Source organism: Anopheles merus, chromosome 3L (genome assembly GCF_017562075.2).
Source record: "Anopheles merus strain MAF chromosome 3L, AmerM5.1, whole genome shotgun sequence".
NCBI classification, from domain to species: Eukaryota; Metazoa; Arthropoda; class Insecta; order Diptera; family Culicidae; genus Anopheles; species Anopheles merus.
In genome coordinates this window covers 29,376,233-29,498,128 of record NC_054085.1, presented here as the reverse complement: position 1 = coordinate 29,498,128, position 121,896 = coordinate 29,376,233, and the positions used below count along the sequence as shown (strand labels likewise).

Genomic DNA, 121,896 nt, shown 5'->3' with positions numbered 1-121,896 from the left:
CAGCAATCCGTCGGTAGAGGAGTGTTGGTTTTTATATGGTCATTTCGTCGCAAACAAAAAAAAACACGAACATCATCAAACTTCCCACGGCTCAACCCTTCCCTGTTTGCCGAATCGTTTTGTTTGATGGTTTTGGCAGGAAAGTGCTCCCACTGGAGCAGAAAAATGAGCGAATTAAATTGTTCACTTTTTGTGCAGCTAAATGGGAGGCTCGGGAGGGGAGCAGGGGTGTTCAGAAACATCCGGTTTTCGTTGGTGTGCAAACGAAAGGGAGCAACATCAGCAAAAAAAGAAGGAAGTGGACCCACAACGGGGTTGAATGAATTGCTCGGTTATAAATTAATTATTATGTTGTTTTCCCCTCTCTTTTTTTTGTTGCGATGTTCTTTTAGTTTTTTTTTTCCGGGAAGCGAAACCTGTGTGCCCCTTTTACGCTTGGACATCTTCCGGCTTCACCGGATCACCTGGGGACGTCCTGGACGTTTCCTCGTTTCCTCGCTACGGTGCGGATTAATTGCGAGTGAAAGGGCTTACACACCCGTTGGTCGTACAAGGTGCTAGCGAAATTTTAAAAAACCCCTCTTCAACACTGCCTGCAGCGGGTCCACAGCCTTTCCTTCGCCGCCGTGCGCATAAGAAACGTTGCCGTTGCGTCGAACATGTGTGCTGATGTGGATCTTCTCCTTCCCCAGACACAGACACGGGGAAATTAAAATTAACCAGACGGTCCATCATTTATGCACGGCCATTTTCGACCACTTTTCAAGCCACCAGTACGCCGGCTGCGGTGGTCATCGGGGCGTTAATGGTGTGCGTGTGCGTGTGGGCACTGTTTGCTGAATGGAATAATATTCAATTTGAGCGCATGTACACCCGTACCGGAAATGGCAGGCCGTATCGTGTATCGTGTATGCATTCGTTCGACGCATTATGAGATCGCAATTATTTGTAATCCTGACTACTACCGCCCCGGCATCGAACCCGACTACAGGGCCAAAAAAAAAACACGCACATCTCGAGGCTATCAATCAGCACAGCAGCAGCCGGGCCCAAAACTAACGCCGCGGGCACCTTCAATAATCGAGAAAGTATGCAAACAGTGCACCGGACAGGATGTTTGAACTGGTATGTAACCCGATACAGCTCGGTGCATGTGTTTGTGCCGAGCGTTTTGAGTAATGGTGAGATTTATTTGAGTGTTATTGAAGGTACTTGCGAAGATTGCACTCAAGCAAACACAACATGCTCGGTGGTACCGTTTTACTGCCGGTGGACATTCGGTGGAGTTCGAGTGGTTTGGCTTGCTCCGTGCGATGATGTGCTCTGAGCTGCTGTACTACAGCAAGTTACTCGGAAGAGGTTTGTGCTTTATTACCCCTTTAGGGGGTTTTCGTGGTACCAGTATTATACCAACTTACAGGGAGCATCGTGAGAAGCTTCTGCTACGCGTTTCCATGCACGTTGGGAAATACGCAGGGAAAAGCTTAGACAAAATTCTTCCAAATTCATAGAAAAACATATAAAAATTATATGAAATACTGTTCAAAATACTGATGTTACGCTTTTCAGGTCAAAAATCACTGAATTTCGGCATGTTTTTGTGAATATTGTGGGTTTTGCTTACTACATTTACATTGTTATTATGTTATGTAGAGTATTACATCCAATTTCACTGTTCAATTAAATTAAAATTTATATAAAATAGACAATTGTACACTAACAATTTGCCACATCAGGACAATTTTCTTCAATAGGTGTCAAACTTTGTCATTCTACGTATCTTCAAGTCACTTCCTTGGCGATAGCTGCACGCTAAAGCATACCGTAACACTCTCCTCCAGTGGCTACAGCAGCGCAAAACACCTTAGAATAGTTTACTGTAAATGTGTCATACCCATTGAAATCAGGTTTGATCAGTTGTTCATCAGCTTCCAAAACATTGGCTCTGTATTCATTGGAATTGGCGTAATGCGCTACTTCTTCGGACTAATCCTAGCTGGATTTCTGCATAACATTGACTGACTTGCCCTTTTACTCATAATATTCATCATCGTGTGAAAAAATATCGACATGATGCTCTGGCTTTGGTGAGTTTGGAGGTAACGTAAAGAGATAAATCTTCAATCCTCAACAATCATCAGCTAAGATGAATTAAGGTTAAGATGAATGTAAAAAAACGTTTTATACTTTGAGGATCACATTAGAAAAAAAAACTCTTGTTGTACTCAGTTATTCCAAAAATTAATCACAGATGCACAGTTCGCAAGAATAATGGTCCACGCACCCAGTATCATTTTGTGATTGTATTAGTAAATAACTAATAATTTCACGTTAAATTACACACGATCTCCTTTTTGGTACACTTTTAGCTCTTTTTTTTCTAATTCTGTTCGCTTTCAGTTTTGTGCGTTTACTTTAGGATTATCTTCCTGGCAATGATAATATTCTATTATTCTACTTTTTATGTAATTATATAGTTTGTATTTTAATTTCTATCGCTCAATAATTTTAGTTCAATGTATTGCTATGATCTGGACTAAACTTTAGCGAAATAGTAATTTAATGTTTTGATGTCGCTTTTCACTTAGTTTTAATTATATGAAAGAAAGCATGAGATCTAATTGAATGATTTGTATTTACAGGGTTTTCCACGATTTATTGGTCGGTTCCCATCAATTTTTGGTGGGTTCCCATATTTTGTTGGTGCGTTCCCACGATTTTTCGGTCGTTTCGCAGAATTTTTTGGTCCAATTGTATTGATATCCAATCGGAAAATACCAATAAATTATGGGAACGAACCAAAAATCTATGGGATACGACCAAAAAATCGTGGGAACGCACCAAAAAATCATGGGAACTGACCAATAAATCGTGGGAAACCCTGTATCATAACGTTATTCAGTTATGGTTGTGCAAGGGAAATACTAAGTATTATGACAAAATAGTTATATCTTTCAACCAACGTGTTAAGCTGTTTGTGCGCTTCCGAAGGATCCGCGTAACTCGAATATCATTGTAAGTCCAATTTCGTGATTTTCACCCAAAATACATCCAAATTGATTGATATTTTGGATTCAATTTATTACTTTTATACAGTATATCATTTATTTGATATGATTCTTGCAGAACATTTTGATATTTTTGGCTTTTAAGTGGATATAATTTATTGGTAAAAATGCAATGTATACTGCATTGGACAAGTCTTGAAGCAAATTGTACTGATTTGACATTTGATCTGTCAAATTTATTTCAAACCCGCGAATCTCCGAATCCGCGTAAGTCGATAACGACGTAACTCGGGAACAGACTGTAACTCGAGCCTAAGCCTACTGGATCGGTGGATGCTCAAGGACATTATCAAGACCTTTGGGCGGATGCTCTACGATGTTATCTTTGGGTAGATGCTGGTGATCGCTGATCCATCGGGAATGGCACATTTTATGCAAACTCAGCATAAAATCTATTCTGCGATGTTTCGCTGTGCAGGACCATGTGCGAGAGTGCTACAACGTTCTTGTGGTGTGGTTATTACGACAGGAAGTAGACGTCTGCTTTGCCTCCGTGTTGGCTCGAACTACACCCTATGCGTGTAACATTACTGCATACATAAAACCTTCGAAAACCTGTAAACATGAAGCTCACAATTTTTGAAATACACACAATTTATTTTTAAAAACACACTGCAAAAGTACAAAACGCTTCGAAAACCTCCGCTACACTTCCCTTGCTATTGGTTCTGTTTCGCTTTCGCACCATCGGTCTGCTCCATCTGGCCCGGTATCTTTAGCCACTGTTCGCACTTCTTCTTGGACGTTTCTATCTGCTCCCACGGTATCTCGTCCCGCGTCATCCAATCGAACCGCCGATCGTAGTACAGATCGTAGTGGGGGCCGGACGTCGGGAAGAGCTCGCGCTCGTTCTCGGACATTGCGTCCAGCATACGCCACATCCCCGACATCGAGTCCGTCTCCAGCCCGCAGAACGATTCCTCCGACACGATCGCCCGCACGCGCCCCTTCTTACGCTGCTGCAGCGCCTGCTGCTGTTCGCGCCGTTTCTTCTCCTCCTGATGGTGCTGCAGGTCACACTTGCGCAGCATCTCGTCGATAAACGACCGGAACTTGGGGCTGAAATCGGTGGCCACTTGCAGATCCACCGGACAGGCGGCACAGCCGGAACCGCTCGACGCGCCCGCCGGTTCGGGTGCCGTTTCCTTCGCCTGCTTCCGGTGCCGGTTCTCGCCCGTCACCATCAGCTCATCGTAAGCGCACCGGAACTCGGGTGTAAATTGATTCATTAACAGCAGCTCATCCGTCTCATCCACGCCGGGTTTCTACGCAAAACAAACACGTGTAACCGGGGAGGGGAAATACGCTGTACCTTGCTGTCCAATGCATACCTTCTTGCGCTGATCCAACAGTATGTACGATTCATCCAGATCGGAGAACGGATCGGACAGGGCACTGCACTCGGACGAATCGCCATCGGTCGGCCGGTTGCCACGCGGCATCTCCAGCGCCGACAGTGGGCGCAATATTTGGAAGATGTTTTCCGCAAACTGTTGGCGCACATCCGGATCTTCGCTCGTGATCGGAAACGCGTCCATTGCACTGCACGGTCAGCGTACGTTTGGTGCCGCCTGCGGTGCCGGCCCGGGAATGCTGGCCTACCGTGACCGCCGCTGTTTAAATTGTTGGATCGATAAGCATCCGACCTGGCGTTTGGTGCTGTGCTGTGTTCCGAATTTTTTTCGGGGGGGGGGGGGGGTAGCACCATCGCGAAATGATAAACTTGACATTCCCCTTGCACTACTTTTCAGCACCTTTTTTTATTGCAGCGTGCCCGATTGCCCGTTCGGTGCGGTACGTGGGTCTCTGGCCTTTTTTTGCAGGCAGTAGAAAGCGCATCGAGCTAAAAGGGGGAGTCTCAGACTGGGACAAGGAACCGGTCGTGTTGAGTCCCCTCCCTAAGTTAGGTGATGAGTAGATAGTTGTAGTAGTTCCCCCTGCGAGTTTCCATGTTGCATGGTTCGGTAGGAAACAAGGAGCGAATGACAACCTACGACAACACGATATCCCATCCCACGTGTACGCTTTGCTAAACGGGAAATGGGGTAGCCTTTGTTGTACTGTACACTATCAATCTTTTGGTTCAATTATGAAGTTGTCGAAAGGCAGCAGGAATGCGATGGTCCTAACTCCCCATGTCACGTTTCTTTTAGTGAGGTATTTTAGGAATGCTACTTATTTTATTCTATTTGAACATGCTGTTCCTCGGAGTTTGAACGAAAGTGTTCTGGAATTGAGTTGTAAAATCGGAGATTTTTACATCTTTTTTTACTGGTCGTAAAAAAAATCTTATTGAGGAATTATCGTTAGAAAACATTATAATTTTACTATATTCACTTGACATTATCAGAATGGGTGAAATATTTATATTATTTAATATTTTATGCGACCTATCGAAATCGAACACCTTTCAACGTTCTTGTATTTAAGAACTGGATAATGCAGATCACCTAAGATAAAGTGCAATAGCTCAGGGCTTAACGCAAGAGAACATCGAACCTAGATCTTGCTATCCAATCTCACGCACATCACTGCAAACCACAACAAAACAGTCCAGTTTAGAGGCGCTTGCAGGGACTTCATTTGGCAGTTGCAAATTCAAATTCAAAATTCAAAACGAAATTATCCATTGAAATATATCAAAGGCATTTAATTGCTGCTGCTTTCCTTCTGGCGATTAAATAACGATTAGAAGTCATTTAACGTTATTTTGCTGGTAGTGATCAATTTGAATAGAAACAGATACAACAAAAAACGAAAAAAAAAAGTTCTCATAAAATCATGATTTGAACATACGCTTTCTGGGTTTGGAAGCAAAAGTGTTGTCACAATTCTATTTGAAAGTTACAACTGCGAGGAATCAAAGTCGTTATATATAAAAATTAGTATGGGGGAAAGCTATTTATTCTGATTCAATTCAAAATATGAAATATTTCGAAGAGAATTCGTTACAGCCGTGAAAGTTTCAGTTGAAATATTTGTTTACCTAATCAGGCGACTATCCAAGCGCCACAGATTAAGCTAAAACGACTATAAAATCAAAAATCCACAGAAGAAAAAGAAAAATCCATACCTTCACTAGTTTGCTCAATATATAGCGTTTTTTTTTAACTCATCACTATGTTGCTGTCCTTTTCTTGCAATGTGTTTTGCCTATACTCATATAATCATCGCCTATATGCCCTTCTATTTTTTCGAGAAAAAATCTATAAGAATGGTCGTGTAGTCATATACTAAGGTATCAATACCAACGACCATCACTCAAATCTCACTTGCTTCATTTATGATGGTTCACATTGAAGTTTAGAATTCAATCAATCGTATCTAGCGATGCATAACTTCAATACGAGACCATACACCAGTACATAGAGAAGGAGAAAGCTCGAAGGAGAAGAAAGAATTTTCAGTTTGAGAAACTTAAAACTGTTTAAAACTTGGTTGTTGGTTAATTATTGGCTAATTGATAAATCACTAAAACTTTGTTCTTGAATCCCTTGATAGCAGCTCGTTACTTATCTGCGCATGCTTTTGTCGCCTGGGTTATTAGGAGCAATACTTTGCTCCTTGGGATTGTTGCTTGGGAACCCACGGACAGAGTGGCCAGATTATTTTTGCGGTTTTCGGTAGGCGCATCAAAATTTTATCGGTAGTTTTCGGTAGGAGTTAAAGATTCTTTCGGTAGTTTTCGGTAGGCTTTGAAGTGTTGAGCGGGGGAGGGGGGGAGGGGGGCGGGTTGTCGGAGATGGAAGCTAATCTATCCCATGAAGAGCAGCAGCACGAGAAAATAACATCTTTCATTTATTTATAGGAGATAGTTTAGATTTGGTTCATAGCGGTCACATGAGGCCTTTCTGAAGTGTCGATCTGAAAATTGTACTAGGGAATTTAACCCAACAAATGATTGGGACGCTCTAGCAGCAATCGAACGCGACATCGAACATGAAAAATATATTGGATTTTACATGTTCGATGTGATAGCCCACAAATCGAACATGTGAAGTTCTATACATTTTTCATGTTCGATGTCGTGTTCGATTGCTGCTAGAGCGCCGGGTTACATTATCTTTCAATTTGCATATAAATTTTAACAGCGCGTTCGATTTCATGACGTGCAGACACGGGCCTTAGTTATTTCTTTTGAACTTCTGGTTCTGGTCGCTAGTGATTTCCATCCCAAGTAGCACAATTCTGTTAAGAAACCGTTAAAAGTATGCCTAAAAGTATTACTTTTAGCTTTCCATACAGCAGTAATTTCAGGGCTTAAAACACTGCGTAACGCTTTCCTGGCTTCGTTAAAAATTCAAATTTCGCCGGTATTTTTAACGAAAAATATCAAACTCAACGAACAAATCGACAGAGATGGCTGTATTGCTCTGTCTCATTCTATATGCATTTGCTAGATCTTCGTTAAGTTACAACAGAAGGTGTTAATATTTCATGGAATAAATGCATAAATTCACCACAAATACTTTTATTCGACATTTCATCGTTTTGTCACTGCATATTGTCACTGTATCACATAAGTTTCTTTCATTCCATGGGTTTCTTCCATTATATCAGCATGGAGGTCAGCTGCAGCCGTGTACGAAAAGCATGATGTCCAAACGCTATCCAAATCAAATATGCTGCGGAATATAAAACTTATGTAGCTCATGTGAAGATAATGGTAATATCGATACACTGACCTGTTATAAAATCATGATGACACACAAATTAAACAATAGCTGATAAAAGTTGTCGCAGACGCTTGGTTTTGTTGCCATCTACACACAAGCTACACACACGAAGCTTGACGAACTTTTTGACATAAGAAATGGAGGCGCCATGTACGTGACCATGTACAGTATGTCTCAAAAATTATCGTCATCAAGAGCATATTATTTTGCCCAAGAAAATATACATTTTTATGAAAAAATTTCTCATTTGCAAATATTTCATACCCTTTATCAAACTCTTCACATGTATTATTTGAAAATATGAAATATTAATTTTTTATTTTTAAATTCTTTTTTTATTATCACCGCAGCTTCAAATAGAGGAATAAAAGAAAACACATAGTTTTCAAACAGTTAATAAAAAAATAGTTTGGTGTAAAAATAAATACGCATTATTACATAAATAAGAATGAAAAATGATTTTCCGAATATTGAATAAATTGGAAATGGTGTACATAAAATTTGAAAAACACTGTGTGTTATAGTAACCCGAATCGAACAAAAACGAGTGTAACGGAATACGTCGTTATGATGTAACGCTGGCAAATGTCATATTCTCTTAAGAAACTCTATTTGATTTTTAAAGGCTTTAAAAAACTGTTAATAATCAAATAGAGTTTCTTAAGGCTACTTGGGATATAAAGTTTGATACATTAAGTGATTTTGAAAATGGTTATATGACTTTTTGGTCAGTATTACGAAAAAATCTGTGATTTTCGGTAGGATAAATGAAAAATCGGTAGTTTTAGGGGGCTCATCTGTGAATCGGTAGGCATATCGAAAATCGGTAGGAATACAGATAAATCGGTATTTCTGGTCACTCTGTTTTTGGCGGCCACCGTCGCAAAACCGTCGCAAAACGTCAAAACCGACGTCGCCAGCGCCTCGAAATCGTTGCGAGTTTCGCTCGCTGGCGACGTCGGTTTGCAGTACTTGTGACGTCGGTTTTGACGTTTTGCGACGGTTTTGCGACGGTCGCCGCCAAAAAGCTCGCCCGCGAGTTTTTCAAAATCAGTCCCGTTCTACATTCAACAGGCGGTAACACTGCAGCTCTATTTTTCTGTTCTGTGCCATTGCGATCGCGCCGTCCAGATGCACGATGGCGAGCTCGAGTGAATTTGATGATCCACAACCATCGACCAGCACACGCAAAGCGGTCTGTCCGATCTGCGACAAGTGGTTCCCGATCGCTGAGATCGAGCAGCATGTAGACGAGTGTCTGACGATGAGTCACGGAAACGAGGGCAGTCCGGACGAACAGCAGCAACAGCAGCCAGCCTCCAATACACCAACATCCTCGCAAGGGCCAAAGCGTAACTTTAGCATCTTCGAGCGCAGCCCAAAACCGGCAAAGCGCGGTAGAAATGAGACCGCCCCGGCGGCACCTACCGTAACGTCCAGCGCCAAAGCGGAGCAACCGATCGAAATCACCAGCCTCGACACGGACGATGAGGAGGAGGCCCCGGCAGCAAGCGACAGCCAAAACAAAAAGCCCAAAATGATGGATCCAGCGCCAGCCGCACGTCCTGCACCGTCGTGCCCAAATGCAACCCCAGAATCGAACGTACCGCTGGCCGAACGGGTCCGTCCCTCGACCATCGAAGAGTACGTCGGGCAGGAGCAGACCATCGGGCAGAACACGATACTGCGCAAACTGTTCGAGCACGATACGATCCCGAGCATGATCCTGTGGGGACCGCCCGGCTGTGGCAAAACGACACTCGCCAACATAATTGCCAACCGGTGCAAGCGGAACGTGGGCACGCTGCGGTTCGCCAAGCTGTCCGCCACGATGGCGGGCGTGGCGGAGGTGAAGGAGGTGGTAAAGGTGGCCAAGAACGAGTCGAAGTTTAATCGCCGCACGATCCTGTTCATGGACGAGATCCATCGGTTCAACAAGCAGCAGCAGGACATCTTTCTGCCGCACGTGGAATCCGGCACAATCACGCTGATCGGTGCGACGACGGAGAATCCCTCGTTCAGCCTGAACTCGGCCCTGCTCAGCCGGTGCCGGGTGATCGTGCTGGAGAAACATACGGTGGACGGCATGATGCGCATCATGGAGCGGGCGCTGCCCGAGTACAAAGCGGTCATGGTGCCGGCAAGCCTGAACAACAACGTGCCGGACCTGAGCAAGACGTCGTACGTACCAAGGTTAGTTGAAATTTGTTGAAGAAAGCTTGTTAAGTGCCTAAAGTTACAAACGATGTATCTAAAGGGTATCGCTGAAATAAGGTATTATAAGCAGAAATAACAAGGGATGGGATTAAGGAAAGGCTTTAGCGAATAAATTACGAATACGAACTGTTTCCCGCGAAGCATTGAACAATACAGAAGTTGAACATGCAATTCCATGGCTTGCTTTAATGATCCCAACTGATCGTTACGGCAAAAGAAAAAGAAAAGGACAATTGTGTTCAAAGTGAGTTTGTAAGACGTTTGTATATTGTAGCCCCCAATATTTCCTACTTGTAATAATGATTTTTTTTCCTAATTCTTCATACTACCCTCCTCCCCTGTAGGATGCTTGTACACGAGGAAACTATCCGATGGCTGGCGGAAACCTGCGACGGTGACGCACGGATCGGGCTGAACAGTCTGCAGCTTGCCTTATCGAGTGCTGCCGCGCCGCCGCCGCCCGCCATCAACGGCCGCTCGTTCACCGATTCGCTCATCACCGTCACGCTGGAGGATGTGCGCGAGGGTCTGAAGAAATCGCACCTGCTGTACGACCGGAAGGGCGACCAGCACTACGACATCATATCCGCGCTGCACAAATCCATCCGCGCCTCGGACGACAACGCCGCACTGTACTGGGCGACGCGCATGGTCGCGTCCGGCGAGGATCCGCGCTACATCTGCCGGCGCATGGTGCGGATGGCGAGCGAAGATATCGGGCTGGCGGACGCGAACGCACTGCAGGTAGCGACCGCAACGCTGAGCGCCGTCCAGTCCGTCGGGCTGCCGGAAGCGGACTGCATCATCGCGCAGTGTGCGGTGTATCTGGCCCGCGCCCCGAAAAGCCGCGAGGTGTACGATGCGTACAAGCGGTGCCGGGCATCGATCGACGGGTGGAAGGGCCCGATGCCGGGCGTGCCGCTGCATTTGCGCAACGCGCCGACCAAGCTGATGAAAGACCTCCGGTACGGGGCCGGGTACAATCTGCTGCACAAGGACGAGTCGGACCTAACGTACATGCCGGAGGGGTTGGAAGATGAGAACTATTTTTCGGAATAGTTCACGCCGTTGGGAAAGGGGCGTGTCAGACACCCCACACGCTTGTTGTTATTCAGCCGTACCGGCGAACTCGTTCGACGAGAAACATTCGTCGCTCATGAGTGGACAGGGTTGTACCACTAGGTTGGCCAGTACAAAATCTATACGGTTTTCTAATTTTTGATCTACAGGGCTATGAAATGAGTGAAAATGAGCGTCGCGGCGAACGTTCCCAGGGACGAACGAGTTCGCCGGTACGGCTGATTCTTCTGCCGGTATCTCATTTTCGCTGTTAAGTATTATTCCATCCTTGTGAAGGGGAGGACATGACCGATAACCTTTATCAACCAACTGCGTATTGGCGCTCCTTTTACAAAATACAAAAAAAAAGTAAAACACGTTTTCATTGTTCACAAAACGTAGCTTCTTTTATTCCTGCGATGAGTTATCACAATATAAAAGAGGATCACCGAAGCATATCACACACTGGCGGGTCCACACTGGCGGTCCATCGAACGCGTTGATGACGTCGTCACTCATATCTCAATGATGTCAGAACGCTTCATGAAAAAGAAAATACAAAAACAAATATTGCTTGCTTAGTATTACAGAAATGTCATGCGCAAGGTAAAATATGAAAATATGGTAGATGTTTCAGGGGTGAATTTTTCATAGACGGCCAAAAAGGAGTAAGAACACGACTATGAAATCCGTCATTTGAGCTCAGGATCAATCAGCGTACATTCATCAAAGACTTTTTTTCAATACTGTGATCATAGAACAGCTGTCCTAGTACAGTGAACGGCAACCGATACGGTTCAAAGAGTGAAAACACTGCTACACAAGTAACTGAGAAGATCCACAAGAGTCGTACCATAAATAATGACAATAGTAAATGTGATCCATTATTTTCCTATCTTTCATCTATTGATGAACAAAGTGTAATGTAATTCGCCTTTTTAATACTGAACTACAGTAGAACACCTCTCTTTATCTTGTCTGTAGAATGAAAATTTAACAGAAGCCTGCTGATCATTGAGTTTGTGATAATTTACCTCTTTCATACAATATCAAATACAAACCCGTCAGATTCGAAATTTTAACCAATATCGTTAACTGTTTCAATGTTTTTAATACATTGGCAATGTATTTATTTTTAATTGGAAAACTTTCCTTAAAAAGGACGATGGAAAAAAACCGCAAGGTTGCCGACCGCTCGCACTAGGGTTTCTATGCTTCTAGGATAAATAATACGAATTTTTAGATACCTTTCATAAACGGATGCCATATTGAAAGCTGTTGATTTTCTCCCATAAAAAGTTAGCGTCCTCTCAGTCGTAGAAGGGCAGAATAACCGCGATGGTAAGAAGACGATGATCACGGGACGACCTCCTGCGAAAAGAAAAGGAAAAAATCTTTTAATGTTGTTTCGACTTCTTTTAGTTTTGAGGGTTTTTAAAAAATCATAAGCTTCAGATAAGCATTTCTAATCAAGAAAATTCATCTAATAAGAGAAGGAAGATAAGGATTTTGTTCATCATTTACAGTTAACACGCTCTTAAGTCGTCTTAAAATCATTTTTATTTCTTACCATTATTTTAATACAGCTGTTCAATGAAGGATCGTCGACACTGTCCCAAACCACACCACGCTGTGAAATGGGAGAAGAGAAAAAACGAGCATTAAAATTTGCGGACGAGAGAAGAACTAAATTATAGCTGCTTGTTTCATCAAACTTTTTCAGTATGGTGCATGGATACAAGTAGAATCATAAAATAATTCATTCCAGAATATAGGGTAATCAAATCATCATGAAAACTCACAGTGAATTGCAAAAAAAAAACATTCCGGAGGTTTGAATTTACAAACAAATTATATAAAATTAAGGATGTTTCTTACCTGTGGAAATAAGCTGTCACCTCCGTTTTTGAACTATTACAACGGCTGTTGCAACGAAAAACTTCTCACAGGGAATCGGCGTTGTGATTTCTGTAGAAAAGAATAAAAATTTAAATGTTAATGTTGCAGAGCGTAAAGTACCCGACGAGCGAATGCTGCTGCTATGCGCGCAGCATAATTTAACTCAGTGTGGTGCATATTGAATCACTTATTCATTCCATGTTTAAGGGTATTGTGCTGTTTTATCCTCATAATATTTTGTCATGCTGGCGAGATGAATACTTCATTTTAATAGTTTTGCTCGATTTTGCTTACCTTTCATCAATTACACTTGGCGAATTGTGGCGAATCTCTATGATCGATGTGATGTACCTGGAAATAAAGAATAATGATAAAATTAATATCTTGTTCCTTGGCAAAATCGCATTACAGTGAGCTGCTTAAGATAGCCTTCAGTTAGTGGTGCATGATTGAAATAATCATCGGTTATCATGGTTTTTTAAGTCATGAGTCATCAACGCGAGGAAGAAATCCTATTCGTTATATACATTTGGAATTGAAAATGACTAGAGCTTACCTGGTTGACATTGAATCCTATTGGAAAAACGTTAATGCCAGAAACGAATCTGTTTAGGTAGCGTCCTTCCTAGCAAGAGAAAAAGGTAAAGATAAAAAAGATACATATTAGATAATTGGCAACGCTAGATATAAATGACGTATTAGAATTTTACTAGATTCAGTGTGGTGCATATTGAATCATTAATTCATTCCATGGTTAAGGGTATTATGCTTTTTTATCCTCATATTAATCATCGCTCACCGCTTGCGATGGTTTATAGTAGTTAATACATTTCAAAAATTTAATTCAATTTTGCTTACCTAGTATCGAACGTAAGGCCTCGTGTATTAGAAAATTCGAACGCCATTCTCATGTTCTTGGAATAATCGCCTACGGAGGCCTGTATATTTCCATGCCGATTCATGACGTACCTGTGAATCATGAATAATGAATAAATTAATAACGCGTTTCTTGGTAAAATCATTTTAGATAGCGAATAGTAGCAGCTTTCAGTTAGTGGTGCATGATTGAAATAATCATCGGTTCTCATGGTTATTTAAGTCATGAGTCATCAACGCGAGGAATAAATTCTATTCGTTGAATTCTTTACGTTAGTTGAACTTACCTTTTGGCAGTGCGCTGGATTCATGCCGCAGATGACGCCTTTACCCGCCGGATGTGCCTAAAATGAAAGAACAAACAGCATCGGCTATAGTACGAGCACTATATCAAGTATAACAATGTAAAAAAAGGATGCAATATGATCGAATTAAAAATGTAGGCAGTATGCTTGACTTAAAGAGCGAGTAATTCGAGCCAAAGTTACGACTTGTTTTCAATCATGCTTTCTCAATAAGATCAGCAACTGAAAAACACGCGGATCGCACATGGAGTTAGCCAAACATAACCTAACAAAACTACAAGACCAAACAATTTGGACCGTACCAGTCAAGGAGCAATTTAATTGCGGGAAAATTGCAACGCGGTGATTCTGAACTAGTCAGGGAAAGCGAAATACTACGATTAATTTAAGGATTTAATTATATAAAACATGCGAACTTACCACAAGCCAGCCGGGTGTTGGGAACCACGCTACCACATGGTGGACGGAGCTTGGAGCTCATATTTTTCAGTAAAATTCCATAACAAATACGCACGCAACTAGCTATCTTTTGGGTTTTAACGTTGCTCTAACTAATTTAATAGGATTGTTGATCATTTTGATTAACTTTTATAACAACAACTTAGCAAATTCCGGAATGAAATTATTGAAAACGTCCTTCTCGGTCGAAGGTGCAAGAGAAAAGAACATTCACGGAAAGATTTGTCATGAACAATACATGAATCCGGCAGGCAGGGAAGCCGAAGAGGAGCCGAAGCTGGCCGAACCTTTCAAAGTCGACCAACCTGCGAATGTCGACCATTTGACATGCGTCAAGCAGTGTGCTAAATTTTGCATTTTTTGTTTTATTAATTATTTTCAGCACTAAAATGGTTGCGAAATTCCTGGGATAATTATCTTTTTTTTAAATTATTTACTTTAAATTTATTTGTCCATTGTTTCGCTCCCTGCCAATAATTCTTCCCTCCCAACCTGTCACCTGCACATTTCACGCGCCATGGCCACGGGGTCGCTCCCACCGTACGACGGGGTGACTGCAACGAAGAACAAAACTACTTTTTGTTGTTTTCCACTGAAGTCTCTCGCCCGACACATTCGTAGTTCTTTGGAAAACGCAGCGCCCTGTTGGCTCGTTCCGCGATCCCGTTTTTTTTTGCGTAAGCTCAGCTGCAACGGAGACGAAACCGAGAACAAACCGTGAAAAGCGGAACGCGAACGCGAGGAAGCGGAGGAATAGTTTCTTTTTTTTCAGCCAGTTCGACACATACCGAACGAGGTAATAGAAATCGAGGGGCACCAGAATCGAAAGTGCTACTTGTCGTGGTCGTCGGATGCCATGGGGAGAGGGATAGGGTTTGCGTGTGTGTGAGAACAAAACTTCCCATTCTGCTGCTGGTGCTACTGCTGCTCCCATCGAAGCAACCATTTGGGGCCGAGTTGTGGTTTCGGGAGTGTCTTTTTCTGCTGCGAACGCGAAACGCGTAGGGGCGCTCGAAGAAAGTCGGTATCGAACTCAGGTCCGCACCGAAGCTAAGTAACTAGCAAAATAGAAGAAAAAAGAAGAAAAAACGAAATCCTTTCACTCCTGGCCTCTCGCTCTCGCTGTGGAATGGGTATGTGTGCGTGTGTGTGTTTGTGTCAAGTGTGAAAAATTAGCTCCCCATTATCGCCACCAAAGCGGGAACGAGGAAGCGAAAAGTGTCCGTGCAATTGCGTCAAGAAAAGGAGTAGCAGCAGCAGCAGCAGCAGTGCTAGAAACAAAAGAAGAAGAAAAAAACAAGCAAAACGAGTGTCAGTGCGATGTGTGCCGTGTTCAGGAGTAGTGTAGTAGAGAACGTACAGGGCAGGCAGGCACACATACACAACACTCCCTCGTTCGTGTCCGCAAAACAAAAGGGTTGTAGGTGTGCAGCGGATTTGCGACAGGGTGGGGCGAAGTCTTCTCCGTGAGAGGAGAAGAATATGTGTTTTTTTTGTCCCTTCTACTACCACCACAACCACCCTTTGGTTAAGAGTATTTCGTTTCTTCGTGTGTGTGTGTGTGTGTGTGTGTGTGTGTGTGTGTGTGTGTGTGTGTGTGTGTGTGTGTGTGTGTGTGTGTGTGTGTGTGTGTGGTGTGTGTGTGTGTGTGTGTGTGTGTGTGTGTGTGTGTGTGTGTGTGTGTGTGTGTGTGTCTGTGCCATGCGCGCGATGTATGTGTGTGGAGTTTTGTGTCGCACATCGGAACCGGAAAAAGGAAACGGACGTAACGGCAGGTGTAGGATGGGAATGTGAAAGACACCGGAGAAGGGGCGAGGGGGGAGTAGTGCGGGAAGGAAACGGGAATTGGCAGAAATGGCACGTAAATCACACACACACACATACACGCACGCACGCGACGATATGCATTTCGGTGTGCAACTGTAGTACGAATGCAACTGTCCCCACTCCACACCTCATCCCCTCACTCCTACCCGTATCGTGGGGGTTCCGTTTTTTTTGCGGTGCGCTGTCGGCCACTTACACTCACTGTGCAGTTAGAAGGGAAGTAAGGTTCAGGCAGTGGGAAAAATTTGAACTGTTTATAACAAAACTCTTTCAAGCTGGTTTGAGATTGGCACAACATGTGTAAAATAGTTCAATAATATTCATCAGATCGAATTCGGCACCAAACGCAGGAAAAGGCAATTCTTATATAATCCTTGGCTCTGGATAAATTAAGCTATAAAATATAGAAATTGGAGGTTTATTTTGCTGATTTTTATACTTTTAGAACAGCTCAAATGTTGTAAACCCAATTCATACAATTTAATCCTTTTTTAAGCCTTCAAACGATTAGAATTTGATACAGGATGGTAGTATAAGCATAAATTTTAAATTGTTACCAATACCCTTTGCTCTTTGTAAACAAAATGTTATAGAAGACACATGGGAATTGTTTGTCCCTTAACTTCAAATAGCTTACTGTTTTTTTCAACAATTGTAACAAACGTTTTAGAATTTAACCGTTAATTCAGTAGAAAGGCCTTTTATGAGTTCGTGTGTAAGTTATTTCGAATAGATGAAAATGCTTCACACGAAATTCGACACTTCAAACAGAAAACAAAATATTCCTATAAGATTTCACATAATCGCCTCTGTTAAAAATTCACACTAACTCTCAAGCACAATGGCCTTGGTTGGAATCTTCATTTTGTTGAAGTTTGACACACCCGGAAGACTTGCGAACGAACGAGCAGTTTTTAAAAATTATGTATTCGATAAGAAGCATTTGAGTAGAACGGTTTGACACTTCCCCGTTTTCTGTGTGTTTGTGCACTTGAATAGGAAACAACCATGAACGTGGACATCCTTAAACATTTAATCGATTCGTTACGCTTTTGATGGACCTACCAAAACAGCCTTCTTCTCCTCCATCTCCTCTGCAGCCATCGTTAAAGATACAAGCCCAATATATTTCGCTTTAAACCACCACCACCACTTGCTAAGAGTTATTACTCCCACGTGACTGATTAAACAACCGATCCTTTCTTTCTGCTCTCTAACACACACACACACACACAAATCTCGTCAATCCTCCTCCATTTGCAGTGAGTGTCCGTGTGTCCTTCGCTCAACAATACGACCAGCTTTGCCGGCCACAGTGATGTTGTGAAGTTTGCGAAACCCAAGTGCGCGCGCCACGACAGGGTCAAGAAGGAAAAGCCCTGCTAAGTTACCTTAGCTACCACCACCTCTGGGGTGGCAAGAAAATTGATCGCAGCAACTCGTTCGTTTTGCGTTTGTGCCTGTGTACACACACACACACACCGATAAAAAGTGATACAAAATTTGATCGATTGAAGCAAATGAAGCGCAAGCAATAACAAGTGCAAGGGTGTGTGTTTGTGTTTGTGCGTAAGTGTGTGCCGATGTGTAACAAATGATAACGCAAAGTGTTGCCACAATTTAACGACACCGACACGTGGAAGCGCTGCTGCCTCATTTGCACACCCTGCTTTGTTTCTTTTTTGCGCGCGAATCATCATATCGGAAATTTTGAATATTTAATTTTCACCAACGAAAAGAGAATAAATAAAAAAAAGTTCGCAAAAACGAAGGCAAATCTTCAAGAAAGGAATTCACGAAACGCAACAACGACCAAGAAGCTCACCAACACATCATCCGTCGACGGGATATCTTTACGTATATAGATATATTTTTTTTATTTCGATATTGTTTATCAATCCCCAACCCTTTGCTTGCTGCTGCTCCCCCACCGATCAGCAATAACGGCCCCTCGCAGTGATCAGTTCAGGTAAATTTTACGATAGTATTAGCTCACACAACACATTCTCACAACCTTAGTTATTATACGTTGCCAAAAATCAGTCTCTTTTACCCAAGAGAGAATCTTAGCTATTATTTGATGGGGCATTTGGCTGCCAAACCTTATTTTAACAACGGCACGACGGGTCCCGATGGGATTCGATCAATCGGACGATGACAATCCGATGCGTGTGACAAGTCGTCGCTCTTACCATTAAACCACCACGCTGTCTCGACCTATGATACGTTTAAAATGCTATATATTTGATAAATCTCGATCTGTGGAAACCTCGGCTTGGCATTTAAATTAGTTTAAACAGCGCTTCATGAAAAGATCCAAATTTGAAGATAAAAATCTCTATATCAAGCTTCTAAACTGCACGTTCAATCAATTACGATACTGGATTTTTGTAAGGAGCTGAATATCACGATTTGTTTTGCTATAAACAAAGCCAAAGTCTACATAATTTCTCTAAACACAGTGTAACTATCAATATCAACGTCCATCCCTTTCCCAATCGAATGATCGATCATCTTATCGAGCCGGTGAGATACGTAATTTGCCTCGTGCAAGTAGGTTAAATTGCAAGTAGGTCGTTGAATGTTGGAGGTAAAACAGAATGCAAATATTTGAAAGCCATCGAGACAGACACTCGTCATGAGCCTTTTTCTTGTGCCGTCTGATTGAGAGGACAGCGTACACAAAAAATTAATAATTAAGAGACCACTTCGTCTCACAATCTTTTCGGTCTGTATTTGATCTTGTTTTTCCTTCCCACCAACTGGTTGATTTATGAATGGAAATAATTCATAAAATCCATCTTCCCCGTACAATCACGTATTTGTGACGGCATATTTGTGTGGTCAATCGACAGTGTGGACGTCGTTCCCCCTGCTCCCAAACTCGTTCTCGTTCTTATCAGCGGGGATTGATTATGCGCAAGTGGCTTTAAAAAAGTATTAATTTAAAGAATTTGCCACTGGCGGCCGGTACGCGACGATCTCGGCGGCTCTGGGCGCAATTTGTCCTGTGCATCAGGCGCGTTTCAGACGTGTTTTTTGTGTGCGCGTTGACTGCATACATCTCCTCTGACTGCAGCTGGCACTGCATTGCGTTATGGTGGTGCTGTGAGTGCTCGTGAATGCTGAGTGTGTTTGCTGTGTCTTTGAGCACGGGCATGATTCTGGTGCTATGTCTTATCGCGCACAATCGGCAAGGGTGATTGCAAAATGGTCATTGACTGTTGTTGATGGACGTACTGCTTTTGCGTTTTTTAATGGATTAAAAGGGTTTACATTTTCATGTCGCATATTGCATTTGTTTGACATTTTAGATTGTATATTTACGATTTAGTACATCATTTTCACATTTACTGCATAATATTTATTAAATACATTATTACAAACCTAGCTAGAAATGCGTAACCTTCATCAAGGTGCGGCTTTTCTCGTTCCTTGTTGGCAGAACCGATCCGGTTTTGAAACATTCATTATTTTGCGATACATTTTTGGTGCCGCGTAATTATGCGTTAAAATAGCAGCACACACACACACGCACAAGCACAACCTTCCTTATAAACAATTCCGCACGCGTGTACCGGGTGATGTATGTGCGGTGCGAAAAGATCCGTTTAGCCCCCCCTGCAAGAAGGAGTAAAACCACACGCTTAATACACGCGCAGTATCTCTGTTACTCCCCCGTGTAGGGGGAACGTTTGCGCCATTGTGACGACTTTTCCCACGTAAACTACCCGAACAACAACCCCCCCGCCCCGAACCCGATTCGAACCAAAATCCGTTGTCGGGTTTTCGTGAGTCAAAATTTTTGCAAGGCCGTGCGATTCGTTCTGCTTTTTTTTGGCTCGCTGGGGCAATGAGTGCGTGCTTGAGATTGCGGGAACGCGGGGTTTCCTTTTGCCTCCGAGGAGTTCAAGTGCTGTTCAAGACTAATTTTGATCTCTCTAAACCCGAACAGCATTGCGTGCCGTGTTCTGTGTGGTTATGTATGTGTCTGGGGCTAGTGTGCCGAAGACGACGTGACGTGCACTACCTTCTATTCTCGTTTTGGGGGGGTGTTTATGTAACAGGAATGATTATGAAAAAGTGGCCTGGTGCGCTTGATACGGTAGTCGTGTAGCAATATTCCAATCGCTTTTTGGGTTCTACTGCTGCACGGGTTGAGCATCTGCTCCAGGCTGTCGTGTGAGTTTGAGCGAACGAAATTTATGATTCGCTAAAAATACCAAAACTATTTGCAAATAATTCAAAATATTTTACTTCAATAACTATGCAAAGTGTCTTGATTACTGGTTTGAGCAATTCTTTTTAGCTCTCATCGTTAAATCAACGAATCTGTATGGTTATTATCGTACGTTCAGCACGGATGGCTCTATGGTGTCATGCATAAGGTACAGGGTTAACACGCGACAAGTCGTTAGTTCAATTCCAATCCACATCGGATTGTGTAGCGGTCATAAAAATTAGCCTTCTAAATACATACACTTTGGGGACAAACCCACTTGTGTAATATGTACCCACTTATAAATATCTGCTCGAAAACTAACTGCTATACAATGCAAATAGTTAACAGGCTGTAATTTCAGCCTACGAAATTCAAACGAAAAGGCGGTGGAATGTGAAAGAATGTGGCGGTAAATAGTTTAAATAATTCTGCAATTCCATGTTTAAAGTTATGTGTATTATGACAAAAACCACTTTACTTCATGAGTTACATTCAACCATTAAATGAGTCAATATTATTTACGCCTGTCTGCTAAGCAATCGGTTGCCTGATAACCCCAATTTGGTCCATTATTTTTACGCTACTGCGCACGAAGTTCAAATTTAATGTTTCTTTAAAAAAAACTTCATGTTTTTTGCAAAATGAACGCCCAAATTTCATGACCAGATCACCAGCCGCCTTTCCTGCACATGCCTTTCCTTTCAGCAATCCGCTTAGCTTGTCCAAATGGCGATTGCTTTCTTGATGAAATGTGGATTAAACTTCGATTAAACGTGTCATACCTAAAACGAGCACACACACACAAACAGCTCACTAAACGATCACGCTGCTGCCGTCTTCAAAGTTGAACGGAATTGGAAACAGTTCGGTTGATTTCCACCTCCTCCATTGCCTAGCTCTAGGCGCACGAAGGAAGAGCCGCCCGTTTGGTGATGGAAAGCGTGCGGAAGAAAATTTGGGAAAAACATTCCACCGGACACACACACACATCGGAACGGCGGGTAAATGCGATTTTGTACGCTTTCATTCCGGTGGAAGTTTTCCGCTGGGAGGTTTTTTCCCTCCTTTTTGTGAATTCTTTTTCATTTCTTTTTTTTTTCTTTGATTTGTTGTCACCTTTGCCATTACATTCCATTTGCCTTTTTCCGCCCGCCAGTCAGATGGTGGAATGTGTACGTCTGTGTTGTATATGTTTTGGAATTTGATGTCTGTTGATTTCTTAAATTGGAGACTTTATTATTATTATTTATATTGCTCTTTTTTATCTTTTTTTTGGGTAGTGAGTCATTAAAACAAAGACACTTTCTGTTTGGCACACACTCTTTTTGTAGATTAATTAGTTGTATCTTTTCTGTAGTATCTCTTTAATGTGACTTTTGCGTGCATATGTTGTGTCGGGCGGCTGCCTTTTTAGGGGAAAGGCGGTATAATCGCACAAGTTTGTGTGTGTGTATCTTTTCCCCTGCCTGCCTGCATGACGACAGTTTAATCTTCTAATCGTTGGCGTTTTTAATAATTCGCCCTCTGCTTTCCGTTCCGATCGGTAAAAACGAAACCAAACCAACGAGAGGGCGTGTGTGTGTGTGTGTGGCCTTCTCCGTAGTAGGACTCGAGACAAGGTCGTGACCGCTCGGAAAGAACTAGTTTCTATTCCGTTATGGCTACGGTTTAAATCAAATTAAGTACGGAAAGGCGACAACCCGTGGAAGTGTTCGTGTTTGGTTGTGGGTTGTTCGTTCTCGGTTTGGTTCGTCCTCGAGCTTTGAGATTATTTGTCTCGTTTTTTGTAGTTGATACAAATAATTGAACCCTCCCTTCAATTAATCTAATCAAAAGAGTTTGATTCGCTGGACAAAAATAGACTAGATTTGTCATAGTTCGAGCTTTCATTGCAATGGAAGATGGATTAGTCATTTTGAAAATATGTTTGGAATGATCATCAGGGTAATTTATTCAAAGATTTCTTAAGTTGAATGTTTTAAAATGATCTAAGACAATTTGTTTTAATTGTCTCATGAGAATTAAAAAGGAATTTTACTTCAGAGTTCTCTCGTATCTCTCTAGTGCCGTAGTCAAATTGAAGGAAGCAAAGTTATTTTTTCTTGGTGTTTGACTCATACTATTTTTGCCCCGCTTTCTCCTCGCTATTCTGCATCCTTACAGCTAGAGTATTGCGAAATGCGACATATTATTCATGATAAACTCTACTTCCGAATCATCGTTCATTTGAATAAAGATGAATGTTAGTGCATTAACTTCTTCGTTAAATGTATCCTCTCTCAATTTCTTCAAATGTATGCTGTATCAGTTTGCTGTCAGTCTGTGTGGATTCATGGATGATTATTATGTTCCATCGTTGCGGTCAATTGGTCGTGAACAGCAAAAAAAAAAAAAAAAACAAACCAACCACCAGGGGTCACCGTGAATCGAATGAAGCTGGGCGGATGTCTCACACATACAATTGAACTAATTGACCTCGGGAATTAAAATGTCCCCAGCTCTCATGCACCTTTTGGGCGCTTCGGGCGCTTCGGGCTCTTCTTCATCTGCTGGGTCACTCCGGGAGAGAGGGTTTTTGCTGCCACTGGTTGCCAACGATGACTAATCATGTTCTTCTCAGAGCAAGCAGTTGTGTGAGTGTTGTTTTTCCTTCCAAACCATTGACGTACGGTTATAGTTGATAAGAATTAATGAAGGGTTTCTCCTTCCATTATGTCTGAAAAGTATTCAAACATTGTTAGGGTGGTGTGTCGAAAGATATCATGCGAAAGATGTACCCTCACTCCATGAAAAATTTGTTAGTAATAATTTAATTAATTCACCTCACGAACTTCACACACCCCACGGAGGTCGGTTGTATTGATTGGTCGTCGTTCGGTTATGAATGGTTTAAACCAAACACACCACTAGCACAGTTTGCGGCATACGTGGTCTGTGTGCAATAGTGTGAGAACCTACATCTTCCTGTTTTGCACAACCAGAATCCGTTATGATCGTTTGGGGAGGAGTGATGAACAATCAACACCCCCACCACATTCCTTAAGACATGCTTCGGCAACCTGTACCCAGGCCAAAACAGAGAGGGCTCATGATGATGCTCCACCACCGGGGGAGGAGGTCCCGTTTTTGCGTCCCGTGCTTGCTTTTGCCTGTTCAGGAGGAGCGGATATTCGGTTAACTTTCCGGGCACGTTTGTTGCTGGCTCAGGGTTAGCATAAAACCATAACAAACACACACACAGCAGGCACATAATACCAGTGGGTCACCGGTCGTTTTTTCGTCCACTCAGCTGAAGTCTGCAAAACTCATTTAAGCCGTACGACGGGAGTTGTACCGGGGGTGGTGGTGCCCATTTTTTGTTGTGCCGCTTCCTGGGGGAACTTTGTCAGTGTCAAGCTAATTCCTCCGTTCCGGGGAAGAATTCGGATGTTGTTGGTTCGGGTTGTAAGCATGTTTTATTCAATCTTCCGAGGGCACGATGTCCGATCCATTGTCCTTCAGTTCCTTGGAAAGGCAAATCTTGTTAGGATTTAAGGTAGATGCCGAACTATATGCTTTCTGTAAGTGTTGTCAATGGCTTAAGTAGAATACCCTTAGTTGAACGCTCTACTCTAAGATGTTTAGTATTATATAAAGTTTTTTTTTCTTCTGGGAATTAAATTGAATTTCATACTTAAATTAACCTCTCTTCATGCTCGTATCGATTGAACGTATGTCAATCACTATTGGATATACAATTTTCTGCATTCTGAATATCCTGGGTGTGTTAATATGAGAGAAATTCAATTTCCCACCGTCAAGCTGTTCCGTGACGTCGAGAGTGACGTCCGGCATTAGTGTGACACCTTGCATATGCAATCTCCCGTTGTTGCAATCAACAGGTCACGTTGCCCTCTTTCTGGAGTGCTCTACAAAATTCCGGCATGGTAATAACTAATCCACCGTACTTATTCGGGCGGAGAAATACCTCCAAAACCAACACCGGTCCGTCCTTCCGGTGCTGCTGGGGGAGCTGCGGCAGCTTTTCGGTGGACGATTGTGATGCATTTGTACAAATAGAGCGATTCCAGACACAGCTGCCATGCATTTGCATCTCTGTCCCTCTCCCTCTCTATCTCCCTGGATGATGAAGAATACATCCAGCTCTGGGTGCTGTGGAGCTTGTTGTTGAGTTAGTGGTTCCGCATCGGTGTTTTTTGTTTCTTTCTTCGTTCTGTTTTTTGGACCTGTCGGAATAAATAAATGTGGTTGATTGATGGGCAACGGCAGAAGAACACATGGCAAAGGGGGGAGGTTCTCTGGCGGCGGAATGCTGCCATCCGGAAGTGATGAACTTGTCTGGCGCGCTAGGCTTTTAATTTGTCTATCTTCATTTTGATGTTTGTTTAGAGTTTGTTTCTTTGCAGTTCCGTGCGTGTGTTAATGCATTTTGATTGCATTTGTTTTGTATGCATGCTATTGTATAAATAGATAAATTTAATTATGGAATTAGTGAATGGTAGGTTTTTATACATTTTTGTTTGCCCTTTTTTGCTTAATAAGTTTAGCACCGGTGCATAATATCATTGTACCATAATGGTTGTTCGGATTTCACAATTAATTTTCAACAAATTGATTGCTGACAATGAACACAAACATAGTGGATTGCCCTAATTGAGTTTCTAGACAGATCAAATTGTATAATTTTGGAAAATATAAGAATTGGGCCTTTCAAGATTCTAGACGTTTTTGACGTTGACAGTTGACGGTTGAAATCATGTCCTAAACTGTATATGAACTTCTTTATAATATAAAAGGCTTTTCATTTTTATTCATATTTATTATTTATTTCAAATTTAGGGTTATCCTGGTACTGTAGGCCTAACTAAGATAATGTTGTAAGCTTTATTAAAACATGAATGTATCGGTCAACTCTGCTAGTTATGCTAATCACGAAAGAGTAAATTACGAAAGATCACATCGAGCGGAAGTGTCCAACTACACAATGCACACAGGTCCTCTAGTTTTTTCAACAATAATTTGAAGATTATGCATATTTCTAGCTCCAAGAATAGAGCGCCAAAGTTTTGAATAATTTCCGGGCTACTGCAACGAACTCACTAATTAAATGTGTGATAATGAACCGGGACCAATGATTAGAAGTAGTAAAACGATTCACTCCAGGTGTTGATTTTAACAGCTGGCAGCTAATTGATATGCGGATTTATTCTGTACCTGCTATCTGCAAAATTAACACATTCTCGTATGATGCCCTGCCCTCTGCGGTGCTCCTGGAAGCTGCAGTCAGTCGGTGCAAGCGAACCACTGCCGGCCAATGTCACGTTTAGAGAGTTGGGAGCCTGTTCGCTTCGCTCGTCGTTTCGCGAAACCGGCTAAATGAAGTCGTCGGGTGTCGTTTGCAATTAATGCAAAGGCAATTTAATAGCATAGCTCTGGGTAATGGCTAGATGTGCTTTATATTGCACTTTGACACATGCAATAAATGTTACGCCAGATACACTAATAAGAAGGCGTTGAACTAGGGATGCAAAAGATGTGCAAATTAGGTTACGGCACAACCTGTTGCCAAACGGCGATCACTTTCTCCGGAAATACAAATGCTTCTTTCGCGTGTTTCGCACAACCGGTCCCGGGTTTTTCGAAGTGGCGGCTGCGTAGAAGTTGGCGCAGATGAACCTTTTTGGCCCGCTAATGGATCGTTTAATTGGGTGCATCAGTGAGGCAGTAAACGGCTGCTTTATGGGAACAACGGGCGCACAATAACACACCAACCCTTTAGTATCATTATTATCGTACATCAATCAGAGGAGCAGCAGGAACGGCGGTTAACCATCCAGATGCGTTTCCCACTTTTAACCGGTTGCTTAATACACGTGCATAATTTAAAGCGAAATTTTCATCCAAACAGCAGCACTCACACACACACATTCACTGTATCCGTGATTTACGATGGTTCGACGCACCAACAGCCTCGTAATGGCGGGGCACTAAAGAAGGGGTGATTAATTTGAAACCGAAAACACCTGTTATTAGTGGCGCGAGGAAGATGATGATGATGGCGGCGATCATGAGACGATGCCTGTAACACATTGTACCGTAAAGCAATAACTTACAGAAAGGAGGTTTGTTGTGTGTACACCCAAAAACCGGCTTTTTGCTGTGAATCGTGTCGAACACACTCTTTTCTTGAACACGATCGGTATGTGAGGGGGTTTGTTTTTGTGTACAGTTGAACTGTCAAACTATTTAGCTTCTCTATGGCTGTTTTTTGGTTTTAACTTATCGCATATTGGCTTTGATCAGCTATGATCATTCGCCATGGTATGTAACGTTGTTTATTGTGCCTACGTAACTATTGCGATGACGCTCAATGCCATCGGCTAATGTGAAATTCCTCTAGTCAGCCTCAAGGGTTATTAAATTTTTCAGAATTACATGTTTAAGTTAAAGAATCCATGTAAGCAAGCAAGTTCATCCAACCTTAACCAACCGTGTGTGTATTTTAATACCTTACAATTTAACAATATTTACATGCTTCAATATGAATCTTATTGATGGTTGGTCTAGTTAGAAAGTTTGAAGTATTCATATGAATGGGTTGAAATATTTATGTACAGAGTTACGTTTTCGAAAATGAGTCATCGGAAAACCATTTTGTTTATCATTTTTAGCTTAAAAAGAGTGTTTCTTGTTTGTTTTTGAATTAGTTAATTTAAAATTCGTTTTAAACATGTTCCTGTGAACAGTGAAAATCTGTATTTTCACCAACTTGAAAATTCATTTGAATTCATTTGAAATTATAAAAAATCAATTACATGTTAGACAGTATCTTGATTCTATTCGTAATTATCAGAACATTGTAGGGATCTCAACCCCCCTCCCCTTGGAATCTGTACACCCTCCTCATTAGTATATACTGTTTCTTTTCGAGATGTGAGCTAATTACTGAGAAAAAGCTAATAAATGTATTGATTCATGCAAGTGAATGTATGAGCCCAGTGTACTAGATTTTTTAAAAATTATTTACTCTACTTTTATGACTCAATCTTATATGATTATTTTCCAAATTGTGGGAACAGATAAGAATAACTATCCATAGGAAGGTCAGTGTGATCAATCACAAAATAGTGAATTAATGAGCGAGTGTGTTTGATTACAAAGACAGATTCAAATCTCTGTAACAGCGACTCTATAGCAGTGCGGTATTCTATAATCTCTGCAATTCTTATTCGATTGGCAGGATCGCCTTATGCGATTGGTCTCATCTTTTTACACTATACATCGAATGAGCGCTTGTTTTTAGGCTGAAATTCAGCCGCCAAATGTCAAACTGCATGTAACAAACTCTAAGGAAAAAAATTATTTGATTTTCGCTATTCTAAAGTTAGATGTTCGCATCATTCCGCCATAAGGCAATAGATATATTGAATAAAAATTAAAATATCTAGTAAGCCTTCTTCAAAAGCAGACACACACACTCACATTTATTTATTGCGCACAATAAACATATGCTTTGCCCATTTGCATCCGCCATCTCATCTCGCACAAAGCAACGCAGATAGCTCAGACGACCCTCCTCCCCATTCACGCCCCTCGTATCAGCTCGTGTGTGCACTTGACTGACTCTGTTTGAAGCGCCACTCTTGAGCCTGAGGAGAAGCGTTTACGAGAGCCCGGTTCCGTTTCAAGAGCAAGCACCAGCAGCAATCTAAACACCCACACACAGCACCATAAGCCGAACCGCCGGGCTTCTTATCGGATTACGCATTGTATAGTGATGATGAGTCCTCCGCGTTGGTTCCGCGGCGCATGCATCTTTCCTACTACGCATGCATCTTTCTCCGGCACGTGCTCAACCGCGCGTGTGTGTGTGGGGAGTGTCATCGTAAATGAATGTTTTATATGATGATAATGAAAACACTTTTTAATGCCTGCACGTTTCCTTCGCTGGCGCTTATCAGCACGGTTGAATAATAATGCATTTGTTGTGAATGCAGCGGCGGGCGGCTGCGTGCTTTTTTTTTTGTTGTGTATACGAGAAAGTGTATTGAATTTGGAAAACGGTGTGGTCGCTCTTGGGGGTACCTCAAATTACGTGACGGAAGAAAAGCAAATACGCGCTCCTCCCCGCTACACAACCGAAAAGCAGGGAACGACCGTTCGGTGCTCATTGCGGTTGCGGCGGGGCTTTGGCCGGCGTTGAGAAAACCGTTCTGCTGCGGCTCTTGTAACTGGGCGGAAAGTGAAGAAAAAATAAATAAATAACACGGTACACTACTCCCGTACAGAATGTGTACGCGAACACCACCACAAACACACGCGCGTTTGGCCACAATCGGAGCAACAGGAAGGCAAATCGGATTCTAAATTTATCACGGAGCAAGAGACGGCAGAGAGACCACTACCAAGAGCGCGCGGTCCTAGACTAGCTGCTGCTGTGTGTAGCGTCAGCGCCAGGTTCGTTTCCCCTTGTGTTTCCCTGCACTGCCCACTTTCCCCGCAGCCCCTGACAAGCTGGCCATGCCGGTACGGATGGATGGACGAAGGACCACCGACGTGTTTCTTTCTCTCTCGGCCATGCCTAAAATTATCCTCTTCCATTACCGAATTTTCACACACCGCCGGAGTTAGGGAGACGGGAAAAAACATGCGCCTGTTAGTAGTATTACCCTGATGGTGTTGCATTTTCAGCTTTTTTTTTTATTATTTCCACCCAACGAGGGCAACGACGACGGCATTCGGCGCGCGCGATAGTGGTTGATTTGCTGCCGACAGGAAGAGCGAAGGCTTGCGTTTCCGGGTGATTCTTCATTCGCAGCCCGTTTTTATTCTGAGATTGCAAATCGTTTGCTTCTTCCATCTTGAGATGTAAAGTTATTGGGAATTTTATATTTTGATATTTTAAAGGAAATATTGTTCAGAATTTCAAATCTACGCTCAAATGCGTTTAAATAATTTAAAACATTATACTAAACTAGCTTTTAGAATTGTTGTACTTTGCTCCAATAGTGTTCTGTTGGAGTTGTTCTACCAACAATGCTCAACATAATGCCAACACAGACGCATACAAACACATAATTAGATCGAACCGGCGATGATGTCATTCGATCGATGGTGTGGAGCAGGAGGAATTGGTAGTGTTCGCTGTTTTTTCCCAATTTTCCAAACGATAGTAGAAACCTCGAGGAGATTGATACATCCAATGCTGCTCTACCATCCCTTGTGTGTGACGTCGGGCGTTAGTGTGTCTAATGAAATGGGGATCTAGCTTTTCGTAACCCACGCTGCAGGAAGAAAATAAAAAGCCACAAACAAAACAATCAAATTGCCCAATCGGAAAGAAAATACACAATCCAACCGATGCGAACAATGTTAATTGTGGATTAAATTAGGCCCACCGATACACAAGATCACTCCCCCGATCACCTTCTTCTCTGGGGCGTTAGTGGTTTCTAGCGGGGCTGTGTTGCACTTATTATCCGGATGGATACTTCATTACCGCAAAGTAGGGCCATTGACCACGGCCACAAAACTACTCAGCACCAAACCGCGTACCCCTCTTCCCGGGTGTGGTGTGGGACGGGACACAGGTGTGTGTGAATTGGAGTGAAAGTGACCATCGGGCCGTGCGCGCCTGATGGGGTTTGTTTGGCCTGCTTGCGGCGAGGCAAGGGGGAGGGGGAGTTCCATTGGATGACAATTTGTTTTCAAATTTCATGCTCCGGCGGGAGACAATTTGTCACCTTCTTTGCTGGGGGGCGGTAGCGAATGGGCGCAAGACGCCGTAGGCCCTCAGCTTGATTGCTTATCGTGATGGCGCTGGAAAAATGACCATTTGTACAAGGAAAGTGTCTTGTCAAGGGGGTGGAAAACAAATGGAATTGGACAAATCATGAACAAAGTACAGCAATTTGTTTCGGTATAGCAACAAGAAAAAAAGGTTGAACATAAGCATGAAATGCCGATTGGAATGAGAAATATCTTTTCGCTGCCTTTTGTTTTACCTTAGAAAATTAGGCTTAGGTGAGGTGAGGATTCCAATTGGAAATTAAACATAACAGATAGGTTCCAATTGGAAATGAAATATAATATAACATAAAGATCGAAGAAATGAATTGCCTGATTGTACATTTGTAAAAAGCACGTGTTAAAGTCCGCAAAAAAGAATAAAATAATAAAATAAAATATGGAAATGCGGAGCAATATGGTCATGCTAAGTATTTTATTCACGATTTCGTTAAATGAAATTAAACAATTTTTCGTGAACAAAACTTATTCTTCATATTCACATGACTGGAAATTCCAATTATTATTGTTTAAACTAACTTCAAACTTGGAACACAGTTGATTCGAATGATATATCTACGTATTTTTACAGTAAAATGTTCAAAATATTGAATCCTTTTTTATGGTTGCCATTTGGTTCCATTTGAAAAGGTGTAAAATGTGATCAACTTGCAAACGTAGAAGATGCAATCTTTCAATTTCTATCATTTATTTAAAAAGTAAATAAATTTCAGTAATTAAAAAAGATTAAAATGTTGTTAGTCTGGCACAGATTAGCGTGGGAAGTTTAGATAGAATCTTGACCAACTACTGCATGTACACGATGTGCACGGCATCTGGCAAAATGACGAAATAAATCTCTATAATGGAATTACCTAGATCACCCTTCCCCTTACATCCCTCGCCTGTATGGAAACCATACAATACTACTATGCAACCATTAGAATTCACACAGACTTGACGCTTGGAATGGATCGCGTAAAAGTGGATTAAATATTTCACATTTTCTGCATTAAATTGCTATTTCCATTTCCGATTACGTACGTGGCTTTATTGATTTAAGGCTCATTTGCTAATTCGAAAAGCCACCGTGCCTCGCCAACCTGTTTTTCAAGCAAACACCGACACAATCGCAGTGTTGTGCTCTGTGCTGGTGGGTGACGCCATGTCTGCCAACATCTTCAATTCGTCGTTAAGTATGAAATCAGCGGTGCCAGAAGCAAACAAGAAAACGGTTACTCTAACGCATGAATCAAAGACCAGCTGCTGGTGTGTTGTGTCTGGTATTTGCTTCTGGCTTTGGATTCATTAGTCCGCGTAGTCGACTGAAGTGGAGTGGCAAAAGGGGGGGGGGGGGGGATTGGGTGAGTTGGAATTGGAAAGAAGAAACAACGACTACACACGATGATCGCGGTGTAGTTGTTGTTCCCAGACTCTACTACTACGCGCACACGAAACTCTCCGCGATCGGGCAGAATGTAATGATCGTTAGTAAATCAAGTCGTTGTTATGTGCGTTTCCCTGTCGCGCTCTCTGCTTCACTTCCCTTCTTTACACTCCAATCCGAGGGAATGAACTAACTTTATTTTGAAAACCGTTTAAATGGCTCTAGCAGAAGGCCGCTTCAGCGTGCTTTGGGACCTGGAGGAAGTTAACCGGCTTGGGCCTTGGCCGCTGTTGATTACGCGTGTAGCGTGTGGAATCAGAATCTGTTTCGTTTCGGAGTTTGATCCACCAGACAGACACACACTCACACGCCCTTTTTAGGTACGTCCGGAAGAAAGTCCGCGGCACAAACCACCACCCGGGGACAAGGGGGAGCACATTCGGGAGCGCACGGTGGAGGATAATCAACTAGCCAGAACGTAGAACAAGCGGAACAACGGCATACCAAAACAACAGTGCGCGGAGTGCGCGTTCTCCTGGTGCATGTTGTACCTACTTCCTGCTCGCCAGTGTTGTCGCACTCGAATGGATTCGATCGACGGTCAGGAAAAAAATAAAACAAGCGCAAGGCATTTACGGTGGAGCATGAATCACAAGTTCCTCCGACAGCAATGCGCAGTCTTGTGGCGCGCGCGCAGCTCGCCAGGTTCGCCTGGTTTGTTGTGTGTGCTTCTAGATGTTGTTGGTGTGCACACCGAGTGTAGCAATTTGAAGTAATTGACCGTGCGCCGCCGTGCCCCACACACACACACTCACACACGGCACAGTGAGCAATAATGGTGGAGGAGGTACAATCGTTCAATTTGCATAAATTGGTCCAAGCATTCTTGTTTTGCAACCTCGCTTTACTTGATCGCGCAGCCCTACTTTTTGATGTAATTATTATTTGCCCACTCCTTGGGATCTGTGCTCACGGCAGCTACAGAAGACATTGCTTGCTATTTCCTGTAAAAAGGGCCTATAGACTCCACAGTGGATCGAGCTACAAAAGTTTTTGTGCTCGGTGTGTATGGTAATGAAATTGAGTAAAGATCAGCGAAATCCTATGCAACTTAGCTCGTATAGCACCGGCCTACCGGATAACTGATGAGGTCGACATAAATGCCGTGTGTGCAATTCCTCAAGTGCGCGTAGACGTCAGCTGCATTCAACAAATTCAGTGCTGCACCACATACTTCGCCCCACATGGGGGCCTCCTCCGGTGCATGTAAAATCTGATGAGAAGTGTGTCTCTGTGCTCTCGGGGTTTCGTGTTCGCGCGGTGGAATGTGTATCTAGCACAAAACAACACTTGTGTTTCTTTACAATTGCTTCTGCTGCTGCTGCTGCTGTTGCAACAAAACTCGCGCGACGCGCAATGATTGCATTTACTCGCGTCGAGCAAACACACAAAAACACAGAGCACACAGGCTCTCAACAGCGCTGCTAATTCCATCAGACACTCGTCGCATTCTCAACTCATCTCCATATAATTAAATGCGCAAAAGTGGAAGACGCAAACGTACGTTAGGCGGGGCAGATAATGTGGAAAGCATTGGGAGGGTTTTGTGTAAGGCTTAGCAGCAGCAACACAGGCAACGCAGGGAGTGTCGCTGAGATACATTTCCTCCGTATCTGTTGGTTTTGCGCGGGGTTAGTTATTATCATCTTCTTGGGGACGGTTGAGTCACTTGCAACTAATAGTTTAAATGCATGGTAGAAAATAATAAGCTAGACAATGCAATGGGCTTAAGTACTTGATGATGGCATACGACTGCGCTGTGAGAGAACGAGTTAGCGCATCGTAAATATCAGTGGAAGTTTTTGGCTTTAGTCTGCTGCTCTGCTGTCTTCAATATTACAAGTTGGAGTTGGAAATTGGATGAAGAATTATGCTAGGAAATAGGCATTCTAAAGACATTGAAAGCTTTATTACATCATAATCAACTCAATTCCGGTTTTTCTTTTTTCCCAAACCAACACCTCAGACCTCTGATCACGTCTTGTTTCCTCTGCGCGAGCCGATGTTCACGAACCATGCCATCTAATCCCGTATTTCCTTCTCAAACTTGGACGCCCTTTTTCCGTAAGCCATCTGTCATTAGGATTAATAGCCGATGGAGAGTGGAGAGTTTCTCAACACATCGGAACAGTTGGCACAACGATCCGGATATAAAAACCGGGAAATGTTTATGACGCGCGAGCTTCTGGTTCGATTTTAACGCAATCAAGTAACACACTTCCAGCGATTCTTTCCCTTCGCTGCCAATGCCGTTTGGCTAGTTAGTGTGAGCGAGTTTTACTTTCGACACTAACACGGACGGCCGTACCAGGGGTGTGTGTAAAATCATCCACAAATCGTGCAGCACCAACGTCTCTGAAACCGCACAACACTAGCACGGCATTCCAACGCACCACCACAGCGGGAGCGAAAACGATACCGCCAATGCTCAGCTGTTCACGGTCATACAGCTCCTTCCTCGGCGAGTTGGGGGTGGTCGTCTGTCAGTCATTCTTTCACCGTGGCTGAGAGCTGTGGTGATGAAGGGGGAGGTGGGAGGTGTGTTTTTGTGTGTTGAGTGCTCTTTCCTAGGTCCTTCCATAGCTTCCAACAGCTCTGGTCGGTGTTGCCGTAATGGCCGTAACTCCATAACCGGGTAACCGAGTTGCCCGGTGGTACTGTCTGCCGAAGCTCAACCCCACAAACACTGCCCTCCATCCCCCGAATAGGAAACATATAACGGTTGGTGTGGTGCGGATTTATCAATCAAAAAATTTTACGATTACGGCTTTTGCATCGCGCACATCGTGTGTGTGTGTTGTGGGCTAATAATAGCAAAACGGTAGCAACAACAGCAGCACTAGCACCTGGGATCGCTGCATGCCGACACATATCACGACGGAGCGTTGATAGACGGCAGTACCAGCAGCAGCAGCATTTCGGTATGATGATCATCCACGATTTGCGTCAACTTCCTCATTCCTGGTGGGTCATCCTTGGCAATGGGTACGACACACCCTGCACACGGGGTATGCTTAAGTAGCTGTACCTTAATTAAAGTCCTTAAATAAATCGTTAGGATGGGTGGAATGCAGTTGAATGCCTATTCAATCAGTGGAGAATATCCAATTTAGGCCACACGTGTGAATATTGTGCCAGCCAGATTGGATTACAGTGCTTTTTGTTCCAATTAGACTTCAACTGCAGCATGGAGTCCCGTGGTACAGTCGTCAAGCTATAGGACTTACCTATCATATACATCCGTCATGAGTGTGTTCGAATCTCGTATCGACAGAACGCTCCTACAAATACAAAGCATTTATTGTCCTTTAAGGGGAGGATACAACAATTAGTTAAAGTGTACCCAAAGGATGTAAGTAATTTTGGGAACACAGGCACAGGCCTTTGTTTTGTGGTCAAACAAGAATAAGAAAACCAACAACCTCCCCATCTATACATCATTCCAGTATTATATATCCTCGTGTGGTTCAAATTTCACTTTGTGTGCACTTTTTTGAGTATTACAGTGTGTTTGCCTACCACTCAGTCGAACGCTTCGGTTGATTAGGCTGGGCTGGTTTGGCCTTTAGCCTTCTTTCAGAAGACTGCAGAAGAATTCGGAAGAATCGAGAATGCTTTTTATTCTACACCGAGTCCATGTGTTAGCCCAATAAGATGAAGTTACTTAACGATAACAGAAATTATTGATTTCAAAGCTAACTATGTTGCGATGGAAGCTTGATCCACCGATAGAAACATCGATGGGAAATGGAAAATGGAACAAAAAATGGCCAAATACCTCGCCAATGTGTGTGTGTTTTCGTTGGCATTGAAAGTTTTTGTTTGTCCGTGCAGTTATCGGAACTGTGGAGTCTTTACTTTCGCAACTTTTTTGCTTCCACGGTGGCGACGGTCTCTAATGCCCGTTGACAAAACACTCCCAGCTGTAACTGGTCGACGTAATGGTGTACCCCCGGCCCCTTGCTCTCCCCACGTGTTGTGGTGGCAAAAGGCTGACCGAGACCGAGTACCACCAGCGAACAGCCGTGGAACGAGGTTAATGTACGCAACGTGCCGGGGCAAGAACGTTGCTCTTCGGTTGGTTGGTTGCTTTGGGTTTGTTTCTCGGTTATGCTGAACTCTCTACCACCGGTTTAAATTATGACACTGCAGTATGCAGAACGTGAGTACATCTGAGCAGACCTTTTGATCATATTAATAGCCTTGTTGGTAGTGTTTTAAGGTTAGAAACAAATGAATAAGCAGTTTGGTTAATGCGACAAATATTTGTAAAGATAATTAATTGTTTAAAGTAATGTTTCGTATCAAAAAAACACATGTTCAAAAAGCATTGCTGTTGTGTTGTTATTACGAAGCTTACGAGAGCCACAGCACCACAGAAAAAGTTTGTTGAGAACTTGGTTTCGTTTGCCGCATTATACGGCCACAAATTATGCGTCGCTTCATTTAGTTAGTAGCATGCTGATTTGCAATGTGGCCGCAAAAACAGAGCTAGATTTGTGATGCACTCTTGGAGTCTGCGGCGTAACCGACAATAATTAGTTTAAGCGACGAGATGATGCCATAACATCTTAATTAGGTTGCCCCCTCCTTGATAACCGACCACAAACTGCTGCTCCGAGCGGCTCAAATTATAATCTGTTTAGCAGACATAGTAAAGCAATGCTCTGCTCTACGATTGGGTTATTGTTTGCTACTATAATATGCAGTGTTGTTGACGGTTTGATTGTTTGCGGTTTGATTTTTATGGATGTGATCTCGTCTCGCTTTGCTGTACACTTTCCCAATACACGAAGACCGAAGAAGTGAACTCTTGGAGTAATCTTGAAGCATTCTCATCGCCACGTGGCTCTGCATGAGCATCATTATCCGGTTGATCACCGGATCCGGCGCTCCAAGCGAACCTGGAAGTTATGACGGCACTGTCTGCATATCTTGAAAATGTTTTTACTCTTCCCTTCGATCCCCCTATGTCACCGTTCAGTAATTTTATGTTATGCGTTTTGTGTGATATTTAAAGTTTGTGTTTTGTGACGCTCGGTAGCGCTGACTGGAGACGGGCCCGCGCGATACTCTCTGAAGCGGAACTCATCCGGGGAACGTATGGCCGAAAAGATAAACTTGTGGAACTCTGGAAGACGGCGACATCAGACCCACTTTATACGCTCCACAGCGGCGCACACACACGCACTTCCGTAGCTGGAATCTGAACTCCGCGCCAATTTCTGGGTGACTTCAAACACTCATCCTCCCCATTGCTCATAACGGGCGGCGTCGATAATGTGAAGCATATCCATGCGGAAACATTCCATTCCATATTTTCCGCAGCCCGGCCGCTTTTGGGATAATCTCTGCTGAACGCATCTTCTTCGATTGTCTTTGGCCGTCGGTGCTTCCATGTAGCAATGGTGTATATGGTTTCTCTATTTTTGGAGAGAAAAAAAGCTGAGGGCAACATGTGTCTGATGTTAACGGACAAGCGGTGGGCGAAGTACTAATCAAAAAGCAATCAACGTTAAAGCTTCTTGCTTAACCGACGTGTGCTTGTGCTGCACCCCTTTTCCAGCGTTTGCCTCCAGAGAGTTGCATTTCGGGGAAGAGGCGGTCTTTGCATGTTTAAAGATGGTAGAATCCAAACACCGTTGTATCTGCTCTGCGTTGGGTGGGGTACACTACATGCTTTATACGCATTAGATCGGTGTGTACCTGTGAGTTGCTGTCGTTTGGCGTTTGCTATATTCCAGGAAGTTCTTGCATCTCTTCTCATGCATGCAGTATACTTTCAGAACTTTGGGTCGAATGTGAAGGTGGGTGAGGTCGGTGGAATGTGCTGTGTAGTGAATGGGAGAGACAGAGGAGGGCCCATGTGTTAATGTTTCGATCGTGCTTAAAACCAGCAGGCACGTTGTGTATTAACTACTATAGCGGATTGTGGAATGCTTGCGAGTGCCGTTAGTTTCGCGCCGAGGAACTCCCGAGCAGCAACCAGTCACGAGTCACGGGCTGACGAGACACGGTGCATCAGTAACGCCGTGTGTAGCTCAGCTTTGAGCTACATCTATATTACCTTGACAATGCAACCACCGTTGTAACCATTCTCCCCCTAGTCAGATAATGTTCTGTTGGGTAACTCTCTCCCTTAGTATTATCATGTTTTGGAACCGATCCAAGTTTTGGCAGGCTCCGCGTGTTGCCTTGAAGTCGTTATTAAACAAGTGAAAACGGTAACATTTTGCGTACAACTTTAACCGGTCTTGCTTAATACATGCAACTCACTTTCCGTAATGAGGCTTCGTTGCCGTTTTAATGATGCCTTAGCGTCACTCGTATGGCGCTCACTGGGTTAAGGGCGCGTTCGATGTGCGCGGATATTCGTCATGGATTTAGTTTATATTTGCCTTCAACCGGGTGCGGCAAGAGCGGTGAACGGGTACAGCGAACGAAGCCCCAGTGTAAAACGTGTTTTAAATGTGGATGAACGACAACCCTTCCCCCCAAGAGTGGGAGAGAGAGAGGGCAACTTGGGCATGGGTTGTTTGTGTTTGTTGTGTGCATTGCAACCTTGATAGGTCCGTCCGCTGCTCTTAATTTATGTTACTATTTATTCGCTTTATTGCCAAACAGTAGCCGGCAAACCACCGGTCAGGATGAGATATATAATACTGATGTGGATTATTTAACGATCATTTGTTAATGTATGTCTCCACCTCTCTGTCTCTCTTTCCCCGTTTCCGCAGGTCATGGTTTTTATAAATAACAGAGATGAGTATTTACCATTCCTGAAAGCGCCAGGAGTAAGAATGCAAACTCCTTTGGTTAACAACGTGACGACGACCACTACGACACTAAACCGAGACGTTGCAGCGCAGGTGCAACAGCAGCAACAACAACAGCAGCTTGGCAACATTACCAACAACAACGCGACCACCAACAATAACATCAACGCGAATACACTCATCAACAACAACAACAGCATCAGCGTGAGCAACGCCTGCGGCACGTTGAATGTGAGCAACAACATAAACAACAACAACAGCCTCAACAACAATGGCCAGCCGCAGGTTGCCCGGGCGCTGCTCATCTGCCGACCGAATTCTCATCCGTTTAATGTAAGTGAGCCAGGAAGGAGTGAAAGCATGTCGCCACGCCAAAACGTTCTAATTCATTCTCTCTTCCAACACTCTCTCTCATTGGACAGAATCGAACACTTTACCTTGAGCCCGGCGCCCAAGCTAAGGTAGGACGGTCGGTGGCGAGAATACGCGTCTCGGAAAACAATGCAATCTTCGACTGCAAGGTGCTGTCGCGCAACCATGCCGTGCTGTGGTACAAAGATGGTCGTTTCTTCATCAAGGTAAGTGTGAGGCAGCGTGGGAGCAGAAGGTCAATTAAAATATTGCTAATTCTCGTTAATTTCCCTTCGTCACTGTAGGATACGGGCAGCAGCAATGGCACGTTCATCAACAACATTCGCCTCAGCCAGACGTGCACCGAGTCGGAGCCGCACGAGATCAGCTCGGGCGACATCGTGCAGTTCGGCGTGGACGTTATGGAGAATACGCGGCGCGAAACGCACGGCTGCATTACGGCCACGCTCAAGCTCTTCCTGCCGGACGGCCGGGAAACGAAGGCCAGCCAGAAGGTGGGCATCGGGGGGCAGAGCGCCATCATACCGCCGGTCGATCTGTACCGATTGAATCAGTACATCCAGGAGGCGAATCAGCGCGAACAGATACTCGAGACGAAGCTGATCAGCCTGCAGAAGATGGTTGAGTCGACCAAGTGAGTTTGCGCCGCGCTGGAAAGGGCTTTGAAGAGCGTTCTTTTTTGACTGTGTTGTAACTGCGTGCTTTTGTAGGCAAAATTCCTTCCTGGGCTGGCAGGCGATGATCGACGAGGATCGGCTGCTGAGTCGGATCGATATGCTGGAGAAGAAGCTACAGTACTGCCAGAAGAACATCACCGAGGACAAGCTGCGGGAGGAGCTGCTGAAGCTGGTGGACGAGAAGGAGGAGTACCAGAACGCGGCCAAGGAGGCTATGTACAAACTGCACCAGGAGCGGCACGAAGCCGTGCACAAGCAGATCTCGCTCGAGAAAGCGCTCTGCACCAGCGAGGATGAGTGTTCGCTGTTGCGGGAGCAGCTCAGCAAAACGAAGCAGCAGTTGCAGGTAAGTTGGAATTGATACTTTCGCGAAGAGCAGAGTGTTTAATATGGCGTTTGTTGGACGTGTTTCACGCAGGAAATGACCGTCTGTATGGATACGCTGAAGAGCCAGTACGATGAAAAGGTGGCGTCGAGCGAGGAGCAACTGAAGGCGAAAGAGTCCGAAATTACCAGTCTCACGCACAAGCTCGACCACTTCGTTGACGTTTATGCGGTAAGCTTGAGCCTTCTTTCGTTTATTAGTACAACTGTGTTCTAAGCGAAACTTTCACCACTATAGATCGGATCATCAGACGACGAGCAGCAGCAGCAACAGCAACAGCAGATACACAGTTCGGCCATGTCGAACTGGTTGAAGAACTCAGATATTAAGAAACTGGAAGGATCTGAAGACATAATTAAGGCCATTTGTAATGATACTGTAAGTAGTGTGGAGGAGAAAAAATCCGAGTGTCTGAACTTAATCCTGTTTTCTTGTACCAAAGCAGGAAAGCGAGATTACCGGTAGTGATTACACGGAAGGACTGACGAAGCTGCAACGACGCATTAATACGCTTGAGAAAAATTTCACCCTACTATTCGGAGGAGATCTAAAGTCGGAAAATGGTAAAAAAAGAAGCTTTGTGGTGCTTTACGCTTTAAAATGGAGAACTCAATATTTTGTTTATTCTATTTTCATCGCTTCTACACAGAATCAGGCGACTCGAACGATCTGGAGAACGATACAACGGACCCGATCGAGCTGACGGGGACAACCAATGCGACAACGATCCCGGCGGGTGATGCTAAACCAGATGATGACGCACCAACCGGAGACGCAAGCACGCTAGTGCGTGGAGCAGAAAATGGACCGGCGGCGACGCTGCTGCCGGTGGAATGCGATGGCAATCAGAACGATGTGAACAGTGCCAGTCCCACCAGCAATCGCAACGGTGCTGGGGATGGCGAAGATGCCGGTGTTGGCGCTACGACGCAAAGCGAACAGGGCGGAGCTGTGCCGGAGGGACAGGAAACGCTTGTTGGAGGTGGTGCAACGACGGTACCCGTGACGGCCGCTGCACCGCCGTACGGCGGCCAGGCAGCAGATCAGATCAATCAGAACGTGCTGAAGCGGAACATTCGGCTGATCAAGAACGACTGCATGACGCTGTTGCGGCAGGTCGAGCGAACGATAGCGCAGAAACAATCGGAACAGATCATCCAGAAGGCCAAGTACGACGAGCTGGAGACGGAGGTAAGTGATCGTATTGCGCTGTTTTCTCTGTGCCATTCTGCTCGGAGAGACAGCTGGAAAAAGTGTTGTTAATGTGAAACTTTACTAAAGAGTCATTCGAATCATTAATTGAATTATCAAGTTGAATCTCGAGATCTAATAGTGTAGGACTCTCTCTTCGTGACTGTTCACGATATTCATCATTCTAAATTAATGGTTATTTGTGACACTGAATATAAATTCATCTCTTTAGATTCATTTATCTGTTGGAAATGAATCATGATTCAAAATTCATGAATCTTTTAAAAGAATCATAAGAATCATCTTCCTAATTCAAATTATTCGAGAACTGGTGATTCATGTTTGAAGATTTTGATTCATTTTTGAAGATATCTGAGAGTCTATTTTGAAAACATTCTGGATTCAACATTCATGAAACTTCGAGAGTTATAAAGTGATTAAACTTTCTAAATTCATGATCATTTCTGAATTTGAGCTACTTTGGCGATCAATTCGCGATTTTTTGAAGAATCAAAAATCTCTCTTACAAGATTAATGATTTTAAAAATTTGCTTTAAAATTGGACGGCCAATTAATTAATCTTTGCTTTGTTCAAATGTCTTTGTGATTCAGATTCACTGATTCAATACATTATAAGTTCGTTAGGAATCAGAAGCATCATGCAACTATTTCAAAATGTGTTTCCCTTCACAGCTGTTGGCGTTCAAGGCGGAACTGGAAAGCCGACCGAAACAGGACGAGCTGGATCAGAAGCAGCAGCTTTGTGATAGCCTCGCCGAGAACCTTTCGACGCTACGGAACGAGGTAGATGAGCTGCGCACGCTCAACGATCGCTGTCAGCTAGAGATGGAGCGCATGGAGATCGAGCTGCTGAAGCAGAAAAATATCGAAAACGAAAAGATCAGTGCAATGGCCGCAGCTGCGGCAGCAGCGGCAGCGGCGGCGGCGGCGGCGGCATCGGCCACTCAGCCATCCGCCGAGGAAACGGTTTCGGTTGTGGTAAAGGAAGAGCAGGAATTGCTGCAAACCAGTGCCACCGAAAAGGAGGAACCGATGGAAAAGTCCTCCTCGACGCCGGAATCGGAATCAACTGCAAAGGACGCAGTGAAGGAGGAGCACCAGCACCACCACCAGCAAACGCAGGAAACGCTGATGATGATGCCGACGACGCTGCTGGTGGTGACGGACAATGCACCGGTGGCGGAAATGCCCTCACCCGTCCTAATACCCACGGTACCGATGGTGGACGTGGAAACGCAAACCGACGCACTTCCCGAGGTGCCTGTGGTGGTGGTGCCGAGTATGCCCGTACCAGATCTACCTCTAGCGGCCGCTGCCACGTCCGATGCGACCGACACGAGTGGCGATGGAGATGGAGGCGACGCGTCGATCTGCTCCAATCTGGACGATCTGGACGACGATGACGAGGACGATGACGAGAAGACGGAAACCATCGAAGCGACCGCCCTGTACAATGCGCCAGTGTTGGACATGGTCATTGATCCCATTACCGCAGCACCCCGCGATGTCAGTGTAACGGACAAACCGTGTGAAGGTAGTGGCAATGGTGGTAGTGCTCTGCTGATGGCTTACCCCGCAGACAATGCCGCCGGCGACGGTAAGGAGGAGCAGCTGGGGACAAGCGCGATCGATTACGAGCTGGCCATGATCAACCATCCGGATGTGCAGCGGGAGGAGGAACTGATCGCGTTCAAGGAGAAGTACTCCCACCTGAGCGAGGAGCACGTGCGGCTGCAGCAGCAGCTGCAGCAGCTGTCCCAGAACCTGAGCCAATCCCGGCACTGGTTGACACTGCAGATAGCGGCCTGCATCGTGCCAGTCTTGGCCATAGTTTGCTACTTTCTGATCGGTCGGTCGTAATGCTTGGTTTGAGCGTCGCAATCTGTAGGTTATAGAGAGAGAGAGAGAGAGAGAGAGAGAGAGAGAGAGAGAGAGAGAGAGAGAGAGAGAGAGAGAGAGAGATATGCCAGGCACACAACGGGGCATTAGTTTAGCTCGAAAAGCAATCCCGACTCGGTAACAACACCTTTTGCCACGGAAGAGGGAGACGCGCTACAAGAGACAGGAAAAGGGAGTGCGCGTAGTAGTAGTGAAATATAAATGAATGTGTTGCTGCAGGATTAAATTGTTGTTCAGAAATGGTTAGTTTTCCGGATTCTTTTTTTACTTTATCTTTTACTATTACCTTTTGTTTTTTTTTTTTGTTGATGTGCAACGCCCGTCTGAGAGGAAGCCAAGCGAAAATGGGGCAAAAAAATTATCTCGTTATATCGTTAGTGTACCGTTAGTTAACAAGAAATGAAAGGAGACAACACCCACACACACACACACCCCCATAATGTTTCTTTTTTTCTCTTCTGTTGTTTATAGATATTATTTATTATTAAAACATTTGCAAAATGGTCCGCACCAGCCAGACGCGGGGGTATGGGGGTTTTGGGCGGTTGTTTAGTGTCTGTGTACTGTCCGGTTAGTAGAATTGTGAAGTAAAGTGTAGCATTATTGAAATGTTTTTTTTTGTTGCATTATAACCCGGTTCCGTTTCTGTTGTGGGAGGGAAAACAATCTCACTTTGCATATTAAACCTATCCCCCTCCACGCACACACACAAGCATACAAACCGCAAAGTAGAATCCCTCCTTCCGCCGTTGTAAATTCATATAATCGACAGTACTGTATTTATTAACCATTAAAACCCGACGCTAATTTTATCGGCAAACGCTTCTGCCGATGAAGTCTGCCCTCCCCATTTACCCTCGGGAAAAGGAGAAGAATCAATAATTAATATTACTAATAATACAGTTTAAGACACAGAGCGAGAGAGAGAGAGAAAGAGAAGAGTGCGGATGAAATATCAGAAAAGTAGGCCAAGAATACTGTTGGATGTAGGACGAGGAGAAGAAAAAAAGGTCCGATGGGGGAGTCCGAAATCGCTGTACCAGTTAAAAATGACGAGCAATAAGCAAGTGTGTGTAAGGATTGCGCCTGAATGATTGCATGATAATGCAAGTGCGTGCGTGTCTGTGTGTAGTGAGTGTATGAGTGATAAAGTGAAACCCAAATGCAAAAGTGTGTTGGAAGAAAGTTATGGAAGAAATGTTTGTAACGATGGTAGGGGCGATGTGTGCAGAGTAACAGAGGCGTGCTTCTCTCTTGCAGGGCTTCATTTTCTCTTTGTTCCCCGTTGAATACGAAGTCCGCAAGGCCAAATTCATCACCTTCCGCGTGTGTGTTTGTCTCCTATGCACCGACTCACATGAGAGTGTGTGAGAACAGCAAGGGACAAAAAAGGGAGGAAGGTGCAGTTTCGAATATCAGAACCTTCTAAAAGCACGAATGATCCCCGGATCCCGTTTATAGGCTAGAGCTTTTGTATGAATCTATATAAGACCGCCCAAACAGTACGTTTAATGCTACCACTACTACTACTACTACAATTACTATTACTACCAGTACTACTAATATCGCTTGGAAAACCCGTTGGGACACACTACCGGCATTTTGCATCGCAGCACACATTGACAAAGTCGTCCACGCTACCGAAACACGTTTCTTCCTGTACGATGACAGCAGTGTGCGGGGAATAAGCTGACAGGGCATTGAAAAGGATACCATTTTGGCGGAAGGGAGTTTGGTTTGCTGTGGCCATTAGGGGAATGCAAAGTACAAAACAAAAGAAAAGCGGAATGAAAATGGCAGCATATGAATCCAGTTTGCATTAGCAAAAAGCACGAAAGCGCTTTAATTGTGAATGTGGGTGTGGGTGACGACGTTCAGATGGTATCGAAAAGAGCAAAATGGAGAAGGCGGCCGGCATGGAATGCAATAAATAAACATGCTTCCCGCATCAACGCGATTTTTCTGAAGTTTGTGCACGGGAACTTTGTGCGCACTTGGAAAGTAGTGGAATAGGAATTATTAATATACACACACTCATCCACAGACAGAGAAGACAAACGCCAGACGGCAGACATAATTAAAGCTATGAGATTTCTGAGATTAAGAGCGGCAAGAACCGCGCGCACACCGAGGATGGCGGCTCCGCTCTCTCGTTCCCTCTTCTCATTTAGCTAGGAAGCAGAGACGGTAGCGGTAGCAGCAGCAGCAGCAGCAGCAGTAGCAACAAATGCATATATAATTGTCAGTTTGTCAGGAACGCTTGAGTTTAATATGTATTATATTGGAATACACGGCGGAAATAGAATCGAAACCGGATCGCGCAACACTGTCGAAACTGTCTCGAACCCCATAGAGGGAAGAAGCGCGTACACGATAAAAGTAGTGCAAGTGAAGGTGGAAGACGAGAAGCAGCAGTTAAAATAGTATGACGACGAACAAAAAGGAAGTAAATAATAAAGAAGAAAAAAAAAGCGATATAATTATAATATACAAAAAAGAATGAAAACAGCGTGCTTCTTGAAGATTAATGGATAATATCACGTGTGTTGTAACGGTGATGCTCTGGATCCTTCTGAAGATCGTGTAAACGAGCTATGTGGACAACCAACTACACCTCTTTGCAAATAATTTTGTTTTTAGGCATTGCAGCTTTCTTCAACAAGTGTTGAGGAACCCCCAGAGGACCCTCAGAGGATTGAATTAATTCTGCTTCGGATAGATGAATCTTTACAAAAGAAACAAGGAATCCCAAATCTCTTTTCGATCGTCATTCGATCCTCATCCGAGTCAACCAGCAAATCTCGAACCGGAGTCATAATCGACGATTTGCGAATCTTAAATGTCTTCTCCAATTTCTTTGCAGAATCAATTATTTTCTCAAAAGATTCATAATTCGTAAGCGATGTCATTTGGCATAAAGAAGATAGAATGGCAAGAATTCCGATGGCACGTCGTAATATTACTGTAAGTCCTATCGTAATTAATACTAAGAGAATTATGAATGTTTGGCAATTATAGAAGAATATTCTAAGATCTGTCGAATGTATGAATCATAGGGAATGATTCATTTGATTTTCATTCCTAATTCTTATAGTTCATTAGGTTGCTGGACCTCAACCAACTCGTAAGGTTCAACTGCAAGAATTTCGTAAATTTGGGACTAGTTACTTCGACGCCTAAATCAACATTTTAAGGGATTACCTAGTTTCTGAAGTATCCTAGTTGTCTCAACGGTTATCGTTTTATCGCTCCGGTCGTCCGGAGTCATCTGGAGTCGTTCGGAGTCGTTTGGAATCGTTCGGAGTTGTACGGAGTCGTCTGAAATAGGCCAGAGTCGGAGTCGTCCGATGTCGGCTGGAGTCGGCTTTCGAAACAAAGTGCAGCCTGTGTACAAAGTGCACGCACAAAGAGAAAGACCCAACAAAACGAAACACCTGACCACAACCACATTGCACCGACCTTGAACGACTCCGATTGACTCCGGACTAATCCGCATGGCTCCCACTCTGGACGATTCCGACTCTAGACGACTCTGAACGACATCGGACGACAAAGGATGGCACTGGTGATTCCCATTTTGCCAGAGTCGGAATCGGACTAACAATAGTAGCAGTTGGACCGGAGTCATGGGTGTGATTTTTTGATTATCTGATCTGATGTTAGTTTTTCTCTATTAATTTACAAAGCTCATTGGTTAATATTGAGCAGGGCAAACGATAGGATAACAAACCAGAACATTTTTTCTCGACTTATTCATATTTATTTATCTACAGTATTGAACATGGCAGACGGAAATAATGAACATATTAATACCATTGTACTCCGCAGTGCACTAAAGAGAATGAGGGCACACATCCGACATACATACACACACACACACACACACACACACACATACACATACACACAGCACAAAAACATACCGATAAGAAATTTGATCAAATTTGCTCGAGCAGTTGGATACTTTCTACTATCAATCGTGTACTACACACAGGGTTCAGTGGGAACGAGAGTGCTAAGGAGTTAAACGAACGCAAACGGGTGATGTGTGTGTACAGAGTTGGAGTGTGTAGATGTGTGCAGTAAAAATGGCCTACCAATGCCCATCAATTCCCTCGCTGTGTATGCATGTGTGTGTGTGTTTGTGTGTCACTGTGTGCAGTTTGTGCGGCAAGAGAGCGCCCCCAGACCGGTGGGCGCGATCACTTCTTTGCGCTTTCGTCCTTGGGCGCTTCCGGATAGCAGTTGGGAAAGCCGAGATAGTAGTCGGCGATCCGGCCCGCCTCTCTCAGCCCGCTGAGCAGGGCACCGTGCACCGTGGCCGGATAGTTGCGGATCGTATGCTCACCGGCAAAGAAGAGCCGCGGAATGTCGATCGGATTGCTGTCCTCGTCATCGTTCTCCTCGTTGTCTTTCTTGTCACCGTTTTTGTCATGGCGTTGCTGCTGCTGAGGCGCAGATGGAGGCTTTTGTGGTGGTGTTGGTGGTGGTTTTGCACCTTCGGGCGCTTTCGGTGTAACTGGCGCGGCCAGCAGATCGTAATCACTGCCCGACGCACCGACCGACACGAAGCTGTACGATCCGCGGGCCCACGGATCCGCCCGCCACCGCGTGACGACCGTTTCCTTCGGCTGCGGGACGGCCGAATTGCCGAAGATGCCCTTCAGCACGGCGATGCAGCGGCCCACGATCACGTCGTCCGATACGTTTTCCATGATGGCGGCCGATTGACCCGCGACTAGAGCTAGCAGCACCGGCGACTGGGAGATGTTCCAGAACAGGAACAGCTCGCCGCGGCTGGCCGTGGTGCTACCGACGTGCCCGAACAGGTTCGTGTTCGGGTCCCAGAAGATGCGGTCGAAGCACAGCACCACCTTGTTGAGGTTGCCGAAGCCGAGCCGCCGGATGGCCAGCTGTTTCCACTCCGGCAGCTCCGGATCGAACCGGACCGTGTTGAGCTGCTTCGATTCCTTCGCGATGGCAAGCTTCAGTATACCGAGCGTAAGCGTGCAGAGCACCAGATCGGCCCGATAGCACACGGTCGAGTTGTTGGACTTCAAGTCGGCCGTCACCTCGACGCCTCCCGGCCGGTACCGGATGCAGGTGACGGCCGTGTTCATCCGCACGTCCAGATTCTCGGTGAGCGCGATCGGTACGCACGAGTACCCATTCTTAACCGTCGTGTGGCTGCCGATGAACTCGAAATCATCGTCCTGATCCCAGTGCTTGAGGGACAGATTGCTGAGCGGGGTCGCGTTCGCAAACTCCAGGTTCGCAAAGTGCCAGTCCAGGATCTGGCGATCCTTCGAGGAGAGATACACCTCCGACACTTGCTCGTTCTCCAGCTCGCGCACCTTCGCTTCCAGCTCGGTCTGGTAGGCTTGCAATCGTTCCACCTCCTTCCAGGCCAGCTGCTCCTCGCGTGCCATCACGCGGAGCTGAAACTCGTGCTCGAAGTACTTTGTCCCCGCACTGTCACCTGGCGGAGAGGGAAAATGCCGAAGAGAAGATCCAATTAAAGCATGTCGTTGAGATAGAGGTGAGTTTTTTACATGAGCTGAATGTATCGGAAGCCATCCATCGAGTCATCTCACTGCCTCAGCTCATATAGGACCTAATTCTATACTTTTCAGATCATTTCCATTCCATTTGATTAGATAAAGGTAGCTTACTTTTATTAAGATTCATAATCACGAATGAATCTTCAAAGTGCAGCAATGAATCTAAATTTGAAATTTGGAGATTTATAAATATTCAAAATTTAAGCAATACGGCAAAGCCGTCCCTACTGAATAAAAAAATTCAAAATCAATCAACTTATCCTCGCAGACTCCTAATAGCTTCTGATATTAAAACCAGTCCCGTGATACAGTCGTCAAGTTATATTTCCTAACAACACATCCAATAACCGACTATGCAAATTCTAGTAAAGGATAACACGGTTAGATGATCAGTTATATGAATGGTAAGGATGTAGGGATCATTTCGTATGCTTTACGGCACTGGCACGGGCTCTGGATCAAGCATAGAAGCTTGTATGAGTTTGAGATCAGTTCCAGGACCGTTGAAGGTTTCTGAGCATTTATAATACCTGCCGCGGGGGGCACCTCTTAGATTGCAGAGGCATCAATTGATTCAGTTCCCAAAAAAAAAACAAACCTTTGGGCGCATCCACGCTTTATTGCATACACTTAAAACTGGGATTTTCATGGGTTCTCATAATTTTGGGGAACTTCTTCCGAGAAATGAACCTTTATGACGAGAATCGGTCCTCTGGACCTTTTTGAATCGGCATATTGGATTCTGATTGGATTCCAAATAATCCTAGTGGATTAACGAATGAACGCGATCGAAAGTTCATTTATCCATTCCTTAAACTTTACATTCTAAATCTTTAGGTTATAATACTAAATCGTTGAATAAGAAAAAAAACAATAAACTAATGATCTTACCTCCGGATGAGTCCTGCCCCGCTGCTCCACCACCGCCACCACCACCACTACCGACCTCCTTCGCCGGTGGCGGTGGTTTCGGTGGCTTCGTGTCGATCAGGTGCTGCTGCTTCGCCTTCAGGTCCCGTATCCGGGCGAGCGTTTCCACCAGCTGTTGCTGATTCGCCAGCAGCTTCTGCTGGCAGCCGATTATGCCGCCAAGATGCTGCACCTGCTTCTCCTTCACGTGCTTTTCCTGCAGCTTAATGATCCACTCGAGCGCCTGCCCGAGCGAAACGGGATGATTGCCGGCGTAGTTAAAGTCCAGCTGGTGGGAAAGATAGCTCGTCGCCTCGAGCAGCCGGTTAAACTCCCGCTCCACCATGTCGTCCTTGTGCTTCGGTACCGGTTTGCCGCCCGCCCCATACAGCGGACAGACGCTCTTGATCGGGCACATCTCCATGCCCGTCTGCTTGCTCAGTATCGTCAGCGGGTTGCCCCAGGTGCCGGTCACCACCATCGCGCCCAGATCCGCCGTGTAGGCGTTCTTGCGGAACGTTGCAATCCGACCGCCGACACGATCCCGCGCCTCCAGCACGATCACATCGAACCCGAACTGCTGCAGCTGCTGGGCCGCGGCCAGTCCCGAGATTCCCGCGCCGATAACAATCACCTTGGCGTGCTTCTTCACCGGCAGCGGCTTCAAGCGCTTAAAGATTCCAAAGTTAATGAACCCGTGCCGCTCCAGGAATGCGTGCACGTTTCGGACGAGCGACGGATCGCTGTCGAACGGTGATTCCATCTTCTTCAGCGCATTCTCCACCGTCAGCTGTACCGTCGGTTCCTCGATCCACATCTGCAGGATGCGGTTGCGCACGTTCAGGAACACGCGCTGCGCCACCAGCCCGTGCTTGATGATGCGCGGAAAGCAGACGGCTTCCGAGGCGGTCATCTTGTCGACTGGGAGACGCGACTGAAATGCTGCACCCTCCAGCCCCGTCATCAACTCCTGGTACGGGTTCGGGTCCGGTCCGGCGGCGGACTTTTCTTCCACCTCACGTTTTTTCGATTTCGGCGTCGGCGGTGCTTCCGATTTGGTAGTTGTTTCCGCTTTCCGGTCGGGCGTGATGACCCCGTCCCCACGCTCACAGGCACTGCCGGGTCGGGCGGTGGATGCGTTCGTTTTCGCACCATTGTCACCGTAGCCCACCTTTATCTTCTTGCGCCGGCTCGTTCGACGCCCCTCGTCCGATTCGGATTTGCTCGGACGCTTCACGGTGATGTCGGTCATCTCCACGTCCGAGTCGTCGCTGATAAGCGTCACCGTTTCGACCGGTTCCATCGTCGGTCCGGCGGTGTCGTCCCGCGGTTGCCCTGCAGTTGCCGCCGATCCGTTCATATCCTTGGCGTGAATGTATCCTGCTCACCGTTTATGGCACCATTTTCTTTTGCCGCAACTCGCCCCTATGAGGGGGAAAACCGAACGAGTGATGGTGGGTAAGCCAAGCTCTTTTTATGAGCACTACGTCCTTTTTATCTCCCACAAACCAGCAAACAGCAAAACACAACTCGATAAAATTTACCAACGGGTCACCAAAGGGTCATCGAGCAGGTAAAGAATGCAATTTTTATGTCTCGCGTTTGCGGAGAAAAGCTGTTTGTCCTCCTTTTTTAGCTTGTGGTTGACAGATGGCGATTTGTTTGGGAAAATACGTTATTCCCGCGGAACAAGTTTTGACAGTTGCGAAGTGTGATGAAATACCCACTGTACAAGGAATGTGGCAAACCGACCAAACTTTTGTGAAATTGAAATGCCGCAAATAGAAGCTACCCAAGTGACACAAATCCACTAAACGACCGCTAAACAAGTTTTAAAACGGCTGAAGTACTCTACCTAAAATGGATCTAAAAAGACTTCGTTTAGCAGACGGTGAACGACTAATGGATTCTAAATATAGCAAAGAAGTTGGTGGCGCCATCTGCTAGTGGGATAGCCACACAGTGGAGCTTTCCTCTTTCTGAGAGTTCTCCTTCCCTCTGTACTGTTATATGGTTTCGTATTGAAGTTATGCATCGCTAGAACTAGAAAGGCTATACGATTCTTTAGATACTAAACTCCAATGTGAACCGTTTGTACAGAAGCAAGTGAGATTCAAGTACCCATATAACCAAGATACCGAAAACGCCACCAATTTCTTGTACTAAAAATCCAGTTCCATCAAACAAAGCTAAAAAACTATCAGTTTGGTGGGTTAAGCCACACGGCCACAGAAGCAGCCACCACTTCAATTTTGTTGAAGTCAGATTTTTATGCACGGGCAATTTATTTGCTCAACATGTTTCACCTGTGTTAAAAATGTTATTTATTTGTGCAAAGGAAGCAATTAAACGTGTGTGTTTAAGTTGGTTTGTTGTAAAACATTCATGTGTAATATGTGTATATGTGTGTTTGTTTACTTGCGAATGAACTCTTCCATTTCGCTGGTCAGTGCATAGTTTATAGACTAATAATATTGCTGAAGTTGAAGTGCAGTGATGTAAGTGAATGAATTTAATCAACCGAGGAGTTCAAATCCTGTCCAGCATATTGACCTAAGCCAAACCTTGACCAAACTTTTCCTCAAAGCATTTTTGGAAAAGGTGGGTTAAGGGTGGACAAGATAAATACATCGGATCGGAACTGGCAGCTCCGATTGTTCTAAAATTTGGTGGGTTAACGACTGAATCGACCACCACAAACCCACGTGGGTTTGAAGTGGTTTTACAGTGGGTTAAGGACGATTTGGTTATTTGGGTAATGATCGATGGTGTTAATATAAATTTTTGAAATAGATATTTGCTCGGAAAGTTAGAAGGCTATTAGGCCATGGTTAGATGAAGCTTGTTGAAACACATACGCCATATAATGAGCAAACCAGTGAAGCTTTCGTTTTTTTCCTATGGATATTTGATTTAACAGTTGTTTAAGCTCAATCTGTGGCGCTTGGGATCAGATTTCATATAACACTGTTTCTAGACGACGCAAAAAAGAAGAAGAAACAGAAGAAGAAGAAGAAGAAGAACAAGAAGAAGAAGAAGAAGAAGAAGAAGAAGAAGAAGAAGAAGAAGTTCGAACAATTCATCCCGAAACGCGAGCGCTCCGTATCTGTGAAAAATTCATAAATCGGCGAAGGCCAAAAATACACAAACTGGAATTTCACGGTAGCAAAATTCTGCCTGCTGTCAGGCGTTGTATTTTTGGCCTAAAACCGAGAAGTTTTTTTTTTCAGAACAAAGAGCTCGCAGAAAATTTGTCACGGCATAAAAGTTGGACATCTAGAAGCAGTGTAAGACACATTACAAACGAAAGCTAATACCCCGTTCCACAATTCCACCGGAATTCCACAATTCCAATTCCACACTGAACTAAGAAAAACAACGAAAAGAGGAATGCAGCGCATAAAAGGAAACATTTCTAAACTGCCGTCAGATAACCGTCATATAACCCGAATCCGTCGTTTGGCTTTCGTCACACCTCGCGTTTCAAAATTCGATAGCAACCGTGCCGTCGCGCCAACGCTTGACAGCTGTCACCTTGAACTCCATTGTTCTTCGCAGCGAAAACGCGAAAACAGCAAGTTATGAAAGGCTGCTAGCTTGTGGTGAATGTTTCGCGCAGTTGTGTTTTACGAAAGCAGTCGTCGCACCGTCCCAGTTTGGTGTTACCAGTTGCCCGCGCGTTCAAAACATCTTTTCTCCCTCTTCGAAGCCTGCATCAGCTAGCGCCCATCGAATGCAACTCGTCGCCGACGCCGTTCATGCCTACATCGTTGACCGAGCGCACGCGATTCCTATGCACGATGGGCAATCCGGACGAGGAAAAGCTGCCATCGGCCCCGTCGCCCAGCAGCGGTGACCTTCCGGACGGGCTGGTGCTGGTGAGCAGCGGTAGCGAGGCACAGGACGCCGAGGACGAGGACCACGAGGAGGGCGAGATACAGGACGAAGATGAGGACGAGCAGAAGCAGCAGCAGCAGCAGCAACAGGAGCTGGAAGACATCAGCTCGGAGGAGGAATCGACCATCCGCGAGCGAATGGCGGCACTGGAAGCGATGGACAAGAAGCTTGGCATGATGAAGAAGAAAATCGCCAACCGCAGCATATACGAAGGTACGGGGAGGGAGTTCCAATTGGGGCCTTGTTATGTTTACCTTTACCCCCGCCCAAACGATTATTGCTTACGTTCGCGTTGCCAAATGTGTGTCGCCGCTGTGCGCTTTGTTCTCTCATTCTAGGCTACCTGGACGAGGAGGACGTAATGAATGGGAAGGAAAACTATTGCTATTACTACCCGCAACATCAGCAGTCTTCGTACCGCACCCAAAAGACGTACAAATCGAGCGCACCCGCCGGGCGGGAGGACAGCCGGCACGGTACGAGCAAGCGGGAGAAGCGTACCTCCGGCACGAAGCGGCACGCGGAAAAGCCACCCAAAGAGAAGCCCGTGAAACGGTCCTCCCATCGGCACCGCAAGCGCCGCAAGTATGCGTCCCGCTCGCCCTCGCCCGCCCAGCGCCGCCCGGTGTCGACGGACTCGGAACCGGAGACGACGGCGGTCGATCGCGAGTACCTGAAGATTGCGTGCGGCATCGGCAACAGCAAGAGCGGGCGGCTGCCGGGCGGCAGGAATCCGCTGAAAAAGAAGCTGCTGCTTCAGGCGGCTCAAAAGCGAAAAAGTGCGGTGGCAGGTAAGCGAACGCCGGTCGCGATTGTATCGCTGGACAGTTCCTCGAGCGAGCACGACATGGAGCTGGAGGATGACGAGGGCGACGGGGAGGAAGAGGAGGAGGAGGAGGAGGAGGAAGAGTTGAAGCTGCGTCTGCTGGCGCTGAGCACGAAACCGGTCGTACGGGAGGCAGGGCTGAGTGACATCATTTCCGAGCTGCAGATACCGTCGCCACCGCCGCCGCCCGCTATACAGCTACAGACCGACCCGACGGCGGACGACCAGTCCGCGGAGGAGCTGCGCCTGATTGCGCTCAAGACGGCGGTACTGAAGAAGCACGCGACGCGATGCAAACGCCGCGAGCTGGACAACGAACAGCCGTACTCGCCGAGCGATGACATTGTGCTGTCGCCCGTCCGGGAGATGCCACCCCCGTACGACCCCAGCGGGGTGTACAGCGATGGGCGGGATTCGGTCGAGCTGCTCGATGACGACACGGACGACGTGCAGATCGTGGAGCCCCAGTACGAGCACATCGATCTGGTCGATTCGGACGACAATGGGAACGACATGGAGATTAGCCCGCTGGCCAGCCCGCTGGGCGGCACCGACCGGGCAGTACAGGATATGGAGGAAGATTCGCAGCAACCGATCGACATGGAGCTGGCGAGCAGTAGCGAAAACAGCAGGAGCGGTAGACCGTCCCCGATTGGGGACGGTCGTCGCAGCGGGATGGATCAGAAGCTGCTGCTGCTGCACACGACGGCGGCCGATTCGTGCGATTCGGCACTGTTCCACCGGAGGGGCGATTTGGTGCCGGAAAGCCCACCCGTTACGCCCGATTCGATGGAGGAAGCGGAAGCGGAAGCGTTGCGACACTTGCTACTCACAAAGATGCGGCAAAAGCAGAGCAAACGGCAGGAGCAGGAAGTCGTAGTACGGGACGAAATGGCGCTGCCAACCGTCCGGGACGATGCGCTGGAAACAGTTCCTAAGGAAGCTTCATCCCCCGAAGTTCCTCCCCAACGAGAACGAGAAGCAGAGGAAGAGGAGGAAGAAGAAGAGATGGTTCATTCCGCACCTAAGGCCCAGCACGACCCAGCACGCCCCAACTTGATCACTCTCGTCGATCAAAAACAACCCGTACGAAAGCGTAGGAAAAAATCACTTGCCAGTGCCCCCGATGTGCCGGCTGCTCCGGTGACTCCAGTAAGCCCATCACCCACACTGCCCGAACTCCCACCCAAACCGGCAAAAGCAGCACCCGCGCTGGTGCAAACGCAAAAGCTGGTCAACAATCCGAACAAACTGATCAACCTGAACCGTTCGGCTGCACCTTCGCCTCCGATGCGAACTGAATCGCCTAAAGAGCTGACGACGGTCGACACGTTCGTGTCGCGACCCGTCCCGAAGCTCGTCATCCAGCTGGGCCATTCCGATTCCGACTCAGACGTTGATTTCGGCGATGTGACTCCAGAGAGCGGTGGTGCTGTGAATGGAACCGCAATGCCACCAACGGCACGGTTCGAGGAACAGTTGGATAAATTTTTGAAAAGTGTACGCAGCAAAAGCACAGCTGCAGGGACCAACGAAGCCGCCGAAGGGGGCGAGGAGGAATTGCCACATTCTGAGCGAGCGGGTGCGAACAGTGGGAAGAGTTTACATTCCATCCGGCAGCAGCAGGCGTCGAAGCTCGCAGCAAAGAAGCAACCAACGAGCAGCAGTACCATGGCAACGCCGACGGTGAGATATTTTTCCGTATTTTTTTCTTCTTTTCTGTATGATCATATTTTCTTTGTGGAAATTGCCCTTCATGAGTCCTAAGCATGCTCCACGTTTTTTTGGCTGGGCTGAGGTCTGATTACTTTCAAAATGTATCCACTAACCTGTCCCCGGTGTCTGTGCAGGCTGTGAAACATCTTTCGAAATCGGCTCAGCTGGAGTACATGAAGCTGGTCGCCCGTATGGCACAGCTGGAACGAGACAAGCTTGCACGGCAACAAACGCAAGCCTCAGCACGCCGTACCTCGGACAATGGCAGCAGTAGCACCAGCAATGCCGTCCCGCGAGACAACTCATTTCCTAAGGTAGTAGTAGCAGCTAGTGCGGAACCGGTTAGTAGTAAGTGTGCTGCAGAGCAGCGGACGGAACCAAAGTCAGGGAAAAGTCCGGGCCGGCGAAAACAATCGCACAGCGGCAGCACGCCCACAAAGATTGCGGACACTCAGGAACCGGTGCTGGATCCGATCGAAAGGAAACTGCAGCAAATACGGGCCAGCCTGCCGAACCTTACGGAAGCGTCCCGGAATCGATTGCTTCTCACCGCCGAGACGCAACTCGAGAATCACAGGTAAAAAGCGAGAGGTCGGGGTTTTCTCTAGTGATTCTTCACTTTTTTGTTTATTGTTTTGTTTTTTTTTTGCACCTGACCGACAACCGTTTATATCCTTCTCCTTTTTGTGTAATCCCGGACAATTTACATTCAACTATACATGCACATGTACACACACAAAAAAAAAAAAAACAAACCCAAACAGCGACAGCTTTCTGAGTGATCTAGAGCAGCACAACGCCACGATCATCGAGGCCCAGCAGGCACGCCGGGAGCTGTACCATCTCGAGAGCCGGATCGATCTGCTGCGGGAAAAGCTGGCGCTGCTCGAGAAGGTGCACGAGCGGCAACGGGTCCGGACGCGCGACACGCTCGCCAACCTGCACACGACGCGCAAGAAGATCCTGTCCGGGCGGAAGCGGTCCGGCGAGCTGGAGCGCATGTGCATCCAGATCGGGCGTGCCGTCAAGGGGGAATCGTATCAGTAAGTTCACCGCAATCGCACACACACTCTCTCGCTCTTAAACTAGTCCGACTGCTGTGGGGAGGGATGCCGACCGGCCGGTGGTTTTTTACGTTCTAGATCGCACCGCAGGGACGGAACGACGCTCGTTATGACCGGGAATGGAGCGAACGTTTGCTCTCCTCTCTCTCTCCGTTTTTTTTATCTTATCACACACCAAACGCACTCTCTTCCAGGATGCCAGTGGGCGCGAATGGTCGCGAGGTGCAGCAGCAGATGCGCATCTTGATCGCGGAAATGCAGCAGCTGAAAAGCATCCGCAAGCCGACGCTGGAGGAGTTTAAGGAAGAAATGATCGCCAACCACAAGCGGCGGTTGGCGAACGCGCACGAAATGAACGCGTATGACAATGAGCAGAGCGAAGAACGGCGGCAGGTGGTGCCCGAGGAGGAGCGGGAGGAGGAGCGGGAGGAGGAGGAGGAGGAGGATGAGGAGGAGACGGAGCAGCAGGAAGAGGAGGTACAATCACTACCGGTGGATGGCGCTGTTGTGGTGGATGCAGAGCAGAAATGTGCTCCCGAAATGAGTGAGCAAACGGAGGAGCTGTGTGAAGCGGATCCGCAAACCGTTCCTAACGAGGAGATCGAACAGGAAGATGCAGAAGGTGTTCAAGAACCTGCGGAACAGCTCGAGCAGCTTGATATGCAATCGATAGAGGCTGCCAAGGAGGCTGAGAGCGACAGCAAACCTTTAGAGCAATTGTCTGTACAAACCGATGCACCGGAAGCGGCTGACAAGGACGACCAGGTGACGGTGCTGGAGAACAGTGCCACCGTACAAGCAGAGCCTCAGAGTGAGGTACAGATGCGGCAGGAAGAAGAGACAGTGCCGCCGGCTCCAGTGCCGGACCAGTGCCAGATGGACGATACAGCGAACGAAACCGATGAGCTCGTTGTTGGTGAAGCGTACCGAATTGAAAAGTATACGTCACCGCTAATGTCCTTAAAGCAAAGGTAAGTTATCGCGCTCGATCCTCCCGGGTGATGATCGATCACCAAATGTTGGCACTAATCGTTATCAGCTACGTTAAAATGAAAACAATTCCCTCCCTGTTCCCACTCATCCCACTTTCCCATTTGCTTTCCTTTCTGTGTAACTTTCCCTCTTGTACGCATCTGTGTTTGGGTGTTCTTTTTTCATAAAATTACACTCGTATTGTGAACTGTAATGTTTTCTACATGCGATGAGTCATTTCTTCCATGTTTTCCTGTATGTTTTATGTTGCAATTGGTTTGCTAAATTGCACTTTTACATTTTAAATTTTTGAAATGGTACAAACTCAACTCACCATGATCGTCTCTGTTCACCTACCATGATCAATCCTTCCAATCCCTGTGTCCCCGTTGTATCATAATCCCTCTCCGTCATGCTTTTCTCTCTCTCTTTCTCTCTTTTTCCCGCTTTCTTTATCCTCCACAGTGCACAGAACATTCCCACCGACGGTATCCTTTGCCCGTACGAGCTCGGCGGTCAGTGCGTTGATCGGGACTGCAAGTACGAGCACTTTAATCAGCGGGCGGCCTAGAAAACTCGAATGTTACAATGGCGTTTTTTAACCTCCACCGCCCCCGCACACAACCTCGTTTTGGAGGTGGCGGTTTGTGTAACGCTGTGTGTGCCATCCACTGTTTTTCGATTGTTTGTGCTGATTTTCCTCTTTTCTTTCCGCACGCAGCGTGTCTTCCGAATAGTTCCGAGTAGCCACGAGCCGGTTGGTTAAGGGTTGTCCTCCTGCTGCTGGACGTGCTTAACATATCCTTCGAAGATGCGGGAATGGTCTTCCTCCCCTCTTGGCTGTGTGCTTTAACCGTGCGGTTAACATAGTGCTTAAAACAATCGATTCTCTCCGTCCGTACGTCCCGTGCATGCCCATACGCCCGTTTTCTTGTACGGAAGCGAAGCACCCAAACGTGTCGAATTCCCCTCCGTTCCGTCCCCCCTCGTCGTCGAATTGTAGAAATATCAGCATCAACAACCAAGGACGAGCGTAGGAAAGCTTCACAACAGCAACAACTCGGGGCTGTGTGCATGTGCAAGACAACGACGAGACTCGTGTCCAGTGGCTGCGTGTGTGTGTGCGGCCACGTGCGAGTCCCGTTTACCGAAACTGGGTAAGTTTGCTAACCAGATGTCCCTCCGATATTCTGTTTCCGTTTGTTCAGTTTTCCATCACCAACCGCGGGTAGGGGACTGGCTGTATCTGTGTGTTTGTGTGTGTGTGCGCGCGTTTATGTGCAGAAACGGTTACCGTGCAAAGTGCGAAGATAGAATGGAAGAGAAGCTGTTCGAAGCGACGCGTTACTCTATATATTTTAAGTGAGAGTGGATCAGAGAGAGAGAGAGAGAGAGAGAGAGAGAGAAAAGAAAGAGAGAAGCGCGCGCAGTTGTTGACAAACATCATATGACGCCCCCTAAACCCCTGGCCGGGTAGGGGATGAAGCCACCGTCCTCTTCTCACCCTGGCCTAGAAGAAGAAGCGTGGAAATAGTTTAAGAGTGGTGTTTAATAATCGTTTGGCAAGTTCATCGAGTGACGCATGCCAAAAAGCCATCGCGGAAGATTCTACCCCCGTTGTGCAGACGACACCATCGAACGATATTAAGCGGTTCAGCATCTTCACCCGGTTGGTTGAGACCGTTTGGGTTGGAATAAGGGGGGGGGGGAAAGGTGAAGATGAAGCAGACATTGGTTTAAGTGCTTAGCTAGAAGAAAGAAAAAAAAGTACAAAACTTCCCTTTTCTACCCCACACTCCTACGTTATTTGAACTCCCGCTCCCCATAACTCCATAATCATAGAGGGAAGTGAGGGAAGTGAGTTTCAAACTCTGGGAACTAATTAGGAATGGAACTTGTTTTAAACCTCTCTCTCCTTTTTCTTTCGTTTTTGCTGTTGAAATGCTGCTTGCTTGTTTATTATTATAAACGTGTTAAGTTTTCAATACAGAGTTTGAATTCAAAACACTCATCAGAAGACAGTACTTAGTGCACGCTAGGGGCGTGCGATTAAATGTGTGTTTGTAGATAAATAATTGGGCAGTGTGCGATTTTCCTTTGCTGTTGTTACTAATGGCGAACAAATGTGTTTCCATTCACTTGTTTGTTTTGTGCAAACCCAACGACTAGGATTACGAGTACACTAAATACTTCTACACTACTAGAAGGTGCGCGCTGCTGTGCAACGATGGGTGTGTAGTGTACAGTACTTTTACTCGTTTTTCGGGGTTAAATTTTCGTTAAGTTGTGGTTCTTTGCTTTACTTCTCACAACCATCACACTATGTTGAATTAGTTTACGCCCGCACTTACGATGAACTAGTGCGCCTACGTGCTCTTTTGTATATAATTGATTCTTATTATTAAACCATCCTCTTGTTTTCACCCACCGTTCGTTAGAGTGCATTCGAGCACTAGAGGGAGAGAGAGAGAGAGAACAGAGTTAAGTTGCCATCCGTTTTCATTTTACCCGTTTGTATGTTGTGTGTATGCGTTCACTAGTAGCTACTTTACGGGGATGTTTTGTTTCTCTCTTTCTTTTATTGTACTTTATTAGAGCTCAAATTTTTAATTTCATTTGCATCTCATGTACGATAGCAAAAAACCAAGTGATACACTGTGCAGACAGCACGCGAACAAAGCCAGAAAACGAACGAATTCATTGCGGTAGGAGGAAATGTATTTTTTAAGACTGAAAGAAGAAAAAATAAATAATGTATTGAAAAAGTGAAAAATAACACCCTTTGGGTTTGAAATGATCAGAGGGTTTAAGATATTGAGAAATGGTTAACAAGAGTTACTAACCGGCACATTCGTTAGTTCTTCTTCTCTAAGTGAGGTTGAGGTTGGAATGCTAAAAAGAGTAGCAAATAGGTAAAAAAATAGTGTAATTACTGCAACATAATTTTGGAAAATGACAGTCACCCCAAAATAATCGGCTCCTAAATCAATTCCACTTAAGGCACTAGTGCCGGATCCTTAATCGAGCTATACCTGATACTGCATCCGTACCGCGGACCTAGGTCTTGTGTTCTATTTTGATAGATTCGGGAATTGATTCTGACGCCATATCACACTTTGAACTGATCCTAAACCCCTACCGATCCTGGGACTGATTCTATCATATCGGTTCTGGAACTAATACTCCTCACACCATCTTGTGACCTCCTACCGGATCTGAAGCTGATCCTAAACTCAAAATGATCCTTGAATTGATCCTTACCCCATATCGGTCCTTGAATTGATCTGCAACATAACCCAGTACCTGGAACATAGTCTGATCCGATACCGGTCCTGAAGCCATATCACTTCTGGAATTCATTCTTCCCCATGTTCCGGACCTAACAATTGCTCTATCTGTTTTTATTCCAGCCTAAAACTTTGGGTCTTATGAAACGGATCGCTAATCTATTCCTCTTTAGGAACGAATATAGTACGTACTTCTAGTAACTGATTCCACACACCACTTCTTACTAGAATTTGAGATGTGGCAGCTTAGAGTCTACAGCTTAAATTAAGATCTTATTTACTAAAGGAATATAATACAGGATTTTTCAGGAGTTCTCATAGATGTGGGACACTTTATTGACTCCTTCCGTGAAATGAACTTAATGTAACGGGAATTGGACTCTATAGCACCCTTGCTGGACACATCCAATAGGAATATCCAATAGGAGCTGTCCAAACAGGGTGCCGTAGAGCCCAATTACCATCATATGAAGTTCACTTCCTATAACAAAGAGTCAAGGAAGTGTCCCACAACTATGAAAGCCCTGGAAAACCCTGTAAGATTGTAAGCTAGATATATGACACCTCTAATCAAAATGGCAGCAATACAAAAACTGAAGAACACCTTCAAATCTCTCAAATGGAACTAAATAAGCAATTTCATCATCGAACGATCACTGTTACGCATCTGATCTACAAAATGAGGATCCTAATGTGATGAGAATGACACTGCCGGTTCCAATCAGACGAAACTTCATGCGAGTGGTCAAGGGAGTCCCTAGCAGTTAGTGTTGGGTAAAGTGCTGCTGTGCGCACTGTGCGCACAGCACACCATACTGTGCGCACAGCACAGCACAGTGCCTTAAGTGCTACCACAGTGCTAGCACTTTCGCACAGTGCTAGCACAGTGCTAGCACTTCCGCACAGTGCTAGCACAGTGCTAGCACTTCCGCACAGTGCTAGCACTTTCGCACTGTGCTCAGAGAGCGCACTGTGCGAAAGTGCTAACACTGTGCTAGCACTTCCGCACTGTGCTCAGAGAGCGCACTGTGCGAAAGTGCTAGCACTGTGCTAGCACTGTGCGAAAGTGCTAGCACTGTGCTAGCACTTCCGCACTGGTTCCAAGTGCGCACTGTGCGCACAGTGCGCACAGCACACTAAAGGCAATGTGCGTGTGCGCACAGCACACTTAATTGTGCTACTTTACCCAACACTACTAGCAGTAACCGACTAAAGTGCCTGCTAAACAAGAAAGTTCGATAGCTACCCACGTTAAATTGAATGAACATGGCCAATAACCAAATAATCGTACAAACATTTAAATTAGCCATTCGTAACCGCGCACACAGCGCACCGCTGCTCTGGAAAAGCCAAGGAGAAAGGGGACGAACAAACCGCACAAAACATCAACCACCGAGAGCCACGTTGAACGAAACCAACTTGAAAGTTTGCTGCGCAAGCAGAAATTAATGAGTTCTTATCAAAATATTTGATTTATGAACTGAGGCAACCGAGATAAAGTAGTAGTTGGGGAGGGGTGAATGAGAAAAGCGAATCGTACGTAGATTGATGGTTTGTAGAGAGAAGAAAAACGAGAAGAAAAATAACAACAGTTGTAAAGAGGAGAAGAGAAAATAAAAATAAAAAACACACACCCACCGACGAAAAGTTGAAAGTAAGCAACAGAATGCGAAAGTGCAAGTAGAAACGGAGAAAGAAAACAAAGTAAAGAAAGGAACCCAAGCACGTGACATTTGTCAAGCGAGCGAGTGAAACAGAGGAGAGGATAAAAATGGACAACAAGGGCAAAGCTTGCCATGGATGCGGCTGAGCAGTAGCAAGCAATGGACAAGAAAAGCAGTAGGGTGCTGCTGCTGCTGCTGTTTGTTGAAAACGGCGGATGGAAAATGGAAAAGTTTTTCTCCGTTGCCACTGGCCACTCCCGGCGGGGGAGGTTTTTAAGCATCTCGGAAGAGAGGTGCTGTGTTCGTGTCCATTTTTCTAACCTGTTTTCCTCCATCCCTCGAACTGAAGGGGGTGGCCGGGGGGTGCAATAACAGGAAAATAAAACTTACCCGTCCGAAATTGGGGGGGGGGGAGGAAACGAAAATTAAAAGAGCTTCGGGTGGAAAAGTTTGCGTTCGTTTTTTTTCTTCCTTTTTTTAGGTATGTCCACTGTGTAGGGAGACGCCAAAAATTTCTGTTCGAATTGATTTCGGTAAACAACAAATTTATTTACACCGGGCAATTCTGTGTGTATTGACGCTCACCCTACTCCTCCGCTTACTTTGATCGTCCGAGTGAATCATTTCCACCCGCAGCAAAGTGAGGAGAGCTGCAAAACGGAGCAAAGTTGGTTGCTATGGAGAGCAAAATGTTCTATTCTGCCCGGCATCGGTTGCTAACTGGGTGGATCTGACGTTTCTTTCCCGCGGCAAAGGATGAGAAGGGAAGAAAACTACCCCACACAAACATACACACGCGCGCAACGAGGGTCACCGGAGGTGTATACCAAGATACACCCCCCGGTGATGATATTGATGAGTGGGAAGTTTTGATGGGTGCATCCAGGCGGAAACCTCGGGCACTGGCCGCGAATTTTCACTTTTGCGCGCGCTCTCTGTCGCTAGCGTAGCATGTGTCCATCGTGTGGTCGGTCTGGTAGTGACGGTTGCATTCTGTTTCCAGTGGGGAACAGCTTTAAAGTTTTCCCTTTCGCTTCAACTCCGCTTGGCCGTGCGAAATAAGGGCGTGCTGCGCCTGGTAATGATCGACACAGAACTCGTACACCGTCCTAATCAGCATCACAATCATTGGGTGGGGGAGAATGCTGAAGAAGTTAAAAATTCTTCTACTCCCACCGGTGGGAAAAGTTTAACTTCAGTAGCCCCCCCAACTCAGCATACAGTTTTGGTGATTTTTTTTGTTGGTTGTTGTTGTTCCTTTCAAGTGTTGCGAAGCGTGAAGAGCATTGTTTACAGATTCGTGCGAACGATGGATTTGATTGATATGCAAAGTGAAGGATGATTTTTGTTGTTGTTGTTGAACGGTGCTCGCCATGCACTGTAGAGAGTGCTTGGAATTGAAGGAAGAATAATGAAGGTTTGTTAGATGCTAAAAAGCTAGCTCTGAAGGTTTCGCAGAGTGATTATAGTGTGTGAGGTGTTTTAACAATTGATGAAGTAGTGCATTTGGTTGGTTGGTTTGTCTATAAGATAGAGGACTTTGGGTCTTGCGACTGCAATCCGTCTCTCAAGAAAAAGTTTTGTCCGACTATAATTATCTGAAAATCCCACACACATTTCTAGCAGAGCGTAGTTTCGATCTACGGACCTCTGGGTTATGGGCCCAGCACGCTTCCACTGCGCCACTCTGCTTGTTGCGTCTGTGCCTGTATGCTGAGATCAGATCAAACACATTACTTGATATCCTTTCGACTTCGGGTTGATTCGATCACTATTGTTTTACTAGTTATGGGCGAATGTTAGAGGTATCGTTAAAATTACTAAATTATTTATTTGAAATCAATTATTTAACGTATTTTTTTGTAAATTTGACGCTTAAAAAAAATTGTAAGCCACAAATGGCAAAGAAAAATGTTAGATTTTAATTTCCGAATTTCTCGACTTAAAGAGGCGAATGAAGCCAATCGGCTCAAAGGCTTTGTTAAAATAAACAATAAAAAAATATGCCGGAAAAATAAATTTATCCGTGTATTCTTTTGATCGATTGCGTCTGATGAGCATCTGTATTAGTGATGGGTAAAGTTGGCCAAAATCCAGAGTCGACTCCGATCCGACGCCGAAAAATTCGAAATCGACTCCGTAAGGCAGGTCCGCCCTGCATTATTCGGAGTCGTCCGAAGTCGTCCGGAATCATGCGGAGTCGCTTCCGGACGACTCCGGGCGAACTAATGGTTTGCCGGAGTTGGAATCGGACTAGCAATAGTCGAAGGCGGATCGGAGTCGTGGGTGCGCTCCAGAGAGCACAACAGTAATCTGTATGCTTGTTGTGGATTTCATACATACATTGATAATACACATGATTCAAGAATTTGAAGGAATTTTCAAATGAATCAATGACTTTTAACATCACATTTGAAAACTCTTATCTTATCTTATGAGTATCAGAACACAATGATGTTCTTAATGTATGTAGGTCCCAGTCCCAATGTCCCCTGTTCGTGGGCCAATCCGATCGTAGCGATGGTTTGGTATCATTCTTGTTTCGCTTCAAGCCGTCCTCTGTCACGCCACCAATACTAAAAGACTTAACAACATGGAATAGAATAGAACAAAAAAAAATCTACAAAAAACTTTGTGATCCAATCAACCATACCGTTGTTCCTTTCTGTCCAACCAGTGAGGTCTTTCTGCACATGCATCTTAAGACATTCGAGAATCTATAATATCGAATGTTGGAAAATCGATTCATAATTTCAATCATCAATCAAGGTTCAAATGAATGTTTATTTGTTTTATAACTTCGTGCCAAACAAATGACTAGTAATTACTATCCATATGGTTCAGCTTACGTGAAGAATAGGAAGATTTTATAGCAATACCAATAAGAAGAAGCATTAAATATCAATAAAACTTGAGGAAAAATGTTAACAAGAAAGAGTTCTATAAAATGTTATCAATAAAATGTGCTGCTGATTCATATACAAATAATTTTGAATAAAAACATAGTACAAAATTATGATTTATCTTTTTGTCGCCTAAATGTATGCAATTGGCATAGCAAAACGATCCTCTCAAACCTTCGCTTAAAGCTCTACGGTTTGTTTGAATACATTTTGCCTCATCAATTTGAAGCAGGAAGTGACAGACGCAGCCCCCATTCAATGTTTGTCGATCACTTATACCTTCGACGAACCATCATCGTTTTACAGATTTGAATAATTCGATTCCGGTCACAACGGGAATCTTCCTACCCCTGCCGCCACCCACCTGCCGATGATAGGTTTGTTAGGTCGGTTTACTGCACGATTTAACGCAGGTGATCCCTCCCGCCCGGTTCACCGGTTTGTTTTGATTGTAATCAAAAATTAAAATTTCTTGCCCAGCAAATCCAAGGCTACTCTAAACACACTCCCGGTACACGTACCTGAATCACTTCAGACCCAAACTTTTCTAAGCTGTCCAATCAGCGAAATCAGAGCGCGTTCGAAGTGCGAGCCACTGCGTGCCCCGGGTTAGCCTATCCAACCGGCAGTACAGAAGGGGGGGGGGGGGGGGGGGGGGCCACGATACTCGAATCTGTGAGATGGGGTGCTGCGTCCATCGTTAAAGCGTCCTCTCGATTGCTCTGGTTGCTAGTACGCGAATGGTGATTTATTTTCTTGCCGTTTTCTCTCCTGCCCAAAAACACCCAAAAATTCCGTTCGTTAATTTGCTCAGCTTATCTTTTCACAACTTTCAATAGCCTTTGCCCCCAGGCCCAGTCCGTGGCCGGCCGTCGTCTCTTTGCAGGCGTGGTCTGCCAGGTCCGAATGCACCTGGTCCCGCTCGACGGATAATAATGAAATAAACAAATCAAAAATCTTAAATGCAAATTATCCTCTCACCGGCGGTGTGTGGGTTCAACGGGAAGGTTGAAGATGGAATGGAAAATCCCAGAAAAGTGCCTTACTCCCTTACAACTGCCGCTGAAATGCGTTGTCAATAGTAACGGCGATGCTTCGTGTTGTTTCAATCGTCTGACACACTGCCAGAAAGGAGCTCAAAGCAATGGTTTTATCTTTGCTAGAAATAGACAAAATTTGTATATAAATAACATAAAATATAAATAACCTTTGATTTTGAGTGTTTGTTAAACGTTTTTATACCCGTTCTGTGTAGCAGGAATTTGACGAATAAGCCCATTGGAGCGACAAAAATCACAACTACCATTGCGTCGTTACCATGGTTTCTTTCGCGGCAATAATAGATTGCTCATTTTCCACCCGAGCACCAGGGATACGTTTTAATTAAAGTAAGTAAATATTTTCCAAAATTTGGATTGAATCTAGCTCAAAAGGACGTCTTTCTACACCTGACGGCAGTCACCGGCCAACGGTTGAAAGTGCTTCAGCTTCCGGGTGTGTGTGTGTGTGTTTCTTTTCTTCTTTCAGCGGCATATTATCTCGCGATCCAACCGGTGCCCTCACTCCAGAAGCGCGAAGGATAATAATGATGGCATTATTTGTCCGACGATTAGTTTTTTTTTTGCGGTCCTCCTCTTCCCCTGCAACAGAAACCCCCCAAAAAAAAAGAAGTAAAGACGACCATAAAAGCAAATGGAACATTAAAAGCGGCATCATATGACCGGCGCTGCGCTGCGATAGGAAAATTACGGAAAAATTAGTCCACCGGTGCACCGGTGCGAACTCTCCGGCTCAGCTGGCAATGGCGGACGAGCCATTTCGGTTCCATTATCGTTTTAACTCGCCCTTGCGCCTGCAGTTAGACTTTGTACTTTCGCCCAAAGCAAGCCAGGAGCGTGAGAAGGAGTTCGGTCTTGAGCTTACGCTCCTCCCTATTTCACTCCCAAAAAAAACGACATAACAACAGTCATTAATGAAGAAAGTGTAAGTGAGAGGGTAAGTGTTTGTGTGTGTGTATGTAAATTTGCAAAGTGAAAATTTTCGGTAATAAAAGTATCCTTTTTTGTGTGGTTGGTTGTTTGGCAAAAACAACAATCTTCCAACCATTAAAAAAGCCACTGGCCAGTCTGGATGGGATGGGCACATTAAAGGGCTTTTAGCTGGCGGTGCTAAAGTTGGGATCGATGTTCCGGTAATGGCACGGGGCTGAGCGTATTTGTGTTGGAACAAAATTGGACAAGAATTATGATAAAACCGTGTCCTAAGGCACGTTTAAACATTGGCATGATTTGGTATGGGTGAAATATGTTGAAACTCCAACTCAGTTAACTCACTTCCTTGTCCGGTCTTAATTGTCTGTCCGTCCAATTCATTATACCAGCCTTAATTACGAACGTCTCAATCTTATCTAGTTGTCCTGAAAGTATCTTATGGTCTGGGTCTTGCGGTGCCATGCGTATGGGAAAATGGTTAACCCGTATCTTAATTGAAGACTTCAACTCGTCATATCTCAGCCCATTGTTAGGATTTGGTATTTTGAAGAAGCGCAATGTGAGAGTTTTCTAAGTTAAAATCTCATTTTATTCAATAATTACTGTCTCATCTGGTAATAAGATTTTATATCAGAATTTTCAAATTTTAGAATTGCGTTTCTCATTATGGATTTTGTGCTGCGATTGTCGCAAAAAGTGCAGCGATTGTCGAAAAAAGTGTTGCGATTGTCGAAACAAGTTGCGCGATTTTGGCAACAAGTTGTGCGATTTTCGCAAAAAAAATGCGATTTTCGCAAAAAATGCTGCGATTTTCGCAAAAAGTTCTGCGATTGTCGCAAAAAGCTCTGCGATTATCGCAACAAGTTGTGCGATTGTCGCAAAAAGTTCTGCAATTGTCGCAAAAAATGCTGCGATTGTCGCAAAAAAAAATGCTGCGATTGTCTCAAAACGTGCTGCGATTAACGCAAAAAGTTCTCGTGTGTAGCAAGAGTCGTATTATTATGCCTGTATTCCGTATTTCGGATCATTGTTTCGTTCATCATTCGAGCTTCTCATCTTGTTTTTCTATAATTTCAGAAATAATTGTACATTAGATGCAATTGTATACATTTATATTTATAGTTACACACTCAAATGTACCAATACCATTCGGTTGGCGATGGTGGTAGTGCTTTTAATTACAACATAAAATTTGGTAGATGTGGTATAGGTTTTACATCCCCCCCCCATAATCTCAGTATTCAATTATTGCGTCCCAGTTTGTGCGGATGGAAACCATTTTGTTTTTCAGGAATTTTGAAAACTCTATCCAAAAAACCTTCCCCGAAGTAGGCACGCAAAGTATGGGGGTTTCTCCTTTTACAGTCGGCCTACTTTTAGCTTAATTTCAGGTTCTGGCTATCCTCCCTCTGGTGAAGCTGGTGTACATACAAAACTCCCTCTCTCTCTCTCCAGCCCTCCACCAACTAACCTGCATTATTTACTTATCCTTTCTTGGTCCTCCCCACGCAAACACAAACCCACTTGAACCCCCCAGTGGTGCCAGCGACAAGCGACGCATCCAAGCAACCGGAGATTCAAATCTTTCACTCACTGCCCTCAACCCCCCCAAAAAAAACCAGAGCATCCTTGGACGACAGCAGTCCCCCCGAAAAAGAACGAAAGAGGACGAATGAATAAAAATCCCATTTTTTTTTTTCGCGCGACCCCAAAAGCCGACCTCGCGCTCGACCGTTTTATTTACTTTGGGATTAAAAAATTATAAAATTACGCAAAGCTCCGTTGCCGTACCGCGTCGTGTACCCTGTCCGCGCACTTGTGCTTTGTCCATGCCCTTCTTCAACGGGGTTGACCTTTTCAGGAGTTGCCCTTTCCTTGCAATTGCTTAGAAAGTGTGCGTGTGTGCGTTGGAAAAGAAGGACCAAAAAAGAAGGACACTGTGATAATCAAGGAGAAAAAAAAGGATCTCCATCCTCTCGTGCAAAAGTTCCGTTTCCAGGTCCAGTTGTTCCCCTTCATCACGACTGGGATGGAGAGCTTGGCCGTGCAAAGGAAGAATTCAATAATTTATAACATCGCAGCTAATGCGCTAAGGCGAGTGCACAAAGTCTTAGGCTTTCGAGGAGGGGGGGGGGGGGTGTTATCAGTGTGTCTCTCCATCACTCTTTCGGTCACACAGGACTAAAGGGCCGCTCGCGCTGGCTGATGAAAAATCTTCAAATTTATTATCCCCCCTTGCGCGCAAACGCCCGTTTGACCAGTGTCGCCGCCGCCGCCGCCGTTACGCCACATTTGCCATTCGCGATTCATTAAATGTGCCTTCCTGTGCGGTTGTGCCGGGGGTTTTGGGGTGCAAATATTTCACTCGCTCCATTCCGTTGGTGGCCCGCACTTGCCGGCGCTAGACAGACAGCAAATGGTGACTAAAAAGCCACTTCACACAAATGCACGCAGGCCAGGTGGTTTGTGGTAGTCGGCTTTAGTTGTTGTCTCTGTTTTTCGGTGGCGGGTTGGTTCGGTTTAACCAATTGCAAGCCACATTTGCCGAGGCCGCGTCCAGCCAGTATTTAATTTCACGCTACATTTGAGCATAAAATGGCTAAAGAAGTGGATTGGTGGTGTTGTGGACGATGCTTAGGACACGGCTGTAAGTTAAACAGAATATGTTGTAAAATGTTGAGAAAAACAGTCAAATTTTAAAAGAATTTGAATGTTCTATACGAGCTAAATTAGGCTGTTCTTATGATAGCTCGTGGTTGAGATGTATATTTGAAGCTTTTCATTCATTGGTATCATAAAATCGCAGTATCCTATCCTTGGACTTTGACCATCTTTTATGACTATAATCAGCTTTTTTTTGGACTCATTAATAACTTAACTCGCCTCCCAGATTAGTGATTCACTCATAGATTAGTGAATCGAATTATACGTGCGTTAAATAACTCTTTCAAAGATCAATGCGGGACGACTTTGTAAATGTTACTTGGTGCAGGCTATCCGTGAAATACGCCATTACAAGAGTTTTCAGAAGTTTCCATAGTTTTTCGTACACCGGAAGATAAACTTCGTGAGTTATGAATTAGAATCCACCCTCTCTCTGTTTTTGGTACAGGCACATTGGCACAAATTCCAATTGGATGCCAAATAAAACTCATTATCGGGTAAATTTAGCGATAGGTTTTTATTCACAAAATATATTATTGTACATGATTATGATTGGAGATTTAAATTGTGAAACCTTTCTTGAATGATTTGAATTTGTTTTGCATTTTACAACTTATGCACGAAATCAGTGCTAAAGTTGCTAAAAGAACTGTCAAATTAAGAAAATCGTGTATTTCCGAATCCTAGTATTTCCGCACATAAGAGTATCCTAGGGAACTTTCTGGACTTGAAATTTCGGAAAAAATATTGAAATAAAATATCTTAATTGAGAGTTGAATAAGTTTTCTAATTACAAGTTTTTATAATAGGTTTTATCTAATGAAAAAAATCTGAATAACATCTTGAAGATTGATGACATTATAGTTCATCCATGGGTCGATCTTGAAACTCGTGGCTCGTATAAATGATACCTAAGATCAACGGCATGGGTATTCTCGTGTGCTTATCCCTTGAGATCCTGCGCCCGAGGATCATATTTGAGACGTACGATAGATATATTGAACGTCCATGATTTAGAGATGTATTTATCGCCACAGATTCAAAAACCTTCAGAGATACTTGATATTTTAGTTAATTTTAAATTATGGAGATTATGTGTGATGCTTCTTTACAGGACTAAACTTTCATCTATCTTTAAGAGCGTCTTCTTCATCTTTATGCAAGAAAATCATGAGTCTTTAGTATTTTGGTTCCTGATTTGAACTACACTGTTTTCTTTTATGTATTAATTTCATATTTGGCACACATTTCACTTATTCATGTTAATTCCGACTATTCAATATCTGTTTGAGTTATTTTTCTCTAAAAATATGTTTAATTATCTTTGATTTCGCAACAAGCGAGCGACGAGAGCGATCGAAATTTAACCATAACCCTACGTGTTGCCACGAACAAGTTACTCAGGTGGCTGAGTGCGTTTTTTTTCTTTTGTGGTGCGCTTTTGCAAAACGAGCAACTCACTCACCGTAGTAGGCCGTCCGCGAAAACCCATCCTTCTCGCGTCATCCCCGCCGCGTGCGTATCTAACGCGAGCGGCCATTCGCGCATTGCTGACCCATCATCCTTTCGCTACCCGAGTACATAGCATACCACGCGCAAACGCGCAAATGCAAGAGTGCGCGTACCGTGCGGTGCTAGGAGAAGGGTGCGATTTTCATTTCATTTTAATACCAAATTGCTATCTTTCGCCGAGAGGAGCAAAAATACGGAGGAGAAAAGGACGAGCAAAACAGCTCCACCATCAGGCAAGTGTATGGGGCAAGAGTATGGCGTCCAACACCACATCTCAATGGCCGACCTGGCGGGGTGGAAGCCCTGATAAATTAGGGGTAGATTTTCCGTTGCCCGCACAGCTTCCTTGATGCTTCATTTTTTCCTTGCCATGTTTTTATTCGCCCCCCCCCCTCCCCGCAACCCCCGAAGCCTTTCAGCCATTTTTAGGCTTTCCGTTTTAAAGGCCTTTTGCCGTTAGTTCGGTGATGTCCCTTGTATCCATCCGCCTTTCCCCGCTGCCCCTGGCAGATCTTGTTTTTAAGCACACTCTCACTTAAAACTCTCCTTCCTCCATGGCCCCACCACCACGAGGCCGGGGAGACATTAAAACACGAAAGCGCACACGCAAGAAAGAAGCAATACAAGCGCGCAAGAAACAAACGATGCGCACCGAGCAGCAGGAAGGAGCCGCAGTTTAGGGGGCGCTCGCCCTCCACGGAAAGCAAAGTGTTGCCTCCGTTGTGTTTCGGTGCGTGCGTGTGTCGGCGATTAAATGGCACAGAAAAGGAAAGAAAAAACTGGGCCGCCCAGGGGCCACGGTTGAGCAAGTGGCAATTTCTGGCGACGGGGAGGTAGCGGGAAAGAAGAGAGGAACAAAAAGGATAACAACCGGAAGGGACGATGGCGCAACTGATGTTGTGACGGGGGGGGATGCTGCGAAGTGGAGCTGCACGAATGAGGAGAGGAAGAGGACACGCCGACGACCGACCGACGGGACGTGAAAAATAATTTCCAGAATATTTAACCGTGAGGGGGTTGATTTTTTGTACTTTACGCTCTGCTGCTGGTTTTTTAACCTCACCCACCCACCCACCGACCCACTCCCACTGTCCATGTCCCACGCGTTTTTTCTTCTCCTTCTTTTATGTTTGTGTGAGTGTGTTTGTTGTCTTTCACTCTTCACACAGGGCGCTTTCCTCTTCATCAGGATACGCATTTTTTGTTAGCAAAAACCTTTCGGGCAACAGGATTCTTATTGGGCCACCCCAACCAACAACAAAAGCAGCAAAATTTGCCGATTGAGGGACACATCGGGGGGCAGGGATGGTAAGCGGAAAGGACGAGCTAAGAACGCACCCCACCCCGAACGCGAAGGGTGGAAATGAAATTTGCATTTTAAAGGAAAGTTTTTGGGGCAGAATGCGTATTTGCCTTTGCCACTGCTGCTCGGTGGCGGCGAAGGTCTCGAAGAGTTGCCGCTGCTAAGATAGCATAAATTTACGTTCATTTTTAATGACGGTAGTTTGTTAGGAAGGATTTTTCAGCCCAGCGAAGGCGACGGTAAAGGCGGGAGGCTGCTCTTGCTGCAACAACACGAACCGATCCGAGTAAGCCTAGCGGAAGAGCACCCCAACAAAAAAAAAACGGCGAAAATTAATAAAAAGGAAGAAGACCGTAAGGGAAAGTACGCTTCCGCGGAATGACAATCAAAGTAGGCAGGAAAAAAATGTGGCACCAGTTGGAAACAGCGACGCTTGCGAAGAAGAAAAAAATACGATTATCCCTACAAGTTAAAGTTAAGAACGGACAAAAAAAAAGTTAAAAAAAACGGTAAGCAGATCTCAGCACAAAGTAGAAACACTGCAGATGGAAATGTCTTTAATTAATGTTGGAATGTTTATTGCCACTTGTTTTAATTGATTGTAATTAACTTTTGAATAATTCTTTTTTCCTAGTGTGGTTGAGAAAATGAAGGGGAGATTAAAAGATTCGCAATTTGAAGGTACAATAAGGAAGCGAAAGCACCGAACTGGTCGAGAGTGAGAGAGAGAGAGAGAAAGAGAGAGAGAGAGGAGAGCGCTTGGTATGATTTATTTGCCATGAATTTTGAATTTTAATTTGCAGCTTGAGAGGCCAGCTTGGTCTGGGTGTGTGATAAGGGGTGTGCCATTGTGTTAAGATATGTAATTGGGTGTGTAAAGAAAAGAAAAAAGACATACAAACAACACATATCAATGAGCTAAATGCAATGTGTATTTGTTTTGCAGGTGTAACATTCATTGTAATGGGAAAAGTATGACCATCCTATTGGAATCTAATCTACCAGGAACATCCTATGGGAATCTCAATTGTGCACAACTTAGGTTTCCATTATGTGTCGACCGATCGTCGATCGTGGGTTAAATAAGCAAAGCAATATTCAAAACAAATTGAACTTATAGTGTACATGTAATCGAATTCAACATCTTTGATCAAAATTATGTGATCCTACTCTATCTAGGATTAATCAGCCATTTCTCCTTAAGTCCGGAATTCAGTTCCGGTGAAATTGAACGTGAAATTTACGGGTTTTCTGCTATTTTTCAATAAATTTTTATCTGAATAGGGCTTATCGTGCACCAAAAGAAATAATATTTAATCCCCCAACTATTCAGACTATAAATTATTAATATTTACTATTACTATTAATTAAATGCATTTCCTAGTGATTTCCCGCTTTGTTCACGGTGAAAAAATTATACATAATAATAAGGAAATGCATTTGATTGATTTTTTAGCATGTTTTCAATATAAATAGTTGAGGAATTGAATATCCTTTGTTTTGGTGTGCCATAAGCCATATTCCGATAAATATTTAATGAAATAGAGCAGGAATTTCACGTTCACTTTCACGCAAGGTCTAATGCGACCTTTAGAATGTGAGAATCCTATAGGAATTAGAACGAATGCAAAAGATCTTCTCGCATTGGACGGTGCCTTGTCAAGTCGAAATCCAGACACAAAGCAGAAATACTAACCTTGATACATGAGGTTCAGTTATATCAGATCTTTCCGATGATTCCGCCGACTTTCTAGAGCCTGAGTCTTTATGCCACATTTTTCATGGGTTTAACTGAGCGATCTTATACGTAAGGTACGGTTTGGTTTTCAGAACGTAAATCCCCAACAGTATGAATAACAATGATCAAATATCCTTTTGATATTTGTCTGTTCCGTTTTTGCACATTAATGCACGTGGTCTTAGATTCTGCTCCTTGTCCTTGTGTGTTGTATTTTACAGAGTATTTTTGAGATACGTAGTATATGATATCCGTAAGAGTACAAAATCGCAATTTTTAGGCATCAATCCGCAAATTTAAATGTATTTTTGATGCAAGGTGTTATGTTATTGTTATAAATGAGTTGTTTTACATCACTTACACAGAGTTCATGGAAAGATGGTCGTTTTTTGTGGGACAGAGGAACTTAAAGATGGTCGTCCACTGCAGGATACGTTGAAAATGTGATTTGTTGCTTTTAAAATCACTCGGATGATTGAACTAGGCTTGGGCAATTTGATTCTTTTCAGTGAACGCGTGCGATGTAGTTCGTTCAGTATGATGAACTGAACGCGTGCGGTAGGTCAGTCGCTCAATTGTAGCTAAGTACCATTTTTTTAAATATTATGTTTAATTTTATCGAGATTTTAATGCAAGAACAAAAAGTTATTGCTTTTAAGGCTGCATTTTTAATTATAAATACCGTCAGTCCGAGATACGCGGTTCATACATAACTAGGTAACTAGGTTTTTACATTAAACCATTTATGTATCACAATTCATGCAGAAAATTTGAAAATTTCTGGTTTTTAAGAGGCTCTAAAATTTTTGGTAAAACAGTAATTTATCTTGCATTTGAGAATCCTTTGAGCCAATTATACTAATTGCACACAAGAACTTAGAAAACGTAGCTTTAGAACAAACTGTATATACTTAAGTTGATTTGTAACAAAAGCTAATATAAATGAGTAAAATCTACAAGCTTTCTTTTTTATGTTGCTGTGCGCTTAACGAGTTCTTTTTGTGCGACTGAACTAACTGAACGCGCGTGCGACAGTGTGCGACAAGAGCTCTTTTTGTGCGGTAGTGTGCGACTGACCCCACTGAATACGAGTGCGGCAGTGTGCGACTGAACTAACTGAACGCGCGTGCGGCAGTGTGCGATAAGAGCTCTTTTCGTGCGGTAGTGTGCGACTGACCCCACTGAATACGCGTGCAGCAGTGAGCGACCGAACTAACAGAACGCGCGTGCGGCAGTGTGCGACAAGAGTTCTTTTTGTGCGGTAGTGTGCGACAGACCCAACTGAACACGCGTGCGGCTGTGTGCGAATGACCCATCGGCTATGAGTGTTCTTTCTCACTCAGAATGGGGTCTGTGTGCGGCAGGAGTTCTTTTTGTGCGGCTGTGTGCGATTGATCAATCTGACCACGCTAGCAATATGTGCATTCTTTCTTGCGCAAAGTGCGATCGATCTTCTTGTGTCGTTGTGTGTGACAAATTCTGCCGACCCAAAACGAATGTTTTTTTTCGTTCAGTCTATGACACCGACAGTTATCTTGCATCTCTTTCAGAGCACATTTCAGTTAGTTCTGTATGCGTGCGGAAGACCTACCCGTTCACTTTTTCGCGTGCGGCGATCAACCGCACACTATAATGAACTGAGTGTGCGGCATAGGTCTCGCACAATTGTCCCATGCCTAGATTGAACAGAACGCAAAATCTCGACAGTACTAAACTTAATCCTATATGTTTAATGTTTTATTGTTAGAAAGAGTTCATGAAAAACGAGGCTACTATCGCGTGTGAATGGTGTTGACCCGAATGCAACCGCTCGAAACTGTTCAGCTATTACGTAGCTATTACACCAGTTTAGTTAGCTGATTAAATAATCATCAATTGAGTAATTGTTCCGCTTTCAGTATGTGTAAAACAGTATGTGTAAAATTAAAATTCCAACCTTTCGTAGAATTTGTTACCTAGCCTACCGAAAAGCAAACGAATGGTAATGATCGATAACGCAAACGCATATCGTATATTAATTCACTCTAGAATTTCTAACGTGCTAAAACTCTAACATCCTTTTCCAAGGCCAGAGAAGTTCCCTGCCACTGAACTATCATGGCTTGTGTCTTCTACGGCTGTCTTTATAAGCAAATCGTTACTTCAGCAGCTCGCGCATGCCGGAAATGACATCGCTCACCAAACGGACACGCACCGGCACCTCGGTTGTAGCGCTTGCAGTCTATCTTTTTGAGAAACGATCTGTGAATTGCGTACAGGCGCTTCTTCTCCTGCTCGTCCTCCGCCCAAACTTTGCAGGGAAAGAAAAAGCTCGAATGTACGCGACAGATCGGGCATCCCTTCCGAACAGTGTCGGGGTACTCGGTCGTACTGCGCCAGGTTTTGATACAGCTTACGCAGAACGTGTGCTTACATTTGGGCAGTATGCCAAACCGGCGCTCAGCGGGTGGATTCTTTTCCAGCACCACCTCCAAGCAGATGTCGCACGTTTTCTTGCGCGAAAACACCTTGTCTATCTCCTGCACCTGCGCGCTAGTGCAGCGGGCCTTGTGCCGGCGGTTCTGATCGTTGTCACCCACGGCAAGGCAAAACTTGTCGCACAGGTCGCACTTCAGGAAGGTCGGCATGTTTGCATCCGTTCTGTGGAGGGCGCGAGGAAATCATGCTTGCCACAAAGCGTCCGGGGCCATTGTTTTAGTATACTTACAGCGATTTGTTTTGTTACGTCTTACAACGTTTAATCGGCTCGAAGATGTAGCTTCTAATGTTTACAGATAGAAAATAGTTGCAGCGCTTCTAATACCACCTTCACTTTAGCAGCTTATTCGTCGAATGTCGGTAGTTCGCAAACGGAACACACTTTCAAGTGGATTCTTCCGAACTGGCTCAAGCGTGTAGTGGTGTGCGGAACGCGTCGAGTAATTTGGAGTGCCGGCGACAGGCGCTAACTAAAGTGGCTTCCCCAGCGAACAAATCAGCTCACGGCTACACATATCCATAAAATGATGCAGGATTGCTAAGTCTCTGGAATAATGATAAAACATATTTTTTGAAATATCAAAATATTATTTTAAACGTTTGTTTTTTTTTTAGCGAAAATGTGACAAACATTGCTTAAAATAATTAATAAATAATTATGTTCTCACACTTTAATATGTACATGTAGTCCCCGAGAGATACGCGGTTTTCTTAATTTGACAATTCTTTGAACAAATTGTACTGTTTTGACCTACCAATTGTCTTTTAACGGAGCTAAAACTCCTTCGCTGTTTGGTGGTTGAAAGAGGAATAATAATTGTATATCCTTCAATAAATACAACAGCTTCTCATAGGATACTAGGATCAATTGTTCACTTCAACATGGTCAAATGCAAAATAATTTCCATTGTGGTCGAATCGAATTAAAAACCATTCAAAACGTGTAAAATTGTAACCTTTAGTCAGAATCATATCAAGTAATTCATTTATTGGCTAACAAAATTATACATACAACATACAAAATTACATGAAAATTAGCTCTATTTTGGCTGAAAACTGTGTGATTGGATAATGTAGACAAAAAAAAAGAAATAAAAAAAAAACACATCACACTCGATCAAGTGCGGATTACCGAGCGTGAATTATACGCGGTTTCTTCTCGGTACACATTAAAAGCGTATCCCGGGGACATTATGTACTGTGAAAAATATAGTTTTTTTTTCAATTAATTAATGACTACTAACCCTGGATGTAAAACTTCACAATACCGTTCACGTGATCTGTAGTACGTAGTATCATTCGACAACTATCAACTATCCTTAAGGATATGCCGAAACCGACCCCGATTTTGAAGCAGGTTCTGATTTCGGAAGCAGTTCCGATTCCGGAGCCGATTTCGATTCCGGACCCGGTTCCGATTCCACAACCAATTCCGATTCCGGAGCAAATTCTGGCAAACTTTGGAGCTAGCCGGAATCGATTCTGACGAAAACTTCATTTTCGCAACTCTAATTGTTAACGTATTGCGAAAGGAAGCGCCTGCAGTAGGTATTAATCAACGTCACACGTAGCGTACACTCAAAAATGCATAGCAATGCTTGAAGCTTAGAGTGAGACACAACATTTACGATCCCTATTAAGTACCCTAGACACTTATCAAGCAGCCAGGGATGTAGGACACAGGATTTGCCATTACTAGATGGAGAAAAGCACAGGTATGACCCGATGTACGCCATACAAGATATACGCGATTTACTAGATTTGAGTTCTTTCAGCAATTTGTAATACAAATAACAAATTCATTAATTAATATAGTCTAAGTTCCATTATGTTTTCCTTTTCCTTTATATCGGGAAATTCCTATATAAAGTGGAGGTGCATTGCGACTGGCAAACGCTCTATACGCGTGTTTTGTGCAACCTTGTTGATGGTAATGATTTACTTTTATTGTAATGAAATGTTTAAACTAACCATTCCTGTATCCTACACCTTTTTGACCGAAGAATGTAGACCCCTTTGCGCCCCATTAATCCCACGATAAGCCGTCGTCATACTGCTGCCAAAGCATTCCCGCCGGTGCAAACGCTTCCGGTTCAGCAGCAGGCCAGCGCTTCCGTCTGGCTTTACGGTTCGGTTTGCTTTTAGCGACCAGCTCGCCGGACGGAAGTGCATGACGGTAGAAACATTTCGAACCAAACGGACAAACTCCGGCACCCTTGCCGAAGTGTTTGCAATCCGTCAGACTGCAACCGTGTTTATAGTCCTGAATAACTTGCTGCTTTGCCGCTTCATCCTCGATCCAAAAGTAGCTGGGGAAGACAAAGTTGGACCGGACTCGGCACACCGGGCAGGCGCGCCTGACCCTATCCTTGTCGGATTTGCGCCACAGCCGGATGCAGCTTAGGCAGAAGGTGTGGCTACAGTTCGGCAGTATGCCGAACCGTCGCTTCCGGGCCGCCTTCTTCATCACCACTTCCAGACAAATGTAGCACGTTTTGTCGCGGGAAATGTCTAGCTCAAGCAAATGGTCGTTTCTAAGCTGCTGCTCCAAAGAGCAGTGCGCGTGATGAATTTGCCGCTGCCCTTCGTCTGTTGGGTCGAGACAGTGAGCACCACACTGTCGGCACATTTCGAAGGGCACCTCCGGATTGCCGGTGGCAAAACATTCTGCATCTTGCTCAGCGTGATCCAAATCGGTTGGATCGAGCTCCTGGATGTTGTTGTAGTTGCCGGGCGCTTCGGCGGTTTCTGCTTGATCGCTTGAATCGTCGCTGCGGGCGTCCGGTTCACTCGAATAATCATCCATTACGCTTGAATCTTGGCAGCTAATGCTCAACTAAAACAGATCTGGAGACGAGAACGAAAAAAATATACAAAAATCAATCACACATACTCGAACGATCGCAGGGCTATGTTTTCCCGTACTTACCCTTCTGGTAGGCAATTTGCGCAAACGCTTTTGAGTTTCGCACAGTTTCGAATGGACCAGTTTCGCACGCCACGGTAAGGTCACACCGTCAATCCACAGCAACTTTCTCTTGCAGCCCCACTTGTCGATAGCTGCCGGCGGGAAAACAAAGAAACAACGTCACACGCTGTAACGATCACAAGCGTATCCTTGCAGCACTTACCTTTCCGGTGGGAAATTTACGCCAAACTTTTACGCATGCACTTACTCAGTAGGAGGAACGCAAGTTTACGCATGTAATGCACTTTTCACGCTGCACAGCAACGTGCACTAGCTACCCTGGATCGGTGGTAAAAGTGCATCTTGTAATTGCAAGACAACGCGCGTTTGCTTGCTCGCCAAAGCTCAGGTTGGGTCAAAATTACAGCATTTGACAGTTGATCACCGAAACAGCAACGATCGCATTGACAGCTCAGAAAAAAAACATCAACTCAGAAAAGTATTGCTGGAGTAATGTTATTCACTCACGGTACGGGCAGAGCTCCATCGCGTGCGGTTTTGTACCATATGGCGTGAAAATATTTCTAGCACTGTGAATTAAATGATGAAATTCGATAAAATTGTAAACAAACCCCCCAGTTGTAGAATGCCATAAATGTAAACAAACAAAGGCCTCAAGATCATTCGTTTAGGTCGTACCGAATGCATTTTACATATACTAGAGCGTATTTCTGTGTATATGTGTGTGTGTCGTTCTTTTGTGTGAAACATTCTTGGTAATCGGAGTCTTTGGAATTGTTCTGGAAATCATTTCTGGAGAGGGTTAAACCCTGATCTGTGTGAGAGGGTTCGTTGAAGAACCCCAGTAACAGTAAGCAAATCCAAGTTAGCTATGAAAACTTAGCCGCCCGTAATCAACGCCCCAACCCGCACTGAATACCGGACGACAAACATCCTGCTCTTCGCGAGAGTGGGTTGAATTTTGGCTTCACCCTCGTACGCTTGCCGTGAGCACGTAGGAATTAAACAAGAAGAAGATTCTTCGCGTTCGCGCTGGACCCCATTGTCGCTGCTGGACAGAGAACGTGGGGACGGAGGCAAGTGTCGCGTTTCTCTTAAGGGATCTCCTTTCTACCCTTCCCTTGGTGTTTTAGCATCTCTACAGAACACCGAACACAGAGTGGAGCATCCCCAGGCAAAGGCAAAGAAGGAGTGCAGGAGGAGTAAGAACGCTGAAGCGAACCTCTGTCGCCCTGGAACCTCGATGCGAATCGCAAACGGTTGTGGGGGGGGCAACAAAAGTTGTGTACTTTGGGTTTTAATTTTATCGCCGTTTGCTCTGGGCTTCCGTTCTTTTCGCGTTCGTTTTGTTTCCTCTTTTTCTGTTCTTTTATGCATTTTTTTTATTTATTTTTTACCTCAGAAGAGAATATCTTCTGACTCTTTCTTTTCTGTTGTTGCTTCTTTTGCTTTGTGTAAATCTTCATTTTAATTTTTGTCCATTTTTCTATGTTTTTAGGTTTCTTCTCCGTGTGCTGATGGTGCACGAAAGGGCGCAGAAATAGGCGCTACATAAAAGTGGTGCGTGTTTTCCCCCCGCGTTTTCAAGCAGATCCTCTCGTAGAGGAAATTGCTATTTGACCCGTTTGCTAGAGCCGTGGGCGAGTTGGAAAGTTTTGTGAGAGGTATGGTTTTTAATTTTAGTTATTTAGGAATAATTTAAATCTAAAACTAATCATTTTTGGAATTCTATATATCTTTTAACATTTTCTTTTGATTCTTCAAAAACTGATCTTATGTTAATTTAACAGGTTTTATCAAACCAATTTTCAAGAGTTGAAAGAGTTTCGCGCAGTATAAGTGATTTTTTTTTGTGTAGTCGCTATATATTTTCAGTTGTATGAAGACGACAAACTTATGTGAAAATAAAAAAAAATATATATTGGAGCTCTAATCTAACGATCCTTTGCAAAAGAGATTCATGCTGCGGGCACTCGATAAAGTTCTTACCGTCCGCACTGCCGACCACTCACCATTTTGCATCCAAGGACAAGCTTTCACTTTCACTTTTCCCTTTACTTTTTTGTACTAAAAAAATTAAACAAAAAAACGAGTAAAAATACTCTTCATTTCCACGCTTTGACTCTGGCCGTGAGTAGCCGCGGGCTATGTGCTTCCGTCTTTTTTTTTCATGTTTCTCCAACAAAACTCCCTTCCCTCGCCTTAGGAAGCCATATAAAGGGAACGGTATACTTTCATTTTATATGCTCGCGCCTTCTCTTTCTTGCTCTCTCTTTTTCTCTTTTTGCTGGCGCGTCGGTGTTCAGTGTCGGTGGAAGGTAAAATTGGATTGTTAGAAAACATCCCATTGCGAGTCGCCACCGCGGTGGGCCTCCCGCTTTTACAGTGTCCTTCACGGTTCAGCTGACCGTTCGCGTAAAGTACGCGTGGCAGGCAAACTGTTCCAGCAGAAGGGTGATTTTACGACGCCTACCAGTAGCATCGCGAACGAATGCAGCGTTCCGGGAGGGGGAGGTGTGTGCGCGCTCACCAATGCTGTCGATTGGTCATTTTGGGGCCAGTGGCACAGTGACGCAGTGTAGAATTGGTTCGAAAGCGGTGACATTGGCGGTCGGTTGGAATGCGCTGCTCAAAATAAGGGTCGGAAGTGAGAAATAATTTTAATCTAATTAAGTACAGCATGACGGCGTTCGGGTGAGGAAAGTACATACTGAACACAAAGCACCGAAAGGGGAAGCTAGGTAAAAGAAAAATTATCAGTTTTGCTTTGCTTTTAAAATGATTTTAATTTTCAAATGTTTTAAAAAAAGAGTGAATTAAACCTCCATATAATTTTTACCTTCAGTATTTCAAGAAGGGATTTCCTCTTCTCTAAATTATGTCAATTTTGTACGGCTTCTTTGGAACCAACTCTAGAGGCACTTTCTTTATATTTGCTTTTATTATTTTGAATGCCTTTTATTTAATTTTTATTCTTAATAAGAATAATTTAGATCACCAATGATTCCAAGCATAACAAGTACTTAACAAGCATTTGCTTTCATGCAAAAGTACAAAAACATGCAAAAGTGATATTTGTGATACTCGTGTTTTTATTGTATCCATTTGGATAACAGGATAGTTTATCTAACAATACGTTACAAAACTGTCCTCTTCCTGGTCATACTCTTTTGTAGGACAGATATTGTATTTGATGTATACTAGACACACGTAACATGAATATTCTGGTTTTATGCAACTCAAACACATGAAATACGTTAATCGCTTCTCGGCCTAAAGGCTAAGATCAAAGTGTAGTATATGAAATACGTTGGGTGTTCCCTTAAGAGTGCAACAATTGGAAAATGAACCTAGTAGTTATACAATATTTTCCCATGAGATTTTTTTTTTGATTTCAATAAGAGATACTTTGAAACTCCATGAACACCTCACTAAGACAAATTCTCCACCGACATCATCAATAAGTGGCAACAACTTGTTAATAATTTCCAACTGATTGATGCTAATTTCAGTAAACGAGCACTGAACGTTTGCGATGCATGATCGTCACATCGTTTGTGCGGAGACCTCATTAAAAATGTTTGACGTGCTTTCTTCTAATTTCCTCCCTCCACCACCCCCACCACCAAAGTCATTAAATTGGCGGAACGTGGGAGACGAAAAAAAAAAATCGGAATCATACAAATTTCCTGTTCCGGATAGCAAACATACCTCTCTGGCAAACATTCCCGACCACCGGACTGATGGAACGTGATGTGCAAATTTTTCGAAATGCGATGAGAAATTAATACACCAAAATTGTTTACTTATTTTTTTCGCCCCCTCCCCCACCTTCCCCCCCCCCCAACCTGTGTGTCTGTGTGCGTTTGATGTGCGCCCCGGCGCTATAATTGCTTGGACAAGAAACGAAACGTCCGGACGCACAGCATCGTTCGGGGCCTGAGAATGTTTGTGCAAAATTTCATAAACATGCCTTCTTGAAACAAAACCGAAAAAAACACACACACACACCATGCTCCATCTCTTTCTGACGCACCTACCTGGCGAGATAGCACGACTCTAAAGCACCACATTCATTATCTATCGCACGTTGGCGTTTGGAGTTGGGAGTGAAATTTCTTTCGACGGTTTAATGGGATGATAATTAACACCGGCCTTCACCCACCCGTACCACGTCGGCAACGTCGGCTGGATGAGCTGAGCGGATAGGCGGGCAATGAATTTTATTAATTTCGAATAAATAATTTCATTTAGCCATAGGATTTGCTTGCCCTCCACCTCCGGGGGGGGGGGGGGGGAGGGGTGTCCGGAGGTGAGGTGCAAATTTTGAAAACGATGATCCTTATGCAGCGTGACGCGCCAGTAATGCGGATGCCAGTAATGCGGTGGGGGTAAGCTGGAGCTGGGATGGAGATTTTAACGATGAATTAAACATTATCATAATTATGTCATACGGCATTGGAAGTGTCATTTGACCCCAAAGTGGGCTGTCGATTGAGGTTAGGTGGTGTTTCCTGTGGCGTTAATGAGATTCAAGCCGTGAAGCGTTTTCGTTCAAAATGTCATTTCTGTTTCTGGATGTGACTTTGGAATTGTTTCGGAGGAAACTGAAGTGCAAAGGACTTTAAATAATATTCTTATTGGAATTTATCATTGTTACTGTATATATTTGAATTTTGGTTCCAATGCAGTCACTTGTAATCATTCCCGTTCACAGTCATTGTCTTCGGCTGTTGTCTGGTATTGTTGGAAAGAAATGAAATCGTTTTTGGACAGGGCCTCTTTACCTCTGAGGTTGCATGTGGTTCTAAACTCATGAACAACCCAAACTATTGATAGATGACTGTTGTTCTAGAATTACGATTGTTGCAATGTACTGACAGAAGACTGCGTATATTGTCTAGAGTCTATACCTCTGAGGTGTCTATGGTGCTATGGTGTGGTGTATGGTTCTCAGGTATTGACAGAAGACTGCCTATATTGTCTAGAGTCTATACCTCCGAGGTGTTAATGGCAATAGACCCACGAATATCCCAAATTAATTTTTACTTGCAATCTTACATTGAAGCCGTTTATCAAATATTTTAGTGCCTCCAAATCGGAAGACGATCTACATTAGAAGTTTAAACCAAGTGGCTTGCGGATGTTTCAGTTGGCAATGTACAAGAAAGTTTTTGAGGCAAAAGGGATGTCCAAAATCAATAATAATAATAATAATAATAATAAAACACGCCGGTACATAAACGGCAAAAGATTTTATCTGATTCTCATGGTTTTTGCTTAATACCGTACGGCAATATCTATGATCGAACCTCGCGATATGTGATACTACCGCAAGCCCCGGGGTGCAAATGAAAGCCGGGATTACCGTCCGTTGCGCATCGCTTCCGATACAATTAACCTCAAGTGGCGTTAGTACCCAATTCGGATGCAAGGACATGCAAACTACCGGTCAAATCGGTCCACTTTTGTGTTGCCCACTATCGGGCCCGGAGGGCTAGAAATTCATACACAAAGCGTACGAGTATAATTCGCCACTTGATGCTTATCGTTTGCCACTGGATCGACTGAAACCTCTCCGGGAAGCCGTCGCTGGGAAAGCCTAGCCCCGACCTTCTTCCAGCGTGCATCGTTCCGGGAGATGACACAAGCAAAATAATACAAAAAAAAATCCTTTTGACAAACAGATGTGTTTGCATGAACTGCTGGCGCTAAATCACTGAATCGATTGTCATCAAATCAAAACCAAATCAAATTCAATTTTTCTCTCCTCCTTACAGGACATCATCCGCTCTTGATCCTTGTCCTCCTGGAAGTGAGTTAAACTGCCGCAAGCGGTAGAACATCACCGCCCGTTTTCCTACCTCATCCTCCCCAAATTACCGACCGGGCGGTAGCATGGCACATGTGAGAATCCCTTTCTCTGTTGCTTCCTGTCGGGCCGGGAATGGTGGTAGGATGATTTGAAAGTTTTTTACCCGATAACAGAAAGAACGGTAGGCAAATCCAGACCAGAGCCTACCGTCCGAGGGCGAGGGGTTGAAGAAAGCAAATCTCCTCCGGTTGCCGCAGTGTCCTTTTCATTCGGTCATTGAAATCCTTCTCGAAAAGGAGGCGATTCGATGGCTTTCACACATATGTACGTGCGCGAGGCATACAATCGATCCTTGGGTCGAAGGATAATCCTCTCTGGCCGAGAGTGGGTTTTCTCCCTGCCACCCTGTTGTCCCCATGTCCCAACGCCATCAAACGACAATTGATCTTTGTAACGGACATTTGTGCGAATGGAAATTGCCAGCTTGATGTTTTTTGGTTGGAAATATTTTCCCCGTCCCTTGTCCGTCGTCCTGCTGGTTAATATTTTCCTCTTTGGGTTAATATTTTCCCTTTTTTGTGGGTTTTTTTTCCCTGAGTTCCGGCTTCCTGTTGCGTGTTCCCCTTTTCAAACGATTGAATGTGAGCCTTGTGTGTGCAATTGTCAAAAACGTGCGAATTGCGTCCTTTTGGGCACATCACGACCAGAAGCAGTGATGTGACAGTGTCCATCCGTTTGACGATGATGACACACTGTTGTGTTGTTCGAAAGTACCTTTTAACCTTTTTTTTTTGGCGTATATGGAGGGCGATGGTCAGATAGCTACCCGTACTCGGGTAAATTTGTTCTTCTTGGAAGAAGTTAAAGCATTACTGTGAGGATATTTAGGTGAACAAACGAGAATAATGGAAGGTTGTATTTTCAGGTTGAATCGTCAATATTTGGAATTAAAAAAGGTCATTTCTTCTTTGGCGCTATAAAAAAGCAATTCTTTCAAGTTTGATTTTGATACTATAATTGTTGTGTTGCAATATAAAGAAACTATGCTTTCAAAGCTGTAACTTTCTTTTAAATTAAATAGCTAACTGTTTCAGGGTTTTGGAATATATATATTTTTAGTTTAACGATGGGATGGAAACGTAAAAGCCATGCTACTTTTACGGTTTAATGCACCGAGGTGCATAAACATGCAATAAAATGTTTAATAGAATTTTAGATTAGCCATTAAATACGTGTTTTTTTTAATCTTTTCTCCGACTTCAGTTTCACAGAAAGATTCACCATTAACGAAACCAAAAAAGCATGCACTCAAAAACAACATCTCTTATGATACAAAAACAACACCAAAAAAAAACACTCCTTCCCAAGCAGAGCGCTGTTAAGCGGCGCCGGAAAACAACATAATTAATGAGTGTAATTTAATAAGTATACGGTAAAATAAAAACAAAGTGACCAAAGTATGAAGGCAAGTGATAGAGACAAAATCGCAAAGCCAAAATCTTTCCTTCAGGGCGCGTGGCGTAATACGCGCGCCAGCCAGCCATGTTACCGTAAACGGATATTGGGCTATCTATAAAAATGCAAACAATTTCTCCTTCCTCCCACTCAGTCCAAGACAGGGCAGGTCCAAGTGCCCGGCTTGGACCGCTCGGTGCCGAAAAATCACTCCCAAAATCTGCCCGCCCGGCAAAAAAAAAAGAAGAAAATGTGTCGAGTGTGTTTGTGCAAGGTGCGTTTGTGCGGTAATTTGAGAAATTTAACGATATTAATTGTTGCTTTTTAACGTGAGCGCCCGTTCCCATCAACCGTCCGCGGCCGCCGTTGATGGGCTTCTCAGCAGCCGTGAATATTGAAGTGGAGCAGTCATTCGCTTAAATGGTCCCATTTTCGGTCGGTTTTTGTTTCACTTTTTTTTTGTTCGCGAGCGTCGCAACGTGCCCCACGGTACAGGACACACAGGATATACTCATTCACTCTAGATCAAACATCTCCGAAAGTGCCGTTTGCCGCGCTTTGTCAAGGATAATCGCCTACGGGAAATGGGAAGAGGATCGGTTGGCGTGGGACGGGCGCCCCGGCGCACAGGTCGGTCCTAATCGTTTGGTGCGGTGTACGGCCACCGGTAAAAAGGTATCAAATGGACCGTCAATGGAATGGTGCAACCATTCGGGGGCTACAGAGTGTGTGTACAGGTGAGCAGGAGCGGCGCGGAAGAGAGTGGTAGGATATTTTAATGAAAATTTAAATTTTAATATCTCTTCACTAGCACACCGAGAAGGCTCAGCCAAGGATTTGAGTGCAGAGAAAATTTGCTTTTTATCATTCACTTCCTCCCATTTGGCCATACACACACACAGCTTAAAATGCCATTTAAATGGCTAAACAAAAGTGTGTGGGTCGTTTTGCGAGTGCGAGCGAATTTATTATAATTCTTCCTCCGCCAACGGGCGTCCAAGTAAACACTAGCGGGAGCACTCCGTGTCCGTTTTTATCTGGCCATTTTTGAGGCGGTGGCCCATTTTAAAGGCGTGAGGAGGGGGAAGAAACCTGTCAGCAAGTTGGGTTTGGCAACAATGGTAATTTCTGTCCACCGCGATAAGTGCTCGTGCTGATGGGCTGGCCATCGAACACGCATCAATTGAATGCGGTCTAATGAACTTCCTCCGAAGGGACCGACCGGTGCTGCTGCGTATGCCCAACCGAAGGTGACGTGAGTTGCTGACAGGTTTTTTGCAGTTAACAGGACAGCTAGAACAATGGTGTGTCATTTGTGTGTGTGTGTACGTTTGAGTCGATAAAAAGTTTGACAGCTTTGGACAGCCCGGCCCTGCTGTGTCCACCTTTTTACCCCTGCAAGAAGGCAATCAAATCGCAACACCACGGCTTTTAGCAGTTTTGGCACAAACAAATGAAAAATCAAGAAATTAATATTGTTTTGGTGATTTTTTGGGTTCTTTTGTTTGTTCGTTTGAGCCCCAGATGAAACTGTGTTTTATCGGTCACCTTTCACTTTCTAATGAGCTTTTGAGCCTGTCCTGTTGACAGATCAATGCTAACTAGATTTGCAACAGAAAGTTGGAAAATAGGGACGCTGGGAATCCTTTAGAATTATGAGGAGAGTCGGTTTTCCAGTAAAAAAAATTGTTCTGCTTGTGCTTGTAATGAGCAAGACATGACGGTGACATATTTTTTTAAAATTAATTTAAAAGTACTGATTTTTTTATATTAAAAAAAAACACATTAGAGCCCGTAGAGTGCGAAAAATACCAAAATGATTGCACATCAAAACCGCAATATTAGCTCAATTGGGCAAATTCGACGCAATCGACAAACAGCGTTCACCCCAAATCGCTCATACGGGCCACTTTCACGCGGAGTATATCTGACCCAGAGCCCACGTCAACGCTCGGCTAGGGGTTTCACGTTCGTCCTTTTCGGCGAGTGCGTTTGCATTCCCCCTCCTAATGCTCGTCGTGTCGTTTGAAGCGCCTGAAAAGTATGCATATAAAGAGGGCGTTAATTCTGACTTATTGACAGCATCATCAAACCGAGACCGAGTTGTATGCGCGATGTGTGCTCTGTGCCGTGCCATATGAGGAAAGCGGTAGGGCGGGATTTTCTCGCGAGTGCTTACCGCTGTCACCGTCGATATGGGTCCGTCCGGTTTCGAACGGTTCCCAGCGGACTTGGTGAGCAACAGTCACTGTAGACCCTTGAAGTTGGACGTGAAGGATTCCGTCGGTTTCGATGGTTGTCATTCCGGTTAGCAATAACGGACTAATGCTGTTTCACTTGCCTAACGGCTAGCAGACGATTCCTCGGGGGAAATCATCGCTGTACTCGCGAAGGCCATTGAAAGTAAGTCTTACGCTTGCTTTCTCCGTGAAAAAAAAGGAAAGGTGTTACGCTGCACGCGCTTGTATCACACATTTGGGCGCGTTTTCCGCACCGATCAGCACACTGAATCGCGATTTGTTTGACGCTAGAAAGGTTGGCAACTCGTGGTGACATTGAAGCGCAAATACCACGTGTGCGATGTCTTTCAAAGTGTGTCCTATAGCTGCATCGTTGTTTTGCGTAGTGTAGAAGTCTATGTTCCAAAGAGAGAAACTGGATAATGCTGGTTAGTGGATGGTTGGTGTGTTTATTGTTGAAGGTTATGAGTTGCACGAATTTTTCGATCGGATACGAACGGTGCGGTATGATAATTTGCTGATGCAATGTTGCTCCTTGGAGAGCTCCCGGACCAGGTATGAAATAAATCCGACATTCGTGTACCCCACACTGAACGCTGCAAACGAGCCGGTATATGTGCTGGTGCGTATCATAAAATATTTAAATGGCTCGTATAAAAGTTGCTCAATTGGTGGCGGAGTTATGAACTGTTTGATTTTACATCAACCGACGAAACGAGCGTGGTGTACGTGTGGTGGATTTTATACGGTATGAAAATTTGGTGCTTAGGTAAGGTGAGATCTGCCATGAATCTGGCTTTGGACGGATGGACGCGTTGGGTATGGTTTTCATGACCAAAACAGACAGTTGTAAAGTGACCCCGAAATGGAGACATAAAAACAACGTGTAAGGTTGAAGAGGTGGCAACGTTCCGATAAGAGCGACTCATATCAAATGATGCTTAGTGGCATCATACAATTGCCTGGTTTTGGTATGTGTGAGGACGACAAAAGCTTCGATATACGTTCTAGCTCGATAGTGTAAGCCATTTATAGCAAGAATGGACACATAAATGAGTGTTTGATGGTTTATTACACAATTTATTTTGATGTTTTGAGCTAAATATCCCAACCGATTTGATGTATTTATAACAGAATGAATCTGTGAAGGTTTGAAATGTTATCTACACTCAATCTTATGCAACTATATCACTGAACATTATTGCTCAATGTATGTGGTTTAAATCAAAAACGCGGCGGCATTGAAAACGCCTAAAAGTATGCAATATAATTGTTGTTTTGCTTATTTGTACTAGTTTTATTTAAACCCAAATTGCGTTAGTTATTCATCTTGAGCGATTTTTGTATTGGTTTGTATTTTAAACTTGTATTTTGCTGGTCAATGTATGAATCGTTCCAAACTGAAAAGAATCGTCTAAATCGTAAGAAAAATAATAGAAAAACGAATTAATATATATTGGGTTATTGAGTTATTTAAAAAGGAATTAGTGTGTGTTTGTATACAGTTGAAATTGATAATGTAATAGGACAGATAAAGATATTTTTCTGTTTTTTTAATAACTTTTAAATCTACTGGTGACACCCGAGATATGACTGCATTTGGGAGTTAAAATTAAAATTAAATTAAATATTCGCCAATTTAATAATTTTATTATAAGTCGTTTAGACGATATAAATATTCAAGTTTGGATAGCTGGAAAATCTTCTTAAATGAGATTAAAGAAGATATTTTAAACAAAAATCCTTTAATTTCTTCTAAATGAGCTTTAAACGGTCAAAATCAATATCGTCGTATCTGCGAATCATCGTAACTCGAGGGTCTTCTGTAATCAACATTGTTTTCTACGCCTAAATGTATGCAATTGAGTAGCAATTGTGGTTTTTATGAATATTTGTTACAGTTGTTTACTAAATGCTCATACAAAAATGTATCTTTAAAGCAGAAACAGCCCATACAACGCTTCTGCCCTTACAAATATACAGCAACTACTATGGTTTCGGTTTATGATTGAAATATGATAAGGCACAACCGACACCCACTCATCCTGCCAAAGTACGGCCGAAGTAATACGAACGGAAGCTCGCCTCAACCATTCCCAAAAGAACGAATGCCACGTGTTGTGGTGCTCTCTCTCCTCCCCAGAAAACCCCTTTCGCGCATAATAAGATCGTTTCGGTGTTTTAAGCGATCTTTCAAAAATTTATTTGCATCTCATCTAGGGCATAAAGGGCACAGGACTTCGACCCTACCCTCCCTTTTGGCATAGAGTTAACCATACACACTCACACAAAAACAGAAATGAAACGACCGGACCGGGATAGAAAGTAAAAATGAAATGAAAACACACCGCACCGCACGGCGACGAAGGGGTGCCAGTAATGGGAACGTAATAGCAAAAACCGGGGCAATTCGCGAGGCAATGAAGCGCACGACGGCACATGGCCAAAGGCAGCTGGCGCAAGGCTCGGGAATAGAGCAACTCGCAAAGCAGAAAAAAATGAGGGGGTTACATTATGCAAATTTTTTTTTATACCCTCATCCTTCAGCAACGGTTCACCCCCTCGGCTCTGCTCGGTACGGCTCGGTACTGCGGGGATAGACGGCTTCTCTAGGTGTGAGTGGTGTCTCTATGTGCGACGCGTTTTTTTCCTTTCATTCATTTTCCATCCTTAGTAGCCAGGTTCTTTTTTCCCTCCGCAGAGTTAAGTGTAGGCGCTGACGATCCATATCGGGCCTTTTTAAGCGTGTCACGCGAGATGACGGTCGATTCCGTGGTGTCTCACGCTGCGTGTATGTGTGTGTGTGTGTGTGTGTGTGTGTGTGTGTTTGTGTTCTTTTCCTCGCTCTCGTCAGTTTGTCTCCGCACAGTTTGTTCCACCGTGAGGCATTAACCCCTTGTAATTGTCTGACGGACGGGGTGTACAGGCGCCCGATGTGTAATGTAATTTTTGGTGCGCCTAGGATTTATTGCATGCTTTGTGATTTTTCACCCAAGTAGATAGCGCACATCGCGCTAGCGGGGTTTTGCTGCCGGGACAGGTTTTTACTGTCGATGAGCGCACGGCGTCCAGGGTCCCCTTTCCCCGCGAGTGTTTGGGGGTAAAAATGTTCATTTCACTTTCGAGCTGTTTTATGGCGTCTTTTTGGCGTGGCGTTCTTGTGTTTTTTTGTTCCCCCTTTTATTTTCCATCGCGCTTATTCGCGTGATGGTACATTTTTCTTAACAAAATTTTAATTTACACTCGCACATCCTTTACGCACGCTTTTTAAAGGAAATTATTGCCAAAAATAGGGAGAAAGGTTAAAGAGGACAAAGAACGCCACTGGCAGCATCATTGGCGGGTCCCGTGGAGAGAAAAATAAATTAACCAAATCTTTCCATTCCACCGTTCGAAAGCCAAAATTTGCCTGCAAAACACAATCATCATAAGACAAACAGACGAAGGAAAAAAGAACAAAAAGGGAATGAAATATGGTTGGTTTTAAAGAAATTACAACCGAACGGCATTTGGGACGGTGGCGTACCGATTTGTTATGCACTTCTGTAATGTGGCACCTTAATTTGAAGGATTAGTGTACTATATCTTTCCCTTCTTCGTCCTCTCTTTCTGTGCTTTGCATTCATTGTTTGTAGGGTAAAATGGTTTCGTATTTTTTTTGTGTTTTTGTAAATTGGCACACAAAAACTAGGGAGGAAATAAATTAGTGAGCTGATGGATCACTGTGCCACCGGAGGACGGGCATGACTAAAGAGTGGCCTTTAATGAGTGGCGGATGGAATGAATATTTTATTATTAATTTTAAATAATTGATGTACACATTTGTTTGCTGCTTCGCCAAACTAGCAATGAGCAAGGAATTTATTGGTTGAATGAATTGTTCCCTTCGATTGGTTTTAAGAAGAGGAAAAGCGCCTAAAGGTATGCAACATATGCTTTGGAGGTTTATGATATGTTTTATTTTGGTTTAATTGTTTTGCCTTTTTTCTCTTTACTTCTTTAGAATTGGTAGAATTGGTAATTGTATTCTTCAATCATTCATTTTTCTTAAATTATTTTCTAGTTGCTTAAATATTTGGAATCGACTAGCAAAATCGGTTTGATCTATAGAATGGAAATAACATTTAGGTAAGAATAGATTTTCGTGATTCCATTTTGTTGAAGCAATCTCACTTCCTCATTAATTAAAACAGCCATTTTCTTACACTCACTAAATAGACCGTACTGCGCTTGACCAACGAACGCTTTCAAAAAGGGTTAAATAAGCAAACAAAAAAAAAAATCCAGAATAACCCTTTTTCTTGCAAACGATGAGCACCTATAGGAACGCTTGAAAAATGATCACACAAAAAAAAACTGGCCGTCAAACATGGCCTCGCCCAGCTTTTTCATTAATTGGTCGAATGTAGAAACAAAACGAGAGAAAGAGACTGAAAACAGTTGCGTCAAAACGGTGGCCAGGAACCAGTTCAACCCGTTCACTTGGGTGGTTGAAAAACGAAAGGATTAACACACCAATACACACGACGGGCTCGTGCATGTTACCCTTTTTATTCCCTCTTCTCTGTGCTACACACCAACAAATACGCGGAAGGGTGATGCGTGCGTATGCAAATGAGGAGATTCAACCCCAGCTGTGCTGCGCGCCGCTGTGTGTTGGTGTGTGCGTGTTTTTACTTTACATTTTATATTCGTTTGCAAAGTACGGTACGGTACGGTGTACCCCCTCTCACGGTGTTTTTACTTTAATCAGAAGCGAGCGACATTAACGCAACCCTCGCCCGTCTGCTGCTGCTGCTGCTGGTGGGCTTCCTTGGAGCGTGGAGAGCGCATGTCCGCCTACCAGGATTCGGTGAGAGTGCGGTGGGAGCAGTGGTCTGGAGGTTTTTTTTTGCGTTTAAGTTTCCGCTTTTCTTTTGCCCATTAAAAATCCCCCTCGCTGTGGGAGGTGTGGGTGGTGATGAGGAGCGGCGGGAAAGAAGCAGCGCGCATTAGAAGATGGGTTAAGACGTGGAAAGCGAAAGGATAGGACAGCAGCAGCAGCAGCAGCAGCTACAGCAGTAACAGTACAACGAACGCGGGTGGTTGCCTTCCGCGAAAGGAGTGCGCGAAAGAGCAAGAGGCTCGTTCGTTATTTCAGTTCTCTTTTTACCCTGTGCGGTCCGTGTTTTTCATTTTGCGTTGTTAAATACGCAAGATTCTCATTAATGGGTTGTGTTAGGCGGTGGTGGTGGTGGTGGTGGTCGTGGTACCCTGGCGCGCATATTCCCCCAGCGTAATCGATTTTTATTTTCGGCCTTGTTTGAGAGGCTTCCATTGCGCGTAGCCTGTGCTTTGCGTGTAGCCTACCTTGCAGGCGCTGGAAGCTGGCTCCCGCCCCCCCGAAACGATCCACAAAACCGCACGAAAGCTGACCACCACCATCTTCGCCAGCTTTGTAGCACGGTTACACTGGGAAAGGTGGGCTTTGCTGGCGTTTATTTAGATTTTGAAGCCTTCTTTTCACCCCCTTTTTGCTTTCCCCACCCTTTGCTTTATGTACAAATGCACGCACACTCTTGTGTGTGTGTGTGTGTGTTGTACTCCCTTCGCTCCGAGGTATCCCCATCGGTGGGAAGATGGCTTTCTATTTGCTTTCTCTTGCCAAGTCTTCACCTCTCCACCACATCCTCCCTGTTCGTGTTTTAGTAAATGGGCTCGCTTCGCTTATCTCACAAAACGGGGGTTTGGCAGTCGTTTTGTTTGTTGTTTCCAAAGCGAATTCTCGGAAATAACCCGAAAACGGAGCAAAAATTTCCCGCGCTCTGGCGGCTAGCTGTTTGCTGGGAGTTTCGAGGCCGTTTTTCGGCCGACCAAGATTACTTCCGTCCGTTCGATCGTAAATGAGTTGAGCAGGGGTTGTATGCAAAATTTTCCACCCGGGGTCCAACAGAAGACACACCGGCGGGGTTTCAAATGAAAAGTTTGATGGAACTGGCTGGTGGGGGGGGGGGGGGGCGGGGGAAAGAAGCTGTGCATACCGGCTGTGCTGAAGAAAATGCGTAGCGGTGCGTAGCGATTCCATTAGTGAAGCCCACCCCTTTTTTGTTGTTGGTGGCTGCCGCTGCTCACCGATTGTACATAAAATTTTACTTTCTTCGATGGCTTAAAATCCGATGAGGGGACGTGGGAGGAGACAGGGGGGGAGCAGCTGTGTTGTTGGTGGGTTAGAAAAAGGAGAAAGGAAAGAGAATTCGCGGATTCGCTGAGGGTTGTTGCTCTAAACTGAAGCCATTAGAAATGAATGCTCGGTCAGTGCGACAAGGGATTGGGCAAGGCATTCTATCCACCGAGAGCATGATAAGGTCAGAAAAATCAACAAATATTTGTTATAATTATTCCAGTTTGATACTTTGATGATCTATTTGATCGCTAAAGCTTTTTGAAGTAATGTAAAGAATCATTGTATTATAATTTTTATACTTTTTAGTGTACCTGTAAGCTCATTGCAAAATTTCCAAGAATCACTCAAGCGAGCTTAACAATTTCCTTCTTTCCTTTCGTTAACTTTTCTGTTTACATTACTTTTTCATTATTATTATTGAATTGTGTTTTATCACTTGGTAGTTATATTATTATATTTTCATTTCCTATAACTCCTTTAAACCTTTTTTTTTATTTTACCCTTCTTAAACTATTATTTAAACTTTACTTTCATAGGAGATCTAATAACCGTCACCACTTTTTAAAGTACATGTTATACGATTTATTTATTTTTCGATTATTCTATTTTTTTGTTTTATTTATATTTTTTTCCTTTTTATTTATTATCAGTTCCTCAAAATATTTTAATATTTTTATTTTTATGTTCATATATACATTTCATTGGTTCATATATACATTACATTTCATTGGTTTTGTTTTACTTATATTTGTTCCTTTTTTGTATATTTTTTTTATCTTTTAAAAAAATCTAAAATCGATTATATGTTATCAGTTCCTGAAAATATTTAAATCTTGTCATTTTAATGTTCATTTATGTATTTCATAAGATTTTGCTTTATTTTACTTATATTTGCTACTCTTTTTGTATATATTTTTTTATCTTGTTTAAAAATCTAAAATCACTCCTCTGCTCCGCTGTAAACCAAATTACTACCCCTTGCCACCCTTTGCGTTCCCAATCCCATCCTCCCTTACGCCCACCATTAAAACCATTCTCCTGTTCTTCGCAAGATGCTGTTGTTCTTTCCGCTTATTTCCTTTCACAATCAGCCAAGAGAGCCCACTGGCCACCCCAACCACCGGGCCCGGGCGTTTGCAATTCTTTTTCTTCGCCTTCCTTTTTTTTCAGTTGCCTTCCCGACAAGATGACGCTCATTTCCCCGCTCATTGCTTTATGTTTCTCTTACCGATTCGTTCGGTTTTAAGCATCTCCCCCTCGCCAATCCCTTCCTCGCTTCATTCTCGCGAGTGTGGGTGTTTTTCCCTTTCTTGTTGCTTTTCACCTTTTCATTACAGGGCCGGGGGAGGGCAAAGCGAAAGGGAAAGTCTTCTTCCTTCCATCACCGCTTCCTTCCCCGCCTGCGCCTTTAGATCGCAAGAAGCGGAAAAGCTTGTCGTAAGGAAAATCGTTTCCCGAACTGTCGTACATAGGCGCGCAATACTTTCTCTAAGCCCTTGGGTCCTTCGGGCCCGTTGTTGGCGGGGGGCGGTTTCTTTGTAAATTTTTTCGTCCATCGTCATCCTTCCCTGCCTGCCGCGGCGACGCTGGTGGACGACGCTAAATTTTAAAGATAGCGCACCCTTCCTCAGCCTACTCTGCTGGCAGGGATGGGAAAAGAAAGCAACATTTTGTGTAGGGTACAACGGTACACGGGAAGCCTTCTGGCCTTTCCCGGGCCGTGATCTTAAATCTATCGGTTGGTTCGTGTTTTTTGTTGCTTTTCTAAACGGTCGCACAATATCGCGTCCGTATTCAAATGTCGGACATCAAGCGTAGAAACGGTACACATCCTGCGGGCCAGTTCATTTTCTTCGCTCGCTGTGCTGCGCAACGGCCTACCTTTATCTTTTTTTTTTTAAATTTGAACTCAAAAATTGGTTTCATCACCCAAGCGTAACTGAGATTGGTCCAGAGCAGAGGGAAGGTATTTTAAATTTAGCAGAAGTTGTAAAGCCGAAGAACCGAAGGGAGTAGATGGTTTAGGAAGAATACACACATTTCTTATCAATGCCGCATTTTATCAGCAAACCATTATCAAGCACGGCTCCGATAATGATTGCTTCTTATATGAGAATTTTAAACCAATTTGACGCTTGCCCAATCAGCCACCCGAAGGTTGATGCTAGCAAAATTCGCAATCGTGCCGTACGGTTAGCCTACCTTCCAGGCGCAAATACAATTCCATACGCTCTTTCGTTCGCTGGCCACTTAAAACCGAAGGCTCGTTTTAAACTTCGCACATGAAGTTTCCCTGCGCCAAGGGGGGAAACTCTCTGTATTGCAGTCACGTCATTAGACTAGCCTGAAGGGGGCATTTTTGTTCTCACATACCACGTTTCGGTGTCGGTTGCTTTCCGAAGCGGTCAAAATGTGCACACACACACCCACCTACGCTAGCGCACGTCCTCAGCAGGTCGGGAGGAGGTGCGTGCTGTTTTTAAAAATTTAATGACACCCCGTAACACACCGGGGGCCGGGTGCGGGATGGAGGCATACATAAAAACACAGTACAACGCACTGAGCAACCTCCAGCACCCGCCACCCGCTGCTGGAGCGTGTGTTTTCTAAAATGGATGGAAAATGAGCCAAATGTGACAAAGTGTTAGCGAGCACGGAATTACCAATGAGTGGCGCTTGTCGGCTGCGTACCATTTTACGCGTGTCTCGTTTTACGGGGTAACTTTTAAGGGGTGGAATGGGAGACATGCCGGACAAAAAAAAAAAAAAAAAAAAAAAAAAACAAAAACGAAAAAAAATGGAACATGAGAACACGCGAAAAATAATGCCTCCATCTTTGGCGTGAAGTCAACTTTATTATTACATTAGTGGTGCGGTACATACAGACACACAAGGGATGTACCGCTGCTAGGTGTACCGGTAGAACGGGCGCGCACTTCCGTGCCAGATTCGTAGTAGTAAATATTTTATGATCTCCTGTGTTTCTTGTTTGGTGTTTCTGGCTCACAGCAGAAAACATGATTTTGGGCTTTGGCCGCGACCGCCACCTTTCGGGAGGGGGTGCGTGTGAACGCGTGTGCGTGTGTGTGTGGCGTTGAAACGATGCAACCGCATTCCCTCGGTACACTGCTCCATTGTCGCAATCAGTGTCGCATGAGGCGAAAGTGTCGTCGGATAAGCGCAGGCAAGCAGGCGGTCAGGCGGAGCGAATCCTTGCACCCAGCGGCACGTACTTCTAGCCGGAAACAGTTTTCGAAACCTTCAACGAGATGCGGTGGACGACGGAAGGAAGGGCGACGACGGTGTGCCATCGATAAGACACGGAGAGGGACGGTACAAATTTTTCACATTTGTATGCTAATAAACCAACAGTGTATTTCAGTGCTATGACTTAATAGATGAAAGCACAGAAAAACGAAAACGAAACAGTAGGCTTTGTACCTTCTTTGAGTGTGAGTGTGTGTGAGAGTGACGTTTGACACAGAAATAACCAAAAAAAAAAAACGATAAAAAAGAAAGATACGTCAAGAAAAATCCACCAACGGAAACGAAACCTATCCACCACGTGTGCTCGACCGGTTGCATACGTTTTAGGCGCAGAGGAGCGTGGGGCTTGCGTCGTCGGTTCGATTTTGGTGCGAAGCGAGGCAAAAGTGAAAGTTTTTATTGCTTCCCTCTCCGCACTCTGTGCACTGTGCCGGATTTGTATAACTCGGGAAAGGATGCATTTGAAAAAGTGGTGGAAAGTGTGGTAAATTTTATTCGCTGTCTCTCAGTAAACTTTTCTTTCGACGGCGAAGACACACACACACACACACGGAGTTTCGTCACTCCATCATCGCGGGTTTTATGATGTTTGTTTGGACGGATTTGAAAGTGTGCCGGAAAAAAGAAAGGGAAATGATGAGCGTATTGTTTCGTACCTTTGTGTCACCTTTTCCGCTGATGCTTTTGACTGGTACGTGATGCTTAATGGAGGAATGTGGTACACCTTCACGGCCGCGGAGTGATGGTTTATTAGCGTCAGCATATCTCTTGATGCGTTTTGATACATCTGGCATTGCTTTGGTTGTGTGGATGTGTGTACAGTGGAATAAATAAATATGAGCGCATATTTATGTTTCATGCACTGGAAAGCAATCTCACCTGTAAACACCAGTTCTGCCTGTTTGTTAGAGTTGAAATGTCACATAAAGTCCTATTCGTTTAGAATCTGGTCACTTAGTACAGACTGTACAACAAGCGAATTTCTACATAGCAAAATTATGTTGGCATCAAATGTAAGGGATTTCAGTGAAATTTCATTGAAAAATATTAAAATTGTTAATGTACAGATTAATGCAACTACTTATCTTTCGATGCCTCCTTTAAAAGACCGAATTTCATAAAAATATGACACACGTTTCTTCGCGCAAATCCTTTTTTTGTAGTATAACACATGTTGTTATAGTCAAGGTCTTTAAAATGGTATTTTGAGTCTTTTTTAATTATAATAAAAACATATAAAAACACACAAAAACACACAAAAAATTACTGAAAATACAACTCGAGACATCAGAAAAAGGCCTTTGAGAACTTTCTTTCTAAAAAAACACGAGAGAGCAAAACTAGGAATTATATTGCTCGGAATGTTTTACTTTGTTTACTAGTTTCACTGTTTAATTTAGCTAAATATGTGTGTTTTACTTCATCATAACTTTTTTGCTTTACTAAAGCTAAACTGTTTTGTTTATTGTTTGCTTGAAAAGTTTTGTTAAAATAGATAGTGAACTTAACCCCTCCACTGTACTTCTTTTCTTTTACAACTTTGCATCCTTAGCTCCAAGTGTAAGTTACGACCGCAAAACAAGGCACATCTTTGCATTAAAAATCTGAATTATTCCCCACAAAAGGTCACAAAACATCGTGTTTAATCCGTTGAGAAAGGACATTAGTTCAGGTTTGTAACGGCCACTCGCATAACTCCTCCACCTAGCCCACGGCAAAGCAAGGAATCCACATTTGGGCAAATATTTATGAAGGGAATGACTACAAAATACTGGACGATTTGCATTTTAGCCACACATTTTCTGCATACCTTGTGCTCTATTAGCGTGGGCTCAGGGGGTGAGGGGTTCAGCCTTAATCGGGGGTGGAATAAAACAGACGCTCACATATAGAAACTCCATAAATCAGCTCTCTCCGCAAGGGACATTTAAAAGAAGGGATTTTGTACCCAGAAGTGTACCTTTAAATATTTTTTTCCTGTTTTCTGTGGTCTGAGTGTTTAGGCCGTGCGTGGACTTTGTTTAATCCCAGCAACAAACCCCACCATCCATGCTGGCATCATGTGCTTAACCCAAAGCCAAAGCACGAAGGATTTAAGACCGAAACGGATCGAAACACGCTACCAGGGTAAAGGAGGGCAAAAACAGACATTATCCATTTTAATCAGAGCCACGCAAAAGGGACACACGCGGACGGTAAAAGTGTGCCCGAGTGTGCGTCGGTCAGTCTGCCGTGGGTGTGCTGTGTGGGTGGGTTATCAGCCTCCCCCCCTCGGGGTCAAAAGGTAAAGTAAGTTGGCGGGTTGGCCACCCGGTTGACCCGGTGGAATTTCGGGGGATGCTGAGGAATGCTTCAAGCGTACCACCGCGCTGCCTTTCTTGTTGTAGGGTCATCCTTTTGCCTTCTGTATTTGTGCCAGAAGGAATGAGTTGTGGTTGTGGCAGCTCGCTGCCTTAGATTCCGAAACAAAAGAAAACAAAAATCTGCTTGCTGCAAAAATGTAAATTCGCTGTTTGTTTCAAAAAAAAAACGCCACAAACTTCCAGACCGCGCGAGCGACCCGAGGTCAAAAATGGTAAAGGAAAATGTACAGCACCACCTCACACAGCCAGCCCCCCTGACCCGCCTTCTCCACACAGCGGCCAGCCCGTTCGGGCAAACATCATCCTGCCCGTGGAAGGATCGGTCGGGCGAGTGGTGGTCGGATGGCACCGTTTCGGTTTCTCGCTACGTTTCGGCGGCCATTCCTTCCTTGACGCTGCAGGGATGAGAGGGCAGCTGGTGAAAGTGAAAGAAAACCGGGTCGTTCCATTATTTTATCGGAAAGCCTATCTTCTGCCGCCGAAGGGTGCCGCGCAAAAAGCAAAGGGAGACGAAATATTTAATCTTACAATTTTTCTTCCAGCAATCATAAATTTCTAATTCATTTCGACTGTTGTTACTTGCTTTGGCGCGAGTGCGGGGCGGGTGGGGAGTTTGGCTTTCTCTTTCTCTGTATTTGCTGGTTGAATGCTTCGCAGGGTTGGGAGTTTTTTTTTCTTTCGTTGGCTCCCTCAAGCTACGCCAACTCATCTGATGGATGTTTTTGGAAAGTAAGAAAACGGGAATGGTAAATTGTTCTTTGGGTTATGGTTCACTGTGTTTTGGTTAATTGGTTACAGCGTGGATACACTTCGGAGTGATAAAATAGTGACCAGATACGGAATATAAAACAATATTTTGCATAAATTTAGGCGCTTTTGTTCCACGAAACTCTTTATGTGTTGTATTACGTTGGTATAACAGTCAAATTTAATGGGTTGAGTGTTAGTTTAAGTGATGTTGGGCTACACGAAATGAGGTCAAAGCTCGTATTAGGTTAATTGGTTACAGCGTGGATAGATTTCGGAGTGATAAAATGGTGACCAGATACTGCATATTATAATATTTTGCATACATTTAGGCGCTTTTGTTCCACGAAACTCTATATGCGTTGTATTATGTTAATATAACAGTCAAATATAATGGGCTGAGTGTTAGTTTAACCTTAGAGTTGGTAACCAAATTTAAACACGTAAGTTGGCAATCGGCATACCCGGGTATGCCATACGATTTGACGTATACAATTATCGGATTTCGTAGGTAAACAATGCTATCTATCTTTCAATGCCGTAAGCAAGTACTGCCGACCGATTTATTCTTTTCTATTCCATTTTTTCATTAGGTTTTTTATGTTATGATAAAACTAAACGGTCCAGTTTAAGTTTTAAATCGCTTGAATTTGACTCTAAAATTAGCATAATACGAAAAGAAGAAAAAAAAACACGTCATTCTCCATACAAAATGTATTGAAAACCGGGGTATGCTGGTTGCCAACTTACGTAGTAAAGTTTAAAATAAATCAAAATAAAATACTTACAGCTTGTTGAAAATTACAATGTATGCACCAAAAAATTTAAAATTTAAAGTGGGAAGGCTACTCAAATCTTCAGGTCAAAGTTATTGCAGTTTAAAGTTGAAATGTGGTCAAGGTCGGATGTACCGATATAGCCAAACAAGTCATATATCTTAGTAGTCTTATACATATTAAACTTTTTGAAAACTATATGATTATTTACAGTAATAAAGTAATGATACTATGGTATAAATAGTTATTCAAACTCTTTCTGCCAGAAAATGCAGAAGAAAAGCACGTATTATTCAAACAAAGAAGTTACTATCACTTACTTTTAGGCTATCTCTCTCTCTCTCTCTCTCTCTCTCTCTCTCTCTCTCTCTCTCTCTCTCTCCATCAGCCAAAAATATTGTAATTGCACAAACAAGAAATATCGATATCAATATAAAACACAGCCATAACAAATAGGTTGTACTTATCAAGATAAAACAAAACTTGGTAAAAATATTTCCCTGAATCTCTGATCTTTTCTTTCGCCTCCCCTTTTCTTCCTTTTTAAACCTTCCGGAACAACGTTTCGTATTTTCCGCCCCTTCCAACTCATCCCGAGGCCACCGTTTCAGTACCGAAACCGAGCTTATCAGCTAGTAACTGGAGCGCGAATTTTTTGCTCCACTCCGGGGCTGATCCGGGCTGTTTAAAATTCAGAGATGAATAACATTAAAATTTCCCCAACTCGAAACATCACTCATAGGGGCGTATGAATGGTGTGTACGGGGACGACGAACAGAAAACAAAAAATGGTCAGAGTAGGTTTGGACCTTGGACAGGAAGCCGACGATGAAGTAATTTCGTTCGCTCGGCAGCGCGCGGTAGCCCGAAGGTGTTTATCAATGTTTTTACTTTTTCGGTTTTTGGTGTTGGAAAAAAATCTTCATTTTCTATTGTTATTAAATGCCGAGAGAGAGATAGAGAGCACTTTTTTCCGGTAAAGGAGGAACAGAAAGCGAGAGATAAGCGTCAAACTTTCCACCCAAAATGGATGAAATGAGTGGCCGCAGGCTGCAAGTCGTCTCGTGCAGCTTTCGAAAGGCAGTACTGGAAAGAACCTTTACGACCAGCAATCTTACAAACTGTTTCAGCTAGTGTGATCATTTTTAACCGCTTTTACGAAAGTGAGTTAATCATACCGATTGCGGGCGATTGTTTCCCACAGTGGAAAAGCAATGCGATCGAGCGGTCCGGTGCGGTTCTGCAAGAACAAAACAATGTATCGAGAAATTTACATTAATTAAAACACTCTTCAGGAACCTGTCAGTGGCTGTCAGAAAGTAGGTGAAGACGGAAAGATGGGAACAAAAAAGGATACGATACAGTGCTGGCCTGCTGCAACAATCTGCTCCTGACAAACTGATAATGAGCGGCAGAGCCGAGGCCGGGGGAAATTAATGAATTCATGCCACTGTCCCTGTCACTATCGGCGTTCAATCCACGCACATGACAGCAGAGTACAGTGGGCTGAATATGCTGAATGTTGTCCACCCTGTATGCCTTTCCTCCTCGCAGCGTCGAACCACAGTGGATTGGTGGACGATGAATATTTCTGCTATCTATTTACACGATTTGTGTACGTTTTTTTTTGTTGATCCGTCCGCCTTCCTTTATCTCCGCTTTAATTGGTTAGCGTGGGGACGATTTTTTCTTCCTCTCTCTCTCTCTCTCTCTCTCTCTCTCTCTCTCTCTCTCTCTCGCTCTTGTTTCTTTATCTAAGTAATACATTGTTGTGGCACTTGAAGATGGTTGTTGAAGAAGCGAATAAAAAACACCACCTCTCACTTCAGATTGAGCAGGCACAGCAAGTTCATTCGGATGGAAAAACGAGAAATTTGTCATTGACAGAAATTAATTGCTCGCTGAAAAACCTGCTTGCCAGTTGCGCCCGGCGGGAAGAAGTGCAATATGGTACAACTGCTGGTTCAAGGTTGATTGGTTCGACTGAGCAGAGAATGGATAATGCGATTCACGCGGGTTTTTTTTGTTGTTGGTATTTTTCCGGCTACACTTGTGGCGTGGCGTGTGATAAATCTTTATCTTACAAATCGGAAAGCAATCGAAAGGGTCCGGGTTTTTATTCGTCTGAAAAGAATAGATGTGTTAATTTCTTTAAACACGCTAGTAAAGAGGGAAATGTGAAGCTGTTTGCATACATTTTGGCGCATAACCAGACGGTTTGGTTATAACATTGCCTGTCGAAGTAAGTAGTTAGGCAGGGGTGGCTGTGCTGTATGTGTATTTCTGATTGTTATGTGCAATTCAATTATAATGTAATGTAAGTGTACTACAAACATGTAGCTAAAGCCAAATTTTACATACATTTTACAGGCGCTTGGAAGTGTATGAGCAATGTAAATAGTTTCAAAGAAGACTATTGTAAAACGCTCAATCTTAATCAACAAAATTTACACTTCCTGTACCCTAGCTATATTATAGTTTGATCTAAATGCAATATTGGCTTTTGCATCGTTTTGAAATTTAATGCATTCAAATTAAGTCGCCAAAGATTATACATGCAGTAATAATGAATGATTCATAGCTTCCAGATCAATGAGCAGAATATAGCATGACGTGCCTCTGGCTTCTTTGATTTTTTTTGAATATTTTCTAATTAGTATTGGAAGCCACTGTTATTAAAAATGACTTGAGTATACCGCACACCATTTATCGAAATTAACATGTTTTATAATAAACCAGCTAGTAAATCATATATCTTTCACAAAACTACATATTTTGATAGGAAAATGGTTCATTTTAGAAACTATACTACGTAATTCAGTTGGTTTAAAAAAACCCAGCTGATATTAGTTTTATAAACAAAATATTTAATCTACGATAGTTTGTAAAAATCAGTGCAAAATAGTCGGTTAGTAATTAAATATAAAGTATTGACAATATTTTTATTTTAAATTTTAAACTTTTATCAGTTTTAACATTTTTGTTTATTATTATTGACCGCCATAAATGTCTTTTTTTTGCCTTAAAATCGTTTAAATACCATAAGGTTATTTTTTAATTCCACAGTTTTCTATAGTCTATATATTTGTTAAAACATGAACTCATGCCAAATGCATCGTTAACGAATGGTCTCTTTCCCATTTTGCTCTTCCACATTTATGAACACCATCCACACACCAGTTGTTTCAATGTCAACAGTTAACCCAATCATGCCACACTTTCCGTCCGCTAAAAGGGCCAATCCTTTGATATATCGATACACACCACCACCAAGAAGGGCCCTTTATTCGCCTTCTCCCGCACCCCGGCCTTGGGATCAGAGAGTTCAATTGAGTTTTCGTTCGTTCCTCCCCGAACCGTCGTGTGTAGGTGTAGCTCTTCCTAATGCGGTGGGCGTGTAACAGGATGTGTTTATGAAGTCAAGAAAAAAGCGTATAAAAAGCGACCACCCACACACACACAAATACGCACGTATACACACAGCTGTTATTTTCTTCGGTTTGCTGATAAAGGGTAAAAAGGTTTCGGTAATTCGTCCAATTTGCTGGTCTCGTTTGATCTTCACTCTTTATTTTGGTGCGTGTTTGGGTTTGTGAGAGCTCAATTTCAGCGCAGATTTGGCAGCGGTTGCTGTGGTTGGTGCAAAACATGATGCAACGCTTCCTGGCTGTTTTGATACCCTTATGGAAGACGATATGTTGGTTGGAAGAAGGTGAGAAAACAGGAAGCTACAAGCCAAAGGGATCTTTTAATGGAGGTGTTTATTAAGTTACTGTTGATATCAAGAAGCACAAACGCAACGTTTCAATGCGTATCACTCAATAAAAAAGAAGGTAATAAGAAATGTGCACTACAAAGAGGAAATATAAATAACAGAAAGTGTGGAATAATAGTCTAAGCCCGCGGTAGATAAAGTTTCCAATTAATTGTCCATCAAATCGAGCGTTAATCAAACAATCGCCTTCGCGCAGCTCAACGCACTGGAACCCTTCTGTGTTATCCGATGGTGATCGAACGGGTTTTTTTTGTATCCCTTGGTAATAGTTTCCGTGGTCCTAAATAACCCAAAAAACCTCAAAAAGGGTTTCCCGCTTGTTCGCACGTTTTCCGCTCCTTTTTTTTATTGTTTCTCTCCAACCGGTAGGGTCTTCCGACCAATCGATAAATAATAAAGCCATTAATATTGTGTCCGAATGAAAGCTGTTGTTCACGCAATCGATCTGTCCAGGACATGGTACTGGTAAAAAAAGGGGTACTAATCGAACGCACGGAAGAAACGGTCACTGGAATCCCACGGCATTTCGATAGGGTGCGGTGATATTTATTGCACTTAGTGTAAAGAAGACCTCCCTTGGAGAGGGCCTCGGACGTTGTTTTGCGTTAAATTTGGTATTGTGGCCCAATTAATCCCAAACATCGTATGCGCGGGTATTGAACGCTAAGCCCACAGTTACACTCTCGAAAGGGGTTAGGAAATGTAACAAACAATGGTAGTGGTTAGAATGTATCTAACGGCTATAATTGTTTTCTCAATGTGATGATGGTGTAAAACAATAAATGAATTAATATTAAAAAAAGTTAAATGAATGTAGTTGATGTTATCGTAGCCCATTTATTTATATTGATGTCCACACTGGTTTTATGTCTTGATATTCTGTATTAACTAAAAAAAATCTATTGATTGCAACAACTAATATTCCTACAATTATTAAATTCTAGTCGAAAAATAGTCCTTTTAATAATAGAAAAAAACTCACATTCCTTTTCGTGTACATGCATCACACGTTTCTTCCGCTTAAACATTCAACTGCTCCGATGCGAGCAACATACTCGCGTACTGTTGAATGAGCCTGTACGCGAATAGCACCCGAGTGCTTCCCCTTTACGTGCGCGTGTTTGCGTCGCTGGTGGTGGAAGGATTGCACATGTGTTGTGTTGATATCGTCTTTTTTTTCAACGCTCGCCAGCTGGCTGGCAAACCGCCGGAATCGGTGGTAAACAACGATCAGCTGTTTGCTCGCATGCTGTCGCCGATGTTTTTTTTTGTTGTTGTTATTATGCCCTATCGATTTTTCTCCTTTTCTTCAGACTCACATACACATAAAAAAACCCCGGATTCGCACATACACACCATCCTGGCAGAGAGCTTCCCGCGGTGTGAGAAATACAAGCGACGTTTCGTCGCTGTGCGCGGGATGGCACACTTGGTGGGAAGCATATGTGCGAGGGCAACAGTGCAGCTTTCGCGCTAGAGCACGTGGAGCCAGTAATGAAAGTGTCGGGCTTTTTGCCAGTGGTGGTTGTGTGCGAGTGGCTGCTGGTGTACGAGGGCTTTCACTTCGGGTGTCGGGCGAAAGGATTCGTCGCAACTCCACTTTTGCGCTGTGTGCGCTACGTAGCTCCGGTAGTAAGCGTGCTTGTTGCATTGAGCTTTTTCAAGCGAGAGGAGAGCGTAGCTTTGAGAAAAAAAAATAATAATCACACACATGTGTGTGTGGTCGGAGAGGTACGTACCACCACGTGGTACGATGTTATGTTTACAGTCGTCGTCTTGCGTCCGTGCCTCGATACCTCATCCGCGTAGCGCCTTCCATTCAACCGTGACGCTTTCGCTTTGGATCGGCCGAGATCGAGAGCACGTGCCGCGTTTGTTTGTCGGTGAAGGTTGCTTAATATGCATGAAATAAAGACGAAAGAAAGAAAGTAAAAAAGCATCACAGCCCGCACACAGTACCATGCGTTATATGCTTCCGGGTGAGAAAGGGTTTTTTTTTGTGTGTAGGTCGTTGGCTGCACGCTGTGTGATCCTGTTTCATGCCTTACTTGTCTCAATCTCCGCACCGTAGCTTTTCGTGTAGGGGTGAAGGGTTTTTTTTTATATTTGTGTGTACGTTCACTCTCAAACCGCGCCGTGCACCGTTTGGCGTGCATTCGTTACCCAGGGAAAACGAGTTTTTTTTAATACCTCTGCGTACCCAGAAACGAAGGGGTTGAAAAAAAACACGGTACGGTTCCGGGATCGAAATCAACACGCAATAGCGCGAGCAATATTTAAAACGAGAGCTGAGAACATAAAAAAGGGTTTAACGATTCTGGCTGGGAGGGATGCTGGGTGGAGGACAGTTTTTTATGTTTGAGGGATGGATTTTTTAGGCTCAGCTTCTGCAATGACTGTAGTTTTTTTTTTGCACACTTCCGAAAAGAGGAAATGCTCGTCCCTGGATGTGTGTGTGTTTGGCACATTTGACGGATTTTTTTATTACCCTTCCTTCCTTACAAAGACTGAGGTTTTTTTCCGGTTCGAGCGACTCTTGTTCTTCTGCCTTTGCGGACTGTGTAATGTTCGTATGGGTTACGATAATGATTATGATGATGATGTGAAGAATCGAACACGTTCGTGTGCATATTTTTGAATATTAATGACAATCCTTTCGGTGCTTCGTGTGCGATCGGAATTTTTATGTTGTTTTGCAGAACCGGTGAAAATTAAGCAAATGAAAGTATTTTAACTTGAATGTTATGCGGTTAGCCTACCATTCAGGGGAGAATGCAAATTGAGTTATATCTTTATCTATCTTTTCTTTCTATGTATATTTGAATGCAAAGTTTAGAGATGAAACAATTTTGTAAATTTACAATAAAATTCAATAGTTTGAGAATGATTTGATGAGTAAAAAAGCCTTCAAAAAAAAAAAATAAGAGAATGTAGAAATAAATGAAATCATCAAGGAACAGATGCAAATTGTAAGACATAAAAGGGTAAAAACATGTAACATCTCAGCGTTTCATCATATTTTCAAATGATAATTAGCTAAAAATCCTCAGACAATTATTTCATAGAAAGAATAAGATAATTAGGCTTGAAATATATAGTATGCAGTATAAAATGAACTAGTTAAAGCAGAACTGTTGAAATATTTTGTGTGATAAATAATGCAACACGCATAAAAACAACCTACCGATCGATATGTAGCAGACAAAAGCGGCTGGTGCTGCTCAGGAAGCACTTTATTTACTTCGTGAAAGTTTTTACGCTTACGCAAAGCAACAAAACAAAACAAAAAGTTACTGAAAAGAAATAACTTAGCTCAAATTTTCACTTTCGGTGCTGAGAAAAACGGTCCGCTTTTGTTGAAATTTGAACCTCAACACTCGTGCCTCGAAAGGATTCTTTGAAAAGAGTGTGTGTGTATTTTGTTTGTGTGCTGTTGCTTGGAAGAAAAAGAGTGAAGAAAGGAGTAAAGCGAACGGTAAGGAAAGGAAATGGATCAATCCTTCACCTGACACTGTTGGGCAAAGTAAGCAGAAAAGCAGCACCACACCATGCCAACCGAGAAAGCAACCGAGAGTAATAAACAGCTAGTTAAACACCGCGGGTTGGAAAGCATGGAACGCGCACCACCACCGGCACCACCATTCACCGAGCAGCAGCCAGCAGCGTTGCCATGGTAACTCATTATTCTTAAGGATAAATTACCAGGGTTTCCTTTACGCTGGCGTCGCCCTTCGCGTGGCCGAACCCTTCGCGTGCGTATGCAGGAAGTGCGGTGGGTTTCTTTTGCGTATCCTTTCCACTACGCGCAAGGAGTGTACGCAAACATTCTTCATCATCACGGCCGTTTTTTTTTTGCTGAGCTTGTGGCCGTGGGTGCCGGCTGGTGGTGCCGCAAGGTGGGCTGTCGTGGGTGGGGCAGAACAGTACATAATAAGAGCAAGAACCGGAAGCAGCCCGACATCGTGTCGTGTTTTGCCATTCCCTCTCCGCAACGCGCTGTCGTTCTTGTCTTTTTGGCTTTTGAGTTTTTTTCTTCTCTTCTTTTAATGGCGGGTTGGCTCTCGGTTCTTATGTACATAATTCACCCTCTTAAAATCGAACAAGATGCAAAGTAGGATGGTGCGGGGGAAAAAAAGGCAAAGACTAAAGTCGTTGGGTGGGTTGGAAGATGGAAGGTACCGGCTAAAATGTAAAATGAAAAAGGCCGCGTAGGATGAACGAAGTTTCACGAGCGCCATGGATCAATATTAACTCTTTTTGGCTGTGCGCGCGTTCGTTGGTATAGAACGTTGTGCAATGTAAGCAGAGGAGAGTTTCAAATTATTTTAAAATCGTTAAAATGGGATATTGTACAGGGTTGACTTGTTTGCATTGTATTCCGCTTAAATCAGTTTGTTCTAGTATTTGATTATCAAGAGCTAGTGGTTTGAGGTACCTTGTTTGAAGTCCCTTGTAATTGTTTTTATTTAAAAAATATGTCTGGTGGATGAAACGATATTTCTGAAAAAGATTAAGAGCAAAATATCATTAAAAATAATTAAAAAAAAAGATCAGCAAACCAGATACATATCCTTTGTTTGTTCAAAGGTTGAACGTACCAAACCCTAACCTTCGCGGAGCTGACTATTTTTACATGGATAGTACACTAACTAGTCACAGACAACGAATCTCATAAGTAGTTTAGGTAGGCCAATAACTACTACGAATGGTGTCCATCATTACATTAGCCTTTTACTGGGTTTACCTAGCTAATCAGGTATCGTAAAAGCGTTATCGGTCGCCGTAGATTTCTCATTCGGGCGACGTAAATCCCCTATTGGGCAGTTCTATTTGGGCCTTGTGAAATATGCAAGGTTTTTTCGACCAAGAAGTTTGCGACCAAGAATTTTGCGACCAAGAACTTTGCGACCAAGAACTTTGCGACCAAGAATTTTTCTACCAACAATCATTTAAGGCCGAATAATACTTCCCAAGGTTCGAATAGAAATGACAGGGCGCAAATGATGGTTTACTTTAACGCGTTTATGATGCTGGATTGGGCCCTGTACTACCAAACATGTGACAATTATTAAAAAATAAGTAATATTAAATTGCATACCTTTGGGCTGACTTCTTTTCTTGAGCCAAATTACTTAAATTTAAATATTAAAATTAGGTTTATTGTTGCCGATTACTTGAATTTTGCGGAACGGATTTTACTTGGAAGTCCATATTGCTCACATTGCAATTTTTGAAACACCACAATTAATTTGGAAAATTGGAAAACCACGAGCAAACGATCGCAACAGCTTCTCATATGCATAGCAACACAAACACGGAATTGCTGGTCGAACGGTAGGAACAGTTGTAATGAAGGGAACCAGAATGGGTTAAGCTGGTTTCGAACCAAATTTAGCCAGCAAAGAAGAACAAGCATTCAATTTCGAATCGAAACAAAAAAAAAAGTAGAGGAAGTTCACTTCGGTTAGCTCCGAGTGACTGAATCAATGCAGTCGACTTGAGCACGGGGAAAAAAATGTGAGGGGTGCATTTTTTCATCCCATTCAACCCCTTTTTTCAACCCTTTGACCGTGGGCACATTAGAGAGAAAAAAAAACCAGGGGGGTAACGATAGCAACCCGATCACAGGGTTGTGCAAGACTGCTTTTTTCTTCTTCTCTCTGTCGTTGTGCTGCCAGCGTTTGTACCGACGTTTTAAAGTCTGTGGCGTTTTTTTGTCGTTGTACATCGCTCAATACGCGCCCGGGAGAGATGCTGCGCGTGTGAGGGGTGGTTTTGGGAAAAAGGATTCGATAAAAAACGATATGCAAATGACAGGGTGAAGTTGGGAAGATTTCGGCTTCTTTTTTTTTTGGCTCTCTATTCATTCACCGGCCCGTGCCTAACCCTCACGCAGATGAAGCGATTTTTTTTTCGGTGTGTTCCCTCTCGACTACAAACGGAAACGTTCGTTATCAACGCGGAAGGTTCGAGCTGAGGGGTAAAAAAATAAATTATAGAAATAAAATAAAAAAAAAAACTCTCGGGTTGTACGGAGATGTACGCAAAGCGACGGCACACAAAACATTCGAATGAATTCGAACGAATTTAAAACCATGGTGCCGCCGCTGCCGTCTGGTACTTGGCAATTGCCTGAAGGTTTATTTGCATCCGTGCCACTCGGGAGCACCAGGACGTACCGGGGTGGGTTTCGGATTCCAGCTCACCAAGCCTGCCTGCCCGTGCTTTACCCGCTACGGCAGAGCAAAACCCGTTCAGTTTCCAGAGAAGCAAACCGTTTGGAATGGAAATTTCTCTGCTGCGATGTTATAAATTACAATAATTGCAATTAAATTTCTATCCCAAAGTACGAAAATGGTGGGTTGGGGTCGGAGGGAAGGGATTTGATTAAAAAAAAAACTCCGGGAGGACACATTGGAAGAAAGTACCCAGGCAGATAAACAACGCACGGCACACGCTTCACGGTGACCGTAAGGCAGATGAATGTCTGCACAGAAATGAAATGTAGAGACAGAGAAAAAAAGGAAAGAGGTACGAGATTTTATTTCCATTGCCGGGTGGTTTTTTTTTCAAAGGGTTGTTTTTTTTTATACTATCAAGGACTCTCCGTCGCACATCTGTCTGTGACCCACAGGGTTTGGTTTGGTGCCTATGGTTGGATGGTGTGTTTAGATTTTTTTCATTCTTCCGCTGTTTCGGCTCGTGCTCAAGTCCCTGCGCGGCTGGGTAAGGTGACAGATAGGAAGATTATGTTGAGCTTGGTGGAAGGAATAGATTTGCGTGCGGGGATGAAAAGGGTTGAGCTTTCTGGCGGGCGATGAGTGGGATTTGGGAATTTATCGCGTTACGTACGTGTGTGGTGGGGTAAGCAGACAGGCAGTCTTGCGATGATTCATGCGCAGCGGAAGAGGTAGGCTAGGCTAGGCGAGATCGGTTGATTTATTACATTTTTAATGCACTACGGTGAATGGGGGCTGGGTGGAAGTTTTGGTGTGTTGATTTTATCGTAGCATATTGGATGTCTTATCCAAAAGAAAAGGGGTTTGCATTTTAAATTCGGTGCTTTGCTCTTAACTTTAAAACTTGCTTGCTATTGAATTTTGAGTAATATAAATGCTTAAATGTAAATCACATTAATAATATCAGTATGTTTTAACACCGTATATTAGCCGGTCTCATGATACAGTCGTCAACTCGTACGACTTAACAACATGCCCGTCATGGGTTCAAGCCCCAAATAGACCGTGCCGCCATACGTAGGACTGACTATCCTGCCATGGGGGAAATCAATAAGTCACTGAAAGCCAAGCCCACAAGTGGCGCAGGCAGGCCTTGACCGACAACGGTTGTTGAGCCAAAGAAGAAGAAGAAGATGTTTCAAGACGAAACCATACAATAAATTAGTTTTCCAAAATTGCCAATTGCCAAATTCTGTGATTGGGGCCCTTCACGATTCTAGTCAGTTTTTTTGCCTGGAGTTTGACAGTTGGAGGCTGAAATCATGTAAACACTCTATACAAAACCACCCACAAAACTAGCCTGCAATTTTCTGTCTAGATTATTCTACACTAAAAGCTAGAATTAGATTCGAGTGCCTGCTCGAAAAATGGAAAAACAAGGTAGTGTTTACATTTATCCCAAGGTGCATTAAAGAGATCTGGTGATGGAATCCTGAATCAAAGTGTATGTAGCCCAGGTGGTCTCATAGCATGTTTTATAACCAAAATTGAACATCACCTTTTGACAGGACGGATGAAAACTTTTGCTCAAAATAGGCTTTCTGGTAACTTGACGAATACAAAAAAACCCTTTTAAAATCTTCATTCAGGAACAGAAGCGATAAAAATCAGCCTTCTAAATTCATACACCTTGGGATAAGCCCTCCTGTATATTATACCTACTTGGATACCTGCTCGCATAACTGCTATACAATGCTAACAGCTGACAAGCTAGCCTAGCAACTTAAAACGGAAAGGACCCCATTATTGAAGTATTTGGATTTTCTGCCATAAGTAACGAAATTGCTTATATTTCCTTTAGAAAAAGCTTGTTGTTTGATAGATTGAAACGTAATAATACTACTCAAAAACTACAGCAAAAAAATCAAAATAAATCTGAGGTAAACTGATGGCTTTCCATTAGCTTGTACAAGAACCACGAAAAAAATAAACATATTTAATAACACTACGGAAAATTTCGTTGAATATATAAAATATAGGCACATAACATTACCAAACTCAAACCTTTTGTAAAAGGAATAAAAACAGCAATTTGAAGAAGCGCATTCAGTAAAGTAGTGTTGGCAGCTTTCCAAATTCGCATTCGCCGGCAACTTCGAGTACTAAATTTGATGCATAATTTTAGGCGTAGCTGCAGTTGGGATTCCATGGGAAAAGTTATCCTTTTAATTGCTATAGCTTTCTGATAGTCATTGTTGATGTTATAATGTGTTAGATTTTTGATTGTTTCCATACATTATTTCTGAAACTCTTTCTATATTTGAACAAAACCAATCGAGTATTTTGTAGGTTTTGAACACTTTCGAACTTCTTTAAATTGTATTAGTGGGTTACTTTCTTTAAAAAAATTCAAATACTTGTCCCGAAAATGTAGTTCTCGCTGTACAGTTCATTGCACACACAAAAGGGGTTATCGTCCACACGAAGGGGTTACAACAGGGTGGTGAAACGAACACCGGCGACTAGGCGTCTCCATCGAAACACAGACCAGTGTGTCGGTGTTTTAATCAATTACTGTCTACTCAATTTCCTTAATGATACGTTCCGTGCTTTTCCGGCCCTGCAGAAGCATAGTTTTAAGCATCCTTTACTGTTCTCACATTCCTAGCCCGCGGGTCCTGCTGCTTGCCATGGGCAGCACACTGTTGCTACGGGATATAAGAACCGCCCGCGGGATCGTTTCTTTTTCTGGCGTTTCGATTTCCGTGCCCAGAGGGGCGTAATGGGCTGGGGGGGGGGGGGGGGTTGCTGCCCAGCACTGCACGTTGTAAGCAAATCAGAAGCGCTCAAAGCAAAGCAAAAGGGAGCAAATTTGCTAAGTGAAGAAGGCGAAAAATATCAAAGTATTCGCTCGAAAGGGAAGGAACGGCGCATTCGCGTGCTTGTGTTTGTCGTGTCCGTCGTTTGTGTGTGTGTGTGTGTGTGTGTGGGTGTGATTGTGGTGCTGTTAAGGCCAGCTACTGTGTCCAGGCGTCACTTGCGTGCCGCCCCGCCCGCAAGCAGGGCGGGAATGGGTTGGAAAAATGAAAATATTTCAAAGGAAAATCGAACCACCGGCAAACCGGGGCTTTGATTGGCTATTAAAAAACTTTTGTAATTTAACTTTGTCTCACTCGGCTGTGTTGGTTTTAGCCACTCGCCGGGCGAGGAGCAGGAGAAGCGGGAGCGGTATTGGAATCGGACACCGGAAGTCACCCGTTGCCAGGAGGAGCACAAAACGCAAGTGCAAACGCAATTCGCGAACGCATTTCGAACGATTTTTGTCGCTCCTCTCCCCACTGTACGGTCACAAGGATTGTGCGTTGTCGGGTTTGGCGAAGCGTACACTTTCTATGATACAGCCAGCAGTAGCAGTAAAAAAAGTTAAGTTGTACAAGTAATGGCAAGCTTTACAGTCAAAGGAAAAGTATTATAATTCCCTGATTTTCCAAACACAAAGGCGAATGGAAGTAAAATCGCGCTCCGCGTCGAGTCGCTCCCGGGACGCGCCGTTGAGGCAAACGCAGAATCCATTGAAGTTGTTTTTCCACTGACAGTAAAGGTCAGGCAACCCGTAGTTAACTCGAAATCGCTGGCCCCCAACGCTTCGCATCCGATTGGCGGGAGGATGGTGATGCCCGCCAGCGCCACCGCGCATTGCCGACCATTTAATACAAAGTTGAAATGAAATCGTGGAAAATTAAAACGGAATTTTTGTGCCAAGCGCACCCCGAAAGCAGTCAAAAAAAAAGCTTGCCCGGTTTTATTTTATCTCTCTGTCTTGGTTCAGTTTTGTTGTTGTTGCTGTGTTTTCTACTTTTCATTCTCCTTCCCGAGTGCTGCTTTTGTTGCGCCCACACCTTGGATTCGGCATAATAACATCCTACTTGAGCCGGATTTCACCTTTGGGCGGCGCTGTTTGTTTTGTTTCGAGCGTTTCGAACGCGGCTGCCCTGTTCGATTTTGTTGTAGTGCCCCGTTTAGCGCGCTGTTCGTTTGCTGGTGCATTATTATTTTCTTTTTGTTTTGAATTAACAGGAAAGCGACTAAGAAGTTTTCGCTCTCTCAACCATACACAGACGTTTGGGACGATTCGGACTGATTGGATGGTTCTGGTGATTGTTTCTTCTTTTTTTCTATCTCCGCTCTCCATTCTGTGTTTTGTTACACTTGAATGGTTCACGTAAACTTTAGACGTTTCTTGCTGGGGATAGAGGAGAAATATTGGCGGATGAGAAAAAAAAACAAATGGCTAATTAAAACGCAAAATTCAACTGGCACTACGTGAAGAGTTGCCCCCCTCTACGGTTCCACCTTTCCTTCTTAAGTACAATTTAAAGTATAAAAAGAGCAAATGGATCGCACGCAAGAGTTTGCTGATAATTGGTTCCGCCGAATGTAATGCGATCGAAGCGATCCGCGGTATCATTTAATTAGCGTGTATTTGTATCGTGTTTTGGCTACAGTGTTTTTTTTTTGTGCAACTATTTGCTTTTGAAACCGATTTGAAATCTTAAGCGTCTTATTTCAATTAGTGTCGGTGCGTTTGACCGGTCTAGTGTTTTTAAGCGTTGGTGCTTGGACTCGTTTAGTATTTTTTTGTAAAACAGTTGAAAATAATGTGATTTTTTTTGCAATTTACACTCGCTTATCACATCTTCTTCTTCTTCTTCTTCTTCTTATATTTGGCGTAACGTCCTACGTGGACATGCCGAGACTTAATTCATTACCACGCAGCCGGATAGTTAATCCTTGCTACGGGGGACGGTCCATTCTAGGCTTGAACACATGACGGGACCGCCCCTGGTACATAAGTTGTCACATAAGTCATAGATTGTATAAAAAACTGGTTTTTCTGTTCGAAAATTAACTTATTTGGACGCTTACGGGGTTTTCCAAGTCACTTTCAAATGTACACATGATTATTCACAGCTTGCCAGATGTTTTTCAACAGCAGACACGTATTGTATTAGCATCACAATACAATTTAAGTTTCTACACATGTTTTTCAACACAATCATGCGGAAGAATTGGAAAATTGTTGTGAAGCCAATGTGACATTTGAGAGCTGTTGAAAAGCATCTCGTAAGAAAATGAAAAAAAGGTTGTTGATATTGAACATTGCAAAGGGAACCCTGTACATGACCTTTCGATACTGACCATCTTTTGGTAGTAATCTAAGATACAGGGTTTTCCAAGTCACTTTCAAATGTGCACATAGTTATTCATTGCATTCAGGGTGCTTTTAAACAGGCTTCAACTGGTTTATTAGTTTCAAAATGAAATTTCAGTCTCAATCCATGATTTTCAACACATAACAAAGAACTGTCAAATTCAAATCCAGCTTGAGTCATGTTGAAAATCATGCTGAAAAAATTAAGAATTATTATGATGGAAATGAAATGTCATATCGATGTGGAATAACATTTTGCACGCGGTGTATAACAATGTATACATTCGAAAGTGTAATGTATGCAATTTACAGGGTTTTCCAAGTCACTTTCGAATGTAAGCATCATTATTCACCGTTTAGAAGATGTTTTTCAACAGCTGTCCAATGGTTTATTTGCTATTAAATTTCATTTCTTACACATGATCTTTAACACATCACAAAGAACTGTCAAACTCGATCGAGTTTGAGACGTGTTGAAAATCATGTGGCAGAACTGAAAAATTATTTTGATGTAAATACAACATCTGACAGCTGTTGAACAACATCTCGCAAGCAATGAAAATTGTTGAATGTGTGTATAGCATAACTGAGTTAGTATGTGTCGTTGATAATAATACTTGATGAATAATATATGATTTTGTACAAGAAAAAAAGTAGTAATAAGTAAATAAAAAAGTCTGATATGTTTGTTGTAATTTAAGTAAAATTCAACTCAAATATCGTCATACACTATCATGTAAAAGCTTTTACACAGACCCCTTTAACAAGGAAAAACTCCGTCTCATTTGATAGCATTTTAGCAAAGCAAATATTTCGTTGCCTTTCCATTCAACGAAAACATTTAAAAAAAATCCCCACACAAAACAAGTGCATCTGTTGTGCAAATATGCTAGCCACGAAACGATATCATATTTTATCCTTTCTCCGCTCGCTTATTCATCCTGCTTGGCAAACAAACTCCTTCACAACGCTTGTCGCATTGTGTCGCCGGATGCATTTTCATCGGATCGGTTGCGGGGCCGTATTCGCCAGTGAACTCCTAATCCATCTTACTCAAATATTCAAAAACACACACACAGATACAAACAGAATGATGTTGAATTTTTAAACGCGGACACACTGAACGGATTCGGTTCTAGGCGACTCCCGGCACACAGTGTGTAGGTCTTGAAAAGCCTTCTGAATTGAAGAAAAAAAATGCGTCCCCTAGTGTAAGGGGTGAGATTTTTTTCCCTATCGTTAGCGTTCTTAATGCATCTTGTCGACTGTCAACTTGCACCGATGAAAGGGGTGACGTTTTTTTTTCTAGGCACGTGGTACACCGACCGACACGAAAAAAAAAAATAGACGAGGGTCGCATTTTTAACCCGTTTGTTCTGTGTCTCACGTTTCTGGATTGTGGAGGGTGAATTCAAAAGGGGTTTTTACGGTATTTTCCATATAGAAAAAATGTATAGCTGATCTTGCATAAAAACTCGTTTTAATTTTTTTTATCTCATACTTTAAAACCTGAATCTATTCGACTGCGTTTTCTCTTCGTTCCTCCGAGTAGGCAAAAGCTTGGAAGCCAAGGTCCGCTCAGCATGAGACGCGCGCACGGACGGTGTGCTCCATTAGGCATGGGATAAGAATTATTAAGCAAAATCAAGCAACCGGAGGAGGCGACAAACACTGTTTTTTTGTTGTCTCCCGTCTAATCGACGATACTTTTATTTGTTTCAGTTTTTTTTCTTCCTCGTCCTACTCTTTCCGATGTTAGTTCAGATGATCCGAGTTTGGTTAGCTTCGGCTTAATTAAGTGCAGCGCCGTTGTGTCGAACCTGTGCGCGCTGTGCACAGGAAGGTTTTTTTCCAGGCGCGGGGCACAGTTGAGCTGTGGGATTGGGTTCGTTTTGGAGGCAGGTTTCTTTTTTTTGCCTATTTTATATTTTTTTGGTAGAGGTTTTGTAATTTTCTAACTCACAACCAGAAATGTGGGGAGATTGGCCGTGTGCTCTGTTTAGCTTCTTTGTCAGCTTCCGGAGTCATGTTCAACCCTTTTTTTGTTGTTTTTATTTTCCTTGGGGTGAGAAATTGACCTCCGTTGAGATTTGGGACAGCGTGTGTGCGGGTTTGTTTTTTTATGGTAATGTTTTTTTTTATGTACTCGAATAAGATTCGGGATTTTTTTTTGCAATATTAAAAAGAGTTTTCCGGTAAAGGAAATTATAGAAGCGTGGCACTAACGGTCAAATTGGATTAGGCAATAGCAGCTGTTGACAATTTTTGGCTGCAACCCCGGAACCGTAAGCTGATAGCGATTGTGGCGAGTGGAGAAGTTGAGTAGAGCAAAAGAGGGAAGCTTTAGGATGATTTAGGATTAAAATCTTTTAAACTAGTAGATTAAAATTGAAAAAACTGGTAAATGTTTTAAAACAGTTCAAATAAAACATTTAGGAGTTAAAATTGTAAAAAAAAACATCAAACTTGCAAAAAATATGTTCACCTTTCACTTTTACTTGTAAAATGTCCTTTTTACATGGATCTTTGTTTGTTAATTTTAAAATATTGTTGAATGGTTTTAATTTGTTCATTTTTTTTATTATTGCATTTAATATCTAGACCGCTAACAAGAGAAGATTTAAAGTCAAGTTTAATATTATTTTAAGAATTGGTCAGTTTACGTCTTTATATTACAGAACGCGAATAGTTACCACTAGGAAGTCTTTTTTAAAATTATTGATGCTTATATTATAATAAATAATCATGGCGAGGAACCAAAAATCTCACTTTGCCAAAGGCAGTCGATGCATCGATTGCACCTAGTAGCAGACAGGCTAAAATAGTGTTTGAATACGTCATTTCATTTGCATTGATTTGTTCACATTATATACATATTATTAATGCATAATGTGTTCTACAAACGTTCTTGGTTAGTCCTGACATAGACATTTAAAAATTGTTGCGAGTAAACAAGGATAGCTCGTACGAAACGAACCTTTCCTTTTGTCAAAGGCCTTCTTGCCAACATGGCCAGGTGTAACGTTATTTCTCAACTGATACAACTTGGGCATCGTTTTCGATACCGTAATCGTAGACAGCTGTCAAAATTAAGACAAAAAAAAGAAAACTGTTTCCTTGTGCAGGTGACAAGAAGACGCTCCAATTGAAAGCCTAGAAGGAAGGAATGGCTAGAAAGGCTTTTCCAAACCGAACAGAAGCGGAAAGAAATGTCCCTTAAGCCAATCAGGTCTTTTGATGATTAGGAAAAAAAAGTACACAAAGACACGCGAATCAAACCAGGAAGCAAATACCAGGAGAAAGGAGAAAGCCGTAAGGAGGATAATTG

The 121,896-nt window shown here is 43.7% G+C and overlaps 7 protein-coding genes, 3 long non-coding RNA genes and 1 other non-coding gene across 17 annotated transcripts; 4 read left to right on the top strand and 7 right to left on the bottom strand.

Annotated features, from left to right (window-relative positions):
* Nucleotides 1-3,661: 3,661 nt before the first annotated feature.
* Nucleotides 3,662-4,611, bottom strand: LOC121599863. The gene is made up of 2 exons (XM_041927969.1): nucleotides 4,400-4,611; nucleotides 3,662-4,333 (listed from the first exon to the last, which is right to left on the bottom strand). The coding sequence occupies exons 1-2, from the start codon at nucleotides 4,604-4,606 to the stop codon at nucleotides 3,728-3,730; spliced, it is 813 nt and encodes a 270-aa protein (XP_041783903.1). The 5' UTR covers nucleotides 4,607-4,611; the 3' UTR covers nucleotides 3,662-3,727.
* A 4,057-nt stretch (nucleotides 4,612-8,668) lies between these two features.
* On the top strand, nucleotides 8,669-11,374 carry LOC121598268 (ATPase WRNIP1-like). The gene is made up of 2 exons (XM_041924864.1): nucleotides 8,669-9,937; nucleotides 10,306-11,374. The coding sequence occupies exons 1-2, from the start codon at nucleotides 8,883-8,885 to the stop codon at nucleotides 11,018-11,020; spliced, it is 1,770 nt and encodes a 589-aa protein (XP_041780798.1). The 5' UTR covers nucleotides 8,669-8,882; the 3' UTR covers nucleotides 11,021-11,374.
* Nucleotides 11,375-11,399: 25 nt separating this feature from the next.
* Nucleotides 11,400-17,650, bottom strand: LOC121598269. 2 transcript variants are annotated; one of them, XR_006005543.1, is made up of 10 exons: nucleotides 17,452-17,650; nucleotides 14,521-15,830; nucleotides 14,083-14,139; nucleotides 13,778-13,888; nucleotides 13,476-13,544; nucleotides 13,214-13,270; nucleotides 12,899-12,988; nucleotides 12,591-12,650; nucleotides 12,268-12,391; nucleotides 11,400-11,559 (listed from the first exon to the last, which is right to left on the bottom strand). It is a non-coding gene; the product is annotated as an uncharacterized LOC121598269 (long non-coding RNA). The 2 variants fall into 2 exon arrangements; XR_006005544.1 differs by lacking the exon at nucleotides 17,452-17,650 and having other exon boundaries at nucleotides 13,476-13,540; nucleotides 14,521-14,783.
* Nucleotides 15,279-44,929, top strand: LOC121598267. 4 transcript variants are annotated; one of them, XM_041924862.1, is made up of 11 exons: nucleotides 15,279-15,355; nucleotides 18,126-18,355; nucleotides 38,579-38,950; nucleotides 39,040-39,195; nucleotides 39,274-39,623; nucleotides 39,700-40,012; nucleotides 40,085-40,222; nucleotides 40,289-40,429; nucleotides 40,494-40,614; nucleotides 40,701-41,242; nucleotides 41,936-44,929. In XM_041924862.1, the coding sequence occupies exons 3-11, from the start codon at nucleotides 38,582-38,584 to the stop codon at nucleotides 43,121-43,123; spliced, it is 3,318 nt and encodes a 1,105-aa protein (XP_041780796.1). In that variant the 5' UTR covers nucleotides 15,279-15,355; nucleotides 18,126-18,355; nucleotides 38,579-38,581; the 3' UTR covers nucleotides 43,124-44,929. The 4 variants fall into 4 exon arrangements, with proteins under 4 accessions (XP_041780796.1, XP_041780795.1, XP_041780797.1 ...); XM_041924861.1 differs by lacking the exon at nucleotides 15,279-15,355 and having other exon boundaries at nucleotides 17,881-18,355; nucleotides 41,936-43,156; nucleotides 43,211-44,929; XM_041924863.1 differs by lacking the exon at nucleotides 15,279-15,355 and having other exon boundaries at nucleotides 17,881-18,355; nucleotides 40,497-40,614.
* Nucleotides 44,930-46,905: 1,976 nt separating this feature from the next.
* On the bottom strand, nucleotides 46,906-51,308 carry LOC121598493 (possible lysine-specific histone demethylase 1). The gene is made up of 2 exons (XM_041925432.1): nucleotides 49,615-51,308; nucleotides 46,906-48,641 (listed from the first exon to the last, which is right to left on the bottom strand). The coding sequence occupies exons 1-2, from the start codon at nucleotides 50,990-50,992 to the stop codon at nucleotides 47,365-47,367; spliced, it is 2,655 nt and encodes an 884-aa protein (XP_041781366.1). The 5' UTR covers nucleotides 50,993-51,308; the 3' UTR covers nucleotides 46,906-47,364.
* A 1,880-nt stretch (nucleotides 51,309-53,188) lies between these two features.
* Nucleotides 53,189-60,893, top strand: LOC121598492 (inner centromere protein B). 2 transcript variants are annotated; one of them, XR_006005575.1, is made up of 7 exons: nucleotides 53,189-53,742; nucleotides 53,868-56,041; nucleotides 56,206-56,648; nucleotides 56,836-57,114; nucleotides 57,330-58,106; nucleotides 58,573-58,764; nucleotides 58,829-60,893. XR_006005575.1 is itself a non-coding variant. In XM_041925430.1 (6 exons), exons 1-6 carry the CDS (start codon nucleotides 53,391-53,393, stop codon nucleotides 58,676-58,678), a joined length of 4,131 nt encoding a protein of 1,376 aa, XP_041781364.1. In that variant the 5' UTR covers nucleotides 53,189-53,390; the 3' UTR covers nucleotides 58,679-60,893. The 2 variants fall into 2 exon arrangements, 1 of the variants encoding a protein (XP_041781364.1); XM_041925430.1 differs by having other exon boundaries at nucleotides 58,573-60,893.
* LOC121598496 lies at nucleotides 60,615-67,224 on the bottom strand. Of its 2 annotated transcripts, XR_006005576.1 has the most exons (6): nucleotides 67,204-67,224; nucleotides 66,943-67,120; nucleotides 66,483-66,732; nucleotides 63,449-64,448; nucleotides 60,951-60,999; nucleotides 60,615-60,837 (listed from the first exon to the last, which is right to left on the bottom strand). It is a non-coding gene; the product is annotated as an uncharacterized LOC121598496 (long non-coding RNA). The 2 variants fall into 2 exon arrangements; XR_006005577.1 differs by lacking the exon at nucleotides 63,449-64,448.
* Nucleotides 64,679-64,750, bottom strand: Trnam-cau. The gene has a single exon. It is a non-coding gene; the product is annotated as a tRNA-Met (tRNA).
* Nucleotides 67,225-73,684: 6,460 nt separating the features above from the next.
* On the top strand, nucleotides 73,685-74,869 carry LOC121598497. Its single transcript, XR_006005578.1, has 3 exons — nucleotides 73,685-73,940; nucleotides 74,066-74,193; nucleotides 74,378-74,869. It is a non-coding gene; the product is annotated as an uncharacterized LOC121598497 (long non-coding RNA).
* A 1,326-nt stretch (nucleotides 74,870-76,195) lies between these two features.
* On the bottom strand, nucleotides 76,196-78,495 carry LOC121598495 (probable E3 ubiquitin-protein ligase makorin-2). The gene is made up of 3 exons (XM_041925434.1): nucleotides 78,316-78,495; nucleotides 77,877-78,193; nucleotides 76,196-77,809 (listed from the first exon to the last, which is right to left on the bottom strand). The coding sequence occupies exon 3, from the start codon at nucleotides 77,794-77,796 to the stop codon at nucleotides 77,293-77,295; it is 504 nt and encodes a 167-aa protein (XP_041781368.1). The 5' UTR covers nucleotides 77,797-77,809; nucleotides 77,877-78,193; nucleotides 78,316-78,495; the 3' UTR covers nucleotides 76,196-77,292.
* A 920-nt stretch (nucleotides 78,496-79,415) lies between these two features.
* On the bottom strand, nucleotides 79,416-80,956 carry LOC121598494 (probable E3 ubiquitin-protein ligase makorin-2). The gene is made up of 3 exons (XM_041925433.1): nucleotides 80,779-80,956; nucleotides 80,577-80,707; nucleotides 79,416-80,494 (listed from the first exon to the last, which is right to left on the bottom strand). Exon 3 carries the CDS (start codon nucleotides 80,451-80,453, stop codon nucleotides 79,674-79,676), a length of 780 nt encoding a protein of 259 aa, XP_041781367.1. The 5' UTR covers nucleotides 80,454-80,494; nucleotides 80,577-80,707; nucleotides 80,779-80,956; the 3' UTR covers nucleotides 79,416-79,673.
* Between the last annotated feature and the right edge of the window lie 40,940 nt (nucleotides 80,957-121,896).

Coding starts and splice junctions, on each gene's coding strand:
- LOC121598268 (XM_041924864.1), top strand. CDS start 8,883: ATGGCGAGCTCGAGTGAATTTGATGATCCACAACCATCGACCAGCACA. Junction 9,938..10,305: donor AAGACGTCGTACGTACCAAG/GTTAGTTGAAAT, acceptor CCTCCCCTGTAG/GATGCTTGTACACGAGGAAA.
- LOC121599863 (XM_041927969.1), bottom strand. CDS start 4,606: ATGGACGCGTTTCCGATCACGAGCGAAGATCCGGATGTGCGCCAACAG. Junction 4,334..4,399: donor TGTTGGATCAGCGCAAGAAG/GTATGCATTGGA, acceptor TGTTTTGCGTAG/AAACCCGGCGTGGATGAGAC.
- LOC121598267 (XM_041924862.1), top strand. CDS start 38,582: ATGGTTTTTATAAATAACAGAGATGAGTATTTACCATTCCTGAAAGCG. Junction 40,430..40,493: donor AGGCCATTTGTAATGATACT/GTAAGTAGTGTG, acceptor CTTGTACCAAAG/CAGGAAAGCGAGATTACCGG. Junction 40,615..40,700: donor AGATCTAAAGTCGGAAAATG/GTAAAAAAAGAA, acceptor GCTTCTACACAG/AATCAGGCGACTCGAACGAT.
- LOC121598494 (XM_041925433.1), bottom strand. CDS start 80,453: ATGGATGATTATTCGAGTGAACCGGACGCCCGCAGCGACGATTCAAGC.
- LOC121598492 (XM_041925430.1), top strand. CDS start 53,391: ATGCCTACATCGTTGACCGAGCGCACGCGATTCCTATGCACGATGGGC. Junction 56,042..56,205: donor GTACCATGGCAACGCCGACG/GTGAGATATTTT, acceptor GTGTCTGTGCAG/GCTGTGAAACATCTTTCGAA. Junction 58,107..58,572: donor CTAATGTCCTTAAAGCAAAG/GTAAGTTATCGC, acceptor TATCCTCCACAG/TGCACAGAACATTCCCACCG.
- LOC121598495 (XM_041925434.1), bottom strand. CDS start 77,796: ATGCCGACCTTCCTGAAGTGCGACCTGTGCGACAAGTTTTGCCTTGCC.
- LOC121598493 (XM_041925432.1), bottom strand. CDS start 50,992: ATGAACGGATCGGCGGCAACTGCAGGGCAACCGCGGGACGACACCGCC. Junction 48,642..49,614: donor GGGGCAGGACTCATCCGGAG/GTAAGATCATTA, acceptor CCTCTCCGCCAG/GTGACAGTGCGGGGACAAAG.